This window comes from Equus caballus, chromosome 1, assembly GCF_041296265.1.
Source record: "Equus caballus isolate H_3958 breed thoroughbred chromosome 1, TB-T2T, whole genome shotgun sequence".
NCBI lineage: Eukaryota > Metazoa > Chordata > Mammalia > Perissodactyla > Equidae > Equus > Equus caballus.
This window is the reverse complement of record NC_091684.1, coordinates 196,664,081-196,789,322: the sequence shown is the minus strand read 5'-3', so window position 1 is coordinate 196,789,322 and position 125,242 is coordinate 196,664,081. Positions and strand designations below refer to the sequence as shown.

At 37.9% G+C, this 125,242-nt stretch overlaps 2 long non-coding RNA genes across 6 annotated transcripts; one reads left to right on the top strand and one right to left on the bottom strand.

Moving 5' to 3' along the window:
- Positions 1 to 16,322: 16,322 nt before the first annotated feature.
- LOC106782225 (uncharacterized) lies at positions 16,323 to 61,424 on the bottom strand. Of its 5 annotated transcripts, none has more exons than XR_011441194.1 (7): positions 61,245 to 61,402; positions 42,150 to 42,314; positions 36,936 to 37,104; positions 35,394 to 35,502; positions 27,170 to 27,358; positions 17,503 to 17,607; positions 16,323 to 16,691 (listed from the first exon to the last, which is right to left on the bottom strand). It is a non-coding gene; the product is annotated as an uncharacterized lncRNA (long non-coding RNA). The 5 variants fall into 5 exon arrangements; XR_011441196.1 differs by lacking the exon at positions 42,150 to 42,314 and adding an exon at positions 18,921 to 19,129 and having other exon boundaries at positions 61,245 to 61,391; XR_011441193.1 differs by lacking the exon at positions 42,150 to 42,314 and having other exon boundaries at positions 61,245 to 61,424.
- A 33,594-nt stretch (positions 61,425 to 95,018) lies between these two features.
- LOC138925275 (uncharacterized) lies at positions 95,019 to 107,718 on the top strand. The gene is made up of 5 exons (XR_011441202.1): positions 95,019 to 95,149; positions 95,465 to 95,726; positions 95,832 to 96,137; positions 97,326 to 97,395; positions 104,644 to 107,718. It is a non-coding gene; the product is annotated as an uncharacterized lncRNA (long non-coding RNA).
- Positions 107,719 to 125,242: the final 17,524 nt, after the last annotated feature.

Below are 125,242 nucleotides of genomic sequence, written 5' to 3'. Positions count from 1 at the left end.
TGTTAACATAAATAACTGGCAAGGTCAGGACAAAAGTAAATTTGAGCTACAATCTGTAGCTCTGGGTTGATCAAACACAAAGCTTCTAGGACTTGTCAGTTCTACCGATGTTTCCAGTTCACGCTTCAGCTGCCCCAGACAAAGTCTGCCACGTTTGTCTTCAGTCCCTGGGGACCGGCAAACCACACTCCTTTGGCAATGTCGTTGCTTCGATCACATTAAGGAATTCACAAGAATCAACTTTTTAAAAAATACGAAGTTTTAATTAATTCTCTATGTATTCCAAATAACTTTTTTTCCTCAAGAAAGGCAGACGGTTTTCACTGAAGCAATGCATTTGTTATTAGAGAGGACCTATTCTTGTGTGAAAAATGGATGTCAAGCTACAGACGAATATACATCTAACAATGTAGTATTCTCCAAAAAACTAGCTCTGAACAAGCATTGCTAAGTTTCTTCATATAACAGTTTTAAAAAATAATTGGACCTAAAATTTTTGGGATCTTAATATCTTTTTAAAAAAATGTATCAATAGTACTGTTACAAATTGGGTTAATATTTTCCAAGTCATTTGGATGAAGAGAGGGAATTCAGGTATTCAGGACAGCTTTTGTCTAGTAAATATATTCTACTTTAGATATTTTCTTTAATTATAAAGATTTGCAAATCTGATAAAGTTTTACCATGACTTAAGTGACTTACCATGACTTTAAGATGCTGACTTAAGTGTGTTCATGGATGAGCTAGTTCTCACAACTCTATGAAGTGAGAACATTGTTACTAAACAATAACAAATAAGGAAATAAATAAGGAAATATTTTTCTTACAAATGAGGAAAATAAATCCCAGTGTTTTTATAATAAATTAACATAGCCAGTGAGTAATAGATCTGAAGCCAGGGATGCTTAACCACTATGCTGTTAATATTATGAAGTTAAATATAAATATTTCTCTTAATAGACTAATGAGAGGAATTGTTCACTTAGAAGTGGAACAAGTCATCTGAATATGGTGGACTAGCCCATGAAGCAGAATATGGTAAACTCACGATGAACAATCAGAGATTTCATGGGATGGGGAACCAGGCTCACACTTTCAAGGGGAAGCCTACACATGAGGCTGGGAGACATTACAGATGGAGTCACGTGGAGCATCTCCAAACACATGTCCACTCATCCATCAATCCATTAATTTAATATTCATTGAACTCTTAATCACATAATGTCTGTAAGTTCCAATAGTAAGCACTGTGAAAAATTCAAAATAAAATATGACCCCTTTCCCATGATCTTATTTAAGTATGAACAAATGTACGTACTTTAGGGTCTTGCTGAAATTTTGCCTTAAGATTGGGATGATGGTATTGATAATATAAATAACAAAGCTTACAAGCCCCAAAAGGCACAGTGCAGAGTACCCTGCTTCCATGAAGTACTTTCTAGAGTTAAGTACAGCTCCCCAGGTGGTTTTCAGGCTCTGTAAATTTAGAGAACCATGGAGACGTTAACCTCGAACTTTCTTTGTTGTCATATGTCACATCATACAACAGGGTTCTTAATTTTTTTGTGGGGCATCCATCCTTTCAGCAGTCTGTTGAAGCCTGTTGTAGATGTGTGTTCCTGAAATACTTAGAGCACAAACGAGATATAGCGTGGTGAACATTCTGAGTTAAACTGTGTTCCTTCAAAATTGGTATTTTTGAAATGTTATCTCCCAGTGTCTCTGAATATGACCTTATTTGGAAGCAGGGCTGCTTTAGATGTAATTATGGTGAGGTCATATTGAAGTAGAGTGGGCCTCTATCCAACATGACGGGAGTCCTTATAAAAGGGACACACACAGGAGAACACCGTGTGGATTGGAGTTATGCTCCACAAACTACAGAACTCCCCAGAGAGGCCCGGACGGATCCTAGCACTTTCGGAGGGGGTAGGCTCTGCTGACGCCTTGATCGCAGACTTCTCGTTTCCAGAAAAGTGAGACGGTAAATTTCTGCTGTTTAAACCACCCAGTTTGTGGTCCTTTGTTATGGCAGCACCAGCAAGCCAATACAGCAGGGAAGAAGATACTCTTTTCCAAAATTCTTGATTAGGCTTCTAGATTATCACTGTGTAGAAGTAACAGATACATTGAGGTTTGGGTCGCCCAGAAATATTCTGGAAGTGGAGGGAAGCTTGGGAAAGAAGTTAATGGTTGGGGAAACAATATTTTTTATGGAAAATGGGCTTTAATGTTAGAAAGACCTGGGTCCCAAATCCAACTCTGCTGTTTATTAGCTGTGGCACCCACAGTATGTTAACCTTTCTGGGCCTTAGAGTTCTCATCTGTTGAACGGCAAATATAGACAATGTCTACCTCATATGGTTGAGGAGATGAAAAGAGATAATATCTGAAAACAGACAAAAAACCTTAAAATTGTGCTGTGTCCTATGGAAGTATTCAATAAATGAGAACTCGCCTTCCTACCTATTGTTATTATTATCCTTCAATTAGTGTTAATCCTATAATGATTACCCTATAGAAAGAGAGCAAAACCAGTTTTATCATTGCTTTTCCCCCTTAGACTAGATATGAGAACCTTAGGAGCTTCCTGGTTTGATGGCTGGAGAATTGTGATGCCTCCTTACGAGCCTCACCAGGCAATTTATTGGTAGATAGAATTTACAGCCTTGTTAGTAAAGTGATTTAACTTTTAAATAAATACTTCAGTTTATCTACAATCCAGTGCAGCCCTGACTCCTCCCAGAGAGCCCGTTCACCAGATCAGACAGGTCCAGCCTAGACAGGTCCGCTCGTGAAACATGCTTCTTTGTGTCCCAGGACAATTTACTTTGAACATGCAAACTGACGCAGTGGGACAGCAGGCAACTCAAGAACATTATTTTTTGATAATAAAAGTAACGCTTCTTATTTTAGAAATTTAGAAAATATAGAAAAGAAAATGAAAGTCACTCTTCATCACAATAGCCTGAGATTAAAAAAAAAAAAAAATCAGGGGCTGGTCCCGTGGCTGAGTGGTTAAGTTCATGCACTGTGCTTTGGTAGCCCATGCTTCGCCAATTTGGATCCTCAGCACAGACCTATACACTGCTCATCAAGCCATGCTGTGGCAGCATCCCACATGGAAGAACTAGAATGACCTACAACTAGGATATACAACTATGTCCTGGGGCTGTGGGGAGAGGAAAAAAAACAGGAAGATTGGCAACAGATATTAGCAGAGGGCCAATCTTCCTCACCAAAAAAAAAGTAAAAAAAAAATCACTAACTTCTTCATGTATTTCCATATATGTGTATGTGCATTTTAAATAATATATATTTAACATATATAGATATATAAGTGTGTGTGTATGAGCAAAAGTGAATAAATAAATATGGCTCAGTCTGTCCGACTTATTTTGTAATTTTTCTTTTCTTTTAAAAAAATTTTATGTTCTGAACATGAATATCATTTTTCAAGAATATGAGACAATAACTTGAAATATGTGTCCATATATTTGTATATTTCATTCTTTCCTAACCAATCCCATATTTTATACATTTATATTGTTGTTTTAAAGCATTAAAAACCATTGGTGTGAATATTGTTGAACATAATTCTTTGTGAATGTTTCTGATTATTTCCTTAGAATAAATTCCTAAAATTAGACCACACAAACCTTACTTTCAGGTGACTGATGATTAAAAAAAAAGGCAAGAAATCTGAAATAGGATGCATTTTTCACATGGAGCCTATTTTGACTAAATTCAGTGAAAAATAAAGTTGTAATTAAATAGCCAATGGATTTGTGACATATGAGAACCAACCATCAGGCTTCTTGTTTTTGTGTTCTGTACACAAGGCCTTCGGCGACCTGGACCCCAGCCTGGCTGGAAAACACCGCTGTCTCACGATTGTCAGCATCATCACTATTATAAAAGCTAACATTGCTGAAATGCTGCAATAGGTGCTTTTTGTATTATTTTAGTAAATCCTTTCAGTAGCATTATGTAGAAGGTATTACCATGTCCATTTTGAATAGGAAAAAGCAGTCTAAGAAATACCAAGTGAGTTTCCGGGTTCCCACAGTATATGGCAGAACAAGGTGAAAGTTAAGCCAGAGGCTGACTCCAGAGCCCGAGCTCTTGTGCAGGAAACCTCTCCAAAGGTTCCCGGGAGTCTCACGCCATGCACAGCTTGGATAAAGTGTCATCACTCTTGGTCGGGCACCTCTCACACCTTCCTTCGTGTTTCTGCTTTTGGATGATGCTGGCTTCCTGTTAAATACCTAAGTCCTGGTAATATTCCCAGGGTGTTTGAAAGTCTGTGCATTCTAGAAGGGTGGACCGTGGCAAACCTTGCCTGTGCCCACTCTCCTGAGCTTCCTGGCAAAGGCACTGTGTTCTGCATGCTTTCTCCGCATAACCTTAGGACTAATCCAGAAATTATGCAGTTAAAATTTAGTTTGAGGAGCCAGCCCTGTGGCTGAGTGGTTAAAGTTCCGTGCACTCTGCTTTGTGGCCTGGGTTTGCGGCTCCCAGGCTCAGATCTACACACCGCTCATCAGGCTGTGCTGTGGAGGCATCCCACATACAAAATAGAGGCATATTGGCACAGATGTTAGCTCAGGGCTGATCTTCTTTAAGCAAAAAATGAGGAAGATTTGGGCCAGCCTGGTTGTGCAGTGGTTAAGATTGCACACTCTGCTTTGGCGGCCTGACGTTTACCAGTTTGGATCGTGGGTATGAACCTACACACTGCTCATCAAGCCATTCTGTGGCAGGCATCCCACATGTAAAATAGAGGAAGATGGGCACAGATGTTAGCTGAGGGTCAGTCTTCCTCAGCAAGAAGAGGGGAATTGGCAGTGGATGTTAGCTCAGGGCTAATCTTCCTTAAAAAAAAAAAAAAGTAACAAAAGAGGAAGATTGGCAACACATGTTAGCTCAGGGCAAATCTTCCTCACCAAAAAAAGAATAAAGAAAAAAATTAGCTTGAAACACCACTGATGATGACTGGGGTGGAAAGTACAGGTTTCTACTTTTGATTTAGCATGAGGAGCATATGTGGTTGTTAAAATCTTATAAACTTGACATCTGATCTTGTTATAATTCCCAGAGAGCAATGTCCAAAGGAAATATTCAAAATATCAGACGTGATATAGAGAAATAAGCCCTTTATATTGACTAAAGACAGACAAAAGAAAAAACGTTTATTTGAAGAAAAGGATTTACATAATATTTTAAACGTTTAGAAAAATGTCATAAGAGATATGGATAAGTTTAAACAATGCTATAACCACAAATGAACTTATCAATTTGATTAAAAAAATTAAGTAAAAGGTTTGGATAATGAGTCTTCCTTTTAAATAATTATTTCAGTATTGTTAGAATAATCTAAATTCAGTTATTGAGAAATATGTTTTGTCCTAGACTTGGAAAAGAGACTAAAAGGAATGGAGTGCGGAAGTTTGGAAATTAGATCCTGCCCATCCATAAAGCTCATGTTCTTGTCAATCCATTAGGCTGCCTTTTTTTTAATGTAAAATTTAAGCTGTACTTAGAAGAACTGTTTGTATCTGTTCCTTAAGAAAACGAAAACAGATGGATTTCGAGAGTTCCCATTGATATATTCATCACAGTATAAAGATAAAGGACAGAGAGAATGAATTACTTCCATCTTTTCGTTTTGGATCTCATTTGTGAGGATGTTTGCAAACCAGAAAGATGATGCTTGGCTAAACTTTCATTGTTCCCCAGTGTCTAGTCAGTAAAAATCTGCTTGAGTCAGAGGTTTTGTGCTGTGGGATGGGGAACGATATGTGGTTTTTGCTAAATCTAAGATTCTGCATAACCCTCAGGTTTATATCTTGAGTATGGGGTTTGGAGCTGGAGAGAGTGGTTAGACCATTAAGAAAAGAGAAGAAAGAGCACACATTACAATGCCTAGCACAGAAGTTGACACCCAGTAAGTGCTTTCTTTTTCCCTCTGGAGTAGTAAGAGAAGAGGGGAAAGTTCTGGGGAAGTTTGCAATGGCTTAGGATGAAGAACAGAATTGAAGCTGACAAAGTGAATGAAATATGCTTTCTCTTGTCTCTCTCTGTCTCACAAACCAACCATCAAAAATTGACATCAAAAAGGCACTGACATCTGATATTCTTTGGTGAAGTAATGAAATTAGTGTTATGTATCAGTGTATCTCAGGTTTCACAAAATCATATAAGAAAATGCACATTTTGATAAATTAGCTTATTCTTACATGCTTAACAGGATTCTTATAATGGTAGGCTCAAATAATACTGGGAGACAATTCTCCACGGGTCTGTCCCATTTCTAAACATTTTGTGAGTGAGGCACTAGTGGAACGAAATTCTAGACTGTCTTTTCAGGGATGTCTGAAGAGTGAACGGCCTTGAAGAACAGAGATAGTCTCCCTCCAGAGGAAAGGGCAGGCGGGCTCCTGTGCACTGCAGAAGACTCAGGATGTCTAAGCTCAGAGTCTCCTCCTCATAATGCGGCCCACTGTGGGGGAACGCATTCGTCTGACCCCATCCCTGTCACCTCCATGGCACTTGGGGAGGAGGGGAGCTGCTGCCAATATGGTGATGCCCACACTGCCTGCTGTGCCATAAATAGTAAATGTCTTTGTCTCTGACCCAGGAGTCTCGTCTTCTGCCAGCATCCACAAAACTTGTTAGTTTGCGAGTACGGTGAATTCAGACCCTTCGCAGTTATTGCAGACAGATTTTCAATAAACATCTGTTGAGTAACTGAAAAGTTTTCATGGCTAAAATGAGAACAGAATTTGATTTACATAAAGTTGACTTAACAACTTAAAAAAACGTTTATACTGGATAACGTAAGATGTATCTATACTGACTGGATTCAGAATTGTCCCTCGGAACTGAAAAGAGAAAATCATCCTGACTCTTGTTAAAATGGGATGGAAGGCTTTATTCAAGACTCTTGCAATAGGAGTACAGCAATAGGGGAGAGAGATTGGGCTCAGCCCCAAACAGAGCAAAGGCAGTGGGGATTTGCAGCCAATGAGCAGAGTGAGGGGGTCAGTAGATGGAAAATCACTAAGATGAGACGTCAAAGATAGGGGAATTCTTGCTAAACTGGCTTAATAAGATTTTTGCTGAAGGCAAGCTAAGGGCTTACACATCAAGGGTAAGGAATGAGGAATTTGATAGATATCCAGGGTGATCAGATGTCAAGGGTGGGGGAATTCTCAATAACTGACAGGATGGGGGCCGAGGTTGAGGCCTAGTTAAAAAGAGACTTCAGAGGAGCCTAATTAAGTTTGGTCAAGGGAGAGTCTTTGTCAGAGTTCAAAGTCACGTGTAGAAAAATTCTGTTGTTTGAATGAGAGGCAGGCATAGGGCAGTGGATACTGTATGGTTTCTCTATAGGAAAATGTAGCTCTACTATTTAACATCCCTTTGTTACGCAGGATTTCTACTGACTTCATAGGAGTAAATGTTCATTACAATTTCTGCTCAGATGACGCTTCAACTGAGAAACCTTTCCAGATCAACCTAGTCAGAAATATTTATTGCTTCTAGGAATTCCCGCAGCTCGCTCTCTGTTTCTGAAGCTGAAGTTTGGCAGCTCATGACTTATTGCTGTGCACTATAGCTTGCAGTATGTGAATTCTAATTTGTATTATGTAAGATTTTGTTATCCTCCTGAGATTCAAAATTTATTGAAGTTTTAGTTATTGTCTGACTCATATTTGTAATCCCAGCAATAGTTCACACAATTCCTTAGTCAAAGTATCAAAACTCCCTTTTCCTCTCCCTCCCTCCCTGTTATAAGTGTATATATATATGGGCAAATATATGTGCATACACACACACACTCTGTATATACATATACATACACACACATATGTTTAAACTTTTGCTTTTCAAGCTTTAAGATTATACAGGGTGTAACATTTCAATGCACTGCATATGGGAAAACCAGGATGGATGATGGCTATTGCAATAACCATGTTTAATGTATCACTTGGCAAAAACTGGGAAGAGATTACAAAGTTCTAAAAGGCATAATCTGAGGTACAAGGTTTGATTTTGAATTAGCAGCTAATGGGGGAACCACCTTTGATATTTCCAGAGCAGCTGGGTGCAGCCTTAGGTGAATTAACCACAAAGGGAGTTTGGTTCCAGTTTTTACTATTTTAGTTTTGTTTAAAATATATATTTGTTTTTCCTGAGCCACAGTGTGTTAGGATTGATTTCTGCTGAGAATCTTAAAGGCGGGGGAATGTTTTTGTGATACCTGCACAACCCATGATGCGCATCGTCATTTCCCAAGAAACGTTTGATCAATAAAATGAAAGTCTTGGCATTCTTTTATGAATTGTGAATGATACTTTGCATCTGGTTATAAAAGAAATTCATATTCATTGTGCAAAATTTTGAGAGTAAAGATATAATATATATACCCAAAGAATCGAAAAGCATCTATAATTCCAGTACCAAGATAACCACTTTTAACATGCTAAACACACCTATTTCATTTCTTGTTATCATATGTATTTCAGAACTTTCATTACTATATATATTTTTAAAAATGAAATCAGTACGTAGGCTATTTTGTAATACAATATGCATTCTGTTAATACTATTCTAAATACTTTCCTGTGACGTTAAATACTTGCTAGCTAATTAGCTGCATAGGGCTCCATTTTATAGATGTAGTACAATTTCCTTAATTGATTATCTACTTTGGAAATTTAATTTATTTCCAATCTATTTCTTGTTGAAAATACAGTTTTGAAGAATATCATCACCGAAAAAATCTGTATATACCCATTGTCATTACCTTAAATATAACCCTGAAAATGAAATTTCTGTATCAAATACATGCATAATTAGGTTCCAGAACAAAGATACTGATTTAAACTACTGCTAGTGGTGATAAACACTGATAATTGATGTTATTAATGTTTTAAATATAAATGTACAGGCAATGATGAAAAATAACATATGCTATCAAATTATATTAGATTCACCTGCCTACTGCTTGTCCAACTTTACAACACATATGTATTTAACTGTCTTACTTTGCATGTGAACATCAGCCTTCCTATTCAGTTTCTTAAACAAGACTGATGAGTCTAACCAAATATTTTTAAAAACATCAATATTCAATAAGAGATATTTCATAAGACACTTAGGTTAATCAGCTCTGGCTTAAAACAACTTCACGAGAATGATATTCCTTGATTCTGATATGAATATTTACTCTGGGTATTTATTTTGATTAGTCATCAGTAATTGTTATTTGCACATGAGTCTGCACTAAGTGTAGGTGTGGAAAGTGCCATCTTGTGAATTTTAAGTTAAATCTTATTTTCACAAGTAACACTAGAACAAAATCTCTGTCACAAAGCATTTCAAAGACTCAGCTGAGGATACAAATAGGTTAAAGGTAGAAACACAGGTAGATTAGAAGGGGTGGGTCAGACAATGTTAGGAAACACAACCATGTCTGTGTATTTTTTAACTTTCAACACATTAAACGAAAAGGCAGGTACATAATTTGAGCTTCATTATGTAAGAAAATATCATCATATTTGCAAGGGAAAGTCTCAAAGGAAGAGCACTAAAATGTTAACCTCCATGCCAAAAAAAAAGATGGGAAAAACAAAAAACACTAACACTAATCAAAAGAAAGTAGCTATCTTATTATCAGAAAAATTATATTTCAGAGATAAGAATATTGCCAGAAATAAAGGACATCGTTTTATAATAACAAAGGCATCATTTAGTTGAAAGGACATGCAATATGAAACGATCATGCACCTAGTAACAGAGTTTGGAAAACAGTTTCAGAGAAGCAAAACTGATAGAACTGAAAGGTGAAATAGACAAATCCTCGATTGTAGTCAGAGATTTCAATACCTTTCACTATGTGATAGAACAATTAGGAAGCATCAATAGGAATTTGGAATTGAGCAACACCTATCATCAAATTGACGTTTTCAGACCACCGTCCCTACCAAGAGCAGAAGACACATTCTTTTCAAGTGTTCATGAAACATTTACCAAGACAGACCATGTTCTGGGCCATAAAACAAGTCTCAACAAATTTAAAAAGATTCACACCGTACAAAGTATATTTTTTTATTGTGATGGAATTAAAGTAGAAATCAATAACAGAAAGGTCACTGGAAAATTCTCAAACATTTAGAAACTAAATAACAGACTTCTAAATAACCCATGAGCCAAATATGGATCAAAAGGGAAATTAGAAAGTGTTTTGAACTTAATGAGAATTAAACACAAATATATCAAAATCTGTGACTCAGCAGTAATTAGAGAGAAATTTATAGTCCTACACATACATATTAAGGCAGAAGAAGGTCTCAGATCAGGACCTCAGCTTCCATTTTAAGAAACTAGAAAAAGAAGAGCTAACAAAACCCAGGAAAGCAGAAGAAAGGAAGAAATAACAGAGCAGAAATCAGTTAAATAGAAAACAGAAGCAAAATAAAGAAAAATCTATGAAATCAAATATTCCTTCTTTGAGAAGGTCTATAAAACTGATAAATCTCTACCCAGGCTGACTAGAAAAATGAGAAGACAGAAATTACCAATAAAGGTGTAATATCATTACAGATGGTATAGATTTAAAAAGCAATGAGAAATATTATGAACAAGTTTTTGTGAATAATTTGATACATAGCATCAAAGCTCATTCGGAAAGAAATAAGCTGAATAGCCCTATTAAAGCAACTGAATCTGTAGTTAAAAACCAACTCACAAAGGAAACTCCACGCCCAGACAGCTTCACTGGTGAATTCTACCAAACATTTAACGAAGAAATAATACCAATTTTACTTGAACTCCAGTAGAAAATTGAAGAAAAGAGAAAACTGGAGAATACTGATTTTTGGCAAAGGTACAAAAATAATTGAGTGGAGAAAGATTGGTATTTCTAACAAATGGTGCTTGGAAATCGCAAATCTGAATGCCAAAACAAAAAATCATAAAGTTAAATGTAAGTCTAAAACTATGAAATTCCTAAAATAAATCATAAGAATAAACCTTTGTAAACTTGGATTGGGCAAACATTTCTTAGATATGAAGCCAAAATCATGATCCATAAAGGAACAAATTGGTATGTTGCCCTTCATCAAAATCTAAAACTTCTGCTGTTTGAACTTCATTGTTAAAGGCATGAAAAACCAAGCACAAACTGGGAGAAAAAATTTGCAAATATCCATTTATCTGATAAAGAATTTGTATGCAGAATATATAGAGAACACTCAAAACTCAATAATAAGTCAACAAAAACGCAATATAAAATGGGTGAAGATTGAACATACCCGTTACATAATAGGCTATACAATGGCTATTAGGCACAGGAAAAGGTGCTCAGCATCATTAGTCATTAGGTAAATGCAAACTGAATCAGAATAAGATGCCATTAAACGCTTATTAGCATGGCTGAAATTAAAAAGATTGATCCTACCGAGTGCCGGTGTGCAGGTAGAGGACCTTCAAACACAGCTGGTGCGAACGTGGAATGGTGCCACCAACTTGGAAAACAGCCTGGCAGTTAATTCTAGGATTAAAAATCTACCTACATGTGATTCCATCATTCTACTCTAGGTTTTACCCAAAAGAACGGAAACCACATGTCTATACAAATACTTGTGAAGAAATATTCATAGCAGCTTTATTTGTAATAGGCGAAACCCAGAAACAATTCAAACATCCACCAACAGTGGAACGGAAGAACAGACTGTAGCATATCCATACCATGGAGTGCCACTCAGCAGGAGAAAGGGGTGAACTGTTGCTCATTGTATCTGAGCATATATGTGTACATGTGTATGTTCACGTGTATTTTGTAACAAAACAGATGATCCTTGTAGTAATTATGCTGAGGGAGAGAAGCTAGATTAAAGAAAAAGTACTTACTGTATAATTCCATTGACATAAAATTCTAGAAAATGCAAAGTAATCTATTGCAGTGAAAAGCAAATCAATATTTGCCCGGGGAAGGGAGGAGGCAGGAAGCTGGCGGGGATTACAAAGGAGCATGAGGAAACTTTGGGGGGCGAAGGAGATGTTCATTATCTTGATTATGGTGATGGTTTTATGAATATATAAGTATGTCAAAAGCTTCCAGATGGTACACTTTAAGTATGGGTCAATTTTTGTCAACGTGAGAATTATACTTCAATACGAAATGCTAAATGAAATTAAATTTTTTTTAATGTTTATTTGAGCATTTCCTCTAGGAGTTTATTGTAATTACTAGTCAGTCATTGTCACTTGTGTGAGATCTTGTTTAGAGTCTGAGTCAGGTACTATTTTATCATTTTAGTTTAAATCCTTTTCTAATAAGTAACATTAAACCAAAATATCTCGAGAACAAACAATTTTGAAGATTTAGCCGGTGAACTGATATAACGACTAAAATGATGTGAGGACGTGCTTACCTTTTCAACATCTCATTGCTAGTTCTACTTTAAATTGACAGTTCTTTTTTTTGGAATTCAAAAATGTTTTAAATGTGAACGTGTTCTAGACAAGTGTTTGCAAATCATTAAGATTATACATGTGTTATATAGCGAGGCCTGGAATATTCCTGTGCTTGGTGAAAGTGTGCCATGTGGGAGGAGGCAGAATATCTCAAGGTCCCTGCTTGGCAAATGTGACCGCCTGCTGCTGTCCCTCATTTCTGACATACAGAAGGAGAGGGGTCAAAGTCCAAGTCGTATGTGCCACGGCAGGCTGCTCGGTTGTCATGACGGGCATCTCTTCACAATCGTTGAGACACCAGCTTACGTTCTTCCATCCCACTCCACCCTGATGGCTGAGTAAAATGTGATTTTTTTTCTGTCATATCCATTTTATTTGGATCAAATACCGACATAAGACTTACAGAAAGTGTGAATCTTATTTTGAGAAACTGGGCTATCAACGTCTGTTAGATCGAGTGAGTGCCCACAATTTGTTAGGCATACGTGGAAATAAAAACCTTTAAGATGTGCACGTTGTAGAGATGTCTGAGGAATCCTTCCCTGAGCACGTTATTATTCTTTTCCCGACAACCCACTAATGGTGACAATAGGATTTCTGTGTGTGGATGAGGCTGAAAAGACAATATAGAACTCGTGTCACCTCTACACTGTGTACACTTGATATTTGTCATTTGCTTCATGCTGGCAGCTGCAATTTGAGTGTCTCGTTACAGTTTATTCTGAGCTGTGGCTAAAGAATTTCTTTTGTAGCTGGATGTCATCTTGATTTGTCTGTCACTGCTTTCCACAATTGCACCATGTTGCTTGAAAATGTTAATCAATGGCTCATGGAAACCTCTCTTGTTTGTGACGACCTCTCTTTGGTTCACTTATACAATAGCTGGTAGATTGTCCTGTTGTTGTTTTCCTTTGAAATTCTTGATCACGTCTTGGGGTAGCTGTAAGGTATGATATGAACTCTTTGCTGTTGGAATGGGCTCTTTTCCAGAAATTCATGACAGCTCATCTTGGCTTTCTATAGAAAGCTGTATCAAGTGAATGCTTGAGATCCTGAAAACGTTGCGTGTGGTTGGTCCATGTCTCACAGCCGGATCATAGGGGAGAGACGTGGAGATTCACGGACTAAATTCATTCGCCCGGCTTGTTGCTGGGGCTACGGCGTTAGACTTCTAAAGCAGACGCCAGCTTCAGGATTCCAATCTGAGCCCATGTACCATGTTTAATTTTTCATTTATTCAACAAATATTTCTTAATTACTTTTTTGGATCAGGTACTGGGGCTTTAGTGGAAAATAATAAAAAACTGTCATTTATCGTTGGGTCATCGGCTAGTAATAATTTTAGTTTGGGTAAGATCTTGTACGTATAGGTTATGAGTTGAGCTGTATCCTCCTGAAAATAAACTTTGGAGCCTTAACTCCCAATACCTCAGAAGGTGACCTTATTCGGAAATAGGGTCATTGCAAATGTAATTAGTTAAGAGGCGGTCATGCTGGATTAGGGTGGATTAGAGAGGGCCCCTAATCCAGCATGACTGTGGTCCTTATAAAAAGGAGACCATGTGAAGACAGAGACATGGGGAGCGCTGTGTGGTGACAAAGGCAGAGACTGGAGTCAGGCGGTGGCAAGCCAAGGAATGCCAAAGATTGCCAGCAAACCACCAGCAGCTGGGAAGAGGCAAGGAAGGACTCCCGGCAGGTCTCAGAGGGAGCCTGGCTCCATTGACACCTTGATTTCAGACCTGTAGCTTCCAGGGCCGTGAGACAGGAAATCTCTGTTGTGTAAGACGGCAAGTGGTACTTTGTGATGCAGCCCTCGGAAACTGATACAATAGGGGTTCAATATTTTTACTGGCTTAAATTATTGCCTCTTCGGAGAAATTGTTTCTCTGAAGTTGTCAATCTCCTTTGGGCACTTACTCCTACAAGAATTTGATAAAAGATATGTAAACTCTCCAAAAGAAAAATTCAGTGATAAAAATCCTAAACTCTTAAATTTGGAAAAGACCTTTCAAGGTCTCTGTTTCAACCTTCTGCTTAATGCAGGGCTGCTTCCATACCCTCAGTTCCCTACCAGAGAACTTGCAAAAAGGAGTGGTCACCGCCTTACAGGGTGGTACCTTCCACTCTAAATTTTTAAATTTCTTTTTTAACTGTGATTAATACATATAACATAACATTTACTATCTTAATCGTTTTGAGTGTATAGTTAAGTAGTGTTAAATATCTACATTGTTGTGGAACCAATTTCAAAAAAGTTTGCAAGAGCTTTTATTTCATCTTGCAAAGCTGCAATTCTATATCTGTTAAACAGACTCCCCAGTTCCCATAGGAAAGCTTTTCCAGAAAGTTCTTTTTTTCTAATGATTTCTAGAAGAGAGAATTATCTTCTTAGCTACTGACCTGAGCTCATTTCAATTCTACCCTCTGGAGTTGATGCAACTGGCATAACACCTCTTCTGCACGAAAACCCTATAAATGATTACTGTTATTGTTGTTGTGTCATTTGCCTCCCAGGAACCCAGTCTCTAAAGTGTCCACATCTAACCAGGCAGCAGCACCTCTGACTTGGGTCTAACAGTCCCTGGATTTTTGATCTCTTTTTGGAATCCATTTCCACAAGGATTACTCTGATCTATATTTACTCACTTCTCTTCATGTCCTTTGATTTCCATAAATCTATTTCAACCTTTGAAAATTATCATCTAGCTTCATGTAGGTACCAGGATAGTATTTGAAACACACCTTTGTGTCACGTTTCTCCTTTAGGACCTGTATGTTAGTCCTCCATTTCCCGTCCTAGTCCATCTAGTTCCTCAGGCCAGCGTTCTTTCCAGGTCTTTGATTAACACCCCCGCCCTCTGGTTCTGAGTCACCTCTTGACCCACCTTGCCATGCTCCTCCTGCTCCTTCCTTCGAGCCGCGAAGTCTTAGGATGTGTAGCATTTCCCAGCGCCATCTTTCAAGACAGACAGAACTGTGATTGAATTTTGTCACTTCCAGGTATGTGACCTGGGCCAATATATTTAGTTTCCTAGAATTAGGTTTTCCTCCTCTGTAAAGTGGGGATAATGTCTTTTTTATTTACTGTATTTTTATGAGAACTAAATGAGAAAAGGTAAGAAAAATGCTTGGTAAAGTGTTTCATAGTAAAAAATCAATACATTTTAATGTTTTTATTCATGTTATTATTATTTCTGTCCATTTGACGTGATGACCATTTTATGTACGTAAATCTTATTTCTCTGGTTAGAATTTAAGACTTCTAGAGGCAAGAACCAAGCCTTAAACTTCTTTTGAACTGTCCATAGTCATTGAGACAATGCTGTCCACATAGCAGTAAATGAAATCATGTATTAAATGAATACGTGAAGATAGTTTTTCTGAAAATAGGGTGAGTTAGACTAAGAGATTGCTGCAAAGTTGGCAGATGCCATATTTCAGATACTATTCTCTTGTACCCTTATGAAGATGTGTACAGATCTGTCTTATAAACAGGAACATTTTATGCCTCATTAGGGCACTGTAGCAACATTGAAGCTGTTTTGACAACAATATGGTCGGGGCATCTGTGAGGCAGCAACAGGATGGCTAATGATGGATGCGTGTATCTGCCCACATGTCCTTCTTTGGTCAGATGTGTAAATAACGAGAATCTCTTCATTAAGATGTGGCTTTGAAAACTTCACTTTCTAGAATCACTGTGACACATGCTACAGAAAAAAGCATTGAACTCTTCTTTCAGAGCAAGAGGCTGTGATGATCTCCAATCATGTGTTCTGTAATGTGTTACTCATTGCATCTTACTGTGTTACCACAAAAAGCTCCACATCAGCCACAGTCTATACCATCATTTAATATTTATGCTATATCATTTCAAATGTAATTATAGTGTAAAGCAAGTTTTGCTTTGATACAGAAATCAAGGTAAATACTCACATATGGAATACAAGGTCATTATTAATGACAATGAAGGCTCCTTTTGAATTTCCTTAATATTTAGCATACCATATGTTTGCCCAGCCAGCACAGTGACGTTTGCTTTATATCACCTAGATTCTCTTTTCTCCTCTGCTGTACGTAGTTGCCTTCATTTCTGATTATGTACTTTCTTACTGTGACCCAACTTTTAAGTGAACTCGTTAATGTAGGAAATATTTACTGGGTGCTTTCTACACATCAGACTGCAAAGGGCAGGGGAGATGCTGTTGAATAAAAGAGATACAGTTACAGCCCTAAAGAGCTTACCTAATTAATTATTTCATTACAAATAAAATTAAAGATGACTTTAATTTTAGCAAAGAAATAACATAGGCTACATATAAGTGATGCCAAAACCAAACAGTGATGCCTGAAAATAGTTATTCTAATTGGCATTATGTAACAGCACTAACTCAATATGCTCTTAGAAATTTCAGTTCGAATTTACAAGATGAGTGAATTACAATGCATTTTGTGGCAGAAGAGAGTAATTACTTTCCTTATTTATCACACAAATTAAGGCACATTACTTCAAAATACTTCTACATTTTCAGAATGCTTTGGTTTATTTTTATTATGAGCTATGAATTATGCTTCAATGTCTGTGATTTTATGAATTAGGACAGAAATAAGTTCTGCTGATTTAAAATGATTTTGTAGATATAAAAACATTATTCTCGCAATGCCTCATCTTGTTTCTTTGCATTAGTTCACTTCTCTTCTAAAGCTTGAAAAATGCCTGTGCTGTTAATATTACTTTATGAAGCCAGATCGCCACATGCTCGTTACATGTTCTTTTGAAGATGAGGGCTTTTTTGGGTAGTGATTCACAGTGTCAATATTTTTCCCCATAAATAAAGATGATAGCACATTATTTAATTTATAGAACTAATTTTTACTAAATGTAGATTTTTATTAAATGCAAATTGACTACTAAGTAGTCAAATTTCTTAATGACCATGTAAGAATTAGTTGAGAAATGACTTACATTTCTGTTCTCTGATTGGTGAATAATGAAGGAGATTTTCTACTTACTTTGGTTTACTCAGCATTTCAAAAAGAGTTCTCTAGAATCTATCCAGTTTTCTAAATCCTGGTGGAGTTATTGTTGAGGCTTGGCCTGCAGTGTGAAAATATACCCTTGAAATGAAAATAGAATGACAATTAGAATTCCCTTTTCCGTTTTGGGGTCTTTATATTTTAAATGGTGTTGTTTTAGGCTAAGGTATTTCCTAGTGAATTTAGTGTAAACTGGGGGGTGAGAAACATTATAAAATTCAACTTGTGGCTTTTCTAATTCTGCTTATTCTAGGTCATATGTAATCTCTGGTGATATTACTTGGAAATATAAATTAGTGTTTGTTGTGATGTTGCAGAGAATTATAAATAATCTTAGCTTTTTTTTTTCTTTTTCAATTTGTTATTCGCTCAGAGGCTCTTTCCTCACTCTGAAGATCTGTGAAAAGAAGATAACGTTGCCCCTGCACCCCTAGATTATCGCTGCTTGAAATCTCCCTGGACATGATTCCTCGTACATTATGGAATTGAACAATGTCCAGTTCAATTTAATACAACATGACTGTGAAATGTTATCCCAGGTTTTTTTTAAAGAGGTTGATCCTGGGCCGGCCCCATGGCTGAGTGGTTGAATTCCCGGGCTCTGCTTTGGCGGCACAGGGTTTGGCCGGTTTGGATCCTGGGCGGGGACGTGGCACTGCTTGTCAGGCCATATTGAGGCGGCATCCCACATGCTACAACTAGAAGGACCTACAACTAAAAAAATATATATACAACTATATACTGGGGGGATTTGGGGAGACAAAGCAGAAAAAAAAAAAGATTGGCAACAGTGGTTAGCTCAGGTGCCAATCTTTAAAAAAAAAAAAAAAAAGAAGGATGCAGCATCTGTGAAGGATCAAAAGAAGGGATTGATTTGAGCCAAGAAAAAAAAAAAAAAGAGGTTGATCCTCACATGAACTTTAGAAACAGATTGAGATATGCTTTTGAAACTTCATGTTTCATCAGATTCTTTCGACGTTAGGTCTCCTTTCCAACCTTCCAGCATATCGTATCATACTGTGTCATCCGAAACTCTGGGCTTAAGGCTTATCTCAACTATAATTATGATTTTTTCCATGAGAGTGGGCTTTCTTTCAGCATCACTTTCCTTCATATTACTAAGTTTAGTCACTTCCGTATATAACATAGGAATTTTTGTTGGCTAAGGTGCCCAGGAGATGGTCAGAAAAGTTTATCTGCAAATATGAGGTAAAGTTGTCCTGGGATGTAATCTTTATTATAGACCTGGTGACAAGTTATCTTTATGTGACAAAAGACACAAAGAATAAACTCCAGTATAAAATAGTAACTGATCTGCTGGGATGGGTGGGCTATATTTTAGGCACTGGTTTAAGAAGAAATGTGTGATTAAATTCATAGCAATGACAACACACAATGCTTTGACTGAGGGAAGGCTTGCCGGCCTTTGCTTATGCTGTTGTTTCCCGCCTGAGACAGTCTTCAGTCTGTGCGCCTTCCCATTCAAGCTCTTCAGATTTCCCAAGGAATCAGACAACCATCCTGCAAAAGTCTTTTTTCTGCTCTTCCAGTTCTCAGCATACATTAGATGGTCTTTTTGCTGGTTGTTGTTAAAAAAATATTGCTGAGAGGAAAAATTGGGAAAAGCCTGTCATCACATTATTTTTTCTCAATTCACCATCATAAAGCAACACAGATGGCTCTCTACTGTTTTATATTAACTGTGCTTATCGTTAGTTATTTTGAATTTGGAGAAGTCTAACAATTCTTTCCTTTTGACCACTTAGTTTGCCTTGAAAGCTTTTGTAACTGCTCCTAATTTCTGGATTATTCTCACGAAGAATGCCTTTTGGAGTGAGGCAACTTATAGACAGGGTTATCTACGCTGTGTTGCCTGGGTTGTTGAAGATGCTCCAATTCAGACCTGATGATCAGTTATACAATAGACACACATTCCGAAGAGCTTCAGAATGTTCCCGCAATGTTTCCACTTTGGAACCGAAAGGGAGTGAACAATCACTGCTTATGTCCTTGTGTGTTGGGAAGCTAAATTATACAGAGCGCTCCTATGTAGTAAAGTCCTTTTAGCAGGAGCCATAAATCTTTCAAAAAGCTCTAAACTAAAATATTGAAAATGTTCTCAAGCTAAAATGTTCAATTGCATAGAGATGCATTCTTAAATAGTTACTAGCTGGACTTGATTGGAAGCAAAATGGGTATTGAATTATCAGAAACAGTGATCAGCAAGAGGTCAGAGTCTTTACATAGAGACGCACAAAAAGTCAGCTGTTAGTCGCTGCCCGTTTTAGCTACTTGCAACTTTGGGAGAGTCATTTAAACTCTTTGAGTAACTATTTCCCTCTTTGTAAGTTAGGGACTTAAACTAATAACCCCAAACACATCTTTCACTCTGAAATTATCAGCTATCTGGATGGTTTTGAGTAGTATATGTTTCTGTGAATAAAGTAGAAAGTAATGAAATGATTACATAACTATTAAATATTTACCTTTACTAAGTAAAGCCAGTTTAACCAAACTTCTGTAAATCTTCTAACAGGCCATTGATTCATGATTTTGAATACTATTTTCTCATGAAAAATTCATTGAGGCATGATGCGTGATGTGCAAAGGATGGAGAATGAGATTCCTCTTTCGTCTTCGCCTTTCATAGACTTTACAAGCGTCATTTATGCAGAACCATCCAGGCCATGCCTGCAGGAGGCCAGTGCTCTCTTATACTGGACTGAACTGAGCCTCCTATCAAGAGCCCCCACACTGATGTCCTTACAGAGTCGCCTTCCTTCTCCGGCTTCCCTTCTACCTCATGGCCCTCTGTAGAATTTACCGCCTCTGCCTTGTATCAGGCACATTTTTTCTCTGTGCCAAACACCCTACTAGACTGAAGACTTCCTGGCTATGCAAACTATGCTTTGATTATATTTTCCACAGTCCTTAAAATTGACTTAGCATGTAGTCCTTTAGTAAGTATTTGTTGAATTGAATTCATCTGCTTTTATTTACATGTCCACAAAGGTTAGATTAACAATTTTTGGACATGCATGAGGTGACTTGATCTGTGAGATCAAACCACATTCAGAATGTCATTTCCAGTGAACGTGTGGTCAGGCCTGGGTGGTTGGGATGACTAGAATGGTCTAAGACTGCCCTCCAATCTAGGGTTTCAATTGAGAGGTGACCGTAGCCTGTGGCCTTGAGACTTGCCAACACCAGGGATTTTCAAGGTTGACCTTATCCACTGTACTTTCCTTATTATAAGATACTGTCCAAAATCTTTGTATTCTTTTACCAGGTCATCACGTTTTGGCACCTTAGTTGTAGGATGATTTTAATTTAAGAATTTAAGCAGCTCAGTAGTGAAGAAGGGGACAGTGGAAAAGCAATGATGTTCAATAGTTCATGTCAGAAAATGAGTGAAAATGAAATGTGTCACTGAAACCACAGGGCGATCCAGGGAATCACCCTAATAGATAGATACCTGGCCCCGATCCTGGATTGAACTCTGATTAGCAGATCTACTGGTTCTTGGTTTTACGGTTTGGCCAAAGAATAAGGTGGTAATTTACATGTGCTATTAAACTGAAAGAATGGTCAGATGATTAGAATGAAGCATCAGGTTGTTGGAGCAGTTGCTCTCCTTCTTGGGATGCACCCACACTGAGTACCAAGCCAAGTGGCTGCAAATTACTGTCACCACAGTTGTGAGCAAAATTAAATTGCCTTTGAGCACTAAGGAAATCATGTTCTTTAGATCATTTAATGGCAGATACTTTCATCACTATTTTGTTTGTCTAAAAAAGGGGAATAAATCAGATCTACAATTATTGTGATAAAGGGTAACTTTTAACAGCTGAACTGGGTTAAAGGGAAGCACAAATAAATCAAAGGTGCAAATTAAATTTCCGTAATGATAAAAATTTTGCATGATATCAAATAGTGAGATATCCTATTAGCTGATAATCTCATTGTTATGTACCTTAGTACACCTTTCTCACATTTTATGATAATTATTTCTTGCCCAGGAACATTTGTTAAGAAAAACATTCAACACTCACCAACAGAAAGGTCACAAGATACAACTTTTCTAATTAAATTTTAGGATGAATCAAATACATTCTTTGATTTGTGCTGTGTCTACGGAATTTTGCTGATATGATTGTAGTTGACTTGTGGCAACCACAAGAATGTAAAAACAAGTCAAATAAACAGAAAGGGGTAATAATAGTATAATTAGTGTATTTTGATGCAGCTTTTAAGGGCATGTGTTATAAATGAACACATCCATAAGTAGCTCTTTTTGGTAAATTTGATATATGCAAATATTAAATATTAATCGTTTTTGGACCAGATGACCAAGCTTTTCATTAAGCACCTTCCCATTACCCTTTTCTATATCTCTGTGCCATTTAATTTCTTTTCTGTCCTGTTTATTCCTTAGGATAGATGCTCAATATTGAGGGTGTTTTTGAAAGCAAAGATGAAAATTCAATTTCTGTCTCAATTTGTTCATCAAAGATTTTAAAGAAAGGTCCATTTTCCATTTGGTGTAAGATGGCTAATAGGGGTTCCTGCTTCACAGAAGGAGACAAGTTGCAATAGGTTGCCCCAAGGATGTTCTGGTTTAGAAAATCATAACCATAATAAAAATTGTTCAAAGAACAATAAAAATCAATATTGTTATAATAATAGTTAACTTTTACTGAGCACACCTGTGTCAAGCCCTATGTTCACATTGAAATATTCATTTATCTTCTTAACGGTTCTGTGAGCTGTGAGATAGTTCCTAGTATCACCATTGTATGGATGATTCAGAGCAGGATAGTGTGTGTGTGTATTTATGAATGTATGCATGTAGGTGTCTATGTATGCACATGCATACAGTGAAATAATCACACTTACATCTATTTTAAAATCTGAATTGTTCACATAGCAGTATGTTAAACAAACATTTCCAAATCAGTTGAGATAAATCACTACCTTTTTAGCTACCTAACATTTTAATCCTATTGGCAGATATTCAGATTGCTATTTTTTTTCTATCATTAATGATGCTATAATAAAATACCTATACACATTTATATTTATTCAGTTATCTGTTATTTTAAGTGGAATTGCTAGGTCAGAGAGTTGCATTCATTTACATTTTGATACATATTGTGAAACTGCTGTCCAGAAAGATTTTCCCAATGTGCATTCAAATCAATAATGTACCTGAGTCCTCATTTTTCCCACTCGCTTATTAGTGCTTGGTATTACCAATCTCACTAATTGTTGAAAGCTGCCCAATAAAAATTGGTAGGGTAGCATGTTATTACTTCAATTTGTATTTCTTTTATTATGAATGAAACTTTATTTTCATTATATTCATTCAAGATTTTTAATATTCATTTTATGACATGTCTGGAAAATTGTGTTGCCTTCTACTCTAAGGAAATTTCTTTCATCTATTTATATCAGTCTGGATTCATGGATTCTAATTTTTTTTTCTTATAGGTTATAATCACTTGCTATCATTAAATTGTCCCAGATTGACCTGTGAGAGCCTTTCTATGCTGGCTATTGTGTTCTATTAATATTTGCCACTTTTTTTTTTTTTTTTTGGTGAGGAATATTGACACTGAGCTAACATGTGTGCCAATCTTCCACTATTTTATATGTGGGATGCTGCCACAGCGTGGCTTGATAAGCAGTGTGTAGGTCTGCACCGGCAAACCCTGGGCTGCCAAGCAGAACATGCAAACTGAACCACTACACCACTCGGCCAGCCCAATGCCACCATTGTTTTTAAAGCACATCTTTACTTTCTGACACAGCAAGGTGTAGAGAAATGAAGGCATAAGAAAAACTGTCATTTGGCAATTGCCAGTAATGCCTGTTTTAAGCAGAATCATTAATGGATGCTAAAACTAGCTAGTGAAAGCACGATGAGAGGCAAGATGCTTACATGGTCTCAAAATATCTCCCACAAGATGCTTATAATCACAAAGGGAAAATGAATAACTTTAAAGTGGAGAAACCTGAGGACTCCATCTTAACCAAGGAATTAAAGGTAACATCACCAGCAATAAGACCAATACATTCCCGCATCTCCTGACATGGTGCCCTGAGAGGCACACACTCTTACTGATAATCCTTTCCCCAGTGGCATAAACTACATCTAATCCTGAAGAAACATCATACAAAACTGAGGAAGATTATACAAAATAACTGACCTGTACTCTTGAAAAATGTCAAGGTTCTCAAGGACATAGAGGAAACTTCTAGACTTCCCCTAAAGAGACATGCCAAGTAAATGCAACATCTGATCCTGAATTAAATCTTGGACCAGAAGAAAAACTATGTTTCTTTTGCTATAAAGGATCTAAGCGGGATATTGGCAGAATTTGAATACAGTGTCTAGAATAGATTGTATTTCACTTTCTGATTGATAGTTGTAACTGTAAGATAATGTCCTTATTTTCAGGAAATACGCACTGACTCATTTCAGGATAAGGCACATTGTGTCCTCAACTTACTCTCTAACGTTCAGAAAAAAGTAAGTAATATGTATGTAAACATATATATTGAGAGAGAAGAGAGACGGAAGTGGGTGGAGAAAGAGAGAGAGGAAGTAAACGTGTTACAATGTTAACATTTGGGGACTTTGGTGAGGTGTATGAGAATTCCTTGTACTATTTCTCTAACTCCTCTGTAAGTCTTAAATTATTTCAGCACAAAAAAATTGAAAAGAAGTTGATTGCCTTTGACTCTATTCTGGTATCAGTCCTTTCCTTATTGATTTGTATGTTCTGCTTTTTAAAGAGTGTCATAATGTTCTTTAATGGGATGAAAGCTTTTTAGTTTATCCCTTTGCTGGAATTTCTAATAGGGCTGCATTTTCCCTCCAGGCCAGGGAATTCAAAGAAGATTGAATTGGCGTTTTGATCCCTTGTGTTGATGCAAGTAATCCATAATTACTCTATAAATCAAAACTAAGATGAGTTTATCATGAGCCAATTTGAGGCCCATAGCCCAGGAGAACTTTTCCATCAAGGAAGGAAGCTCGCCGAAGAAGTGGGGTCTGCAGAGTGATTGTATACCATCTTGGAACAAAGAGCATACATCACATATCACAGGAATCTCTCTTTTACGACCGTCACGAGATGCTTTGCTAGCACAGCAGGTCAATAATTAATCCTTAGTTTCTAGGAGGAAATGCTTATCCTTAAAGAAATGTTGATATAGGGGGAGGAAACATCCCTATCTTTAAGGATATCATTCTTGGCTTTGGGACACTGTAAACATTTAAAGCAGATGTACAATGCATGCTCAACAGGACATGTCAGGCCATTCTGGAAAAGCAAGTTCAGGCTGAGTTAGTTTTAAACCAAATGGCTTCCTCATAGACTCCAATAGATCCTACTGCTTTCCACTTATTTATTACTTGCTAACTCTGGATGATAAATATCAACATGGCTAAGAGATCTATGACCTAATTTAGATTCACTTATCATATGGAGAAGTAACTTAAATGTGTTTTAATTGTGTGTTTTGATTTCCCCATATGGGTTATAGTCTATTATTCTAATCTCATTCAGGTTATTAAAAAATCTTAAAACATATTTATGATATTTCCTTTGTAACAGCAGATACTAATTTTTACTTGCATAGGATTTAAATAAAATTTCATATCTTCTAGCATTAACAAGGCAACTGCATCTTTGAAACTGAGGATGAAGCTGCTGTCATGAGTTTCTTCCAGCACTTTTCTTTCTTTCTTTTTTATTTTGAGAACATTGGTTTATAACAGTATATAAATTTCAGGTGTACATCATTATATTTTCATTCCTGTGTAGATTACGTCGTGTTCACCACCCAAGACTAACTAATATCCATCACTGCACACGTGTGCATAACCACCCCTTCACTCTCTTCCCTCCCCCCCTCCTCTGGTAGCTACCAATCCAGTCTCTGTCTCTATGTGATTGTTTGTCGTTGTTTTTATCTTCTACTTATGAGTGAGATCATACGGTGTTTGACTTTCTCCCTCTGCCTTATTTCACTTAGCATACTGCCCTCAAGATCCATCCATGTTGTTACAAATGGCTCGATGTCATCATTTCTTACAACTGAGTAGTATTCCATTGTGTATAGATACATCTTTTTTATCCATTCGTCCCTTGATGGGCACCTAAGTTGCTTCCAGGTCTTGGCTATTGTAAATAGTGCTGCGATGAACATAGAGGTGCATGTGTCTTTATACATTTCTGTTTTCACGTTCTTTGGATAAATACCCAGCTGGATCCTATGGTGGTTCTATTCTTAATTTTTTGAGGAATCTCCGTACTGTTTTTCATAGTGGCTGCACCAGCAGTATACCAGGGTTCCCATCTCGCCTCATCCTCTCCAACACTTGTTGTTTCCTGTCTTGTTAATTATAGCCCTTCTGACAGGAGTGAGATGATATCTCATTGTAGTTTTGATTTGCATTTCCCTGATAGTCAGTGACGTTGAACCCCTGTGTGGGCTACACGTGTCCTTCTGTTGTGGCAGGGTTGCTCTTGCTGCAGTTGCACAGGGAGGCTAGGCTGTCCCCCTGGCTGGCTGGTTGTAATGCTTAGCTGTGTGTGGCTGCTATGTACCCTTCAGTTGCTTTTTCAGGCTTGGGAGCCCCAGCACAATTGGCTGCAACAGGAATAGCACATTCCTGTTGCAGTTTTTCTGCTAGGTGAGTAGGTCCCCAGCACGGCTGGCTGCTAGCCTCAGGGGCTCACAATTTCTCTAGGCCTCTGGCCTGCAAGGCTCTTGTCAGCTCTCTCAGGATTGCAGCTGAGTGGGGCCAGCCTCAGGCACGGGAGCACCCAATTGTTTCAGGCTGTCAAAGGTGGAGCTGATCCCCTGTGTGGCTATTTGAGAAGCACAGTTCTGCAGCTGACAGGCCCTACTGCCCACAGGGCCGCACACACCGTCCACACAGTCCTGCCCAGTGCACATGCCCCAACCCCCTGAAGCAGACTCAGTCGCTCCACTGCAGAGGCCCCACACCACCAACACCTCCCACACTCTACCCTCTCCTCGTGCATGCCTTGCCCTGCAGAGGTGGACCCACTCACCCAGCTGCAGAAGATCCAGGCGCCCCACCTATGCAGGGCCACAAGTTGCCTGAGGGCTTGCTGTTGGGTGGAGCCAGTCCCTAAGGCAGGTTCTCTGCCCTGTTTGAGCTGGATTAAATCATTGCTGTAGTGGGTGGGGCAGACTCTGGGCTAACTGGCCAGGGGAAGAACTCCAGTGGTGTCTGCCAGCGTCTATGTCAGCACGCCTGTACTTAGATTGCAATAATGGCTGCTGCTGATGTCTCAGTCCCTGGAGAGGTCTCACCTGTCATCAAGATGCACCAAGAGCCTATCAGGTGAGTCTCTTTTCACCAAAGGACTGTGTACCTTTCTTTCTCCTGATTTTAGGTTGCTTTCCAAAATGGGTGAATTTTAAGAACAGGCTTTTTTCTGCTTATGTTCAATAGATTTTCTGGGGGTATTCCCTGTTGTTGTTAGTAGCCAGCAAAACCAGATATTATGACACTTGTCTCAGTTGTGCTGAGTCCAAAACTTCTTATAGCAGTAATGCTCCCCCGTTCAGATCCCCCACTCCTCGAGGGAAGGCTGTGTACCTTAGGATTGCTCCCAGCTGGCCGTGAAGCTCTGCAGCTCATGAAAGTGGCTTTTTTCCTCTCCAGAAAGGAATTTCTGCCTCTTCCACCGCAGTCAGGACTGTCCCTTGTTGTGGGAGTTCTTTTTATCCAGTTTTCAGTTCTCTCTCAGCGGCAATTGTTCCCAGAGTAGTTGTAAATTGGTTGTGTCTGTGGGAGGAGGTGAGTTCAGTATTCACCTACACTGCCATCTTGACCCAAATCTTCTAGTACTTTTCATAATTAACTTCTTGGATGGGATTCAGTCTGGACCTGCCTTATACTCTCACACAAAAGGGAGCTGGACTGAAATAAGACCATAGAGTATTCTAACCTATAATAATAGCAGGTTTTCAAAGATGAGGACTTATTTTAAAAGGCTGTGGGTTTCCTTAATGCAGGATACACCAAATATCCCACGGACCAACTTAGGTTTAGAAGTGAGACAGGTGCAAGCTGAATTTGACTCTTAGTGAGGACCACAGAACCCTGGATGTAAAGATAACATCCCCACTGCTTAGATAAGATGGGAGAGCACTGGAGAAAGGAATGGGCACACAGTGCTACTGAGAGGAAATGCACAGAGGAAGAGATGTTTTCAAAAGCAAAGGCAAACTAGAAATTTTAAAAAGAAAAGGATGCAGTAAATTATGCAACAAAAACTTCAGTTAAATGTGATTTATAGTGACATAAAAATCCCTCCCCATTTAGCAAAGACCAGCTGTAAAAAGCATCTCATAAAGCCCAAGGTAATGCTGATGCTTTGAGATGCGTTCTAATTATCTCCTGAGTCCTTGTTTGGGTGCTTTAATTAACCTTGGTAACCCAGTCCTCAGCCTAAACTTCAACCATAGCTGAGCTGCTACAGAATTAGGATCCTGTTCAGCAGTGGGTCACTGAACTGAATGATGTACGTCTGCTGATTCCTAGCCTTGTTTCCGTTCTGGGACTGTGCAACGAAATGAACCATGAAGAATTCTGGTGACCCTAGGGTGTGGTACGTTTTAGCTTTTACTTCTCTCCCTGAATAATTTCCCTTTCCTTAGATAAAGTAATTCACATTACTTGTGAATATCTACCAGAAGATTCAGTCTTACTAAATTTATCATTATTTTGATGAGAAATTTTTCATAAAGGATTAAACGGAATATTTGGGGAGGCATTTTATGATAAACCAATGCTGCCTGAGTGCTCAACACAGTTGTTGGAACCAGCGAAGCCCTCTTAGCCTGGCCAGCTTCGTGAAGAATATAGTGCATGAGGGAGTGTTCAGAACTCGTCAGAGGAAGGGGCTAGTCTCTGAGTGACATGGGAATCTTGGGGAGCCAAGTTGGCAAACATCTGGAATCACAGTTTAGATTCCTTTCAGAGAATAAACTTACACATGTCATAAAAACAGGTAAGATAACTGGCATATTTACAAATTTCCATTTTATTTTTCCTTCTGCAGGAACTTTGGAGTATTAGATAGTAAGATCAGCATGGCAGATCGCTGGCTTCATGATAAAAACATGGGAAACCTAGTGGTGTTGACAGCTCATGGCTAAGGAAGGGGAGAGCGATGTGTGTCTGTGTCGTGTGCATGGCTGGAGTGCACTCCTGGCTTTGCCTGTGTGTGACTGGACCGTGAGCAGAAATGGGTCTAACTGCCAGGCAGGATCCTTCATGTTTTTCCTTTTTAGCTTGCCCCTGGCGTCCAGTTGAAGGTACAGAGTTAGGTGCAGAGTTTCCATCATCATGAGTTCCAAAATAATTGAGTAGAGCAGAACCCCACTTCCAAGGACTACTGGAATGTTAATATGAGTTAGGAATAAGTTCCTGCATATGAAGCTACTGAAAAGTTAGGGTTTATTTATCATAACATCTAGCATTACCCTAACTAATATAGAGGGTGATAATTAACAGCATGATAAAGTACTGCTGAATTTAAAAGTGAATGGCAGAAGAATGTAAGAGTAGATAAAAAAAAGTAATGAAAATATTATGAAATAACTATAGCAGCTGGGCCGGTGGTGTAGTGGTTAAGTTTGCACGCTCTGCTTTGGTGGCCTGGGGTTCACCGGTTCAGATCCTGGGTGCGGACCTATGCACCGCTTGTCAAGCCATGCTGTGGCAGGCGTCCCAAGTGTAAAATGGAGGAAGATGGGCACGGATGTTAGCTCAGGGGTAATCGACCTCAAGAAAATAAATAAATAAATAAATATAGAGAGCAAGCAATGATGCTAAATAAGAAATCAACATAAAGTAGATGAAAGAAATAAAATGAAGTATATGCCTAGTATGAATGGGATGATTTCCACTAAAAGGCAGACTGCTAGACAGAGCTAGAACACAAAATCGTGCTGTGTGCTTTTTACAAGAAACAAACTACAAAAACAGGGAAGAAAGATTGACAGCAGAGAGATCTTGGCAAAGACAGACAGTATTGGGCAAATGCAAACCTAAAGAGAGCAGGGGGGGCAATATTAATAACAAGGTCCTATTTAAAATTAAGAGCTCTAAACAAGATAAAATAGGACAATGTGTAATACAAAAGGCATATTTCTGAAGAAGATACATTAGTAATAAACCTGTATGAAATGTACTTGGCAACAAAGAAAACTTCTGCAATTTTTAAAAAATGGACAATTTTATTGTAATACTCTCTGTTCATAAGTCAATACAATTGAAATAAGTAATTAGAAATTGAACAAAATATTTCAACTACTTAGAAAACATTACCTAGATAACTCTTATATCAATCAAGAAATAAAAAAAAAGAAATCGTAAGCCATACAAAAAGCAATGGGAGAGAACCCTGCCTATATGGTATGTAGAAAAAGCTAAATGCACAGGATGCTGTACGGCCTTGAAAGTCTTCTTATCAAAGAAGAGAAAACCAATACAGAAATCAAGTACTCATCTTAAGAATTTGAAAAAGTGCACTGGCTAGGAATTCAAATTATATAAATTTCATGACCATGGGAATTAGTCTATTTCTTCCCCCACCCCCCGAGTTTTATTGAGATATGACTGACATACATCACTGTAAAAGTTTAAGGTATATAGCATAATGGTTTGACTTACATATATTGTGAAATGATTCCCTCAATGAGTTTAGTTAGTATCCATCATCTCATATAGATACAAGAAAGAGAAAAAGCAAAACAAGAAGAAAAAAATTTTTCCTGGTGGTGAGAACTCTTAGGATCTACTCTCTTAACAGCTCTCCTGTACGTTGTACTGCAGTGTTAACCAGTCATCACCTTGTACGTTACATCTTCAGTACTTACTTACAACTGGAACTTTGTACCTTTTGATCACCTTCCTCCAACCCACCCCTGCCCCCCCCCCCCGCCCCGGTATCCACAAATCTGATCTCTTTTTCTGTGAGTTTGGGTTATGTCTTTTTTAGATTCTACATATAAGTGGGATCATATGGTATTTATGTTTCTCTGTCTGACCTATTTCACTTGGCGTAATGCCCTCAAGGTCCATCCGTGTTGTTGCAAACGGCAGGATTTCCTTGTTTGTTATGGCTGAATAATATTCCATTGTACATACATATGGCAACTTCTTTAGCCATCCACCCCTCACACTTTGGTTGCTTCTGTGTCTTGGCTGTTGCAAATAATGCTGCTATGGACATGGGGCTGAAGATATCTTTTCAAGTTAGTGTTTTCATTTCCTTTGGATAAATTCCCAAAAGTGGAATTGATGGATCATATAGTAGTTCTATTTTTAATTTTTTGAGGAAGTCTGTTTCTTTAGATTTGTAATGTCAGGTCTTAGTAGAATGCTAAGCTCAAAAGAGGCCTTTGGCAAAAATTTGTTCAACAAATAAACCATAGGAAACCCAATAATAAAAATAGCTACTGTTTACTAAGCATTTACCACGTGCCGGTCACTGAGCTTTGCATGGATTACTTCACCCACTCAGCAATCCTATGAAGGTATCAGATTTTTATAAATGAGAAAATGGAAGCTTAGGGAAAGGTTTAATGAATTGTCTAACCTAGAAAAGCTAGCAAGTGCAAGGGCTGACATTGGAACCCATGAGTCTTATTTCAGAAATTCATGAGCTAAACCACTATTTCACCTGGGAATGAGAGAACCTGAATAACCTTGCAAAAAGAGGATTACATTTTTCTTATAATTAGGGGATATCAAATTTTGACCTGTCCAGCCAGATGTAAACATGGCTCTACACGAGTCCAGGTGTCTGCATGACAAGCTAAGGTTATCTGTATGCTGCATTATATTCCCTCTGTGAGGAGTAATGGGTCAGTCAACAAACTTATTTGCTGGACCATATTAGTTTCCTGTGGCTACTGTAACAAGTCACCACAAACTGGTGGCTTAAAGCAACAGAAATATAATCTCTCCCAGTTCCAGAGCCAGAAGTCTGAAGTCATGGTCAGCAGGGCTGTGTTCCCACAGACTCTAGGGGAGAATTGATTCCCTGCATCTTCCTGTGTCATGTAGCTATCGGTGGCCTTGGTTTGTGGCCGAATCGCTCCAGTCTCTGTCCTCCATTGCCCCCTCCTCTGTGCGTGTGCGATCTCCCTTTGCTTGTCTTTTGTAGAGACACTTGTGAAAGCATTTAGAGCCCTCCTGGGTCACCCTGGGCCATCTCTTCATCTCAGCATGCTCAACTTCATTGCCTCTGCAAAGGCCCTTTATCCAGACAAGGCAACATCTGCAACCTTCCGGGATTAGGACTTGCTATCTTTGAGTGGCCTTTATTCCACCTACTTCAAGAACTCATCAAGAGAGAGCTACCAGCCTAGTGGGGAAGCAGGAACACGTCAATGTGGACGGGGGATAAAAACTGCTGAAAGAATTGGGAAAAGAGGGGAATCGTTTGGACTCCGGTTTTGGGTGAAAGCTTCATAAAAATAGGATCTGAGGTGCATTAGGCAGGCTTTCAATGATTTTGTGGAGGAAGGGTGAGCAGAGACGTGGAGCTGGGAATGTCTAAGATGAACTTTGGGATGATGAGGAGGTCTCTTGGCCAGGATCTGAGAAATATCACTCAGGACAGTCAATATTCATCTGTTGTTAAGTGATTAATATCAAATCATTATTTTTTAAAAACTACTGTGCATGAAATTTTAAATGTGAGACAGCTTTCTCCAATAAAACTTCATTCTCTGGCAGATGTTGAAGGAGCAGTTCAGAAATCCCAAATGTTCGCCCATATGCACATTGAGAAGCCATTTGTCTTCCTGCATTAGGGCTCAAAGCCCACAGCATCAGGACGGGGGTCTCTGAGACCCCAGAGTGGGATGTGGTCCAAACACACAAATACTTTAGGAAGGCTGAGGTAACATCTAGGAATCGGAGAACCAGAGCCTCTGCTCCTGGAAGATTATCAGTCTTTACGGATGCTGCTTCGTTATAAATATAAATCCTCATTTACCAGAGCTCTTTGCACATGCTTTCAGCTCAGTTCTATGTCTTACAGCTTCCCCTCACTTGGGGCTCACAGTGACTCTGGTAGCTTGATTTTTGCATGAGATGTATTTATTCTGCTGGGGAATATCACCATTTTTCTTCATTTTCTCTGACATTTCATCCATTATATTCTGAGTTTGCCCAAAGGACAGAAATAAATAGCTCAGTCTTCTTTAAAAACAGTGAGAATTGAATAAATTTAGAAGCAGCTTGGTGCTCTGGATGCTGATCAAAGAGGGTCTTTCATCAATTTATTGAGTCCCCTCTCTTCCTAAAGGAGATTGGTTATTTATTTTGGTTCATGGAAAGAGCTCTTGGCACCATGGTCGGAGCCAGAATAATTGCAAGTAGTAGTTGGACTTAACCATAGCTGAGTAACGATATAACTGGAAATCAGATTTACTTTGTTTTCTAAGGTAAAAGCAACAGCCTTATATCAAGCACATTGTGTTTGTAACTTAACACTTTAACATTTAAAAATCCTACTCTAGTGCAATTAATTGTGTGCTTGTGTTTCTGGGAGAGGCAGTGTCCGCGTAGTCTTCAGTGATTTTTGGTTTATTTCCACAGGGGGCTGGTAATTCTCAGGAAACCTGGCTCTCAGCTGCCTGTCCAAATGGAGGGTTCTTTCAAGCAGCAATTTCATGGTGAAACCCTTTTGGTCTAGGAGGATCAGAGCATCCTTACAGGAGGTGGAATTCAAGAGTCTTCTTCAAAGCACCTTCTAGACTTTCTTATCCCTCCTTAGCTTTTGAAGGATGTTAAGGACCCTGCTGTTGCTTTGAATTTTCCCTGGCTGCACTTCTGACCCTGAGACTCGGGCCTCTTCTGGGTTCCATCACCCACGTGGTAAAGAAGAAGGTCAGGGAGAGAAAACTAATATCCTCACTCCCCTCTGTCACTGAATTACGTCCTGGGACATTTCCTGATGTCCCAGCATGCTACTCAACAGACATGGGCATGATCTGAAGAAAATAGATAAAATTGGATAGCTCCAGATTTACATGGAAGAAGTTTTAGGATGCAAATAATGCCAGAAAGGGTTAGGAATAGAATTAGCTAAAGAGAGAAAAGACTAGAAGACTGATGGCCAAGTATTAATAATTTCAAGTACCTACATTCACTCTGCTGATGTGGGGATGTGCATAAAATTTTTGAGAATTTTTGACATGTGGTTTCCTGTCATACCAAGTTTACATATGAGCTTAACTATTGTAGCAATGCTATATTCTAACAGAATCATAATTTGAGTGGGTTCATATTTCTTGGGTTACAAACTCTGGTGTGTGTTATATAGAACCATTTTTAAAGAAATTTTCCAATATTGATTGATTTCTATCCTGATTTATATTCCACTAGAACTGACTAGAAATTTCATCCTAGTCAGTTCAACATAAACATGCTCAATTAGGGGTTTCTAAGTCAATTCCAGATTTCCTAGGTCAATTCTCTCCTCCCACTCTGTGGTAGGCAGAGTTCTAAGAGAGACCCCATGGTTCCCGCCCTCTGGAGTTCACACGCTTTCTTTCAGTTACTCAGTCAAGCACTAATCTAGGCCCTGCTGTGAATGGATTTTGAAGATATAATTAAGCGTACAAATTAGTTGACTTTAAGCAAAGGAGGCTATCTGGGTGAGTCTGACCTAATCGCATGGGTCCTTTCCATCTGGGTCTAGAGGTCAGAGACAAGGAAGTCAGAGAGACCTTAAGCTAGAGAAGGATTTGATGTGAGGGAGGTTCTTCATGGATTGCATTAAAGATGGAAGAGGCCACACGGCAAGGAGTGCAGGCAGTCTCCAAGAGCTGAGAGTGGCTGTTTGGCCTCTAGGAGCTGACAGCTGGCCAGGAAAAAGGCCTTCAGCCCTATAGGCACAAGGATCTGAATTCTGCCAACAACCTCAATGGAAGCAGATTTTTCCTGAGCCTCCAGACAAGAACCCAGCCTGGCAGACACCTTCATCTCAGCCTGTGACGTAGTAAGCAGGGAACTCGGTGTGGCTGCTCTAGACTTTAACCCACAGAACTGTGAACCTACAGGCATTAAGTCCCCTAAATTCGTGGTAATTTGCTGCACAGCAATAGCTAATACACCCTCTTTCTTTGGGGCTGCATGTCAATTCTAACAGGCCAACATACTGTCAAAGTCTTGGCTTGGGGGAGAGGTCAGGAAATAACACCAGGTGCTGAGTTGCCCTCAGTCCCTGCTAGAAACCCCCTGCCACGTCATCATCTCCTCCCACTTCTGTCTCCAGTAAGCAGGCCTTCCACGCTGGCATTTGTTCTATATTCTCAGTTCTGCTCCTTCTCCCGTTATTCCGTGCTGGCATCTGCTGCTGTGTCCTTCTGTGCTCACCACCAGCCTCTCTGGGCTGAGCCCTCAGGGTCTCTGTGAAGCTGCCCACAGGATGAAAGTCCTGGAGTCCTTCTGCAGGCATTTCTAATCATTGTTCCTCACCATCTGGACATGGGATTTCTTACAAGCCTGAAAAAATTCCTGGAGCTTTACTGGGGCAAAAAGAAGTTGTCCTCGGTGCTCTTCAAAGCACAGACTTTTCTGAGGTCCTGGCATTCTCAGCGATCCATTTCTCCAACCCTCACGCCAGATGTGTGAGTCAGGCGAGGGTCAGGGTATAAATTGCCTTCTTTAGAGATCGTATTAACATCTAACATCTATGGCTTCGCTCCTCATCGTTTTTCAGGGAAATTCTATATCCCCTTGCCTGGGAAAAACCTGTAGAGTAAGTATTCTTCCAGTTTTATTTGTGTCATACCTGGGTTTTGTTATATTAAAGTGGAAGCCAATAATGTGCCTCATGTGTTGTTTGGTTTTTCTGTGACAACTCCATCGTAAGATGATGAGGGCTGCGGGTTTAAAAGGACCTTAGAGGAGAGAGGAACAAGTGAATTAATGCTTTAAATACCCTTCACTATACACGATTTTTTAGAGTAAATTAAGAAAGGTAGAGCCATTTAAAGAGAATATTAATGTCTAGTTGTCAAGTAAAATTACACAAGAATGATGACTGAGGAACTAAAAGTATTCTCCATAGGACAGGGTACTTAAAGTTGTTTTAGAAAGATAAAGAATTAGTTTAATTAGCATGCTATTACATAATATTTTTCAAATATTTATTAGGATAAATATTTTGTTAAGATTTTTCAAATTGTAATCCAACATTCAGTTTTGAAAGGATAATTTAAAAAGATGAAGCTTTGGAAAGTTCTTCTGGGGAAATTGGCCCAAGTGTTCTGATTTTCCCTATGTGACTCTAAAACATCGGCTTATATATTTTTTCTCACCTGAAAAAGCATTTTTATTAGATACTGAATATAGTTTAACAAAATAATTCAAGAATTTGTAGAACAATAAAGTCCTGGGAGTATAAGGGGACTTACTGATAATTTGCTTTAAATCTCAACTGTTAATGCCACACTGTATTTACCTAACTTACTCATGTTTATAATGGGCATTTGTTCAGTTTCAGCCTGCACTGTTTTTCAGTAGGAGTTTTAACCATATTTAGGTCATATATTTAAAATTGATCTATTTATGAAAAATTCATAAAACTAAATGTTTTAGATTTTGGATTTTAAAATTTGTCTTTAGGAAAGTAAACAATGATGGAAATCAATTTTACAACCCTTTTTTTTTTTTTTTTTTGAGGAGGATTTGCCCTGAGCTAACATCTGTGCCAGTCTTCCTCTATTTTGTATGTGGGTTGCCACCACAGCATGGCTGCCCACGAGTGGTATAAGTCCGGGAACCAAACCCAGGCCACTGAAGCGGAGTGTGCTGAACTTAAGCACTGGGCCACGGGGCCAACTCCCAATACTACATTCTTAATTTGAAAACTTGCTTTCTATTAATGAAATGTTTCCACAAATGTAAGTGATAAGGAGAGGACTGTGTTGATAGCACCATATGAAACAGACATTTTTAAATATTACAAAGTTGTTGCAGCTCAGGGTTCAATACTTTTGTGTGTACATTGTACACAAAGTAAAATTGACTGTCAAATGTTACGATTTACCAATTAAAAATATTCCTTCTGTAAATGGTAAGGGGTAATATTTGTGAATAGCAAGTTTTAGCAATATCATCTCATTCAAATTTTGAGCACTCCATTAACTGGTGGATACTGAGGTTAAATGCATCAGGTTTGCCATTGGAAATGAAGAAATTGGCTTAGTCTACAGCTACTTGTCTTTGATGAGTATCTTACATTATTTAGTAGCTATTTAGCAGACATCAGGGTGTATAGGAAGAACATGGGTCTAGAAATTAGGAAACAAATTGTATTTAGGATCCTTACCTTTGCAAATGATAGAAACCCGACTTCCACAGGTTAAACAAATGATGGAAGGACCAGGAATGTTAGCTGCAGCCTGAGGCAGTTTCCAATGATGTCAACATTTATTCTCTTCTCTTTTCTCTCTCCACTCTGTATTTTAGCTAAGCTTTGGTCTCAGAGCAGCATCCGTCTAAAGAGAGAGATGACTTTTAAAGAACTCTTATGTCCTTACTTGAGCTACAATTCCACCCTGGACCAATTACAGTGACCCAGAGGTGAAGTGGGGTACTCTGCGTGGCCAGCCTGGGTAACATGACATGCGAATGTCAGAGGAAAGCAGGCCTACCTAGTTTACCACCTCATGCAAAAAACACTGAGTGGAGGAAATGTGGTTCCCAAATAGGAAAGATCCTGATAACCAAATCCTCTCTACCTGTGTTCCATCACATTCTTTCTTTCATTGACTAGAACTGTGGCCCACAATGAGTCGCTTAAGTAGTCTGGGCCTCACTGTCTTCAAAATGAAGTGTTGTGCTCTATGATTCATAGTCATCCATCTGTCCATCTATCCATCCTTCAGTTAGTCACCACTCTCTGCCAGGCACTGTGCTATTTGTTAAGAATTCAAAGAAGATTAAATACACTCACTCCTTTTGATGGTCTAGGGTGGGGTGGATGTAAGCTAAGCAATGACAATGCATGCCTGTGTAGAGTGTGTGGATTGCCAACAGTGACAGCTACCATTGGCTAAGAACCTATTGTGTGCTGGGTTCTGTTCTCCACGTCTTGTGTATGTTATAGGATCTGGCCCTCATGTTACATGACAAGGCATTTGCTGAGCTAAAGTCCTTTAAAGATGAGGAAAGCAAGATTAGAGGGATTTGGTAAGTTCCTCAGGATCAGGTGATCAGTGGTAGAGGCTGGAAATTTGGATTATTGCCCGACTCTGGCTTGTCTGTTCTCTTCACTGCGCCATAAGCAGAGAGGGAAGAACCACCTGTGCCACAAGGCTCAGAGAAACCTTCACGGCAGAGGTGACAGGACAACTAAGTAGAGAGATAGGAACTTGCCAAGTGGAGAAGAGAAAAACGCCTGAAAATGTGTGGTCTTCACGGGGAACAGTGAGCAAGCGTTCCTGCAGAGTCGAGTCAGGGCTGCAGGGGAAACCGAGAGGGACCCAGTGAGAAGAGGAGGTGGCACAAACCTGTGACGGGCTCTGGACGAAGGACACTGGACTGGACTTGTGGGAAGTAGAGATACTGTGGAGGCCTTAGGATGGAACTCTGAAGAACCATATTTTGATTTGGAAATATCATCTGAAGTCCTTTAGATGCTAGTATTTTATCATCTAGTGTGACACGCAGTTGTACATTTCATTAGATCATTTAAACAGAGGAGCTAGAAATATTAGTGTGTTGAACAAATATTATAGGATTTATTATAACTCAAGTTTTGAATTCTATAACGTCTTTCATATAAGAGTTAACATGTTCTCTCTTTTTTTTTTTTTCATCCCAGTTCTCTTCTTGGTTGGTATTTCCTGAGCATTGCATGATGCAGAACTTTAGATCTTATATTTTTACCTGGTACCATGATTATCTTGTTTTACATAAAGGAAAACTGAGATACAGAAAGCTCTGACTTGTGTGTGGTTGTGTCTATGACTAGCTTTTCAATTCAACACCTTTTTCATACAGAGCACCTTTGTGTTAATCAACCACTAGGATGATTGAAGAGTCTCAGGGTCCTTGTCTCCACGGGAAGAGACAGCATGAGCTGAGGGTGATCGGAGCTGCCGTGCTGACCGCACAGGCTGCCGCTGCGTTAGACTTTTTATTTATTTTACAAGGTGGACTCTCATAAATTAAATGGAATGAGCAAATCAACTCACTGTATATTAACAATGCTGTTAAATTATTTTTGACTCATTTTATCTGGGATTTAATTATGTTTTCATGTTAAACCATTATTCATTTGAAAATGCCCCCTAGTACTTACAGTGCTGTCTCATTCATTACAATAATTTGAGTGTATGACATAAAAATTGTACTTGAGTTATTATGGCTTTTCTTGAGAGGATGTTAACCCTCTGGCCTGGTGCTGAAAATGTCTCGCCGCTTTAAATAGATTAGACAATGTCTTGATACATGTAATAAAGAATGGTCCTACAGGATCCTGGAATTGCATGAAAGTTAAACCTTGTATGCTTTGAGAAATTAAAAGTACAACACAAGTCTATTGTATTTTTATCTATTTTTCATTATGTAAGGTATAGATTCTACTGGTATTTTTATTTTAAGTGGAAGTTTAACTCCATTTAGATAACCAAACTCATCAAACTTCCCTTTCTTGATTCTTTTTCCTTGACTCTCATTTCTGGACGCAGGAGCTGCGTGACAATTCTAGTGTTACAAACGTATTGCAAGTCATGCTGGGTGAACACATTCAGAAATGAAGTGCCATGTCCAGCATGTACAATGGTTCAGTCACATTCATCTTGGAAAAGGCTCTCTCTCTCTCATATATATACGAATGAGTTGAATAAGTGTTTGGCCTCAGTCAACATACTTACACTCACAATGGCACTTTTCCTTTCAATAATCCTTTCTATCTATGGACACTTAAAAGCCAATGCCCACCTGGTTTGACTCCCAGTCTCACTGCATGATTTGTTGCTTGGTTTATTTGCTTTACAGATGTATCCATGATTTATGCGTAATTATGTTTGCTCTGTGACCCCCTGGTGCTGAGCGGACACAGTACTATTTCTCATGGTTGACTAAAGGAGAGTCTTCGGTACACAATTATGCTGTTCCATATTTGCTAGTGCAGGAGTTCAGAGAAGGTTATGGATTAGAAGTATATAGTCTTTATTTGACATTGTATAATGTCCTTGCTGACATAGGGAAGTTTATACACTTAGTAGTAAAATTCTCTGTTCACTGCTCAAATAGTCTAGGAAAAGCTAACTTTTAAAATGCAGTATTGATGAGAGAAGGGCTGAATATGTGGAAATTATTTCTACCTAAGGGCATAGTGGGTAAAACTGAGAGGAGAAAATGAATTAAGAAAAACTGTTCTGGAATTTGGTTAAAAACTGGGTCTGCTTATGGTGCTTTCCCGGGTTAGTGCTCCTTTGAGGATGAGAGCCCCTCTGAGGAGACCATGCAAAGGCCACGGGCATTTTCATTCCTCTTTGAAAAAATAGATCAGACTCCAGAAGACGGCCTGCAAACTGCTTAGAACGAATTTTCGTTTTCTAAGAAATAATGTGAACCTTCCCTACTAGAGAAGTAGGTGACATTTTACAGAATGAAGTTCATCCAATGAAGTATTACCTAAGAAGAAATATTTCAGTAAATGTTCAAAACAGCTTTATGGAGGTGTAATTGACAGACAATAAACGGTGCATGTTTAAAGGGTACAATATTTAAGATATTATGTCTAGATACAATTCCTTTATTGGATATATGATTTTCAAGTATTTTCTCACATGTGTGGCTTGTCTTTTCATTTTCTTAATGCTATGTTTCAAAGAGCACACGTTTCAATTTTGATGAAGTCTAATTTATCAGTTTTTCCTTTATGGATTGTACTTTTGGCACTGTGCCTAAGAAATCTTTGCCTATCCCAAGGTCACAAAGATTTTTGTCCTATATTTTCTACTATTTTTTTTGTAGTTGCAGCCTTTATAGCTTTGTTCATGATCCATTTTGAGTTAATTTTTGTATAAGATGCGAGGTATAAATTGAAGTTTATTTTTGTATATGGACATCCAAATTTTCCATCACCATTTGTTGAAAAGACTGTCGTTTCTCTACCGAATTGTCTTTGCAACTTTGTTGAAAGTCAGTTGTCTGTGTCGATATGTTTCTGGGCTCTCCCATTATTTTTCTATTTTTACAGCTATGCGTCACTGTCTTGATTACTCTAGATTTTTAAGAAGCCTTGAAATCAGGTGGTGTTGGTTCTCCAACATTGTTCTTTTCCAAGTCGTTTGGGCTAGTTCCGTGTCTCATGGTCCTTTGCATTTCCATGAGGATTTTAGAATCAGTTTGCCAATTTCTACCAAAAAGCCCCCTGAGATTTGGATTGTAGTGTATTGAATCTATAGATCAATTTGAGAGAATTGACATCTTCACAATATCGAGTCCTCTGACTCATCAACATGGTATATTTCTCCTTTTAAATTTCCCTCAGCACTATTTTGTAGTGTTTAGATCTTGCAATAATTTGTCAGATGTATAGCTGAGTATGCCATACGTCTGTGATTATTGTAAATGGTATTGTTATAAAATTTCAATTTTCATTTACTTGTAGTTATTTTATAGAAATGAAATTGATTTTTGCATATTGAGTTTGTGTCCTGCAACCTTGCTATTAGTTTTGTGTAATAGCTTACACTGAGTTGTCTATATATTTAAATAATTTTATACTAATAGTTTCATCTATCACTATGCTTGACATTTAGGGCCCATAAACACTTAGCAGTTGCTTTGTCTAAGGTCGCCTGTGAAGAATTTAACAATTCTGTAACAATTAACATTTAGATCTCTAACAGAGATACATGGTGTTTTAAGAGTTATGGCTAGGACCCAAATGCAGTTAGAAATAAAATAACCATCTTTTGCCAGAGACTGTCGCTAACTTGAAATTTTAAACAGCTCCCTATATATATTGTTAATGCTCAATAAATATTAAATATTAGTGAAGTTAAGTGGGCTAAAACTCTTTCCTCCCAATATTGATTTCCTTCATATAGCATTTATCTTCTAAAGAAACAGAATAATGCATTGAGGCAATCACAATGTCTCTCTTTTAGATCATTATTTTCTGTTCTTTGTCCTTTGGAACATTATAAAGAGCTTTAATTAGGATTAGTAACAGTACTTTGCCATTATCAAAGTGCATTTGGTGAAGGTGTTCGGGTTAGTTTTTCCTGAATAATTTCAAGTATTAAAACTTTGTTCTTTCAGGATGTTTACAGAGAACTAATCATTGCCAATAAATCACTTTCAGAAGAAATCCGTTCCAAGACAGATTTATATTGAGAGCATTCTCTCTCTGTCTATTTAAAGATGCGAAAGTGCACAAAAGCAAATTCTAACTTGCATGGAATTTTTCAGGTAGATAGTTTCTTTTGATCTCTTGTAGGGAACCACTTTGTAATAGAAAAGCGTTTTATTTCAATTATTAGGCAATTAGATAAGGCTTTCTCTAGAGAATCATTCTTACCCTGTAAGTCTGGATTAGGGAGCGGGCCTGGGTGCTCCCACAGATCTGTCTTCCTCTCATCCTGGCTATGCTCGTTGTGTGTGGGGGCTGCCTGCTTACATGTGGTGAATCTCTCTGGACTGTCCGCTCTGTGCAGTCAAGGGTCTCATCTCACCTTACTACTGCCTAGAACAGTGCAGGAGACAGAAGGCATTCAACATGTGCTACTTGTCAATGAAAGAATCGTTTTAAAACGTGGTTGTACAAATAAGTAGATTCTATGGATTGTGTCAAATTTAGAATTTTGTGACCTAACTTTCATGCATTTAAACATTATATAAGTAAATTCTAGTAGTAGTAGGTAACCAAGTAGAATCATTTTTTTAAAAAATTTAAGATCCTTTTTATGTCCAGGAAATTAAAAATTTTGACATCATGTGATGCTAATACTCAAAACAGAATGTTAGTTAATGTTTTGCTCTCCTATGTTACTGTCTATCGTTGGGCATATTGCAAAATTGTTATTGTAACATTTCTTCCTAACATACTTTTTACAAAGTATGCAAATATCAATCACAAAAGAATTTTCAAAGGAAAGGAAAGTAGATAAATTTTCAGCTAGCAGTATTTGTTTATAATTCTAGTTAAAATTAAATGGAAATGAAGCTTGAAACTCGTTATTACAATGTGGTTTATCCCTCTTTGTAGATGTTGCTATTCATGCAACCCCCTCTCTGATTACAGAGTTCGAGAAAATGAGAAGTGAAGGAGACATTCCCTTCCCCTTTGGTTGCCTCATATTTAGACCGTCTACTCCTTCTGCTTCAGTTACTAAAGGTTTCTAAACTTTCCAGACAAAGGGAGTGCTTTTGCCTTTTCCAGTTGGTACACTATGGAACTCAGCACCCAATACAGAATTATAAATTTCAAAAAGAATTGAGTGTTGCCTCATCCCCTCTATTTTGCAGAAGGAAACTGAAGGCTAGAGTCATATATTATGCTTGGAATTTTTATGATAACAGACAAAATAATTTCTTATTTTTAGGGATTTAGAATTTACTTAAATCTGCTCAACAAAATCCTCCTAGGTGAATGAAAACAATAAAAATAAGAGGAGAAAATCCCCTGTTTGCATGAGGCAAGCTCCTATATAACTCTAAATCTCCATCAGGATGCATATTGATTTGAACATTTGAATTTATTTGATCCTGGGTTGCCAAGGGAATAATACTTTAGTTTAAATCACAAGAACTTGGACAGCAACAGGCTACCAGAAAGTTTGTGGATATTAACTTAAGTTCCATATTGCAGAGAAATGGGTGGAAAGGGCTTAAAGAGAAATTGTACATATTTATCTTAGTTTAGGTTTCTACAAAGCAGAGCTTATGACAAGGATTTTGACGCAGAGATTATTTAGACAGTGATTCCAGAAACAGGATTTTAGGGATCAGAGAGGGAGCCGCGAGGACGGAGCAACGTGCGGGTGTGTCATCAAAGTTGCTGTGGTGATTAGCAAACATAAGATCCCGATGGGACCTCTGAGAAGTGTACAGAATGCCTCTCAGAATTTTCCACTTGAAGGAAGGAGGTAGAACATTTATTTACAGGCTTCCAGCTCTTATTGGCTGACAGTTGCCTCAGGGGTCCTAACTAACCCATGCTTCCAAGCAGCAGGGGGAGAGACCAGCAGGCTCCTGAAGCATCTGGGAAAGAGTTGAGACTGAAAGCAGGAAGACACACAGTTCCCATTTCAGACTGGGTGCTGGTGGTGTGAGGTGGCGCTGAGCCCACTCAGAACTGTCTGGTAGAGCTGGAGCTGAAATCCGAAGTGGAGGGATGTGAGGCACCAGCAGCATTGGGTCTAAACTGAGATGATTACTTTATGCAACCAGGAGTTCTAATACAAAAAAGGGGAACAGAGATGCGTAGGAGAGAGGAGGGAGGGGAAACAAAAACTAGATTTGTACTTTTTGAGCCATAAAAAATTCCAAATCTCCTGGTGACTGTTTCACTTTGTGTTTTAGAATTTCAGAGAGAGCAGATCATGACAATGGGACCATTTAGTTTATATTAGAAGAGCAGAATTTGACTCCAAAAAGTAAAAGAGAACGTGAATTCTGGAAAAAAAAAAAAAGAGAAAGAAATGACAGAATTCCAGAGAAGTTAAAAGAGTTCAAAGAGAAGAGAAAAATGGAAGAAATTGAAAAGTGAGATGGGTGAGCTAAGGAAAGAAATTGAAGATAACAATGAAACCATTATGGAAATTAAAACCATTTTGGAAGCAATAAGAAGTAGAGCACATGATGAATAAAGAGCCAGTGATAATTTACAATGCTAATAAAGGTAATATTTACTTACTACATACCTACAAACTTACTACAACTCTTCAAAGAGTATTACTCTTGTAGGCTCATTGAATTCTCAGAAGACTTCCATTAGTTAGGAGTTACTATTGTCCACATCCCATAGATGAGAAACCTGAGGCACAGACATCACGCCGCAGCTACACCTCTTTATTAGGAGTCCAGACTGTATAAAATTTAATCACATACGTGTAAAATCCTCTCAGCTCTGTACTCTCACTGCTAGACACTGTGGAAGCAGAGCGTGTCTGAGGAAATTATGCAGACAAAACCATGAGAGCAATTAGCCATGAAGACTAAAGAGTGGAGAAACAACATTTGCATAATTGTTGTCTCTGAATTGGAGATTGAAATAAATAGAAAAAAGCAGTAAAACTTTCCATATATGAAAAAAGAACTGAATTTACAAATCTAAGCTGGACACTATATTTTAAGACAAGGTAGAATTATCCAACCTGAGGAGCAGTATGGTATAAATATTAATAATCAAGATTAAATAAAGAGTACTACAGTCATCTATCAGAAAAAGCAGTTACGTACAAGAGGGAAGAATTGGGCTAGACTCAGACTCTTCATAGTGATATGTAATGTCGAAAGACGAGGTGGGACATGTCTGCAAAATTCTAAGGTTAGAAAATTGTGATCCCAAAATTTACTGGCTAGCTACCTTTTTATCCATGAATAAAGGCAACAGCAAATCATTCTTAAACAAAGGACTCAGAGGATGTGCCACCCCTGAGAGACTATGGGGAAAAAACCCTTGGTTATGAGTTCTCTAAACCAACCTGTGTAAGTTAGCCTTTGCTGTGAAACAAACCACCCCAAAACTTAGTGGTGTAAAAGCCATAACCCTTTATTCAGCTCATGCTTCTGTGTGTGGGCTGAGCCATTTTTCTGATCTGGGCAACTTGATTGATCTTTCTGGGCTCTCCTGCCTCTGCTTTTAGCTGAATGTCCCCCCATGGTGGATGCTCTAGGAGAGACTCACTCAAAAGTCTGATGGCTGGCAGGCTGGGGGCCAGAGGGCAAGAAGGTGACTGGGAACATGTCCTCATCATCCATGAGACTTCCCCAGACTTCTTCACAGGTGGAGGTGGCAGAGGTCTCAAAAGCAAAAGTGCCACAAGAGCAGAAATTGGAGGGCCCGCTGAGTTCTTGGTTCAGAACTCGCATGGCATCACTCTGCAGTGTTCCACTGGTCAAAAGTGTCCCAAAGGATAAGGATGTAGGCTAGCCTCTCATGGGAGAAGTTGAAAAGTGCTGGGGCCAGTTTTGCAATCTGTCACACAGCTGAAAAGTTAAAGTTACACACAAAACAAAACACCAATACTAGGAACTGGGTAAGCTATAGTATCAAGAACAGCCTGTGCACTTTGAATGCATATAAATGTAGAGGTAAGGGTAAAAATTTGTAGGCATGTTATGTTTAGAGATCAGAACATAAACTCATAAAGATCAAAACATAAAAGTAATAAAACTAACTAGGGAGAAGAGGTGTTAGAATAAGTGGAAGTGTCTACCTAATCTGAACAACTTTCAAATATACAACACAGTAATATTGTATATTGTATACAGTAGATTGAATAACTGTAGTCACCATACTGCACATTATGTCCGCAGGACTTATTTGTCTTAAAACTGGAGGTTTGTACCTTTTCACCACCTTTACCCACTCACCCGCACCCCGCCCTTTGCCTCTGGCAGCCACTAAACTGTTCTCTGTATCTATGAGTTCGGTTTTGTTTTTTTTTTAATTCCACACATAAGTGAGATCATAGAAGATTTGTCTTTTTCTGTCTGATTTATTTCACTTAGCATAATGCCCTCAAGATCCATCTGTGCTGTCACAAATGATAAGATTTCTTTCTTTCTTATGGCAGAATAATATTCCATTGTAATATATACATTTTCTTTATCCATTCACCCATCGATGGAAACGTTGCTTCCACGTCTGGCCATGGGAAATAATGCTGCAGTGGACCTAGGGATGTAGATATCTTTGTAAGTTAGTGTTTTCAGATTGTTCTTTTTTTCTTCATAGAATTGTAGCAGTTCTTTATATATTTTGGATATTGACCCCTTATCAGATAAATGATTTGGAAATATTTTCTCCCATTTAGTAGGCTGCCTTTTCATTTTGTGGATGGTTTCCTTTGCTGAGCAGAAGCTTTTTAGTTTGTTATAGTCCCACTTGTTCATTTTTGCTTTTGTTGTCTTTGCTTTTGGCGTCATAGCCAAAAAATCTTTGCCAAGACCAACATCAAGGAGCTTATCTTCTATGTTTTCTTCCAGTAGTTTTACAGTTTCAGGTATTACATTCAAGTCTTTAATCCATTTTGAGTTAGTTTTTGTATACAGTGTAAGATAGGAGCCCATTTTCATTCTTTTGCACGTGGCTGTCCAGTTCTTCTAACACCATTTATTAAAGAGACTGTCCTTTCCCCATTATATGTTCTTGGCTCCTTTGTTGTAAATTCATTGACTATATATGCATAGATTTATTTCTGGGCTCTCTAGTCTGTTTTATTAATCTGTGTGTCTGTTTTTAGGCCAATACCATACTGTTTTGATTACTATGGCTTTGTAATATTGTTTGAAATCAGGGGGTGTGCTGCCTGCAGCTTTGTTCTTCTTACTCAGGATTGCTTTGGCTATTGGAGGTCTTTTGTGGTTCCATACAAATTTTAGGATTGTTTGTTCTATTTCTGTGAAAAATGCCACTGAAATTTTGATGAGATTGTATTGAATCTGTAGATGGCTTGGGGTACTATGGACATTTTAACAACACTAATTCTAATCCTTGAGCATGGAATATCTTTCTGTTTACTTGTGTCTTCCTCAGTTTTTGTCATCAATGTCTTACAGTTTTCGGTGTATAGGTATTTTTCCTCTTGGTTAAATTTAATCCTAGATATTTTATTCTTCTTGATGCAATTGTAAATGGGATTGTTTTTAAATTTCTCTTTCTGATTTGTTATTAGTGCATAGAAATGCAACAAATTTTTGTATATGGATTTTATATCCTGCAACTTTACTGAATTTGTTTATTAGCACTAACAGTTTTTTGGTGGAGTCTTTAGGGTTTTCTATATATATATATATATATATATATATATCATGTAATCTGCAGATAGTGACAGTTTTACATCTTCCTTTCAATTTGGATGCATTTTATTTCTTTTTCTTGCCTAATTGCTCTGGCTAGGACTTCCTATTCTATGTTGAGTAAAAGTGATGAGAGTGGGCATCCTTGTCTTGTTCCTGATCTTGAAGAAAAAGCTTCAGGTTTTCACCATTGAGTATGATGATAGCTGTGGGCCTGTCATATATAATCTTTATTATGTTGAGGTACATTTTCTCTATACCTACTTTGTGGAGAGTTTTTATCATAAATGGATGCTGAATTTTGTCAAATGCTTTTTCTGCATCTATTGAGATGACCATATGATTTCTAACTTTCTCTTTGTTAATGTGACGTATCACGATTGGTTTGCAAATGTCGAACCATCCTTACATTTCTGGAATAAATCCCACTTGGTTATTGTGTATGATTCTTTCAATGTATCGTTGAATTTGGTTTACTAAGGTTTTGTTGAGGACTTTTGCATCTATATTCATCATGGATATTGGCCTGTAATTTTCTTTTCTTGAGGTGTCCTTGTCTGGATTTTGTTATCAGGGTAATGCTGGCCTTGTAAAATGAGTTTGGGAGTGTTCCCTCCTCTTGTATTTTTTGGAAGAGTTTGAGAAGGATTGGTGTTAATTCTTCTTTAAATGTTTGCTAGAATTCACAATGAAGCCATCTTGTCTTGGACTTTTGTTTGTTGGGAAGTTTTTGGATACTGGTTCAATCTCTTTATTAGTAATCAGTCTGTTCAGATTTTCCATTTCTTCATGATTCATTCCTGCTAGGTTGTATGTTCCTAGGAACTGATCCATTTCTTCGAGGTTGTCCCATTGTTGGCATATGATTGTTTATAGTAGCCTTTTATGAACCTTTGTATTTCTGTGGTATCAGCTGTAATGTCTCCTCTTTCATTTCTGATTTTGTTTGTTTTCTCTCTCCTTTTTTCTTGGTGAGTCTAGAAAAAGTTTTGTCAATTTTTTTTTATCTTTTCAAAGAACCAGTTCATAGTTTCATTGATCTTTTCAGTCTCTTTTTTACTTATTTCTGCTCTGATCTTTGTTATCTCTTTCCTTCTACTAACTTTGAGCTTAGTTTGTTATTCTTTCTCTTGTTCTGTGAGGCCTAAAGTTAGATTGTTTATCTGAGATCCTTCTTGTTTCTTGAGATAGGCATTTATCACTATGAACCTTCCTCTTAGTACTGCTTTTGCTGCATCCCTTAAGTTTAGTATGTTGCATTTCCATTTTCATTTGTCTCAAGGTATTTCATTATTTTTCTTTTAGTCTCTTCTTTGACCCATTGGTTGCTCAGCAGCATGGTTTTTAATCTCCACATATTTGTGAATTTTCCAGTTTTATTCTTATAATTGATTTCATTTCATACCATTGTGGTCAGAAAAGATGCTTGATGTAATTTCAGTCTGAGTGGCCTCATATAGGAAATGAACCTTATTGTCCAACACTGCCATAGTCTTGGTTTCCTCTCAAACCTCTGTGATTACCCAGACACCTATTTTATTTTTGTGGCTCCAAAGATTTAAGAATGTGCCAACATCTGTCAGTGTCTCCAAAGGGAGAATCCCAGTCAGCACCTAAATTCCAGCTGATTGGAAGCCCGAGTTTCAGGCAGCGACTTTTAAAGTATGAAAATATATGTCTGTGGGACCACGAGCATAAGCCCTGCTAGCCACTTTAACCAGGCAACCTAAAGGTGTCCCCTCTGTGGCAACTGCAAAAATTGAGATGCCAGACCACTGTACAAGCTCCATTCTGGGTGATACTGGATAACTGAATGAGCCAGAGGGGAATGCAAAGATGGTGCCCACCAGTCTCTGTCCCCAGAGAGCACCTCACTAGGCCCCTAAATGTGTAACAAACCAGAAGCCTGCCCCTCACGCTGAAGCCCCAGGACCAGCAAACAGGCCTCTTTCTCAGAAGGACTGGGCTATGTTTTAGTCTGCTGTCAGTGCTGTGCCCTGGCCGTGGTGGTCGGCCAAGAACTGTCTTTCCGATTGTTAGAGTCCCGTGGGATCCTGGACTGGAAGCCTCACTGGTCACCAGAGCCAGGCAATCAAGGGGCGTCCCGTAGGCAGCAGCCACAAGAACCAGGCACCAGATGGATGTGAAAGCTCCCCTTTGGGGAATATGGACACTCTGGAGCGTGGCAGAGGGAGAGCACAAGCTAGCAGCCACGCTGCAAACTCTCTGGAGAGGACCCAGTGCCCTTGGATGTGTGTTTGGTCCCTCGGCAGCTGTGCAGATCAGCTGATGGGCCTCTTGCAGGAAGGCTGGACTCTGTGGCCTCTAGGTGCGCCCTGGGGTGGGAGCTGGTTAGGAACTCTGTCCCATCTCTTAAGTCCTGTGGGACCCATGAGTTTAAGCCCCACTGGACACCAGAGTCAGGTGATGTAGAGGTGTCTCCTGGGCAGCAGCCTCAAAAATTGGGGCACCACATGAGCGTCCAGCTTTCCAGGAGATTCGGTGAACTGGAGAGAGGCAGACGGGATCTGAAAGAGGCCAGTGGGCCTCTGTCCGTGGAGAGTTTCTCACTAGACCCCTGGATGTGTGTTGAATTAGATGCTTGCCCCTCAGGCCATCAGCTTCAGATAGTCAAATGAGCCTCTTTCGTGGAAAGCCAGCTTTTCACTTGGTTGCCTCTGCATTGGGCCCTGGGCAGATGGAGTCCCAGAGGGAAACGCTTTAAGAACTACTTCTCTGTTCTTGGTAGCCTTGTGGGTCTCGAGGATGCGAGCCTCCTTGGCTTCCAAAGCTGGACGTCTTGAGGGTCACCTCTCAGGGGCAGGTCTTAAAGCTGGGCTGCCAGGTGTGGGTTTCAAAGCCTTCACTTCAGGGAAGCTCGGGTTTATGAGGTCCCTTCCGCTAGTAGGTCATCACGCAGGGGCGGCGTTTATGGCGAGATTGTGTCTCAGTGTCTCCTACCCATTTCAATATGAGTTTTTTCCTCAGTCACCCAATATGTAGCAGTTGCTCAGCTAGTTTTTGTTTTGTTTTCAGAGGAAATTGTTCCATATGTAGTGGCAGATTCAGTGTATCTCCTGCATTGCCATCCTCAACTGGAACCTATTAATTAGGTTTTTATTTTTAAAATGGACAAACAATAAAACAAGCACTATATTAGGAAAAAACAGATAAACTGGAAGCTGCCAGCTTTCAGTCTGCCCCGTTGATGTCCCACTTAGTATAATCTTTCACCAGAAGGGGACTTGCAACACAAGTTGGACAGTTTAGTCTGTGTATTCAAGCTCCATCCACTTATATACAACCCCCCGTGGCCACCCCTCAAGGCTCAGTGTGTGCTCTTGCAATCCACCCCGTGAAGGACAGACCTAGGGAAGTGATCCTTCCAGTGCCTGGAAGCGGGCTCAGGGCTGTCTGGACTGTATAGTCCCAGGGACTCAGATTATGATCAAGAGTAGAGTGTATAGGTTCTGGGTGGGCATAGCCCCCTGGTTCTGGGATTCCTCCCAGTTTTGGCAGAACTATGGTTGGAGCAAGACCAGGGGAGCCCTCTAACATATGGCTTAGGATATGGGTCCCGGTTGCCCAGCTCTAAGGGTGGTCTTGAGTAAAAGTATAGATTAACATCTTTATGGAAGACTTTGAATAATACCTATTGAAATATGAAGCTACCCTGATGTCCATCAACAGGTAGTTAAATAAATTTTGATACAATCATACAATGAAGTATCACGTAGCTGTGTCAGACATTGAGATACTGAAATAGGGCTGTTGTATACCAAAAAGTATAAAACAAAATAAAATAGCAAAGACCAAGGTGTAGAATGATGCATTTATGACCGTACTACGTTATATTTCTTTCCGTTTTCACCATCCTGAAATATTACCCCAAGATTTCCTACACTACATTCTTCCCATTGTCTGTGATTCCATCATGACTCAACATGGCTCACTTGCTTCCTTTTAGAATTGATGCCAGTAAACACCAGTCAACAGACCATAACTCAGAGGAGCTGGCTTTTTGAGCCAGAGTGTTGGAGATGGAGAGCAGGTTTTTAAAAGGTTACACCCACCCGTATTTTTTTGACATGGAACATAAATTAATTTATTATTAATCATAAGAATAACATGTGAAAGGAGACAGAATGGATGTGATTTTCATCTTCATTTTACAACTGAGTAGACAGAGGCTCAGAAGGATTGGGCTTGCTCGGGTGAGACAGAAAGACAGAAAAGCGGCCAGAAAAGACAAGTGGACGAGGGCATGCAAGTAACATCTTCAAAGTGGGTTGCTGCAGGGATAGTTTACTTTGTGAGCGCTCTCGTCAGTAAAGTTTAGACCCAATTTTTAATTCCCATCACTCTGGGACTTGAAGTTCAACCTAAATGGTGGTTGATCAAAGGCAGGTTCAGATTTGGAGAGTGTGCCCAGGACACGGCATGGGATGAGAAAGGAGATAGCTCCTTTTTTATTCTTCTTGGGCTTTCTTCTGAGTGCATTTTTCCAGCCAAGACTGAGGAAACAAAAGGGAGAGGAAGAGATAGAGGGATTTCTTCTCTATTCCTAAAGAGTTATGAAAGGAGGGAAAAGGGCCATCTTCCAAGACATCGTTCTTTTCTGGCTAAATCACAACCAACCAACCAAATAGCAACATTGCAACTGTAGGTCTGAAGGTAGTGGCCAGAGATGGTGGAAATGGAGGAAAAAAAATTCAAATTTGTTGAACCATAAAGACATCTAAGGAAACTCTGTTCTCTCCATTGTTAGGAGCAATTCATATATGCTATTTAATTCAACTTTCATGCTTTAAAAAGTTTAAACAGTGACAGGAATTTCACAACAGAAAAGATTTTACCAGCAGAAAACAGGCATCACACTTTTAATTCCAGAAATGTTACTTGCCCATTCTAACACGTATACACACACAAGAAGTTGTGGTATACACACAAGAAATGGCAGATGACTAAATTTTGGCCAAGAATTCCTTTTGTCCTTTTGCACTTAGATTGTGTGCAAGAGAAACAATGTTTCTAGGCAGAGAACAGATGGCTTATCCTTGAAGGAGAAAAGTCTGCAGGAACAGCAATTCATCACCTGAGTGTAGTCTTAATGGCTTCCTCTGGATATAGTTTTGTTCTAATCAGCCCTGAAAATTCTGTAAAGAAGTGCATTAACTGGTCTTCCCGGATCCGATTTTCTACCCTAACTGTCAACATATTAGTCAATGGCCAGCTTCACCATTGTGGTTGATAGTATTACTATCTCCACTTACAGTGAACGACTGAGAATAAAAATTCATTGTCTTTTATAGTCAGGCGTTTGATAATAGGCCTTTAAAGGCATCCCTTTAATTACTGAGGTAGTGGATCAAATCCATTGTACCCCAACCCCTGGGAGTGTAACATCTGTTATATTTATTACCTCTCCCCCAATATGCCTGTGCAGGGTTGATTAACTAAGCATGTGGCCCTTCCAATTTGGTCAGTCAAGAGAGTCCATATATCATTTAGCACATCAGAAAGTATGTTCAATTGCTTTTGCCTTCATTTATTACCCCACAGGACAGAAACGACTCTTAGCTTTCCTGATTAAAACACTGTGACCGTGCTTTAATTGTACATATTGCTAGTTAACAGCAAACACTTCCCTTGGGCATAAACTTTTAAATCTCGTTTAGATTGGCTCTGTGTTATGATAGAGGCTCTGGCTCGGGAAGAAGGACAACGATGGCCACATCTTTGGTCTCTAGCCATATGTAGTGTATCCCAGAAGTTCACAGAAAAAGAAACTTCAGGTACATTTTAGAGATAAAACCCCAAATAAATAGTCCTCAGAAAATATTTAATTTAAATTTAAAAAGTTCTGATAGTTCATGCATAAGGAAAACAGATTGATTTATATGGAACATGCAGGCAACTTGAAACTAGAATAAAGAGTTCTGGAAAATATGTGATCAATTGCAAATATTACTATCTGGTGAATTTCCCTTAACGGCTAGTAAAAAAAGACAACAATAAGTACATGTAAGTCTGGAGGAAACACAATCTTAAACGTTGAACAAACTTAAGCCATTTTCATTGTTACTTTTAAAGTCCTTGAACAGTCTCAAAACTTTAATAAAAGCATAATTTAAATGAACATTTTTATTATTATTAATCGAGAGTTTAAGTGGAATTTTAGACAGCACTTTTTTGTTTTTAGCAATCAAGAGTTATTAATATAAGGAAATATTTATTAGTATTATTGTTTAAGATTTCCTTTGTTATAAGGAGGGTAGGTCCCGGGGAGGGAGAGGTCTCACAATCAAATCTGACCACAAGCTAGTGCAGATCTAGAGATTTCCAGGCATCAGCCCAAGATATACATTTATCATTAATCAACACAGTGTGATATATCCTGAAGAGAGGGGAACAAAATAAATTCAGAAAAACTGGAATTTAAAATACAATTTGAAGGGCCAGTCCTGTGGCCAAGTGGTTAAGTTCCTGCACTCTGCTTCAGTGGCCCAGGGTTTCACTGATTCAGATCCCGGCTGCAGACATGGCACTACTCATCAAACCATGCTGAGGCGGCGTCCCACAATAGCACAACCAGAGGCACTCACAACTAGAATATACAACTGTGTACTGGGGGGGATTTGGAGAGAAGAAATAAAAAAGATTTTAAAATATAATTTGAGCAATCATATGTTGGGAGTAAGTAGTCTGTATTCATATTTGCATATAAGATGAACATGACAGCAACCTATGCAAGAAAGGATCTTTTTTTTTTTTTTTGGTGAGGAAGATTAGCCCTGAACTAACATCTGCTGCCAATCCTCCTCTGTTTGCTGAGGAAGACAGGCTCTGAGCTAACATGTGTGCCCATCTTCCTCTGTTTTATATGTGGGATGCCACCACAGCATGGCCTGATGCCATGCATGCATAGGTCTGCACCCAGGATCTGAACCTGCGAACCCTGGGCTGTTGAAGTGGAGCACATGAACTTAACTGCTACACCACCAGGCCGGCCCCAGAAAGGATCATTTTTTATGGACAAAAGATGGTCTTGGTGTGGTGGTGGTGGATGAACAAATTGTGTTACCTGTTTAAAATTTTGGTTTAGGACCAGTCCTGTCGCATAGTGGTTAAGTTTGGGGCACTCTGCTTCAATGGACTGAGTTTGTGGGTTCGGATCCCAGGTATGGACCTCCACCACTTGTCAGCCATGCTGTGGCAGTGAGCCACATACAAAATACAGGATGACTGGCACAGATGTTAGCGCAGGGCTTATTTTCCTCAGGAAAAAAAAGTTGGTTTAGTGACACCTCCCCTTTTTCTCAGCTGATTTAGTTAAATGAAATACAGATGTAAGATCTCATTTTATATCTACCAATTTCTTATTAAAGAGTCATTTTGATAATTTTTTTTTCTTTTTGAGGGAGATTATCCCTGAGCTACCTTCTGCTGCCAATCCTCCTCTTTTTGCTCAGGAAGACTGGCCCTGAGCTAACATCTGTGCCCATCTTCCTCTACTTTGTATGTGGGAAGCCTGTCACAGCATGGTGTGACAAGTGGTGTGTAGGTCCACATCTGGGATCCCAACTGATGAACCCTGGGCTGCCTAAGTGGAATGTGCAAACTTAACTGATGTGCCACCAGACCGGCCCTTGATAATTTTTGCATTAGTATTGCTGTATATTTTAATCAGTTCCATACCCATTGAAAAGCAAGACTATGTTAGATGACAATTTTGAAAGCTAGCTAAAATAGCAATTCATCTAAAATACTTACAGACCACTTACTATGTGCTGGGTACCATTCTAGACACTGGGGGTATAGTGGTGAACTCTACCAATGACTTCGCTGACCTCGTTGAGTTTACATTCTAGTGGGAGGGACAGACAATATGCAAATGAGCTCATACGTATGTAATAGACTAGGAAGATAAATGAAGCAGCATGAGAGGATCCAGGATAATGGGAGATGGGTGCTCTTTTAGACAGCATGAACAGGGAAGACCTGTCTGACAGCATGATGCTTGAGCAGAGCCCGAATGTGCTAAGTGCAGGTCGTGTGAAAGTTTGTGTATGGATGGGAAGGTGGCGGGAGTTGGGGAAGGTGCTTTGAGTCATAGTGACCAAAGGCCAAAGGCTGTGAGTGGAGAGTGTGGCTGGCGTGTTGGAGAAACCACAAAGAAGATAGGAAATCTAGAGCAGAGCAAGAGAAGAGGAGAGTGGCAAAAGGAAGGTCAGGGGTCAGATCATGGAGGCAGGGTGTGAAGAAAAGGGTGAGAAAAACTGATTTTAGTCTCAATACAGTTGGGGAGACTTTGAGCAGGGGGAGTGAAATGGTCAGATTTGCATTTTAAATGCACTACTCCAGGTGCCCCGTGAAAAGGAGTGTAGGTGGACCAAGGGTGGAAACAGCAAAGCCAGTCAGGAGATGTTGCAGCAGGCCACGAAAGAGAAGCTTGTGTTGGGACCCGAGTGGCAGCAATGGCGAGCAGTGACAGGGCTCTGCATTATATTTGGATGGTAGAGGTGATAGAATTTGTGGATGGATGTGGCGGTGGCGGGGTAGATGAGGGAAACGCAAGAGTTAAGAATGACTCCAGAGTTTTAGCACGGAACAACAGAGGGGACGTGGCTCCCGTTTCTGAAATGGGGACACATCAGAGGTCCGGGGAGTAATTCAAGGACTGTGTTTTGGACTTGTAAAGTTTGAGAAAAGAGATGTTGAATGTGCCTGCACATATAAAATGGTCACTCAAGGAAGAGACCAAGGCCAGATATACATTTCCAGTTCATCAGTGTACAAATGCTATATAAAGCCACAAGGCTGGGGGAGGCAACTATGGTGTAATTCCAGAATAGAAGAGGAGAAGATGGTGAACAGAAATACTCCAAAATTAGGAAGAGAAGTAGAAATCGTCAATGAGAGCCTAGGACTTGCCAGTGAGATAAGGGAAACCAAGTTTAATAGTTATAACCTGACATCGAATGATCATTGCTGGTTGGGGTAATAATCTCTTCCTGAAACACAGGCAAAGATGCTTTGATCACAGAAGCAGAGGGTGAATTTTATGTACCCGGACATCGTGTCCTGGATTCATTGAGAGATGTGGACACAGATGGTATTGGTTTCTCTACTGTGCTATGAAAATGATGAATTCTTTCCTCGGAAGTTTCCTAAGTCATTGCAAAGTAGGATAAATAGTAGCATCGCACTATTTGCTAGAAGGAAGCCCTACTTAAAGTGTGGCTGTTGTTGGGGGGAGAGTAAAGTGTAGGGGCATCAAGTGTGGACCCAGGGAAGCCCATTAGGAGGCCATTGTGGTGGTCCAGGACAGAGATGAGGGTGGCTTGGGCCAGGTGATGATGGCATTCTGAGAGGTCTGGAACCCAGCCGTGCTAGCTAACTTGGAACCAATGGGAGTGATTCTAGTGCCAACTGGGTTTAGTAGTTTCAATCCCTAAAGAGGTTCCTTTAACATAGGACTTCATAAAATATCGTTATTTATTGAGAAGAGTTAAATTACTCTTTTGAATAAACTGCCTGTATTTTACCAAAAAATGATTTTAAAGATGCTTATTCACAATACACAGTATAATTGCATATTTTTTAGAGTTATGACTCCAGGTTGGCTCTATCCCCTTTCTCTAGGAAACTGGGGATGTCCTGCTTCAGGAGAGGCTCTCTAAAGATTCTGTCCTTGTTCTGGTCTCGGCATCCTCTTCTTTTGTCTTCTGATTCTGTGTCTTTCTTCAGGCTGCTTCAGTGGACCATGACAGTCAGTGTCGAATGGATTCATGCCTTGCCGACTTCTTTACATCGCTGTGGATGCACAGAGTTCTGCATCTCTTACACTGCTTTAAAGTTCAGTCTTCAGAATATTTTAACTGAGTTTCTGTTCCTGAGTTGTTTCTCTTATTTACTATTGGGCACAGGTGAAATGCACTAAAAAAAATGTCTGCGTATTCCTCTTACGGAAATGTCTGCCAGGAGTGAGAGGGATTATATAGAAAACCTCCTTGGAATTAGATGAGAAAGAAAAGCTTTGTGATTGGCTGATTGATTGATCTATCTATCTATCTGTCAATAGACTTGTAATTGACACATATATATATATAATGTGTGTATATATGTGATACATGTATATAAAAACGTATACATATTTTAAATATTTACAATATATGCAAATATTATATATAAATATGTAATATTTATGTAGTGTAATAAATATGTAATATTTACATGTATGCAAATATATGTGCATATCTATTTATATACACACCTGGCACAAAGTTAGCCGTAACTGAGCTCACCATCCCACTGTGAAAAAATAAATGCCTCTTCTTTTTTGACCTGGCGCAGTTCTACAATAAATTACTCAGTAATCAGATAGGCAAAGGGAAAATGTAAAATTGTAAAATGACCTGGCACCTCTCCTCTCTCACTCGCATGCCTTTACCCCCATCTTTGTTTCCCTTTGGTATCCAAGACAGACAGGGAAAAAGTCAATAGGTAGGTGAAAGGCAAACTAAACTGTTAGTCTCTTTTTATTGGTTCCTTTTGGCTAATTCTTCATGTTTGGGGGAAATTCTAGGTGTACCCAATGACTTGCTTAGTATCAAAGATAAACACTTGCCAAAATACACAGCTTGTAAACCTGGGTTCAGTTCCAGAATGAAAGCACGTGAACAAAACCAGTGACTCGGAAGTAGCCTGAACATGGTACGCATGAGGGCATTTGTGTGTTTAAAAATATGTAAAACCAGTGGGTAATCACAGAATAAAAGAGATACACATACACACACACACATACACACACACACACATGATAAAATACCTGAAATTTCTTTTTGCCGTAATACAGGATAAGAAAAATTTCAAGGCACTTATAAACTAGAAAAATATTTGCAAAATATATCACCAAGTATTACTATACTTAATACATGAATGTTAGAAGTCTATGAGACAAAATTTAAACATTTTCCTCAATAAAAATGGTAAGTCCAAAACTGCAGAAATAAATTTATAAAAATGTTCAACCCCACTACAAAGCAGACAAATATTAATAATTAAAATTCAAATACAAAATTTTATCAAAATGATTAAAATGAAAAAAACTATGTATATACATAGCCAGGTTTGTAAGGATAAGAAGAAATGGATATTAAGTTAATTTTTCTGGAGAACAATTTAGTAATACAAATTTTGAAAAAGGCCTTGAGAACATACATCTTTTTTATCTGATAATTTTATTTATAGTAAATAAGCATTAATTCTAATAGTAAAAGAAAAAACATCTGTAAATGTCCATCATCTGAGCTTGATTTAGAATCCCTCTGGCAAACTCACAGAGTAGAATACAGTGCAGGCATAAAATGATGTTGCCCGAGGATATTTAATTATTTGGAGAAGTGTTCCAAAACACTGTTAGGAATGCGCGTGTGTGCATATTTGAGCATCTGAGTATTGTGAGAGAGAGAAAGAAAGGAGAGAGTGAACTGGTGGCTGAGCGTTTGGCTCTGAGGCCAGAGTCCTTGCGTTCGTCCAGTTCCATCATTTCCTAACTCTATCCTGAGCAAATTGTTCAACATCCTTGTGCCTCAACCTCCTCATTCATAAGATGGGAAAAAATAATACCTTTCTCATCTGATTGTTGGGAGGTTTAAATACGTTTACACACATAAAGCTTTTAGAAGAACGGCTGGCCCAAATAATCACTGTAGAACATTATTTTTTATTTTTATAACCAAGATGTGAACATTGGGTGTTCATTTACTCAGCAAATATTTATTGAGAGCGTACTATCGGTCAAGAGCTTTGTCAGCCCTGTGGATGCATTTATGAACAAAACAGGTCAAGTTCCCGTCCTTAAGGAGCTCACATTTTGGTGGATAAAGTGAATGAGCGATATGAAGGTAGGTAGTGCTAAGTGCTGCTGAGGTTAAGGAATGGCAGGGTAAAGGAGAGGGAGCCTTGTTGCTTCAGTTGGGGTGTCCGGGGAGCCTCTCTGAGGGGGTGTGCTTGAGCAGAGACCTGAACGAAGCGCACAGCAAAGGCTGTGAGATGCTGAGTGAAGAGCACTCCAGTGAAGGAACGGCGGAGATGCCCTGTGGTAGGAATGTGCTCCGTGTGTTTGAGAAATCCCAGCTCAGTCCTGAGCTGGAGCAGAACAAGCCAGGGGAAGAGTGGTGGGAAAGTAGGGAGAAAGAGAGAGAGCCTGGGGCCAGGCCGTTGGGGCTGTGGAGGCATGGAAAATAAAGTAGGCTTTGTTTTAGGTGCACCAGGGGGCCTCTGAGCAGATTAGCGATTGAAGAAATCGCAGTAGTCGCCTCCTATGAAATGCACTGTGCTGGTGCAAAGGTAGTTAGCTGGAAAATGGATTATTTACATGGTCCTCTTTTTGTCCATCAACATTTTCCAAGTTGCTTACAATGGACAGGTATTCCTTTATAAGAAAATGTTAGCCTTTTAAATGAAGGTTTTGGGTAACAATTAGGCACATGGGATAATTATTGTTTTTACCATTTTCCCTAATTTTCAAAAGGGCCTGACTTTTGTACAGACATATAAGATCTGTGTGTTTCTGTTTTTTGTCTTCTTTTCCTAACCAATTATTTTTTTTCTTAAAGACTGGCCCTGAGCTAACATCTGTTGCCAATCTTATTTTTTTTTCTGTCTCCCCAAAGCCCCCCAGTACATAGTTGTATATTCTAGTTGTAGGTCCTTCTGGTTGTCTGTGTGGGATGCTGCCTCAGCATGGCCTGATGAGAGGTGCTAGGTCTGTGCCCAGGATGCGAACCGGCAAAACCCTGGGCCAGCGAAGCAGAGCATGTGAACTTAACCACTCGGCCACGGTGCCAGCCCCTAACCAAGCCTTAAAAGTTATTTCTATGATCTATCCTTTTTCAGACCTAGAAATCAGTTCACTTTTTTATTTTTCTTTCTGTAGACATCTATCATTTCACGAGGACATCTTCACATCCACTGCAGAAAACAGAACACTTTTCAGATTGCCTGCCTTAGCTTTGTTTTCAAGACCCTAATATGAGCACCATTGTTGTCAAAACACCTTCTTTCCATTGTGCAGTTAACGCTTCAGTCAACATGAGCAAGCCATTATTGATTTTCTAGACCAACAGAAACTTTGATAGTTACTGCTGAAAACTGTCACATTTGAGCTTCTACATCAGTATCTACTGACTGACTTTGGCCAAAAAAAAAAAGAACATCCCTCATGCTGGCCATGAAACATGGCAAGTCACAAAGATGAGATTCTTCTTACTTGATGCCACATCGCCTGTGTGGACGCATGGCCGTGCTCAATCACTACCTGAAGCGTGTGGTTCATGAGGGATAACATGAGCTTAGGCATTTGCAGTCATGGAGAGGGTGTCTTTCTCATCATCATTTTTCTAAACAGCTACTTCATATCTGACCCTGATGCCAGATTTCTTAGGAACACATAGAAAAGATTCAGTTTGAAAAAAGTCTCAAGTATGGCCCTCATTAAATGTTGCGATCTCAGACATTTTATATAACACACTGTTAAGTTCATAAAATATAACAGCATTATGTTGATATATTTTAAAAATAATGACAGAAAGTAGCTCATAGTTTAAATTCAGGAGAAATAACAAATCATTTTTGAAAATACCTCTTTGTGGAAGCACCACTTTTCGTATGCGATGGTACTCTTTGCCCTGGACTCTGCCTCAGAGGAAGGGAGAGGAAAAGAGCACCAGACGCCTCTTGCTTACATAAACAGATGGCTCTAATTCAGCCTATTCTGCTCGCTCTTCTTGAGCACAAAACAAAGGATGTAGAACCACAGAACGGAACTGTGTGTTCTAGAAGCTGATAGAGGCCCCCAGATATTACCTCATAGACTTTGCAAGTCAAATGGTAAGTGACATTAAAGTGAAAACAAATAACTAAAACTAATATTTCCTGAGCTGCTACTCCGTCGAAGTGTTAAGTGCATTATATATGTAGTTCATTTTATCCTCTCGATAACCTATACGGTAGAAACTATTATTATCTCGATTATACATATGGAAAAAATTGAAGTCAAAGAAGTTAAATAAATCGTTCAAGATCGCACAACTAGTAGATGACAGAATCAGAATTGAAACCAGGCAGTCTGACTCCAGATCCTATGTCCTCAATCCCTTTGCTGTTTGGTGGAGCAATGTCCACACGTGGTATTCTTGGGGGCATAACATTTGAACTCGTGGAGTTCATTCATTGCATCATACACAATAATTGTTCTCTCAAAGTCGATCTCATAAGATGACATTATTCATGACTTTTCTAGAACTCAGATCACACTGGTAGGATTTATTAAATATTTCAGAAAAACAAGTTGAGTCAAATCAGCTACATAATTTTTCTTCCTCAGCCAAGATATTCCTACAGGCACATACCTCCCTCATTGTTTTCTTTCAAGGAAAGATCTATTCTAAGTGCTACTCCTGTCCTCAATCAAATGTTTTGCACAATATTTAGACTGTCTGAGTCACTGTGTGACTGGAGCTAAGGCATTTTCCTTGATTCATTTTTGCTTTTTCCCTTGAACAGATTGAATAAGCCTCCATTATTTTCTCTGTGGTTTAGGAACCCAGCTAGGTCTACAGACATATGCTTACAACATACCCTAAATACACAAAGGCCCATTAGGCTCATGTATTATGTTCAGACAGATAATTAGAGTAATCAAAATCTACTCACAGCCTCTGCAGAATCATTTTGACCGAAGGTACTAGCAACTGAATGTTTCACGTTAGACCCAGAGAGAGCACGAACTTATCACCAGTGGCAGGAATGGCTGCAAAGAAAGTCTTTGCTCTTGTGCATACTTACGATTTGTCACACGTCTGGGCAGAGCTGCTAAGCCATGCTAACAATTATCTGGGAAATTTGGTTATCCATTTGAAGAAAGCAACCCTCTTCTTATTAGCTTCTAAATTCATTTTAACTTTTATTGACGCAAATTAAAATGAGAATCTTGCTGTCTATTGATCGATTCAGTAGTAGACTTTTTTCTCTCTCTAGAATTCATTTTTAAAGACTTTACTTTTATTAAACTAAATACTGCCGGTTAACTAAAGTCTCGGCTTTTACAGACTCAGGAGAGCAGAATCCAGCATAAATTAACCATGACTTAATTGACTGAGCTAACTCAAGGTCCCTCGGGTCCACCGCACAATATTCTTGTCTTCCCAATGAAGGCTCAATGCTACCTTGCTTCAGGTGTATCAACTTTTACATCTTTAGCACCGCATTTTTTTCTGAGATCCAAAGTTTTAACATTCTTGGAATTGCCTACAAATGTCTTCATGGTTAGGAAGACTAAATTAATTGACCTTACACATTATAGCTGACCAATTTCCATTATTTATTCCATGCGAGGACTAACATCTTTATTTGGTAATACTGTTACACACACCTCACCCCAATAACAACAATTTATTTAATTGCAATTTACATCTGTTCTTTTCAACCCAAAGAGGACTTAAAAGTGAATTGAATTCTTAATGCTAACACTATATTGCTATAAAACACAAAAAGCATTTAGCAAAATTAGCTAAGTCATCAATGGTAATGGTTTTCTCAAAACACACTTAGACAGAATATTGAGCACCGATAAAGTCGGCAAAGAAACCGTCAAAAAATTATGTTTCCAGGGCTTAGTTTTCTAATATACAAGAAGGCAATGCAGTAGGATGAGAAAATACAAAATACTCAAGATTTTTATATTTTTAACTTAGATATTTTCCTTAAATTACCACCAAAATTTCTAACAACTTTTAAAGCTAAAGGATTATTCACTCTTACACTGGCAGGAGAGAAATATGTAAAGAAAAAATTAAACTTGGTTTTATCTTTTTTCTCCAAATCAGTACTCTATTCATTGCAATAGCACAGGGCACAAAAGAATGCAGAAAAATAATTTAATTTTTCTTTATTAGCGATTAGCATAGTGATGCGAAAACTGGATTTCTTGAGCAGTTTTTTGTTTTGTTATTTGTATTTTTTGTTTCATTTTTTGGTTTTGCCCTATTTTGCTTTTTTATTTATTTGCATTGTTTGTTGGTTGGTTGAATCTGTTTTGTTTTGTTTTGTCTCCCTTAGACAGGCTGTTTAGAGTGTCCAGGGTTGTCACTGATTCCTCAGTGACCATGATCATAAGCAATAAAACGTCACATCATGACAGGAATTAACTGTGGCCAGGTTTCCAAAAGTCAGGGAGTAAAGGACAGCATGATGCAAACAGTGTTCAAGTTTCCATGAGGACCTTCCTATGCCCCATAATATGTTTAGCATAGCAGATTAAGAATATTCCATAATATAAAGGGAAGAGAGATGTGTGTGTAGTCAGAGAAGAAGAATTTTAGTTTTTATTTCTGCTACTTGCTATGTCCACTTGGGCAAATCTAATCCATTTAGGCTTCTTTTCCTCAACAGTAAGGCAGGATTTTATGTACCTTAAATTTACTAATGATCGAATGAAGTTAATGTAAAGCGTTTTACAAACAGACAAACATCTACCTATGAAGAGACCCTGTTTTGCCGTTGAGATGATAATGAACTCAATTTCAGGTGTCCGTTAGTTACTGAATTACACTCTCAGAGATTTTTCTGATTTAATTTTAGTAAACAAAAACCAACCCTGCCATTTGTGGATTGGCACGTTTCTTATGAATTTGGTGTCCAGGTTTTCCACATGGTGTGATGAGGAAAGGAGAGGCAAGACCCCGCCTGAGCCCCTGAAGTCCGTCCAGGATGCTCACGGAGGTGGCCTTGTTAAACACACCCCAGCTCTCTTCTTTCTGCTCAGCCTTCCCTGTGGCCTCTGTGGAGACTTCCGTATGTAACATGTGCCCATCTGAAAGGAGGAAGATCAGACTGTGGCTGCTGACCTTTCATGGATTCCTGTTGAACCACAATTACTGGTTTCTGTCCACAGCTGCTTCTGATTCCCCAAGACCGTAGCTGGGGCACTGGGGAAGGGGAGGACTCGATAAGGTTGAGCAGAAGGATGGTGGCTTCCCTCACGAGTTCCTTGAGACTGAGGACTTATTAGGTAGGAGCTTTAAAATAAAGAACTGAGCATTCGCACAATTTCATTTCCTGGAAGTTAAATTTCTCTCTAATTATATGACACTAAACTAGTATTAAAAAGCCAGCCTGCCTTGGTGGTCTAGTGGTTAAGATCTGGCACTCTCCCCACTATAGCCCCAATTGGTGTCCCCGTCAGGGAACCACAGCACCGGTCTGTTGGTGGTCACATTGTGGTGGCTGCGTGTTGCAACGACGTTGAAAGCTATGCTGCCAGGATTTCAAATACCAGCAGGGTCACCCATGGTGGACAGGTTTCAGCAGAGCTTCTAGAGCAGACAGACTAGGAAGAAGGACCTGGCCACCCACTTCCAAAAAAATTGGCCATGAAAACCCTGTGAACAGCAGAGGAGTATTGTCTGACAGAGCACCAGTAGGTGAGAGGATGGTGCACAAAGACGGGGCAGGGCTCCGCTCTGCTGTCCACAGGGTCACCAGGGGTCAGAATCCACTCCACAGCACTAACAACAGATTGAAAATCCAGTGTGATAGACAATAGATGATCTGACATTTAATGTGAAGCATCTGAAGTGGCACCTGGATTTTGGAAAGCTCTGAGGATGTGGTTAGGTGAAAGATGAAAAAAATAAATGCCCTTTAAATCACACACAAAATTTTTAAGTAGTTATAACTGTTGTTTCTTAGATAATAGTGAGACCAAAATCGAATTCTCAAGTTCTTCATTTTACTATAGAAGTTTCTTTATTCTTTTTTCCACATGATTTCCTAAAAGTGAATTAACAAAGTCAAAAGTTAGATGCATATGGACTTTTTAAAAAGTTTGTGTTATTTACAAATTTAGATTCTGTCTACTTCTTAAGCAAAACTGGAAAATTAACTCCTCGTTGGTATCTCAAACATATAAGACAGATTAATAATATTTTTGCCACTCTTTTGTGGTCATATATTAAGCTAAATCATACAAAAATATTTTGCAAATAAAAACTGATCAAATCTTGGGAGTTTCGCATAGCTCAATCTAGTATATTTCTTTCTATTCTCTAATTTTGCTCTGTGAAGAACATGGTCATTCTTGACATAGAGTAGACACGATCTATGTGTGTAATCAATATTCTTAGGTCCATGAGTATTTTTAAATCATTTTTACTTGGTTTTCTGAAAAGCTTATTATAAAGAAGGGGGTTTATGTCAATGATAAAGACAGAGAATGCATTTCTGCTACCTTGTAGTGTTTTAAATACAGGAAATATTCTAGGTTAAATGTTCTTGAAGCTCTTTCTATTTCCAACACTCAATGTGACACTCACCAGTGAATGTAGTGAAAGCTCTGTTCAGGACTCTGTGTGACACACATTCAACATGCAGCATATTTATTGTGTACAAACCATCAGCTTCTATTTGCTTTTTTGACTCAAAGACTATCAAATATGGGAAAACTACTTCTCCAGCAGTTTTTTTTTTAACAGAAATAGAAATTTACATGCCAGAGTAACTATCCAATTAAATACTGACTCTAGTAAGCTGAGTACATCTTCCTAATATTCTTCCTAAGGGATATTTCATCACCAGGTTTGATTCTTTCACACATCCATTTTGGTTACAGGTCATTAGTTGCTGATAGGTATTATTATATTTTATAATTTTGGTGGTAATGTTTCATTTCCTAAGAACACTCTCTCTTTTTACTAAAACAATGTGACATCCTTGACAAATTGAAGTATTTCTGTACATATCTTGAAAACAGATATAAATGCTGAAGTGTCCTTTAAAGCAGCTGCAAGCATGAAACCTGAAATTAAATTCTAACTTAATAAAGTAGATTGTTTTTTAGTTGAGTGTCTTTCTCCCTCGATTGGGAGTATTCCCATTTTAATTATATTTAATTGAAGAGAAGGAAAATAAAAATCAATTTATGTTATGACAGCTAAAAGAAACCTTAGAATACTTCCCACCAAATATTTAAAGAATTTTCTGATAAAATCTATTACAATAATTTGAAATTGGCCAATTTTAACTTAAAGTTTATAATTTATAAATTGACTTCTGTGCCAAACCATGAGACATAAACATAATTTTAGTATGACTAAAAGTTTGTTGAGGAGCTATTAGGATATTTGGATTGAATATGGATGGGAAAAAAGATGAGAAAATTAAAATGTTTTCTGAATTGATATTGCTTTATATTTTCAGAATACAATAATTTACAGAATTTTAAAAATAGTATCTCAAATTTTAAAATACATTTTAGAAGTAATGCTAATGATTTAGAAGTAATGCTGATGAAATTCAGAGAAGATACAAGAAAGACAAGAAAGGAAATAAATTCAGGCAAACACAACCTAAGTTCTGGTTTAGGAATAGTCTTTTTCTGGTTTTGCATCAGCAAGTTGAGGATGTTACGTATTTCGTTTTGGACACGCTGTCCTTGAGGTGCCTGGGAATGTAGATTCTTTGACATCAAAGTGGAGATCTACAATAAGCCCTCGGATATCGGAAGATGAAAATGCCATAATAATAGTAATGGCAACAGCAGCTCATTTGTTTGGCACTCCCTGTCAACTGTGGGTCTTAAAGCTTTATCTGAGTTATCTCAATAGTGCCTATGAGGTACGTACTATTATTATTGACATTTTACAGATGAAAAGACCGAGACACTGATAAGCAGCTTTTCATGGTCACACTGAGCTGAGATTTAAATCAAGTCAATAGGACTCCACTGCCTACACTTCACACTATACACAGCTAACTCTTGCAGAGGGAGGAGATTGAGATGGAGATATTCATGAACAGACATTGATTGACTTACTATCTGTGTCTGTACCCAAGTACCTTCTCTTCTTTCCTGTTGAAAAGTGAAAGTTTTCAACAGGAAAGAAGACTTTCCAGTGATTCTCTCTGTGCCCATGGGAAGCCAATTTTCTCCACTTGTTCATCAGATCCCTTGCTGTCGTCTATTCAAGGATTTTGCTTCTGTAATTATAGCTTAGTTTTTCTTATAATCAATTTTATCTCTTCTATCTGAAAATTACCATCAACATAAAAAAATTGTAGCATCTTCCTCTTAAAAACAAATTCCAGTCCTGACATCTTCCTCTAGCTCCCTCCCCATTTCTCCACTCTTTTTCCAACATGGATTGTAGACACATTGTTTCTACTTTTCTCTCCTCCCATTCTCTTATCAATCCGCTTCAGTTAAGCTGTTTGCGAGCAATCTACTGAAATTGCTTTTGTCAAAGTAACCAATGTCTGCTATCTTGATAAGTCCAGTGGTCAATTCTTGCTTCTCAACTCAGAAATTGTCAGCAGTATTTTCATGTCCACACCCTCTCCTTACGTGATCTGATACAGTCCTGTGGCGTTTAATATCATCTTATGCTCATGACTATCAAGTTCATACAGTCAGCCCCAATCTCTGAGTTTAACAGTGGTATTCTTGACTATCTTACCTTTTCAACAACTCCATATAGATGTGTAGGAGGCATTCTAAACTTCATTTGTCTCAAACAGAACTCTCAGTTTTGACTCCATCCCTCGCTTCCCATCATCCTGCTCCTGTCCCAGCCTTCTACATCACAGTAAATGATGCTGCCATTTGTCCAGTTACTAAAAAACACAAAGGAGTCACTATTGACTTCCCTTTTCTGTACATCTAATCCATCAGCAATTCCTGTCAATCTCACTTTCAATCTATTTCCCAAACTTTATTACTTTTCACCTTCTACATGATTACTACCTCCATGATTACTAGCCTTCTAAATGATGCATTTGTGTCTATTCTTGCCTCTGTACCAATTGGTTATTTTGAAATATGTAGCTCTACTGCTTAAAATCTTCTAAGCACTTACCATCATGCTGGAAGAGAATCCAAATTACTGTCCGTAGTTTATGCAGTCATAAATGAGCTGGGCGCTGCCTACTCTGATACCTCTTTTCTTACTATTTTCTGCCGTTTCCTCTTCTATGTCCATTTCAGCTTTCTTATTTTCCTCCAACAAGCTAAGCTTGTCCCCAGCTTAGACAGTTACATTTGCTATTATCTCTGGAACTTTATGTGCTCATTGCATTGCAAGGCAGGATTATTTTCACCTTTCAACTTCTGTTGAAATGATACTTCCTTACTTAGTAGGGCCTACATGGACTAATGCAACCCACTCAGTCCAAGTTACTATCCATTTATTACATCTTCCTGTTTATTTCCTCCTTAGCCCTTAATAATCATCTTGTGTTTTTATTGATAGATCAATCAATTCATTAATTCATTGTTGCTTGTTTACTACACCTAGACTGCTAGCTCTAAGAATGCAGATGCATGTTCAGGGACATAGAAAATGCTCAATAAACATTTGCAGAAGCAATTAATTGATTAATCACTACTTTAGAACAGGTAAAGGATTTTTTATGTCTATAAACTCGTCATTCAATTAGCTATTATCAGCAAGGAACACAGGATTTGTCCTCCTGGTTTAGAGGCCTGATGTAATTATGGCCTAAAGATCGTCTATTCCCATTCTGCTCATCTGCTGCCATTATGAAAATCTCCGTTTAGAGAGATGTCATTGACTTACACCAATCATAAGAAAGGGTTGAGGTGGTGTTCACCCCTAAACAATCTAATGTCAAATTATTCAATGTCTTCCTTATACCCCTCTTTCATGACAGTTTAGTGTGTGATGTCTTTTAGAAAATATACTGATAACATCTACAAGGGAACCTCTTTAAGTAAAGCTAAATACATGTGATGTTAAACCTGACAAGATTAACATCTGAAGAAGTAACCCTCTTGAAGAAATAGTAGATAGACGTATGACTTTTCAGAGTAGGGTGTTTCTCAGTCTCTATATCTGAGATATAAAAAGGTAAAAAAATTGATCTAAGGGCTCCATGATCGCCTCCGTCATTCATCAGAGTGATCAGAACGTATCTATGTTCAGACTTAACCAATATTTCCTAAGTTAATGCTGCGTGCCAGGCTTGGTGCTGATTTCTTTTGCCTGTGTTATTTAATCCTCACAATTGTTTGGTAGTTATTTTTATAATCTTTGGTTTGAGAGAAACCTTGTACAGCGAGTAAGTTACCAAAGTCCTCTGACTCATAATTAATTGCTCCTTACGTTATATTTTATTGTCTCTTCACTGTCAGGAAAATATCTGGGCAATACAATTAGTGGAAAGAAATTTGGCGTCTTGACAGCTGTATTGTAACATATCATAACGTTGTCCAAGTACTCATCTTCTCAAGCCAAAAACCCTGAATTTTCCTTTGTTTCTCCCTTTCCTTCATGCCCATCCCTCATATTTAATTCATCAAGTGTCTTAAATTGGTTCACTTCCCTCCCTCTCCACCCATCATCGTGCTCGTCCAGATCCACGTCCCCTTTAAACTGAACTAACTGGCGTCTCTATTCCCGCTCTTGCTGCCTTAAAGCCATTCTTTGTAGGCTGCAACTGAAATTACCTCCTAAAACCTGAAATCAGATAATAGCCCTCTGTTAAACAAAACAAAAACATAAACCAAAAACAAAATAAAACCATCATGGCTTATTATTGCATTTAGCATCAAAACCCAACCCTTCCCTGGGCCTACAAGTCGTCGCAGGGTCTGATCCCACCTACTCCAGCTTCTGCAGCCCCTTCTTCTTTTCTGGGTTCCAGCTGCAGGGGCTTGCTTTCCCTTACTCGAACGTGCCACGTTCTTTGTGGTCTTTGTGTTAATTATATTCTTTTCCTTCAAGTCAATCACATCAATTTTTTTTCATGATTCTTGATCGTGGTTTTGATCTCACAAATGGTTTTTTTAGAGAGAGCTTCGGTGATCATTTCAGATAGTGTCCTTCCTCCTTGCACCTATTTAGTTACACTTAATTACATCACAATGTTTTTTAAAACGTTACTTGTCACATTTTGGTGTCGTCTTTATTTCTTTACTTGTCTATTTTCTGAGTTTCCTCACAGAAGAACACAAGCTCTGTGAATGAGGATCTTCCTCGCTTATTTGCCATTGTGCTGTCGTGCTCCAGGAGAGTGCTGAACACCTGTTTCTGGAATGAGTCCATGAAGATGAGAAGGATATGACTGGAATTAAGAAAAATGACAATCTTTAAAATTTGTTAGTTTGCCTCCTTCACTTTATTTCAACACAACACACAAGATTGAGTCCCTATTATATGACAGGCAATGAAGGAGAAAGAATAAAATGATTCCTAAGCAGTAATTTTGGTACTTAGGAGAGAAATATACCTTAATTGGAGACTAACAGTCATCGATCTAGTCATGCTTATAGAAACATTCCTTAAAAGAATCTTTCTTTGCAGTAATTCGATAATATGATCTATCTTCCCTACCAGCAGTAAATTCCACTAGAAAATGACTCATAGAAAGGGAACCCTCGTATACTGCCGGTGGGAGTGCAAACTGGAGCAGCCACTATGGAAAACAGTATGGAGATTCCTCAAAAAGTTAAAAATAGAGCTGCCATCTGATCCAGCTATTCTGCTGCTGGGTATTTATCCAAAGAACATGAAAACATGAATGTGTAAAGATACATGCACCCCTATGTTCATTGCAGCGTTATTCACAATAGCCAAGACTTGGAAGCGACCTAGGTGCCCATCAAGGGATGAATGGATAAAGAAGATGTGGTATATATACACAATGGAATGCTACTCAGCCATAAAAAACAATGAAATCTGGCTATTTGAGACAACATGGATGGACCTTGAGGGTATTATGCTAAGCGAAATAAGCCAGAGAGAGCAAGGCAAATACTGTATGATCTCACTCATAAGTAGAAGATAAAAACAACAACAAGCAAACACATAGAAACAGAGATTGGATTGGTGATTACCAGAGGGGAAGGGGGGAGGGGGAGGGTGAAAGCAGTGATTAGGCACATGTGTGTGGTAATGGATTGTAATTAGTTTTTGGGTGGTGAACAGGATATAATCTACACAGGAATCAAAATAGAATCATGTACACCTGAAATTTATATACTGCTATAAACCAATGTTACTGCAAAAAAAAAATTTATGTAAAATGAAGAAAAGCATGGAGAGAAATAAAGACCAACCCAAATTTCACTATCCAAAAACAAAGAGAAAATGACTCATATTGGTAATCCAGCCAGATATTTCTCCCATTATATGTAACTAAATTGACAATCTCAGTTGAGATCACTTTAAATTAAATTGTATTGACTTTAAAAATGTATATTTTTTCACAAATAGGTAGTAGTGAAGATAAACTAAACCCAGCAGATGATTTGGAAAAATTAATAAAATAAACTACCCTCTAGTAAGAATGATTAAAAAGAAAGAATAAGCAGGATCTTGAAAACATATGTGCACCCCCATGTTAATTGCCATATTTTTTACAATAGCCAAGATATGGAAACAACCCAAATGTCCATTAGAGATGAATGGATAAAGAAATTGTGGAATATATATACAATGGAATATTATTCAGCCTTTAAAAAGAAAGAATTCCTACCATTTGTGACAACATGGATGAACCTAGAGGATATTATGCTAAGTGAAATAAGCTAGTCACAGAAGGACAAATACCATATGATTCCACTTATATGAAGTATCTAAAGTAACCAAACTCATAAAAGCAGAGAATAGAATGATGATTGCCAGGGGGTTGGCGGAGGGAGAAATGTGGTGTTATTGTTTAATGGGTATAAGTTTCAGTTATGCAAGATGCATAAATTTTAGAGATATGCTATATATCATAGCGCCTATAGTTAATAGTACAGTATTGTGCACTTCAAAATTGTTTAGGATAGAAGATCTCGTGTTAAGTGTTCTTACAACATATACATAAGAAATACAAGAGAACACAAGGAAAGTTTGGGAGGTGATGGATACGTTTAGCACCTTGATTGTGGTGATGGTATTACCATGTAGTGTGTGCATATGTCCAATCTCATCACAACATAAATATGTACACATTTTTGTATATCAATTGTCCCTTAATGGAACTTAAAAAAGATTCAAAAAACAAAACAGACATACCTCACTTTATTGCGCTTCACAGATATTCTTTTTCACGAGACCCTCCACCAGCAAAAAGATTACAACTTGCTGGAGGCTCAGGTGATGGTTAGCATTTTTTTTAGCAATAAAGTGTTTTTAATTAAGATATATGTGTTGTCTTTTTAGACATAATGATATTGCAGACTAATAGACTACAGTATAGTGTAAACATAACTTTTATATGCACTGGGAAACCAAAAGCTTCATGAGACTCACGTTATTGTGATATTTGCTTTGTTGGGGTGGTCTGGAACCAAACATGCAATATCTCGGAGTCATGCTTGTATTAATTATAAAAGGGCATAGATTATATTATATATGTTCAAAATATCAACAGAAATGAACAAGTCAATAAAGTTGAAAAGTTAGATAAAATAATTTTCTGAAAAACACTTAAAGTATCAAAATGGTCTCAAGAAGTAAAAATCTGGAGACCTATAATTGTTAAAGAAACTGAGTTAGCATTCCATCTTCCGCCTGGACCCCTCAAAATCCTGGATTTAGAAGAGTTTACAAGCACATTTGGCAAAACCTTAAAAAAAAGATGATGTCAATTTAATATAAACTATTCTCCAGAAAAGTAGGTCTTCCAAGTCATTCTGAAAGACTGCTACAACTGCCACGAAATCTGACAAGGACAATAAGAAAAAGAAGATTTATTTATGAATATAGGGGCAAAATCCTAAAAAATTATTAATAAAATATATCAGATAATACATAGGTGAAATACATCAGAATCAAGTAGAATTTAACCCTCAAATGCAAGGCTTGTTGAATAGTTGAAAATATGTTTATTTTAATTGCTACAAATACCAAAACAAACATCATAATTAAGGCATTAATATTAGAAACATTCAACTTAAAGTCCAGAACAAGCAAGGATTCCAGCTATTATGGCTTCTATCTAGTATTTCACTGAAAGTGTCCAATAAAGTAAGATTTTTTTCAAGAGGAGATGAAATTATAGGAAAAGAAAAATAAATTTTCATTATTTGCTGATGAAAGATTGCTGCTGTGAAAAAAACCCAACAGTATTAACAGACACAGCAATTTTCTGTGCGCCAAGAACAAATTAGAAAACGTGTTTTAAAATACTTTTCACAGTAGCAACAAATACCATAAGGCATTTAGAAATAAAGGCTAGATGCAAAGTGTAAGACCTATACAGTGGAGAAATATATGTGTATATAACATCACTGAAGGGCACAAAGGAATACAAAAGAAATGGAGCCATACACCCATCCTGTGTATGGGGAATGCAGTGTTGTGAAAATGCCATTTTTCTCGTAATTTGTATATTCAAAGCAATTTCATTAAAAATTCCAATAGGTTCATTTCTGGAAATTTACATATGGAAGACTACAGAAGTTTAAAAGAGCCGAGACAATATTTTTAAATAAACTCTTTAAAATTAAAGTATAATATACAGAAATAGGTACAAATTATTAGTCTAAAGCTTAATGCATTGCCACGAAATAAACTCATGAAATTACCACACAGAGTAAGTGACAAAACGTTATTGGCACATCATTAACCACCTTCACATTGTCCACCTCCATGAGTGATCTTCCCAAAGGGAACCGCTTTCTGACTTCGAACACCATACTTTAGTTTTCCCTGGTTTTGAACCATATTTGAAATGGTGTAATAAATAATGTATTATTCTACATTTGGCTTCTTTTCCTCAACATTATGTCCTTGAAGTTCACCTATTTCTGGGTATGACAGTAGCTCACTTATTTTCAATGCTAGATAGTATATAGTTTTATTTTTTTGTTATTATATTGCAGTTTATCAATTTTAGTGGATTAAATGGATATATGTCTTTTATTAAATATACTTAATGGATATATGTCTTGTTTCATGTTTGAGATTATCACAAACACTACTAGCGTGAATGATCTTGTGCTTGTCTTTGGTGCGCGCATGCGCACGCACACACACACTTCACGCTTCTTCTGTGTACATATCCAGGGATGACATGGGATTTGGGGGTCATATGATATGTGTATGCTCAGCTTCAGTACATACTGCCAAACACATTTCCAAAGTAGTTTTACCAAATTACACTCCCAATTGCAGAATTCCCATTGTTCACAACCACCCAACACTTGATGCTGTCAGTAACTTTCATCGTAGCCCTTCTGATGGGGCTGTAGTGGTCTCATGATGCTTTACTTTGCATTTCTGATGACTAGCGGAGTTGATAGCTTTTTGTTAATTGGCCATTTAGATACGTGATTTTGTGGCGTGCTTCTCCAAATCATTTGGTCCATTTTCTATTAGGTTGCCTGGTTTTTTTGTTTTTTGTTTTTGATGAAGATTGGCCCTAAGCTAACATCTGTTGCCAACCTTCCTCTCTTTGCTTGAGGAGGATTGGCCCTGAGCTAACATCTGTGTCAATCTTCCTCTGTTTTATGTGGGATGCTGCCATAGCATGGCTTTACGAGCAGTACTAGGTCTGCACCCAGGATCTAAACCTGTGAACCTCGGAATGCCAAAGTGGAGCACGGGAACTCAACTACCATGCCACCAGGCTGGCCCCTAGGTTGCCTGTTTTTATCTTACTGACTTATATTTTTCCTGGACGCAAATCCTTGGTCAGTTTTACATGTGGTAAATATCTTCTCCTATTCCTAACCTTCCTTGTCATTTTCTTAATGATGTCTTTTGATGAACATTCTTAATTTTAGTAAAGTCTAATTCATCACTTTCTCCGTCATGATTAGTGTTCTTTTCGCGATCACTTTTGGTAACTTTTGTCTGTCCTAGGAGTATGTGTTTCCTGTGGCTGCTATAACAAATTGCCAAGAAGTTGGTGGCTTAAGAGAACAGTAATTACTCTTTCACAGTTGTGGCACCACAAATCCGGAGTTAGCATCCCTGGGCTGAAATCAAGGTGTTGGCAGGACCGTGCTCCCTCTGGAGGCTCGATGGGAAAATTCCGTCCTTGCTTCTTCCAGCTTCTGGTGGCTGGCGACACTCCTTGGCTTGTGGCTGCATGACCCCAATCTGTGCCTCCTCACATTGCCTTTGCCTCTTCTGCAGTCAAATCTCCCTCTGCCTTCCTTTTACAAGGGTACATGTAATTGCATTTAGGGTACACTCAGATAATCCTGGTCAATTTCCTCCTTGAAAGATCCTTAACTTAATCACATCTGAAAAGTTACTTTTTCCAAAGAAAGTGACGTTTCCAGGATTCGGTGATTAGGAGGCCATTATTCAGTCTACCACACCAAGCTATTGAAGATATTCTCCTAGGATATTTTCCAGAAGCTTTGTAGTTTCACATTTCCATTTGCAGTCTCTCTGGAACTGACGAGTGTGTGTGAGGGGTGAGGTTACAGGGAGGATGCAAGGTCTTCTGCATTTTAATACTTATTGACATAGGATATCAGTACCATCTCTGTCAAGAATTAAATGTTCATCCGTGTTCTGTTTCTGAATGCTCCATGGCTTCCACTGGCTATTGTTTACGTTTGCAGCAACAGGAATCTGTCTTAATTACCGTGGGGCTAACAAAAGTCTTTATACCTGGCTGTGTGCATCCTCCAACGACGTTACTCCTTCTCCAGAGTCTCTTTGACATTTTTGGCACAATCAGCCTGTCAGTCTTCCTCCCTCCACTACAGCCCCCAAAGAAACCTGCTGAGATTTAGCTTGGGATTGTGTTGCATCAAATCTAAAGAACAACATGGGGAGAAATTTTCAGTTTTATGATACCAAATCTCCAAATCCTTGAATGTTATAATTTCTTCCATTTATTTTGGTCTTTAATTTCTCTCAATGTTTTGTAGTTTCTGTGAAGAGGTCTTATAAGTATTATTAGATTTTTACCTGCGTATTTAATGTTTTTTATATATCATAAAAGGTTGTTAATTTTAAATTTCATTTTCTAATTTTCAGTTTTTGTTGTATTTAAATACAGCTGACTTTTGTATGCTGATCCAGTGTCCATAAGCCTTGTTAAATAGTAATATTTTGATTCTCTTATGAGCATGAACATGTCATTTGGGAATAACAATGTATTTATTTTTTCCTTGGTGCTTTCTTAAACTTTCACACCTATTGTTCTGAATTCTGGCACGTCATTAAAAGAAGTTAGACATACATTATTGGAATTGGTGGTCTAACTTGTGTAAAATCTGCATGTACCTGAGTCAAATAGACCACGTGGGTCTTCAGCATACGCGCATGAGCATTATGACCAGCTTCAGAATGTCATTTCCATGAAAAGCACTGACATTCTCACTTTTAAGGGCCATGAACATATATTCAAAGCAAAAGTACAATATCCCGTAAACTACTTATTAAAGTCCCTGTTCAATCCAGTGAAATTGAATTATGGCTAGCTCCTGACAAAATGTTTTTCTTTTATAACCTGATCTATTAAAAAATATGATTTTTATTGTTCATTACTCTGCCTTCTAATTCAACTACATATTCACACTACTTGCCAGTTTTTAAAATTAATGTGAATGTAAATTAAAATTAATTTACCTTTTTCTTATTGGAATTTAATAATTGGATTTGTACAATTTTTTTTTTTTTTTAAAGATTTTATTTTTTCCTTTTTCTCCCCAGAGCCCCCCGGTACATAGTTGTGTATTCTTCGTTGTGGGTTCTTCTAGTTGTGGCATGTGGGACGCTGCCTCAGCGTGGTCTGATGAGCAGTGCCATGTCCACGCCCAGGATTCGAACTGACGAAACACTGGCCCGCCTGCAGCGGAGCGCGCGAACTTAACCACTCGGCCACGGGGCCAGCCCCAAGGATTTGTACAATTTTTAACCTTTATGAAAAAAATATTTTTGAAAAAATTTAAACATAGTATATGAACAGTAAATAAACCACCCATCAACCAGCTTAAATACGGCCCATCCTGTATCGTCTATATCTCTGTGCGCATACTTCCATCAAAGCTACTCCCCCAACCCCTTAGAGTTATTTCAAAGTAAATCCAAGGAACCGTTTTACTTTATTTATAAATATTTCACTATATAGCTCTAAAAGACAAAAGCTACTTTCAACACAACCACAATGTTATCATTTCCAAAAATGAATTTAACTTGCTCTTCTTTTCTAACTTCTTGAAATGGGTGTTTTGTCAGACTTCTTTGCTAATATTTACATTTAAGACTGAGCATTTCCTGATAAGAATGGTTTTAACTGCATCCTACTAATTGGGATATGTCATATTTTCACTATATTCAGTCCAAAATATGACCAATTCCCACTTTTTATTTAACCCATCCTTTGACCCTTGGCTTATTTAGATGTTTATGCTTAATAGTCTAACACATGTGGATTTTATTTTGTTTGTAGTTTTGTTTTTTAATTTCTAGCTAATTAATTCCACTGTGATCAGAGAACATATTCTATAATTTCAGTCCTTTGAAATTTGTGGAAATGCGCCTCCTTGCTCAGTATTTAAATGATATGGTTAAATCAATATGGTAAATGTTCTGAAAGCACTTGAAAAACATGTCTGTTCTAAAGTTGTGAGCGCAGTGATCTATCAATATTAGATCAATAGTGTGAATCATGCTTTTCCAATCACTTATATCCTTACTGATTTTGTTTTTTGCTTGTTTTAACAGTTTCTGAGACATATACATATATATATATATAAATGTCCCACTGTGGTCGATGCTATGATGTGCCCCCCAGACATCTCTTCAGAAATGAGGAATTTGTACCACAGCTGCTGAGAGGGCTGCAGGCAGATGGCTCTTAGCTGCCAGCCCCTACAGAGACCTTCCAGGAGATGCCTACAGCCAACAACTGATCATTTCCAGACGTAAAGACCTAGCTCCCTTATCCCAGTCTGGAAAGGATTCAAAGGGTCAATCTCCTTTTCAGAACTCCCCTTAGGACAGGCTAAGACTCCTGCAGAGACTGCATTAGAGCTCAACTTTTCTTCTGATCAGTTTCGCTTCTTTCTCTGCTTCTTTCTGACCAGTTTTTGCTGATCCCAAGAGCACTTGACAAATCTGCTATGTGGTCATTACACCTCAGCATCTGCTTCCAAAGACCCCAACCCGTAACGGTGCCAGGAGTGGTCCAAGAAAGTAGCTATGGGGATGGGATTTCAGAGGTGGATCGTCAGCCTCCATTTAGCAGTGAGGCCTGCCATCCTTGGTATGGGAGGCAGGTGATGGTCAGATGGTTTCCATGAGGCAGCAGTCCAGTTGTTAAACTTCCACAGTGTTGAAGTGCAGTAGTGTCCTGGAAGAAGGGGATGCTGTTGCTAATAATATAGATCAGACATTTGAGAATTATGGAGATAAATTTAACTATAAGGGAAATGAAATTGGGAAGTTGCTATTAAACTCAATTGACATTTTAAAAAATATATATATATATTAGGAAGCTGGGAGTAATTAATCAATTTAAAAGCTAAGTTGTGAAACCAAAGGGGACTCCTTGATTGCATACAGAGAACTTTCATCTCCTGCAGTTTGGAAGGCAGAGAAAGCTGAGGACCAGGCCCAGGACTTAATTGTGAAAGTAGCCAGGATCCAAAGAAGATTAAATGCACAATCAAGACAAGTGTTCTATGTTATGGTTGGAACCCTGCTTGGGGAAAAAATAGCAACCCCCAAATCTTGATCCTCCTGAACCCTGAGGCTTCTGAGCCTTCAGAAATAGACCTTTCCCTTTAGTGAGGAAAATTCAGAGGCACCTCCCCTCTTGGCTACTAGGACAATAACTAGAGTTAAGTCACATCTTGGCTGGGAACACCTGGCCTGATAAAAGGAAAGAAAAGGGTCTGCGCTCCAAAGGAGTATACTGCGAGACCTCGCTGGCATGTTCTGGAAGGAGCTGAGAGATTAATCATGGGACTAGATTCTGAGCATTTTTGATCCAGGGGCTTGAGACACAAGATTGGATAAGAGAGAAATCATCCATTTGAGATCACTCCCATGGGATACAGGATTTAACACCTTGGCAGGGAGCTTAGGAGATGTTACAAGTGTCCTACTAAGATGGCTTCCAGAAACATGGAAAAAGCAGTTGCTCAAATTAAGTGAGATATAAATGCCAGAATTGCCATGGCAGATGATGAAGGAAAGGATTGAAAGGCTTGAATAAGCAGCCAGCTGGTGTGAATATACAATGACGGGCAGAAAACATCACCAAATGATTGTGTTCTGTGAACAGCCAGAGGATACATGGTTTCCTAAGCTAAAAATGAATGTATGAATGAAAGGGATGTTAGCATCACTAAGAAATTCGGTGGAGGGTTCTCATTTGTATGCCAGGACTCAAAGTAGGAGATGCTGTTACAGAACTGGGCTCACTGACAGCAACAGGGAAGGTCGGAAAGACGATTAATCATCTAGTGGCAAGGTCAAAGGATTCCTCTCTCCTCTCTTTCTGGGACTCCAATTACATATAAGTCAGTCTTGTCACTGTATCATCTTTCTTACATTAAGTTTTACAATTTCCATTCTTTTTTAAACACTGTACTTCCCACTGTGTAGTTTTTCTGACTTATATTCCAGTTTACCAATTCCCTGACTAGCATGGCCTAATATGGTGTTAAATATGTCTTCAGAGATCACAAATTGGTTATTTTATTTTCTTCTCATTTATATTGTTTACTAAAATTCTAAATTTTGTCTTTTGTATCATTTAACATAGGCTGCATCTGACAACTCTATTATCCAGTTCCTCTGTGCATCTATATCTATTGTCTATTTTTTCCCTTTGTTTTATTGATATTCTCTTGTTTCCTCATTGCCCTGATGCTTTTTTATTGGGAGATATAGGCTATTGATAATTTTTGTAATGATATGAGGCCTAAGGTGATACTGTGTTCTTCCAGAGAGGATGCACATATGCTCCTGGCAGAAGACTGGGACACTAGCAATCTTGGATTACCTGTATACAATTATAAGGAATAATAGTATTTGAATCTTAACTTTGGTACCCTTGAGGGTGAAGCCATTCCCTGTACACACTTACTCCTGGGGTATGGCCCCTAAAGCATGAAGGATTTATCAGGACTTACTTTGTTAGCAGGTCTGAACTGCAACTTCTGTTCCTTCGGTAAAATGACACCTGCGAATTCTAACACTGTCATGAAGGCACACTTCTCAGCTGAAGCCACCTTTTCCTGCAGTAACCCTCAGAGGAACACTGCTCCCGGGTCTGGCTCATCACTCTGAGGTTCCTTCTTCTAAATTTGGTTTTGGATATGTTCACTACCTTAGTTGACTTCAGTCAACTCTGTGTGTGTGTGCACATGCACACACATTTTATTTTTTCTGCCCAATTATTTTTTTTGTCAAGGCATGCTTTATTATTCTAGACAAACACTAAAGACAATTGAGAAGGTTACCGAAAAAATTCCAGTGGAATTTTTAAAAATTGAGATATAGATGACATATAAGATTCTATTAGTTTCAGGTATACAACATAATGATTAGATATTTGTATATATTGCAAAATGATCATCACAACAAGTCTAGTTAACTTCCATCACCACACATAGTTACAAATTCTCTTTCTTGTGATGAGAACTTTTAAGATCTGCTCTCTTAGCAACTTTCAAATATACCATATGGTATTATTAATTATAGTCACCATGCTGTTCGTTACATCCCCAGGACTTGTTTATTTTATAATTGGAAGTTTGCACCTTTTGACTCCCTTCACCCATTTTGCCCACCCCCACCTCCAACCCCCTTCACTGGCACCAGCAATCTGTTCTCTATCTATGAGCTTGTGTTTTTTGTGTTTAAGATTCCACATATGGGTGAGATCATACAGTATTTGTCTTTCTCTGTCTGATTTATTTCACATAGCATAAAACCCTCAAGGCCCATCCATGTGTTTGCAAATGGCAAGACTTCTCTCTTACTTATGGCTGAATAATATTCTACTGTGTATATATACTACGTATTCCTTATCCATTCTTCCATCAATAGACACTTAGGTTATTTCCATTCCTTGACTATTGTAGATAATGCTGCAATGAGCATGGGGGTGCAGAGATTTTTTCAAATACTGATTTCATTTTCTTCAGATAAATACCTAGAAGCAAGATTACTGGATCATATGGTAGTTCTATTTTTAATTTTTTGAGGAAACTCTATACTGTTTTCCATAGTGGCTGCACCAATTTACATCCCCACCAGCAGTGTACAAGGGCTCCATTTTCTCCACATCCTTGCCAACACTTCATTCTTGTCTTTTTGATAAGAGCCATTGTAACAGGTGTGACGTGATATCTCATTGTGGTTTTGACTTGCAATTCCTTGATGATTAGTGATGTTGAGCATCTTTTCATGAATCTGTTGGCCATTTGTATGTCTTCTTTGAAAAAATGTCTATTCAGATCCTCTGCCCACTTTTAAATCAGATTGTTTAGGTGTATTGAGTTGTATGAGGTCTTTATGTATTTTGGATATTAACCCCTTATTAGATATATGATGTGCAAATATTTTCTCCCATTTCGTAGATTGCCTTTTCATTTGTTGATGGTTTCCTTTGCTGTGCTGAAGATTTCTAGTTTGATATAGTCCTGCTTGTTTATTTTTGCTTTTGTTACCTTTGCTTTTGGTGTCAAATCCAAAAAATCATCGCCAAGACTGATGTCAAGGAGCTTACCACCTATTTTTCTCCCACGAGTTTTACAGTTTGAGGTTTTACATTCAAATCTTTGATCCATTTTGAGTTACTTTTTGTGTATGATCTAAGATAGGGGTCCAGTTTAACTCTTTTACATGTGGCAGTCCAGTTTTTGCAACACCATTTATGGAAGAGACTATCCTTTTCCCATTGTATATTCTTGGCTCATTTGTAGTAAATTAATTGACTATAGAAGGATGGGTTTATTTCCAGGCTCTCTATTCTGTTCCATTGATCTGTGTCTTTTTTTTAATGCCAGTGCCAAGTATGACTTTGATTACTATAGCTTTGTATTACAGTTTGAAATCAGGGACTATGATACCTCTAGCTTTGTTCTTTTCTCTAAAAATTGCTTTGGCTATTAAGGGTCTTTGTGATTCCATATAAATTTTAGGATTATTTGTTCTATTTCTGTGAAAAATGTCACTGAAATTTTGAGAGGGATTGTATTAAATCTGTAGATTGCTTTGGGCAGACAGACATTTTAACAATATTAATTCTTCCAATCTATGAGCATGGAATATCTTTACATTTTTTCATATCTTCTTCAATTTTCTTTCATCAATATACATTTTTCAATGTACAGGTCTTTCACCTCCTTTGTAAAGTTTATTCCTAGGTATTTTGTTCTTTTTATGTAAATATAAATGGGATTGTTTTCTTAATTTGTCTGATAGCTCATTTTTAGTGTATGGAAATGCAACAGATTTTTGTATATTGATTTTTTATTGAGCAACTTTACTGATTTATTAGTTCTAACAGTTTTTGGTGGAGTCTTTAGGTTTTTCTATCTATAATATCAAATCATCTGCAAATAGTGACAGTTTTAGTTCTTCTTTTCTGATTTAGATACCTTTTATTTCTTTTTCTTGCTTAATTGCTCTGGCTTAGACTCCCAATACTATGCTGAATAAAAGTGGCAAAAGTGGGCATTCTTGTCTCATTCCTGATCTTAGAGGAAAAACTTTCAAGTTTTTACCACTGAGTGTGATGTTAGCTGTAGGCTTGCCATATATGGCCTTTATTCTTTTGAGGTACATTCCCTCTATACTCACTTTGTTGAGTTTTTATCATAAATGAATGATGAATTTTGTCAAATGTGGGTTTTTTTGCACCTATTAAGATAATCATATGATTTTTACCTTTTACTTTGTTAATGTGGTATATCACATTAATTTGTGGATACTGAACCATCCTTGCATCTCTGGAATAAATACCAATTCCTCATGGTGTAGGATCCTTTTAATGTCCTGTTTAATTTGGTTTGCTAACATTTGATTTAGGATTTTTGCATCTATGTTTATCAGGAATGTTGGCTGTCATATTCTTTTCTTGTGGCATCCTTGAATAAAGTGAGTTTGAAAGTATTCCCTTCTATTTCTTGAAAGAATTTGAGAAGGATTGGTATTAATTCTTCTTTAAATATTTGGTAGAATTCACCAATGAAGCCATTTGGTCTTGGACTTTCATTTATTGGGAGGTTTTTGATTACTGATCAATCTCCTTGCCAGTCATCAGTCTGTTCAGATTTTCTCCTTCTTCCTGATTCAGTCTTGGTAGGTTGTATGTTTCTAAGAAGTTATTATTTGGTAGAATTCACCAATGAAGCCATTTGGTCTTGGACTTTCATTTATTGGGAGGTTTTTGATTACTGATCAATCTCCTTGCCAGTCATCAGTCTGTTCAGATTTTCTCCTTCTTCCTGATTCAGTCTTGGTAGGTTGTATGTTTCTAAGAAGTTATCTGTTTCTTCTAGGTTGTCCAACTTGTTGGTGTATAATTATTCATAGTATTGTCTTATTCTTTGTATATCTATGGTGTCTGTTTTAACTGCTCCTCTTTCACTTCTGACTTTGAGTCTTCACTCTATTTCTTAGTGAGTCTAACGGATTATCAGTTTTGTTCATCTTTTAAAAAAAACAGCTTTTAGTTTAAGTGATCTTTTCTATAGCCTTTGTAGTTTCTATTTTATTTATTTCTGCTTGATCTGGTTTTGGTATCAGAGTAATGCTGGCCATGTAGAATGAGTTTGGAAGTGTTTTCTCATCTTCAATTTTTTGGAAGAGTTTGAGAAGGATTGATTTCAAGTCTTTAAATCTTTGGTAGAATTTGCCAGTGAATCTGTCTAGGCCTGGAGTTTTCTGTGTTGGAGGGTTTTGATTACTGATTCAAACTCTTTACTCATTATGTGCCTTTTCAGATATTCTATTTCTTTCTGCTTCACTCCTGGTAGGTTGTGTATTTCTAGAAATTTCTCTATTTCTTCTAGGTTATCTAATTTGTTGACATACAATTGTTCATTGCAGTATCCCATAATCCTATGTATTTCTGTAATAGCAGTTATAATGTCTCCTTTTTAATTTCTAATTTTATTTGAGGCTCCTTTCCACTTTTCTTATTCTAGCTAAATTTTCATCAGTTTTGTCTATCTTTTTTAAAAAAACAGCTCTTAGTTTTGTTGCTCCTTTTGTCTTTCTGTTCTCTATTTCATTTATTTCTCCTGTGATCATTATTTCCCTTCTTTTGCTAACTTCAGGCTTAACTTTTTCTGCTTTTTATAGTTCCTTGAGGTGTAAAGTTAGGTTTGTTTATTTGAGACATTTCTAATTTTTTAATATATGTGTTTGTTGCTATAAATGTTCCTGTCAAATCTGCTTTGCTACATAAGTTTTTATTTGTTGTATTTCCATTTTCATTTGTTTTGAGATAATTTTTTATGTACTTTTTGATTTTGATTATGTTATTTAGTTTCCACATATTTGAAGATCTTCTAAGTTTCCTCTTGTTGATTTCTAATTTAATGCCATTATGGTCAGAGAAGGTAGTTGGTATGTTTTCAGTCTTCTTTAATTTTCTCAGATTAGTTTTGTGTCCATGATATGATCTATCCTGGAGAATGTTCTATGTGCCCTTGAGAAGAACGTATTCTGCTGCTGTTAGGTGGAATGTATGTATGTTTGTTAAGTCCATTTGGTCTAATGTATGGTTCAATTCCAACATTTCCTTGTTGATTTTCTGTTTGGATAATTTATCCATTGTTGACAGTGGGGTATTGAAGTCTCTTACCATTATTGTAGTGTTGTCTATTTCTCCCTTCAGACCTGTTAGTATTTGCTTAATATATTTAGGTGCTCTGATGTTGGGTGCATATGTATCTAAAACTGTTATATCTTCTTGATGAATTGACCCCTGTATCATTATGTAATGGCTGTCTTTGTCTCTTTTTACCATTTTTGGCTGGAAATCTATTTTGTTTGATATAAGTATGGCTACCTCTGCTTTCTTTTGGTTTCCTGTTTAAAGCTGAAGTGAGTCTCTTATAGACAGCATATAATTTGGTCTTGTTTTTTAACGCATCCAGCCATTCTGTGCCTTTTTATTGGTGAACTCAATCTACTTATATTTAGAGTGATTATTGCTATGTAAGAACTTACTAACTACTGCCATCTCAACAATTTCCTTCTGGTTGTTTTGTATTTCCATTATTTCCTTTTCTCCCTGTTTTTGCCTACCTTTGTAAATTGGCGGTTTTCCATGGTGATGTGCTCAGTCTCTCCTTTTATATTTTTGATGTCACAATTTACCTCTTTTTATGTTATGAATTAATTCACAAATTATAGTAGCTATAGTTTTATTTTTAATGCTCTTTTCCTTTAACTTTTATACTCTAGTTAATTGGTTAACACACCATTCTAATATAGAGTTGCAATTTTCTAATTCTGACTTTATTTTTCACCTTCATGAGAATGTGGTGTACTTTCATGTTTTTATGTCCCTGGTTAGCATCTTCATATCAGCTTGAAGAATTCCTTTCAGCTTTTCTTGAAGGGCAGATCTAGTGGTGGTGAACTCAGCTTTTGTCTGTCAGAGAAAGCCTTTATTTCTCCTTCATACCTAAAGGATAACTTGGCCAAATAAAGTATTCTTGGCTGGCCATTTTTATCTTTAAACACTTTGAATATGTTATTCTATTCTCTCCTGGCCTGGAGAGTTTCTGCTGAGAATCTGCTGATAGCCTAATGGGAGTTCATTTGTAGATTACTTTCTCTTTTTCCCTGGCTGCCTTTAAGATTCTTTCTTCATCACTGACTTTTGACAGTTTCATTATAAAGTATCTTGAAGAAGGTCTTTTTGTATTGAGATAACAGGGTGTTCTACTAGCTTTGTGGACTTGTATGTTCAATTCCTTCCCAAAGTTTGGGAAGTTCTCAGGTATTATTTCTTTAAGTAAACTCTCTTCTCCTTCTTGTACACCAATTATTCTTATATTTGCCTTTCTGATTGAATCTGATAGCTCTCATAGGCTTTCTTCATTACGTTAAAATCTAAGTTCTCCTCATCTAACTGAATTATTTCTATGTTTCTATCTTCCCAGTCACTTATTCTTTCTTCCATCTGGTCTGCCCTGTTACCTCTGCTCCCAGTGTATTTTTCATCGCATTCATTGACTTCTTCAGCTCCAGAATTTGTTTGGTACTTTTTTATAATTTCAATCTCTTTGGTAAATAACTCCTGTTCATTACTGTTACTCCTGAGCTTTCTTGTAGCTTGTTTAATTTATTTGTAAGAGCTATTTTGAATTCTTTATCAGTTAGGTTGCAATATTTCATGCCTTCGAGTTTGGTTGCCAGGGAATTATGTTTTCCTTTTTGTGATACTTTATTTCTTTATTTTTCATAGTGTTCGACAATATGTGCTTCTGCTCGTGAAGCAGCAGAATTTTTCTTAGTTGAAAAGTTATGTTTCCTTTGTTCTTACAATTCAGCAGGCTGGCAATTAGCATCCTTTCTTTTGTATTCCAGAAGGTGGTGCCATAGCTCAAGCTTGTAGTTTCTCCAACAGGAGGAGCTGGAGCTGGCAGCAGAGTTGGGGGAGATGCTCACCTGCCCTGGAGGGGAGTCCGCCAGTGAGGCACTGCTGGGGGGGTCTATGGGCAGATCTCCTGCTGAAATCCTGAAGCAGACAGTAGGAAACACATTCCTTCAGTTCCCTTTGATGGCCTTGTCTGCCTCCTTCGCTTTTTTCTGCTTCCCTCATCACAGGGATCTCTCATCAGAAATCCAGGTGTTGATAGAGAGAAACAGTCCCTCCACCTGCAACCTGAGCAACCAGGCCAGCCAGGTGGTCGCTCGCTGCTTTTGCTTTCCACCTCCTCTGCCAGACACGTGGACTCTGATGCTGCCAAAGGCCCAGCGCCCTTGCAGTGTCACCCTTCGGGAGGTCCTATGTCTCCTCTGCCTCAAAACTCATCTTTATTCCTCTCGATGGCATGCCAGATTCCCCACCAGGCAGGCTTGTCTTCCACAAATTCTCCATCAGCCATGGGCATCTACCTGGTTTCCACTCCCCTGGATCTCTCTTTCCTGATCACAGTGAGTAGGGAAGGGCAGGCTCACTGACTCCCTTGGATCTGCCGCCCCCATCGAGGTCCTACCTGCCCACTTTTGGATGCACAGGTGGGTAGAAAATCCTGGGTATCCTCTTATAATGTGCAGAGGCACTTGGGTTCCATTATGGACATCTACTTACTTGTAAATCAAAGGGGAAATAGAAAAAAGGAATGACTCTCTGTCATGATGCTGATGTCCAAAAATGACTTCTGTTTTTGAATTTTCAGACTCAACATTTTCTTCACTTTGTATAATGGAAAAACATGTGGGAATAGCTAAAATAATTTTACTTTTACATAAAACAAAGGGACTTCAAAAGTGGAGGAGTTAGCTCTATAATATAAATGAGCCTCCCTGAGGTTTTCACACTTGATGCAAAGTATGTGCCAGCAAAATCCTTCTCTAAAACATTCCTTGCCTTGAATGATCAGAAACTGGATTTGAGTGAGATTCAGCCCGAAGGAACAAGGTAAATTCAGAATGGTAAGGAGACAGAGATAAAGTCTGTGGAAACAAGGAGAATAGCCCCTGGCTGCCACGGTGGAGAGCAGTGCCCGCGTTTACCAAATGGGCGAACTTCACAATCATCCCAGGTTACTCAGTGAACTCCTGTAGGTGGGCTGGTTCTTTCATTATAACCCTTTGGATTTTCCCCTTTGCTGCTGAGGTCAGCATTGAAGTCAGAGCTGATTACAGGAAAATAAATGCTGTTTCCAACCTAACAGTGTCCCTATGCTTAGAATAGACAATAAAATAACTGGAGAATGAAAAAAAAAATTAGAAAACCTAACATATTGTTAACAAGGCCTAACTCATCTACTGTGAGGTGAAATAAACTTTTAACTTTTGAAATCCCATAATTATTAAGATTTGCCACAACCATTTTCACTGGATATTCTCTATAAATGTTTGTGTCTCCCTGATATTTTATGTCATTTTCCAATAACAGAATATTCTGGAAACTGGTAACACAAGTCACAAGAAAAGGATAATGTTCACCACTTACCCATCCATAACTGTTTGGGCACTTTGATTGATTTTATTCTGACATACTGCTTTTAAAAATGTTAAAAGCTGGTATATCTGTTTCTGTATGTTAGTGAGTCTCTTGAAGAAATAAATTGATATATTTGGTATTTATCTTTAAAATGTCAATTTATTGTAATGACTTTAATGGAGGGTTTTAATAATTTAAAAAAGCAGATGATTATTTTTGCACAAAGCTTATTTCATGTTTAGATTATAAACGGGTATATTCTGGAAAAGTTTGGTGAGTTAATTTAAGAGCGTTAAAGAATACTATTGTTACTTTCGAGTAATCCTGGGTCACTTGTGGCTTAGGACGAAATCCTTTGCAATAATGTGTATTGATGTCTTGGTTATTTTTAGCTCAGCCATGGAAATACGCCTGAAATGTTTGGAGACTGTTGTCTAGACCATTCAGAAAGATGGCTCAAAGGTCAAAGGAAATGTTGGTTTGGATTCCATAAGGTGCATACACAATTATTAGGACACTGTATGTGGAGTGAAATGAACACTTTCCTGAGATAGTGTTGAGGTCTTTCACACGGAGAAGGGAGTGCTCAAAAACAAAGACAATTTCTTTAGCTAATTATTGGAAAATGCGCACGTCAGTGTTAGTGCTTGACTTCTCTTACTGGTTTACTGAATAAGTAGTTAGACAAAATAATTTGGACATGTCGGTGCATGGCAGGTCTCTTAGATCAATAACAGCTTGTCTGAAGATAACTTCTGAATATCCCAGATTATATTGAGAGTCACCTTGTGCAACTGGTAACTCGGAGAAGGAATTTAAAGCCATTGTAAGGAGGATGGGAAAGGTGAGAAGGGAAAACCCTTACTTTTAATCCCTAGGAAACGGATTCATGGGGAAGACTGAGAGAGCAGAAGGGAAGGAAAGCTATTGTGTGCGATTTGTGTGGTTATCACAAGAGTTCTAGTTTTGCTATGCAAGGACCAGCAAGGACTGGAGGTACTACAGACTTCTGCTCATTTACTCCTGATGGCCTGTGGCAGGGAGGATGCTTTGTTCCAAATCACCAGCTTTACTATATGACTCAACTTCTATGTAAAACTACATAACAGCAGCCTGATAGAAAGGCTGAGAAAATATAGGACCACAAATAAAATTAAGATAATGCTGTACAGCCAAAGATAAGATTAGCATGCAAAATGTACCCTATCAAGTCCCAGAGTCCATAGAAGTGAGCAACAGATCAGTATTGTTCTTTCCAGTGGCAAAAAGAAGGACAGTGAACCACAGTGTCTGCACAGCTCATCAGAATGGGTGTAACCACTGCTGGAAATGAAAACTGGGAGAAAGCAGCCCATGAAGGATGCCACTATCATCCCCATAATAAACATGGTACTCAGTTTCGATTTGAGTAATTCTTGTATTGGCCTGAAAAGGGAGAAAAATACAAAGCAAATCAGCGAATAATATTCTACAAGGCAAGAAAACAATGTCGCTCTCTAAGCAGCTCTCTCATGATCCAGCTTGGTCTAAGGATTCAGTGTGACCGTGCCTCACCCTCAGCTTGGGTTCTCTACAGCCACATAGGTGCCCATTAACTTGCGGATCCCAGGACTTTGTTTAAAGGTGCTGTGTGGACCACAGATTGCTTTAAACATGGATTTAATATGAGTATGAATATGAATATGATATAAGTTAGGATTATATTCAGCTGGAAGCATGGAAAATCAACATCCTGGGCTTAAACAAGGGGTGTCACTCGTGTAACAAAAAGTGTGAAGGAGACAAGAAAGGGCAGTTCCTCAGGGTCATCAAAGACCCAGCCATTCCATCTTCTCGCTCTACAATCTTTAGCATGTAGCTTTCCTGAAACTTGAATGTATCAAACAGAAAGAAAAGAGAAATGCAAAGGAATGAGGAAGATACAACCTTATTCTGTCCTTTTGAAAAAATTCCCAAGAGGTCCTGCCTTATTCTATCTTTTTATAACTTCTCTTATATATCATTCATTCAAACTAAGTCACATGGCTACTGCTAGAAGCAAGGGAGTCTGAGAAGGTAGGCATTTACACAAAGCACATTGCTGCTGCCAAAAAAAAAGTGGAACTCTCTTAATAAGGGAGAAGGAAAGAATGGATATATGTTGGCAACTCACCATGTCTGTCATATATTATCATTTCTTGCAATCAAGGTTTTAGAAGAAATGGTCATCAGAGAGACCGAGGCTACATTTTATGTCAAGAATACGAAGCCCAGGTATGCTATGTTGCCAGGTAAGGGTAATGGTGTGTTTGATGTGCAACTGAACAGAAGAAGGCTGACATCCTTTCGTGAAGTAAACAAGCCTCACCAGCACACAGCTTAGTACATGCTCAGCCCTCCTGTGTCCAGGTTTATATGACGGAAATACCATGGGTCTGTTTCAACACGTTTACAGAAAATGTGTCAAGATATTCAGTAAATGATCTATCCATTCAGCCAATATGTTTGTGTGTGTTTTATACACAAGGCATATACTAGGTATTGTGCATGATGCAAAGAGGAACAGACACAGGCTTTCTATCAAGTATTATTGTTTGCTAGGCTAGAGCATTTGTATGGACAAGTAGATATTAAAATTTACAGAACATGAAAACATAAAATACATCAGTATATTAGGAAAGACCTGAAAACATTGCATAAGATTCATATTTATTTCCTAGTGACAGAGATGGACACAATGGGATTGAGGATGATGTAGGTAGAGAGAAGTGTGATAGTTTACAGACTCGGGAGCCAGAAATCCTAGGTTCCATTTCTAGGTCAGCCACTCTCCACCTGTATGATATTGCGTGGAGATAAAATAGACTGTGTTCAGCTGGCTTTATTAATAGGCATAAAAACATCAGCTGTATCTCTGTCAGCTATCTATTATGGTTCTTCTGGTCCTCAGAAAGCATAAATGAAAATTCATTTTGTTAATTTGATACTGGAAGTCTTCAAAGAAATACTTCTTCTCATAGATATTGCTTCTCATAGCAATATCATACTAGGTTATTTTCCCTCTGGATCTTTTTGTACTGTTATAACCGAAAACCCTTAATCTTAATTAAAGGTCGGATACCTCTCATGCTCCACAAAACCCAGAACATAATGTTTTAGAGGAAAAATGACATGAAGATGTAAAATACATCATCTATAACATATTCTTGTTTGTATATTTAAGTCTGCAGTTAAGTCTGAATAGACATCTTTCTTAAAAAATTCAACATTACCATTTGTGTTGACTACACTGCAGCAGGTTGAACAGGAAACAAACTCAAAAACCTCATTGGTCATTCTTCTATGACATTCAGCTTCAAGATAGCCTTGATAATCTGCACAAACTCTTCACTATGAATGTTTGCTTAAATATGGTGAAAATTCTTTACACTGAGCTGTTAAACCCATCACCCCTTGTATCTGAAACTGTTTTAGAAATGTAACTGGGATACAGTAGTTTAAGATTGTATTAGATTGGACTAGAAGGACCTTAAGCCATTAACCTGCCATAACCAACATGTTAAAATAGTCTTGCAAATTCAATACTGACTTTTGAAAGGGACTTCTTATTCATATCCCTTGAAAAAGTTGAGGACTTCAGTAAGCTATGGTAAACATGTTGATAATTCCTAAGTACAGTTCTTTGTTATATTTTATGTATCATAATCAAGTTTATACAATCAGATGTAGGTTTAGCTGATATTCTCCAGTGAACAGTTAGTTCTTGGAGTAGGTACAGGTGACTATCTCTAGGAATAGAAATCTATTTCCAGCAAAAATGCATCACTTGTGAGCAGGTAACTCAATAATGAGTCACCTCTGAAGTCCTCGAAAAGGGTTTCCATAAAGGAAAACAAAAATTAGGAAGAATAGAAATTTCAGTTAAAACTATTCTTTAATTGGCCTAGATGAGAGATGACTTGAACATTATCTACAAAAGTATCATCAATTATTAGTTGTGATGAAATCGATCAAGTTCAGGTTTTGTGAAGACCTTTCATGCATAAAGGAGTAGCAGGATTAATTCACTGAAAACAATCAAGATGTCAGTGTCGTGTTGAGGGGCACGTGCCACTAACAAACAGCAGAGCAATTGTTTGAGCTCCTCATAGTTGTGTAACAGGGACGTGTGCTTCCACTATACGCTCGAGTTTTTCAAACACTAGTTCTCTCAGGGATAAAGAAATTTCCTCATTCTTTCACTCACAAAATAAATGTCTCTGAGTAGTTACCATGTTCTGGATAGGGTGCTAGACTCTGTTGTCACTAGAATTGGTTAATGGTCATAACCAGAGGAAATGACATTAAATTTTTCACGCAAACTTTCATTGCCTAGGTAACTTCCATAGGTAGTAAGTTGATAGTTTTTTGTTGTCTGACTTTCACAGGTTTGAAGACTTTGAATACTTATTCTAACAGTTACTGACACCATAATACTTTTATAAAGTCTCATTTCTGAATTTGAAGCGCCTTCTCTAACAAGCTTTGATACACGATTGTTGTTATAATTCTGAAAATCACTGTTGGTCTCATCCACTTCTACACTCTTTGACATTGTGTGTTTATCTCCCTTGGTTGAATGTTAAATGTTGAGGTGAAGAATAAACTTATTATGGGAAAGTAAAAAAACAGCGTAAATACACAGTTTTGATATTTAAAGCAGAATTTTGCAGTAAGAAACATCCTTGAAACTCAGGATTTGTGGATAAAGAAAGGATTTCCTAAATTTTCTCAGCTTTCATTTAATGTCTCAGGTACTAAGACTAAAAGAAACTGTAATTTGAATTCTTCAAAGTGTGGAGTGGATTTCTCTTTGTTCGTGAAAACTAGATTTGTGGCATTAGATAAAAGAAGGGAATGATGCTGAGGATATAAAAAGCCTAAAACTTGACCCTTAAGTTTCTGGTGGGTTGTAGGAAGAAGTAAACGACAGAAAAGAGGAGGGCTATCCACACGTGTATGGTTGTTGGGGACACTAGAGGGGTCCTGATTATCCAGATTAGTATGGAGATGGGGACTGAGAATGTTTTACCTGTGACACACTTCAGTCTAGGAGATGCCTCATCCATAGGGCTATTGCAGTATGACAACACTATCCAAAGGAGCCTGAGTCAGCCTTTGTCTCTGGGACCTCCGCACCACATACCTCATTGTGGAGACCCAGAGTATGCGAGGGAGCTGGTGGCCTAGGTGGAGGTGAGGCAGGAATTTTAAGATTGTAGGAAGTGGCTGGAGACATGGACTTCAGCGATGAACACCACTGACCCAGACTTACCTCACACTCAGGTGGAACCAGCTGCATCTCAGCGTTTGCACGCCTATCCCCAACACGCAGCTAGAAACAAGTATGTCTCAGCAGCCACCAGTCCAACTACTAATTCTACGTAGAGATGGGAGAGAACCCAAGAGCACCGGAAGGATCTGAGAACTCCCTCTCAAGTGAAGAGGGCCTGGGAAGCAAACCCTCCTTCAAATACCCAGCTCAGGGCTGGAGAAGTGAAAGGAATGGACCGGAAATCTAAAGACTGAGCATTTCCCCTCGAGAAACCCCATTAAGATGGTCACTTTGGATATATTTTTGTCTCCTCTGTCCCCAGCCCCACCCTAAAGGTTGAAGACTCACACAGTAGTTGGAAGTAAGAGAGAATCAGACAATCATATTTTTGTTGCCTATTTGAGAAAAATCTATAACCTCTCTATAAGCATTTGCAAAAATATCTATGAAAACAATGGATATTTTATAATTTTAATATATATGTTATACAAACATGTATTTACATATTATAAATATTTTTGTATGTTTATATTATATATACAGCATATACAAATCTTGATCAATATGAATTCCAGAAAACTGGCTAACAGCAAACGTTTAAAAATGTCACAGATATCCACGTAAAGTTCCATTTGTTTCAAAGAATGGACTGAGTGAGACTGCTTTCCAAAAGAAATTGGAGGTGGATTTCACACTGCCCAACACGGCCCGGATTGGGTACTGATGATGGCCCCTCTGAGGTGGGGGGTTGGAAACAATCATATATTTTTTTCTCTCAGCAGCTGAATGGTATGAAGGTGGCAAAATGAGTCACAGAAGAAACCAAACTGATAATTAAGCCCTAAAGAATGACTGTCCACAGCTATAGCAACTCAAAGGCAGCGAGTGACTAAAAGCAACAGAGACAGGAGCTGGTAAAGTGGCTAATGATGTTCTATTAGAATTCCACGGAAAGTAAAAAATAACAACTACTTCTATTTCATTTATATTTTCTTCTAGCTTGTGACTTCTCAAGTCAATGTTTTGCTCACTAACCAAGCCATAACCTCATGGAAATCTGCCCATTAGCTTTTCAGTTATGGGGGAGAAATCAGAAATCTGTATCTTCTGCTGACCTAGGACAAGATGGGGTAGGTGTTGCTTCAAGGAGAGTTTGCATGTTTGTAAAATAATGCTTTGGAAAATAAATCTGTGCATGGTAAATATATAAATCATGATGCTACCATTCCTCAAACTAAGTAGATTTTCAATAAAATATTTGTTGATATTAAGAAAGTTAATAGTTCAAATTCACATACTTCAAATTCAAAGTTACACGGATTGATTCTCAGCTACATAAATTTTATGGTATTAAATGTTTAGATAACACAGAATTCTGATTACTTCAGAAAGAATAGTCTCTGAATTTTCTTACATAAACGTTAGTAATCTATCTCTTATTACAGGATTTGCAAGGTTATCATTTTCTACAGAAAGAAGCTTAAAAACGATGACAATGAAAATTTAAATTAAACCCCCAGAAGGGGTGGCTTGTGGTGACCTACGTGGGTGTAAAATCTACTACAAAAATATTCTCTATTGAATTTCATTCTGCAGAAGTGAGATTGCATGTTTCTCCTGCCTGTCACGTTTCATGAGGAACTTGTATTGTTTAAAGACAAAAAGAAAAGATTAGGGACTTTTTTTTTTTTTTGAGATCCAAGACAGGTATATATACCTTATCTATAACAAGAGAATTTAGCACTTACTATAAGTTCATTCCACTTACAATATTTTAAACAAAGCTTTTTGCTTTTTCATGCATGAAACCAGCTTGTGTAGGAGGTAAATCGTGCAATAGATATCCTGAATGCATCAAGTTTCCAGGAATAACAGCTGCAATGAGAGGAAAAGGAGGAAGGAAAAGGAGCATCCATTCCTATTTTGTGACAGGCATCTCTGCTAGCTTATAAGGCCTAAAATGAACAACTACTGCAAAAGAGATTTGGACTGATGAACCTAAAATTGGAGAGTACTTGACATGCCTGGGAAGGCAGCCACGTGAAAGATTAAAATAGCCGACTCTGATTTCGGCTCCATTGAAGAGGAGCAGACTCAGTCAGGGAGGATGACTCGGAGGTACGTTCATTTCACATGACAGTATTGTCACACAGGTGCCATTTATTTGCTAATAAAATTATTCCTAAAGGTTTGTAATTTCACTCTTATAATACTTGAGCTATGATTTTTTAAATGATCTGTCTGTAAATATGAAGCCTAATTTAGACACATATTACATTTGGTCAACATGAGTACAGCACAGAGAGAAGAAACAGTTCTGTGCATTGGGTTCTACCCAGGGCCGTGCTGAAAAGCTTTGTATTGGGGAATTCTTTGGAGTTTTTTTTAGTTTGGCTTTTACTTCCAGTAAGTTTGCTTTACTCCCATCACTCAAACATGCAAGAGTGGGGTTTACTGACTTTTCATCCCTGAAGAGCTTACTGTCATTGACAATGTGATTTTTAAACAAAGGTTCACCTTCAGCTCACATGGAGCTGATTGCTGTTTTCTTTTAAATAGATGAACTACACCCAGCCAACGACCGTGGCTTTACGAGACTGCTTAGTGGTATAGTCGGTGGTCAATCCTTCAATCCCGGGTCAGCAAGAGTTCTGCTGGAACTTTCTGATCCTCGAGAAATAAACTTACTTTATATGTTTAAAAATAAACTTCTCTATAGAATTATGGTGAGGATTCAAATGAGATCATGAACATAAAGAACTTAGCAAAATATCCAGCAATGAAGTATTAAAAGTCAACCATTATTTTTTCTAAATATAATTTTAAAAATTTAGACAAGAATCTAGATGACAAATAGAAAATGTCCTGGTTCTGCCGTTGACTCTACAAACCAGAAAAGGGCCAGGATAATATGACATTTATGATTCAAGAACACATCAAAAACACAAGTGGTAGCCTTTCCCACTGTAGTCTTAATAGTGTTCTGTGAAACTGAGAATCAATTTCCAGGCAGAGTTTTTCATATAGAGTCCAAATGATCACAAAGGACATCAAAGATGACGCCACACACAGGGAATGCGATACTGCCCAGGCAGGGGGTGGCAGAAGCGCATGTGGTTTGACTTTTTAAAGTAGAAAATAATAAATAATTGGTAAAGTTGCTTTCAAATACATCATTCATTAACTATCAAATTATATTTTAAGCATTTAATATCTGAAAATACTTTGAACTCCTGTAATAGTATACCAGATAAGTAAAAATTGAGACTATCCTAACAAAAGTTTTCTTTTCCTTTCGCTAATCAGATTGGCAACCTCGAGAAGTACAAATTTTGGCGAGGCTACAAGGAAACAGGCACTCTCTCTTTTGTTGCTGGTGAGAATTCAAATTTGTGCAGCCTGCTTGGAGGGGCGTTGGTAATATCTAACTCAACCATACAAGTGTTTGCCTTTTTGTCCAGCAACCCAAGTTTTAGGAATTCACCCTAAAGATATGCCCGATAATACAAAAATACATCTGCGCAGTTATTCATGGCAGCGTTGCTTGTAACTGTCTGTCATCTCCCATGTGGCCTTATATTGGGAAGGAGTTGGAGAAGCTGGTACATCCACACAATGGAGTACTACATTTCTTTTTTAAAAAAGAGAGATAATGAGAAAGAGTCTATGAACCAATATAGAGCAATATCTAGGATACACAAAGTTAGGTGAAAAAGCAAAGTAAGAAAGAGTATCTTTAGTATACTACCTATTCTTGTAAGAAACAAGAGGACCTAGGAAAATACACAGATATCTACTCATTTTTGTACAAAGAAACACACGAAGAAAAAACTAGAGACCAGGGAGATTGGGTGGAAGGGTGACACGTTTCTCTCAATACACCTTCCGCGCAGTTCTGACTTTTGGAACCACATTAACGTTTCACATAGTCAAAAATTATTAATTTTTAAAAATCAACAAGATTGGGTAAAAATCCTAAAGACACGAAAACAAATGAATCAAACTATACTTCACATGAATCCTCACTGAAGGGGGAGAAAAAGAAAGTATCTTTTGAATATAATATTAATATTATATTAATAAGATTGAATTCTGGATAGACAGCAGGTGTGCTTTTTCAGTGGTATAGGCCAGCAAGTCTCAAACTCCTTTCTGTATATTCTAGGATTAAGCAGATTAGCAAATATAGATATCTGTACTTACTCTGAAAAGATTCAGTAACAAATTTATAATCACGTGTATTTTAAGGGCGACTACAAATGAACAATAAGAGGCTTAACTCTCACAGTTGAAAATAAGGGAAGAGGCTTCCTTCCTCCCTTTTCATAGAGTGTGCCCTTTAGAGCTCCTGTCCTCTAAGCTCATTCTCAGTATCACTGAATTTTATGTAAAACTTTTCGGAAGTTAAATAAAACTCTTGTCAGAGTTAAGACCCAGCAATGTCTTTCTCAAGGACCTGGAAACCATCTCTGGAATGTCATCATCCAGGAAGACAGATTCCCTACTCCCACATCCTATGGGAGGGCAGGAGGCACCTGGGGTGGGTCCCTGCTCCAGGTTGCCATGGATTGTACTCCTTGGCCAGATAGAAGGGTGAGGTGTCTTCCTGTCTAGGTAATCTCTTAGCAGATTGCCTGTGAAGAGCACCCCATTCCAGATTAATGCTTATTCAATGATAGAACTTTCTTTGTCTTCTACCTTTGTGGAGAGGTTTTCTAGGCTGGGAGGAGATTTTGGTTTGTAATTGTATTTCCTCAACAGCAGAGAAAGGGAGAGAAGAAGAAAGAGGGGGAAAGGGAAGCGGGGAAGGAGAAGGAGAGAAGGAAAGGCAAACGTGGTGAAGGGTTGATATTTAGGGAACTTGGATAAAGATTACAGGGAGTTCTTTGCACTGTTGTTTCACCTCTTCAATAAGTTTGAAAAAAAGAACGAACAAAATGGAGGAAATAGCACAGAAGTACAGGACAAGTGCTGAGCGTGAAACTCACCAGCCTCAGGAGAGTTTTACTGGGGAAGTCCAGGGCCTCAGCGCCTCTCTCAGAGCCTTGTTCCACTGGTCACCACGAATGAGAACACAAGCCTGGTTTGCAACTCGCTAGTTTATCACTTCAGGACAATGAGCAGAACTTTTCAGGACTGTGTAACTCTTAGCTCCTAGCACTTTAATAGGAAACACTTTACTCAATCTTGTGACAAATCAAGATGCAATTAAATTTCCAAAAATGACTGAGAAGTTATTATCATATTTGATTTGCTAATTTGGAAATAAATGCATTATGCAATGAATATTTAGCAAATTCAGCAAATCTGTTATTTCCAAAGGCAAAAAATATTTGTAACTCACTCAATATAATAAACAACAAAAATTATAATCTATACAAGAAGAAATCAACCATTTCTTAAAATTGGAGAAGGTTTTAATAGCTTGTAATCAACCTTTTGCTGTAAAAAAAATAACTGTATTGAGCTTCAGTGCAGAAGAAAAAGCTTTAGCATCCTTGTAAACTGTCTGAAAGGGAAATGTCTTAGTCAATTCTAGAAACTAAAAATACCTACCCATATCTATGTCTACTAGGAACACTTATTTTCATATCTTTATACAAGTCAGTTCTACAAATTCAGTATTCCAGTGTCATGTGCCCACTGTTGTGGTGGATTGGCTAATATCTTAAATGATGTACACTCCTCACTGGCTATAATGGTGTCAGATAGTTCTTTTTGTCTAACCAGTTAATTTTATTATTCAAACCATCTTCACTCACTCAACTGATAGGAAAAGTAAACAATGTTGAGTGTCAAAAAGTAAAGAAAAAAGCCACAACTTGTCTCATCTTCCTTTTCCTGTATTCCTATTACCCTTTTGCCAAATATTATTTCAGTTCTATAACACTAGCTTGATTAATTGCATTGGCCAAAAAAAATCTAAAAGCACACGTTTACAATTATTGTAACATAATAATAGCTAATGTCATGAGAACTTGCTACACGTCATGTACTATGTTATGCACTTACATTTAGTTTATTTCTTACAACAACCCGGAGAGTCTTACTGTCTCCAGTTAACCTTTCTGGGCTTCAGTTAGCTCAACTATAAAGTAACTTTTCCAAGGACACAAAGATGTAGGTGGGTGGATCAGTTTAAATCTAGCATTGCCTGATTTCAAAGCCTGGAAAAACTATCCACTGCAGGAGTATTTCTCAACCTGGATTCGTCATCTGAACCACAGAATACAAAAAATTACGTGACCATTTTCTCAGTTATTTCAAGGTACAAAACTAGACTAATTCCAGATGCATAGAAGAGAAATCAATTCATTAGCCTCTATTCATTAGTGATTACTATGTGCTGGATAATGTGACATGCACTACCTGTATGTTAACTCACTTAACACCAAAAGCCACTCCGACGGAAACACGGCATCATCTCAGGCTTCTAGACGGGGAACTGCTCAGAATGGAGAGATGAACTGATCAAGTTCTAGAGACTCTAAGTGGTGGTAAGAGAACAAATAACAAGCATAGCATCTTAGATGCAGTACTAAAGCTTACTGAGAAGCGGGAACTCCGTTAATGAATGGGCCGTTCACTCTGTCATTTGTTCTCAGACTTGACTGTATCAGGTGCCTGAGTTCCACCTTAAGAAATTCTAAAATAATTGATCTGGGTCATCCTAGGGCATCAAGATTTTTAAAGCTCCACAGACAACTTGAAGGTACATTCAAATTCTACATAGTTTCAAAAATCATCTCCCTCTCCAATAAAAGTGACCAATTGTCCTAGGCACTACAAAGATATACCTGGTTTTATCTCAAAGAGAAGCAAAGAGGTTATCTGATGCATCTCACTGATTTCATGCATGATCTCTCAATTAGCCAAGCCAGGAGAAAGCATAAACTATTTTTACAAAGAACTACTTTCTGTCCACTTTTCATATACTAATATATGCTCCCCCCATCAGGAAACTTCAGAGGGAAGCTCAGTTGTGATGTACGTTATCTAATAATTGCCTGAACTGATCATTATCACCACTTAATTTGAACAGAGGGCTTATCTGTGCTTTGCAAAATCTGAGAGGTAAAAGACTAAACAGGCCCGAGCAGGCCTGACACAGGCAGTTGTGGGAAATAGTGTAGATTCACAGAATCAGAAGCTAGAAGGTCATTCATCTTACAGATAAGCATGGTTGGAAAGGTGCAGTGAATGGGCCAGACTTCATAGCTGAACTGCAGTGCCCCCAGCAGTAACGAAGCACCAAGTAGAACCACCACTGTTGAAAAGTAAGTTTTTGCTTGAGTGGCCCTCTATGGCTGGGTCTACTTTTTTAGTTTTGCTCATCTTGCCTCCCTCACTCAAGGCTCACACAGAAAAAAGAAAGACAAACCACTTGCATATATTTGCACATAGCAGATGGGCAAATGAGCCACCTTTAAAGAAAAAGAATCTTAAAGGAGAAAAGAGAATGTTACTGGTATCCAGGCTACCATATTGATCCTCACTCCTATACTTATTAGTTATGTGATGTTTGGCAGGTAAATAATCTTGAGAAAGAACAAAGCTGAAGGCATCACACCCCCAATTTCACACTGTATTACGAAGCTACAGTAAACAAAAGAATATGATATTGTCATAAAAACAGACACAGAGATCAATGGAACAGAATAGAGAGCCCAGAAATAAACCCGTGCATATGAGGTCAATTGATTTTTGACAAAGGGGACAAGAATACAATGGGGAAAGGACAGTCAATTGATTTTTGACAAAGGGGACAAGAATACAATGGGGAAAGGACAGTCTCTTCAATAAATGGTGTCGGAAAAACTGGACAGCCACATGCAAAAGACTGAAACTGGGCCACTGTCTTACACCATACACAAAAATCAACTCAAAATGGATTAAATACTTGAAGGTAAGACCTGAAAATGTAAAACTCCTAGAAGAAAACAGAGGGGATAAGCTTCTTGACATTGGTCTTGGTGATGATTTTTTGGATTTGACACCAAAATCAAAGGGAACAAAAGCAAAATAAACAAGTGGGACTACATCAAACTAAAAAGCTTCTGCTCAGAAAAGGAAACAATCAACAAAATGAAAAGATAACCTATGGAATAGGAGAGGATATTTTTTTTTTTTAAAGATTTTTTATTTTTTCCTTTTTCTCCCCAAAGCCCCCCGGTACATAGTTGTATATTCTTCATTGTGGGTCCTTCTAGTTGTGGCATGTGGGACGCTGCCTCAGCGTGGTTTGATGAGCAGTGCCATGTCCGCGCCCAGGATTCGAACCAACGAAACACTGGGCTGCCTGCGGCAGAGCGCGCGAACTTAACCACTCGGCCATGGGGCCAGCCCCTAGGAGAAGGTATTTTTAAACTACATATCCAATAAGAGATTAATATCTGAAATATACAAAGAACTCATATGACTTAATAGTAGAAAACCAAATAACTCAAAAAATAACAAAGGACCTGAATAGATATTTTCCCAAAGAAGACATACGCATGGTCAACAGGTACATGGGAAGCTGCTCAACATCGTGAATCATCAGGGAAACGCAAATCAAAACCGCAAGGAGATATCAACTCCGACCTGTCAGAATGGCTATTATCAAAAAGACAAGAAATTACAACTGTTGGTGAGGATGTGGAGAAAAGGGAGCCCGTCTGCACTGTTGGTTGGAGTGTATATTGGTGAAGCCACTATGGAAAACAGTATGGAGGCTCCTTAAATTAAAAATAGAACTGCTATATGATCTAGCAATCCCCCTTCTGCACATGTATCAAAGGAAATGAAACTATGATCTCAAAGAGATATCTGCACTCTCATGTTCATTGCAGCATCACTCACAGCAGCCAAGGTATAGAATCAAACTAAGTGTCCCTCAAGGGATGAATGGATAAAGAAGATGTGATATATAAATACATGCACACACACACAACGGAATATTATTCAGCCTCAAAGAAGGAAATCCTGTCATTTGTCACAACGTGGATAAACCTGGAGGGCATTGTGCTAAGTTCAATAAGCTGGAGAAGGACAAATACTGCATGGTATCATTTATATGTGGAATATTAAAACAACAAAAAGTTGAATTTTCTATTCTCAGAAACTGAGAGTAGAAAAGTAGTTGCTAGGGGCTTGGGGTGGGGTGGGGTGGGGTGGGGAGAGGTTGATAAAAGGGTGCAAACTTTCAGCTCTAAGATGAATAAGGTCTGAGGATCTGATGTATAACGTGGTGACTCTAGTTGATAACACTATATTGGATAATTGAAATTTGCTAAGAGAGTAGAAGTCAAATATTCTTCACCAAGGGGGAAAAAAAGTTGTACATGTGAGGGGATGGATGTGTTAATTAACGTGATGGCGGAAATCCTTTCACAATGTACATGCATATCAAATCATCGTTTTATTCTGTAAATATCTTATAACTTTATTTGCCAATTATACTTCAATAAAGGTTCCACTAAGATACAAATTTTGTTTTATTTTCTACTATAGACCTACTTCTTTAAATAGTGCCTGGTACATAGTAGGAATTAAATAAACTTTTTCTCCCCATTTCTCCAGTTGTGTTTTTTATCATCTCTTGCGTCCCCCACTCAGTTGTCTCTCACTCTGCTTACATTTCTTCCTTTGACAAACTACCTTTCTTTTCGAGGTTTCTCTTCTGTTTTGTTTACTGCTCTCTGCCTTGGGGTAGTTTGCTAAACTAAAATCCTTCATGAGTTTTCATCTGCTTACTGTTTTCCTCCACTGGCCTTGTCTTGAGTTTTAATTTGAATACTCTGAGTACTGCAGACAGAAATTTCCATTTTACTTTACCTTTCCTCGTCAAAAAATTATTAATAAATTAAACAGCAAATTTTCAATATTAAGTATACGCTTGTTGCTTTTATACATTGTAGAGAATACAAAAGAATTTTAAAAGAAAGTAGCTTCCTTAAATGAACTGAAAATATAGTTGGGAAGGAAACATTACAGAAGAAATATAAAAATATTTGCCTCAAAGTGGTAGCTCTGTTACTATATGCAGCATAGGTTGAGAAGAGAAAGCTGATTTAACTTATCTTTACCCTTACAGTGAAAAACATACTTTTCTCCTTACTCAACTTTCTGTTTCATATAAAAGAGAATTTTGCTTCTATTACTTGCTTTAAATTATTATTATAGAGAAGCATAGCATAGATGAAAGGAGGAAAAATACCTAGTGAACCACAGGGACCCGTCACCTAGTTTTCAGGATTGTTGCCTCAACACCAACCATGTTTCATTCACACCTACACCTACTCCCCAGCCCTTTCCTGGATCATTGTGGAGCCAATCCCACATATCCTATCATTTTATTTGTAAACATGTCAGTGGGAATCACAAAACAATTGGATCATTTTAAAGACAGAGCAACAATGTCATCATCACACTTACATAAGGGAAACAGGAATTTCTCAGCATCATCAAAATCTACTCAGTATTCACATCATCCCGGTTGTCTTATTTTTAGCGTATTTTTTAGTTGAATAAGAATACAAAAAAGTTCGTTATGTTTGCAATTGATTAATATCGGCTGAAGAGTACTTTTATTGATACATGTTGAATTTCTAAAGCTAGCATATGTTCCTTTTGATTGTGAAAGCTTCTGTCTAATCCTGTGCTGGAGAACATATCTGACCACTGGCCATAACCCTGGGAAGACAACTGAGATATCAGAGGACGATTTCTGCACAGCCATTCCTGCTTCACTGGTTGCAGACGAGACCTTCTTGCAAGTAGTCCAGACCTTCTTACTAATCCATCACTCGTCCCGCATTGAAGTGGTCCTCTGATTGCCTTACTCCAAGAGCGCACTGCCCTGCCTGAAACGACAGTGAGTGATTCTCATGCCAGAGGGATTCTTGCTCTGCCTTCTTACTGGCACGGGCTGTTACTCCATAGGAAGTTATTCTGTTTAAGTGATAATAGTCATTTGATTTCTGCTGTCATAGCTGTATGTGATTTCCTTGCCAAAAAAAGTGTAGCACACTGTCATAGCAATGATTTGAAATAACTCTTGAAATGTCAAGGACTTTTTCTTTAAACAATAATTAGCAGATTAAATGCCAACAAGTACATTTAATAACCCTGATATTTTGCATTTGGACCGTAGCCAACATCATCAGCAAATGTAGTCACTTAAGGATCTCATAGCAGTCTGATGTTGAATTAAAATGTTATTTATTCAGTTATATTTTAATTACTCAACAGTAACTTCAACTATATAAGGCATGTGCAGCAAGTAGTGAAAAGTTACACTGGGCATAGAATTTGCTAAATAACAGTAAAGTATTTGAAAGTAAATTGTCATTTTAGTTTTTGCCTTAAAATTTTTCATATAATTTCATTGTACTACCATCAACGTTCAAGTTTTCTGAATTCCTATACACCGCTTTAGAAAATATGAACATTAAATTAATTAAATAATTCATTAATCCAGTGAATATTTAATGCCCACTATGCGCCAGATACTAATTTAAGGAGTAGGTATAAAGCAGAGACTAAAACGAGAAATCCCTGTCTTCGCATGAGCTTCCTTTAAATAACCCTCCTGAAAGAAAAGAGGGAGAAGGAAGAAAGAGTTCTCACTGACATTTCAGGAAAAAAGATGAGTGTGTATATTAAACATCTAACACTTTCCAGACTGTGCGGGGACAACAGAATGAGTTGGAAACATTCCTTCCCTCCACCATGCTTTGAGAAGCTGAGAGAACAGAGTTGTAAGTAAGTAGCAGATGAGGCAAAGAAAAGAGTCGGTAGCAGAAACACCCTGTGAAAACTGAAGGCAGTGTTAGTTGAGGAGAATATTTAGCAGAAGATAATGAGAGAGAAGGAAATAGAACATGAGAGGATATGGAGACAGACTTCCCCACCTTATTCAGATCTAAATTCCTGGACAAATAGATTAGGTAAGATTGATTTAGCTTTAATTTGCTATAGATTGATGTATAGGACAAGCTGTTAAGAGGCACAGCCGCGGATTGCTAAGTGTGGGAGTTGGAATGACATTAGCAACTAGGAAAGTCAAAGCAGCAAAGTATGTTGAAATAAAAAAGTTTACTGAATCAAGTTGTAGCATTTGAACTAAATCAAAATATACAAATCTCTCATGAATGGATATCTGATTCTATAATTGAAAGTTTATGAAAATTAAGAAGTTTCTTCCTTTCATAATCTTTTTCTATAGAAAATTTCTTACCTCTCAGCACTGGAATAAAAAAAAAAAGTTACTTCTTTTGGTAACTTTTGGACTTTATCATCCTATTTTTTTCTCTCTCGTATGGGGCCACACTCTCCCCACATCAGAAGCTTTGAGGCATATGCTCCTCCCTAAGCCTGGAGGGGTCCTCTCACGCCACTAACTGTGAGTTCCTTCTCCTCCCAAAGCCTTAGGAAGCCGTCCCTGACCTCAGACTAGTCAGCACTCCCTCCTCCATGGAGACCAATTACTTCTGCAAAACACTGATGAGACTTTCAAGTATTGATTAATGTCGACATCTTTCCCTGGACCGTAATCTCATAAAGGTAACAACCCAGAGTTTGCTCCCCAGGGTAGATCCTCAGTAAACATTTTCTGGAAAGTTAATTCAGTAAGTTTCTTAGAACCAGCTGTCTCTTCTCAAGCATATGAAACTCCAGTCTAGTGAATGTATAACTCTGAAGGGGGAGAAAACACCAAACATCTTTAATAGAATGAGTATTGATGCAGGATTATTGAAAACCCAAGGTAAGACTCTCTGTTGACTGTTTCCTGATCAATACCTCTGTAGAACCAGAATGCAAATTGCTTGTACGCTTTCCATATAGGAAGGCAGGCCCACAAAATTCTTTAAAGAAACCCATCAGAAAAGCAACAGTGTCCTGAAAAGTCATCAAAGAAGGATTTAGAATAGACAATCCTCCCCAATATAAAGTCATTTAAAAATGTAACATTGATGAAAAGTTCTAAAGAGTCAAAATAGAACAGGTGTTACTCCTTACTGGAGTCATCAGAGGCCTCATATCCCCAATGACAAGGTAAGTGAATTTCACAGATTTTGGTCCTGGTAAGTGGTTTGGGTACTTGACAGACTGGCTGCCTGCTCGGTTACAATCTGTGTTTAGATCTGGGCTGATTTGGAAAGAATATTGAGATGCTGATGCTGTTGTTTCAGGTGGAGCAGGAAGCAGATGGGCTCTGAGAAAGAACCTTCCAGAAGCAAAAACGAATAGACAGCACACAGCAGCACCCTCCCAGTGGGTCTGTGTGCATTTCTGTGCATGTGTGGTTTTTAGTCTTTCTTCATAGACCTTGGCAGTTGGATTATCAGGAGATTAGGAGCTGTAAAGCACAAATTTTAGAAACTTTAAAGCACAAGCAAAAGTGAAAATAAAAATCAGAGAGGCAAAAGAGGAATTAAAATACTGGTCTTCTGAGGGACATACAATTTAAACCAGATCCTGGCAGAACAACTCCTCAGACAAAGCATCTTAAGCACACATGTTCCCACCTAAATGTTGATTCTCCTTTGCAGAGAAATGTATTCCGTCTTATGACCCTTGCAGAATTTTTGCCACCCTTGTGTGACTGTTATTTTTTTGTTTGTATGAGTCCATTCAAAAGTAGGCAATTGGGAGCTAAGAGTTTCAAGTAAAGATCAAAATTATATGCAGTAAAACAATAAATAAGAACCAAAAATACCCCAAAAGATAAAGGTTTTGAAAAGCTCAGAAAGAATGCAAAAGTAATCTGTTCAACTGATGTATTCCCAATTCAGGAAAAATTGAGAATTAGATTTTGCAAAAATATCTGTCCATTAAAGGTAGCCATCCTTACAAGGTCTCTCTCTAGACAATTAAATGACGTGAACAAATGCTGAGATGCAGTTCTGCCTGCAGGCAGGAACCCGAGTTCTGGAAGAGCACTTCAATGCAAAAGCGTAGATGATAAATGTAGAGAAAGCGAAACGGCTGCTCTTTCCCTCTAGAATTCAGTGGTAACAAATACACTTTTAAAAGATACCATTATGACCAGGGCCCAGGAGCAAGAGGCACACGGATGAAGAAGAACGCAAAGGACTCTCATTTCACTGACAAATCATGATACTACTGAGATTATTATAATTAGTCCAAATAGTTTCCAGTCTCCAAGAAACAATGGAATCATTGCCTCCTGCAGAGACACTGCTAACTCACCAGTCCCTTCTGTGAGATTTGGAAAAAAACCAACTTTCCTTCCTTGGGGCAGGCTTAGCCCAGGACCAGGGTGGGGTTCTGCAACACGCACCCCATTAGCCCAGCTCCCGTCTGCAGGACACAAGTCTCACAGTCTTGCTCCTGGTTGTGATGAAACATTTCCATCGCTGCTTTTAGGTGTGATGCAGACAAAGCTTTCATCTTACCTGACAAAGGTCTTGTATCTAGCTCATATATGACTGTAGGAGGAAAGCATTTACCTATTTAATTTCTTCTATTTAAGAAGGTCTATTGCCAATGCTGTTTAAGACAATTGCAAATATATTTCTTGGTAAATAGACCAACTAAAAACAGTTTATTATTGTGTTATTAATATTATTTGAAATGACGATGAAAAGTAAAATATAATGTTTAATTACTTAATAAGGCCAGACTATGCTCCCACAGTCAAGTGATGATTATTTGTCTTTCTCATACACATTGGATGAGGGACTGCAAAATTAACTACACCTATGAGAGTTTTTTAGTTTAGAAAAGTAAACATAACAAGAACACATCATCTTAAACATACATTCCTAGCTATTTTCAATAAGTTATCTTCTCCACACATGGGGGGCATTATTTACATACTTATTTAGTCATGAAATGAAAACATATAGACACAACGGAAATTCTGTTGACCAGTGCATGTAAAACTCAGTCAAAGCAGGGAATCATAAAAAAGTAATAGGTACATAATGTGAACATGTTTATTTTAACCTAATATAAAATATAGTTTGTCTTAACTATACTAATTAAATTAAATTTTGTCTTATAAGTATAGGAAATATATCTGCTAAGCAAACTATGGGCAGAATGCTTTTAGAAGTTTGCCAGTATTTGCAATCAGTTATAATTAGTCTCAGCCACCTGTTAGTATAATTAGTGGCTATCGACTGAATGTTTGGTTACCCTAAATTTCCAATGTTCCAATCCTAACCCCCAGTGTGATTGTATTAGGAGGTGGGGCCTTTGGGAGGTAACTGAGTCATGAGGGTGGAGTTCTCATGATGAGTGTCCTTGTAACGAGATGAAGTACCCAGAGCGCATGGGCGAGCGTGAGCTCTCTCTCTCTCTCACGCGAGGATACAGGAAGATGGCTGACTGCACACCAGGAAGACTGGACTCACCAGATACCACATCCGCCAGATGCTTGATCTTGGACTTCCCAGCCCTCAGAGCTGTGACAAACAAAGTTAAGTCACCAGTCCATGGTAATTGCTTACAGCAGCCTGAACTAAGACAATTACATATGTTTTTTTTTTTTTCATAAAACCCAACCAGCCTTTATAAACATAATATTTTATGAACATATTTCATACATAATACTTAAGTGCTTAATTAAATTTCATAACTTGAAATCAAGATACTATCAGCATAATCTATTTAAGAAACACACAGATGAGTCTTTTTAATTGGAACATTCAGGTAGGGCAGTGAAAGTGGCTACAGGGATGCAAAACAGACAGACAACAGCAATAGTCAAAATGACAATGACAAGTGGCATATTCCAGCCACCCGGCTCCAATGGCAGATTCTTCCATTTAATGTGCAAACTTTAACTATAAGGAGACTATTTACTTCCAACACACTACTTCCCCCCCCCCCCCCTTTTAATTGTTTTCTCCTCTAGGATCAAAGTTGCTTTGTTGCAGAAGAATATAGACCAGCATTCATGGAAAACCTAAAAATGTGGATCTCCTACCCTTTGTGCTTAGAAGGTCAGGTACAATTGGTGCAAAGTGTCGAGTCACCGTTGTCTTGCTGTTGTTGTGTTTTCCTCTCTCAAGAATTATCTAACATGTCATTGGAAATATGACTTAACTTCTTGGGTATTAACAGTTTGAAAAACACCTTGGTTCTAACCATATTTATCTGTTCCATATCACTAAGTAATGTATACATTTCTTACTCATCTGACTTTGTATAGCAACCCTTGAGCAGAGGTCCCACAGTTTGGGAGAAAAAATTTATTTTTTTATACAATTTTTATAAGTAAAGAGAAAGGGATGATTAAATACAGTGCAAATGTCAAGCCTCAGACATACTCATGGAAGTCAACATTAAAATACTGAGTTATCTGGCACCAGGAATTTCTCACTTCAGTGAAGGACTTTAATCCATACGCCAATATTGTATGTTGTACATTTACCTCAATCTTATAATTATATGCTTAGAATACAATAGTATGTATTTTGGTGAAGGAATATTTGAATCTAATTGCCCTCTGAAGTTTTATAATTTATTCAACACGTAGGCCTGTCAACTGCATTTTTGTATAGATAATCGTAGCCATAAATTGACTTCGTGCTTTTCATATCTGACAGGGATTTTGATGAAAGGCAAAAACCAAGTATGTAATTGCCTGCTCTGCTTATGCCCCACTGAATGACTAGAGTTCTAATTTTCCATTGGGTAATGCTAGTGATAAGGTAGATTCTTAATCTCTAAATTTCCTACATAACAAGAGAAAAGAAAAGGAAAGAAAAGAAAATCTAATGCACTTAGTATCTAACTCTCTATATGAACAAGTGAAGTCTATTAAAAATATTTTTAAGTGGTATTCTATAAGATGGATTGTTATTTTTTCTTCTAAGAACTAAAAATTGTGCTTTATTAATTTATAAATTCTAAATATATTTTTTCCTTGACCCTTTAAAATTCCATAAAGTCTTTTTGTTTGGTGATATTTTGGGAAGATATAATGGGTTTGTTGAACCTCTAAGAGACCTTTAGAATGAGAAATAAACAAAAAGCAGAAATGATTATTTTGAGAGCCTAATATATGGTTAAGGTAACATAAACAATAACTATTAAAGAAATAGGTCCATTGCAATAACTTATTTTCACATTTAGAAAAATACATTTTAAAAATCATGCTTGCATCATTCTATACCAACGTGTTAAAACAGTATTTTATAACTGAGAAATCTCAAGTCCCCATTCAACTCTGATGGAAATGGATGAGTAGGAACAATCTGTCTGTTGTCACTCACATCTGGCAAATGTTTGGCAAATCCATCTTATGAATTAGAATAAAATACAGATGCTTTAAGAAAAATACTTTTAAATATGTACTAATTAAAATTGCTTCATCTTTTTGTTAAATTAGTTCAGGAAAATTGGATATTGCCCTAGAAAAAAGATCTTCATATTTGTAGTTTTAAAAATGTGGCTCTTTGTAACTTCAAAATTCATTTTAGAAGGGATGAATATATATATTTTATATATACATATAAAACCAGCTGTTAGATTATAATGTATGCTTAATTTGTGTTGATTTGAATCAATATACTGAGATACTGAGGATATAGATATAGCGAATATTCATAATTAATGTCTGTTACTTACTGGGTATTCATCTAGAAATTTCTCTCATATTTCCCATGATACATAAGCACAGTTTTTAAGATTTACCTGCCATTACGGAAGTAAGTATCTCAGAAACAACGTGAGCAAATTAAAAAAAAAGTTAGCCAATGTTTTGTATTTATGTTCCAACTTAAATTATAATGACATATTCTTATTTTGCCATTTCTAATTATATATAATCAATAAGTACTTGAGGCAAGGTAAAACCAACCCTCCTCCTAAGTATAGTAATTTTAATTGTGACAATACAATTTAAATTCTTTTTACGTCTCCAAATTTGGTAAAATGAAATTTCATATCATAGGAGATGGATATAGATATGTTAAAGTTAATCTTGACTAATACCAATCATTTTGAAATTTCTATTTCAATAGAATGTAGAAGAATACATCATAAAATCTATGATGCATTGTCATGCTTAATTTTAGGTCACCTTGGCTGGGCCACAGTGCCCAGATGTTTGCTCAAATATTATTCTGGATGTTTCTGTGAGGATATTTTTGGATGAGATTAACACTTAAATCAGTGGACTTTGAGTAAAGCAGACTGTCCTTCATAAGGTGAGTGAGCCTCATAAAATCAGCTGAAGGCCTGAATAGAACAAAAGACCAACCTCCCCCAAGCAAAATGAATTCTCCCGGGAGACAGCCTTCAGACTGGAACTGCAACATAAGTCCTCCCCTGGGTCTTCAGCCTCATGGCCTTTGGACTTGAACTATAGCATCAGCTCTTCCCTGAGTCTCCAGCCTGCAGATTTTGGGCTTGCCAGCCTCCATAATTGTGTGAGCCAATTCAATAAAATAAATCTCTCTCTCTCCATGTATGGGTATATATTTATGCATCCTATTAGTTCTGTTTTCTTGGAAAACCTGACTAATGCACACATTAAAATGAGTTACTTTTGTCTTATGTGCTCTTTGAAAATATTGACTATGTATTTTTTTATCTTTACATCCCCAAAACTGAGCTCATTGCCTAACAAAGAATCATCTCAAAAAAAAAAATTGAAAAAGAGACAATTACAACTCATTAACAATATTCTTGTGTTAAAAATCATTGTGATCACACAGAGTGGCTGAATGGATAAAAAACAAGACCCCAATATATGCTGCCTACAAGAGACTCACTTCAGCTTTAAGGACACACATAGACTAAAAATGAAGGATGGAAAAAAAGATATTCCATACAAATGGAAACCAAAAGAAAGCTAGGGTAGCTATACTTAGACAAAATAGTCTATAAGAAAAAGACTGTAATAAGAGAAAAAGAAGGTCATTATGTAATGATAAAGGGGTCAATTCAACAAGAGGATACAATGTTTGTAAATATTTACGTACCTAACATAAGAGTACCTAACATATAAAGCAAATATTAACAGATGTAAAGGGAAAAACAGACAGCAATACAATAAAAGTAAGGGGCACCAATATCCTACTTTCACCAATGGATAGATCATCCAGACAGAAATTGAATAAGGAAACACTGGCCTTAAATGACACATTAGACCAGACGGACTTAAGAGACATTTACAGAACCTTCCAGAAGGAAGAAACAGAATGCATTCTTCTCAAGCATCCATGGAACATTCTCCAGGATAGATCAAATGTTAAGCCACAAAACAAGTCTTAATAAATTTAAGAAGATTAAATCATATCAAGCATCCTTTACAACCCTCAATGGTATGAAACTAGAAATCAATTACAGGAAGAAAACTGGAAAATTCACAAATATGTGAAGATTAAACAACATGCTACAGAACAACCAATGGGTTAAAGAATAAATCTAAAAAAAAATAAAAAAATATTGAGACAAATGAAAATGGAAATATAATATACCATAACCTGTGGAATGCAGCAAAAGCAGTTCTAAGAGGAAACTGCATAGCAATAAATGACTACATTAAAAACAAGAAAGATCTCAAATAAACAGCCTAACTTTACACCTCAAGGAACTAGACAAAAATAACAAACTAAGCCCAAAGTTAGTAGAAGAAATGAATTAATAAAGACCAGGGCAGAAATAAATGAAATAGAGACAAAAGTTAGAAAAGATCAATGAAATTAAGCTGGTTCTTTTAAAAGATAAAAAAAAAAATGACATACGTTTAGCCAGACTCAGAAAGAAACAAAGAGAGAGGACTCAAATTAAATACAATCAGAAATGAAAGAGGAGATATAACTGACACTATAGGAGTTAAAGGATCATAAGAGACAACTATGAACAATCATATGCCAACAAAGTGCACAACTAAGAAGAAATGGATAATTCCTAGAAACATACAACCTTCCAAGATTGAGCCAAGGAGAAATAGAAAATCTGAACAGACTGATTACTAGTGAAGAACTTGACTCAATATTCAGAAACCTCCCAGCAAACAAAAGTCCAGGACCAGAAGGCTCCATTGTGAATTCTACCAAATATTTAAAGAAGAATTAATATCAATCCTTCTCAAACTCTTCCAAAAAATGGAAGAGTAGGAAATACTCCTAAACTCATTTTACAAGGCCAGCATTACCCTGATGCCAAAACCAGACAAGGACACCTCAAGAAAAGAAAATTACAGGCCAATATTATTGATAAACATAGATGCAAAAATCCTCAACAAAACATTAGCAAACTGAATTCAATGATACTTTGAAAGGATCACACACAATGATCAAGTGGGATTTATTTCAAAAATTCAAGGATGATTTTACATCTACAAATTAATCAACGTGATATAACACATTAACAAAATGAAAGCTAAAAATCATATGATCATCTCAATATATACAGAAAAAGCATTTGAAAAACTTCAGCATCTTTTTATGATAAAACCTCTCAACAATCTGGGTATAGACGAAAAGTACCACAACATAATAAAGGCCATATGTGACAAGCCTACAGCTAATATCAGACTCAGTGGTGAAACTTAGCTATTCCTCTAAGAATGGGAACAAGAAGGATGCTTGTTCTTGCCACTTTCATTCAACATAATTGCCAGAGCAATTAGGCAAGAAAAAGAAAAAAAACGCATCCAAATTGGAAGGGAAGGAGTAATGCTGTTTCTATTTGCAGATGACATAATATTATATACAGAAAGCCCTGAAGACTCCACCAAAAAATTGTTAATACTAATAAATTCAGTAAATTCGCAGGATAAAAAAATCAACATATAAAAATCTGTTGTGTTCCTATTTACTAATAATGAACTATGAGAGAAATTAAGAAAACATTCCCATTTACCATTGCATCAAAGAGAAAAAAATACTTAGAAGTGAATTTAACCAAGGAGGAGAAAGACCTGCACACTGAAAACCGTAAGATATTGATGAAGAAAACTGAAGAGGACACAAATAAATGGAAAGATATTCCACGATCATGGATTGGAAGAATTAATATTGCTGAAATGCCCATACTACCTGAAGCAATCTACAGATTCCATGCAATCCCTGTCAAAATTTCAATGGGCTTTTCACAGATATAGAATAAATAATCTTAATATTCATATGGAACCTCAAAAGACTCCAAATAGCTAAAGCAATCTTGAAAAGAAGAACAAAACTGCAGGCATCACATTCTCTGATTTCAAACTGTATTACCAAGCTTTAGTAATATAAACAGTACGTTACTGGTATGAAAACAGACATATAAATCAGTGGAATAGAAGTGAGAGCTCAGAAATAAACCCACACATAAATGGTAAATTAATTTACAACAAAGGAGCCAAGAATACACAATGGGGAAAGAATAGTGTCTTCAATAAATGGTCTTAGAAAAACTGGACAGCCACATGCAAAAGAATGAAGCTGAACCCCTATCTTAGATTATGCACAAAAACTTACTCAAAATGGATTAAATATTTAGATAGAAGTCCTGAAGCCATAAAACTACTAGAAGAAAATAAAGGAACTAAGCTCCTTGACATTGGTCTTGGCAAAGATCTTTTTGGATATGACATCAAAAGCAAAGGCAACAAAAGCAAAAATAAACAAGTAGGACTACATCAAACTAAAGATCTTCTGCTCAGCAAAGGAAACCACCAACAGAATGAAAAGGCAAGCTGCTGAGTGGGAGAAAATGTTTGTCAATCTTATCTCTGATAAGGGGTTAATATCCAACATATATAAAGAATTCCTACAACTCCAGAGCAAAAAAACCCAAACAATCTGATCTGAAAATGGGCAGAGGATCTAAACAGACATTTTTCCAAAGATGACATACAGATGGCCAACAGTTACATGAAATTGGGCTCAACATCAGTAATCATGAGGAAAATGCAAATCAAAACCACAACGAGGTGTTACCTCACACCAGTTACAGTGGCTATTATCAAAAAGACAAGAAATAAGTTTTGGCAAGGATATGGAGAAAAAGGAACATTTCTTCATTCTTGGTGGGAATGTAAACGTGTGCAGCCTCTATGGAAAACAGTACAGAGGTTCCTCAAAAAATTAAACATTTTTCCAGCCATAAAAAGGAGGAAATCCTTCCATTTGTGACAACATGGATGGACCCTAAGGACATTATACTAAGTGAAATAAGTCAGACAGAGAACGACAAATACTGTATGATCTCAGTTATATGTGGAATCATAAAAACAAACAAAAATAAACAAAACAAAACTGAACTCATAGAAACAGAGAACAGATTGGCGGTTGTCAGAAGAGGGAGGTGAGGGGTGCATGAAATGAGTAAATGTGGTTAAAAGGTACAAATCTCCAGTTATAAGATAAATAAGTCTTGCGATGGGGCCAGCCCCGTGGCCGAATGGTTAAGTTCGTGCGCTCTGCTGCAGCGGCCCAGGGTTTTGCCAGTTCACGTCCTGGGCACAGACAGGGCACTGCTCGTCAGGCCATGCTGAGGCGGCATCCCACATGCCGCAACTAGGAAGGACCTGCAACTAAGATATACAACTATGTACCGGGGGGATTTGGGGAGACAAAGCAGGAAAAAAAAAAAGATTGGCAACAGTTGTTAGCTCAGGTGCCAATCTTTAAAAAAAAAGAAAAGAAGTCCTGGGAATGTAATGTACAGCATGGTGACTATTGTTAAAAACACTGCATTGTATATTTTAAAGTTGCTAAGAGAGTAGATCTTAAAAAGTTCTCACTACAAGAAAAAAACAACTAGTAACTGTGTGGTGATGTATATTATTCAAATGTGTTAATCATCTTGCAATATATACATATATCAAGTTATATTGTACACATAAAACTGATACAATGTTAAAGATGAATTATATCTCAACTAAAAAACCATGTGATCAGAAATGCTTTCACTAGAGCAATGCAGCAATGCTGTATCCAGAAGGCATTGCTGCAAAGCACAAAGGCTTCAGATTTGGAGCCAGGTAGAAGTGAGTTTAAAGTCAGGCTTTGCTGTGGAATTTTGAGAAGTTCACTGAGCCTTAGTTTCTCATCTGTAACATGGAAACTCTAACATTTACTCCAGTGGACATTTCTGTCTGCCCAGGTTCTTTCAAACACCCTTCCTAACTTTGGGACTTCTCCACTTGTATATCTCCCTTCTCCAAGAGAGAGACAAATCTGACGTACCCAGCTTCCCTTGCAGGTGGAACGCAGGCATATGCCCTAGGCTTTGCCAACCAGGTATACCTGTATGAAACTTGGATTTTGAAAAGAATGAGTCGAGGAAAGAGGCTCCCTTCCAAATCTCTGTGCTGACGATGGCAAGAGATGTTTGGTTTCCAGAGACAGCACTGGCAGAGGTCCAGGGCGAGGTCTTGGCAGAATGACCCATATGCTTGTTCCCTTTGGACTCACCTGGTAGTATAATTTGAATTACATTCAAAACCTGAATCTTTGGTCTTTCCTGAGATTCTGTGAGATACTTAATGTGATTTAATGAATTCTTCTTCCACCTCAGTTAGCTAGAATGGGTTCTCTGACTTACAATGGAGGCTCCACTTGACAGCTATACTATGAATTTGAATATGCACACAGTGCCCAAGAGAATTACTGTTACATAGTAGGGCTACAACATTGTGGTGTACTCTGTCACTTAAGCTTTCTACAATTGAAGGTTCTCTCCAAAATTTTTATTCAAGTTTTTAGAAACCTTCTGTAGGTTATGTGTAAAAATTAGCACAGCGTCAGCAATGTAGGATGCTATTATAATGTCTATCTATGTACTAAAGACACAGAGAAATTTCTTGTAAAGTTAGACTGACAATGAAAATGTCTAGAAATTATAAAAACCTTTTAGAAATTAATCAGAGATTGCATATTCTATTTAAATTCTTGTCAAAGACTGTATTTTATACCTTGAATAAGAGATCTCCTAACTGTAGGATGAATGGAGCAAGTCACAAAGAGACATGTATTCAATACCGAGATACTTTCTCCATCACATGTTTCAGCATAAGGCAAAAATGGAATTAATGAATAAGGCTGGTTAGTACGTGTGGAACAACAAGAGAAAGAAATGTTTTCAAACTCAAATCCTGCCTCTGCTGGGCAAGAAGAAGGGAAGGGTGAGTGGAAGGCATAGAGAATTATTTTAAGCTATAAATCTCACTACCTTAGACTTGGATTTAGGAGAGGTTAAGTTAACTAAAGAAAATGGTAAAAGCGATGGATGGATAAAAGGAAGTATGAGAAAAGCACTCCACAACTCCTTCCCCACAGGATTAATTCAGTTCAGGTAAGGAAATGGAAGGACCAATGTGTCCAGTGAAGAAATATTCATCGAGCTCCTCCCATGTGCCCTCTGCTGTTGAAACATCAGTGCACCGCTGTGAACAAGGCAGGTCACACAGCGTTCCACGTGACCCTCAGGGAGACACAATCGGTTCCCCCTGAACATCCTCAGGAGATTTTATGCAAACTCAGCTGAAGGGAAGGGAAACAAAATACCAAGGGAAGAGGAGACAGTTTTGTTTTTTCAGTACCATAGGCACTGGCCCTGAGTAGACAACACTTTGAAAAAAGACTGAAAAACCAATGGCAACTAATTCAGCTGGTCTTGTCGAATCTAAGTAAATAAAAATTTTGTCCTAATCATGTTTTATACTATCAAAGTATCCTTCATGTACAGTCTAATGGATGAGAAAAAGATAATTAGAAAAAGAGTGATGTTCCACAAAGCCAGGGTTTCCTTCAAGCCGAGTCTCACACTTCTGCTCCTTTTCAAGAATCGATGTTATTTGAGGGGGAAAAGTGTGCAGGTGCTACAATCCGCCCAGTGTCTTCCATACCTTTGGGGCAAGTCCACGTGTCTTGGTGGCATAGAGACATTCTGTGCCTCAGAACAGCACCTAGCATTTAGTATGAGCCACGAGTCAGTGCAGGTTTGCTCAACATAAACACAACAGATAACTTCTAGTTTCAGCAGCCTAGCATAATTTTATCATTCTAGCTGAAAATCTCCCAGGGTATTTGCTAAGAAATAATATTTATATGTTACCTATACACACACTCGAATCTGCATCAACATTACCAGATTCCTGAAAAGTAACGTGATTGGCAACCCTTCTGCAGACAATTTGGGGGCCAAACGAAGACAGAAAACTATAATATAAAAAATGTAAACGTCATTAAATATATATATTTTAAAAATAACGAAAAAATCACGGATAGCATCTGTTTACAAAATTAACTGAATGTGTGGCCTGCTTTGGGAGGTAACTCTCATAGGCACAAATTAAGAGGCAGGCTACCTCATGCACAAGAATCCCCATAGTGACAATTCCCACTCCTCCATCCCTGTCCAGAACAAGTTTTGCTCTCCATCGACCCTCCTTCAAAGGAGATCTAAGGGGCATGTGTGTGATGCTTCTTCTCCGGTACTGGGCGACTGGTATAAAAGTGGATTCAACACCCACTGGGCCAGTGATATACATCACATCCCTGGCCTCTATGACTGCTCTAGGACAGTGCTCACCAGCCCTTCTTGTGGCTAAGAAATCATCTGTTAAAGATACTGTTTTCCAGGTATTTCTCCTGAAGATTGAGATTGAGTGAGTCTGGGATGCGGCCTGGGAATTTGTGTTTTAACAAGTCTTCTGATCACGAAATTTTGAAATGTCTTACTCGAAGCACTGGTTCTCAAACTTCGTCCTGGAAGAACTGAAAACTCCAGTGAGCAAGGCCCCACTCCACACCAATTAAATCAGAATCTCTGGCAGTAGGAAACAGGCATCAGTGTTTCTTTTTAAAAATTCTGAGGATCAGCAGCATCAGCCTCATTTGAGGGCTCATTAGAAAGACAGAATCTCAGACTCTAACTCCAGACCTACCTCATTGTCATAATCCGAATTTTCATTTTAACAAAATCCCAGTGATTGCTATGTACAGTAGAGTTTGAGGAGCACTGCCGGGGTGGAATTCTGACCCAGGTCAGGCCAGGCTTTTCCTAAATTGAGCTGAGAAAGAACTTCCTCTTTGGTTGTGAAGGTGGAAGGACATGAGGCCAGCAGCAGTCATTTCCACCCTTCCCATGATTTGATCGTGTGAGTTGGTGAGTTGAATATCTTTTTCTTGCAAACAAAATAGTTCTAATTCAGTAAGCTTCTTCTAAAACCACCTTCATTCAATTTGAACACATTAATGTTTCATAGTGAACTGCTGAGGCTCCGTCTATTGCAAGATGTGTTAAGTTTTAAAAATGCCTTATTTGTTTGAAATTTATTTGACTTCCTCGTCCTTGCATTCTCCCTTAATTTTCTGTCTTTGCAAAATTCTCAAGCATCTGTGTGGCCTTTCCATATACTGCCAAGGTACTAAAAGTATGTGTCTTCCTGGGCCTGCTCAAATATCTACTCATTGAGAGGGTGATTCTCTCTCCGCCACCCCCGTACACCAGCCCAGTGGGAGGTGGGAATAATAACTATTAGTGCATTCTTTTGTGGCATGAATGGATTTGTGAACATATGAAGAGACAGGATATGTTTAAACTTTGGGGAAAAATTAGAAGCCCTAATTGTCAGAAAAGCAAAAGCATAGGTGATGAAGTAATAAGTGTGTGCTTCCATCATTACAGAATAAAACAGGTCCTTGGAATGGGGACAAAAACGTTGGAAAGGTATTTTTAAATGATTTAATTCAAGTAGAAAAGTTACTTAGAAGCGAGTTGTGCTGCACTTTTTGTTGGGTGACTTCTTTGAGCCAAATGTGTGTAAGGACGTAGAAAAAGTTATGACAAAGCGGTCAGCGAGCCATCTGGCCCAGCAACCACAACTTTGCCCAAAAATCTGACTGAAGATTGGAAAACACAACTTCCAGAGTGAATAAAGGAAATAAAACCCCTTGAGATCTGACTGAGAAGTTGGGGAGCAAAGCAGTGTAGCTTCCACATGCTTTCCTTGTTCTGAATTCCCTGATGGCAGTCAGTTCTAGAGGCAGCAACATAAGCAGAGACTACTGGCCTGTCTTAACAACCTTCACAAAGACCCAGACAACATTTTTTCTTGGGACACCTTTTACCCTACCTCTCACACCCATGTACAGAGCCTCATTAGATTCACGATCACAATTTGTAGAAATATCTAATTTTCTTCCCACAGAAAGAACTTACTGTCTTGATCTTTCATACATTTACTGTACTTTGTGTCTAAGGGACCCAAGACCTATGAAAAATAGGGTAGGTCACATCAGGTTGTCATATAAGGTCCTTTTGAGGCATTTTCCCTCAGATACACAGAGAAAGAGTTTTCGTTTTCTTTGGAGAGAGAAAGAGAATGAAGGGGATCTCATCTTTCACACAAGTGGTTCTGCTTGTATGTGAAACCCCAAGAGCCAATGCTTAAGCTGTGCAAACAGTAATATCCCATTGTGTCCTGTTTTGCTTTGTTTATTTCTTCTTTCCTTTATCTTTTAGATTATTCTCATCTTTAGACAACCTTGTAAAAAATACGATGATGACTATTGCTTACTTTAAATCAGCAAAATCCCCACCGTAACAGATTCTAGTCTCCTTCTTCATCTTCTTTAAGTAATTGACTCTTCTAAATAATTATGGATATGCTCTCAATATTAGTAACTACTTTTAATTTAAAATTTCAGGAATTTTATCCTTCAGAAAAAATTTACCAACATTTTTGCCATATTTTAAAAGTGTGATGCAGAGTAACGTTAGCAAGATGGTGGAGCAGGAAGTGTTGGACACTCCTCCCCACCCCACCCCAAACACACTGACTCCGCAACAATTCATGGACAAATTCCCTTTGAGAGAAATCAGAAAATAACTGAACGGCTCCTATACCCTGGGAGAATGCAAAACTAGACTCAGCAAAGCTGGTAGGGAGATTTGGGACACCTTCTTGCCAGAGCCACTTCCCCTGGTACAGTGCCATATAAGCAGCAAAGGACCCGCTAGCTCCCAGCTTCATGTAGGGGAAGGAGGGATTGGTTCACATGTCTGCCCAGTGCCCCAAAATTTCTGAAGGGGCTCTTCAGAGGTCTGGCTTCTGAGTTGCCAGTCATGGAGCTCTGACAGGTCTGGCACATCCTAGCTGCCCAGGAAGAGTAGAGAAAGCAGCTTGGGCTGGCAGATGCCATTGATCCTGACCCCAGGCTCAGCACACAGTAAGGGGCAACACAACAGTTGCCTACTTCTCCCTGGAGAGTGAAAGAGATAGTAGAGGCCTCCAGAATCTCAGGCTGGGCTAATTGGTAGGGATCTTCTCCTATCTGAGGCTAGTCCATGAAGACAAAGAGTGACTGAATGGATAAAGAAACAAGACCCAACTATATACTGTCTACAAGAAACTCACTTAAGATTTAAGAACACACATAGGCTGAAAGTGAAGAGAAAGAAAAAGATGTTCCATGCAAATTGTAACCAAAAGAAAATAGTGGTGGCTATACTCGTATCAGATAAGACAGATTTTAGGTAAAAACTATAGCAAGAGACAAAGAAGGACATTATATAATGATAAAAGAGTCAATTCACCAGGAAGATATAACAATTTTAAATATATATGCACCCAATGTCAGCCCACCTAAGGATATAAGGCAAACAATGACAGATATGAAAGAAGTAAAAACAGCAATAAAATAATAGTAGGAGACTTCAATACTCTCTTAAGTAATGAAAATAGTATCAAGACAGATTATCAGTAAGGAAACAGAAGATTTGAATAATACTATAGACCAAATGGATCTAATAGACATATACAGAACATTCCACCAACAGCAGCAGAATGTGCTCTTTACTCGAGCACACACAGATCTTTCTCCAGGATAGATCATAAGTTAGTTCACAAACAAGTTTTAAAAATTTTAATTTTTTAATTTAATTTTAAAAATTGTAAGAAAATTGAAATTATACCAATTTTTTTTTATCACAATGGAATAAAACTAGAAATCAAAGCAGAGGTAAAAATGAAAAATTCACAAATACGTGGAAATTAAACAATACACTATTGAACAATCATTGTGTCAAAGAAGGAATCAAAAAGAAAATTAGAAAATACTTTGAGATATGCAAAAAGAAAAATACAACATACAAAAGCATATGCTATGAAGGAAAAGCAGTACTAAGACGCAAGTTCATAGAGATAAACATCTACACTAAAAAAGAAGAAAGATCTCAGATCAACAACCTAACATTACACATCAGGGAACCAGAAAAAGATAGCAAACAAAACTCAAAATTCGCAGAAAGAAGGAAATAAAGATTAGACCAGAAATAAATTTTTAAAAAAACCTAGAAAAAGAAAAAAAATAACAATGTAGGAGTTGGTTTTTTAAAAAACTAAACAAAATTGACCAACCCTTAGATAGACTAAGAAAAATCAGATATAATCATCTCAATAGATGCAGAAAAAGCATTTGATGAAATTCAAAATCTGTGTGTGATTAAAAACTCTTAACTAGTTAGGTCTAAAAGGAATGCACCACAACATAAAAAAGGCCAAAAGTGATAGGCACACAGCTAGCATCATACTCAATGGTGAAAAATTGAAAGCTTTTCCTCTAAGATCAGGAACAAAACAAGGGTGCCCACTCTCCCCACTCCTATTCAACATAGTAGTGGAAGTCCTGGGCAGAGCAATTAGGCAAGAAAAGATCTATAAGTCATCCAAATCAGAAAGGAACAAGTGAAATTGTCTCTGCAGATGACGTGGTCTTATGTATTGAAAACCCAAAAGACTCCACCCCAAAGCTGTTAGAACTAGTACATGAATTTAATAAAGTTTCAGGATACAAAAATCAATATACAAAAATCAGTAGCATTTCTATACACTAACAACAAGTTGTCTGAAAAAGAAATAAAGGAAATGATCCCATTTACAATAGCAACGAAAACAATAGAACGCTTAGGAACAAACTAAACCAAGGAGGTGAAAGATCTCTCCTCTGAAAACTATAAGACATTGATCAAAGAAATTGAAGAAGACACACATAAATGTAAAGGCATCCCTTGTTTATGGATTGGAAGAATTAACACTGTTAAAATGTCAGTATTGCCAAACCCATCGATAGATTCAATGCAATCCCTATCAAAATTCTAGCAATCCCACTTCTGCGTATTTACCCCAAAGAATTGAAATCAGGATGTGGAAGAGATAGCTGCACTCCCATGTTCACTGCAGCACTATTCACAATAGCCAACATGTGGAAACAACCTAAGTGTCCACTGAAGGATGAATGGATAAAGAAATTACAGTATATACATACAATGGAATACTATTCAGCCTTTAAAAAAAGGAAAATACAATTACAAAATACAACTACATGGGTGAAACTTGAGGACATTATGCTAAAAGAAATAAGCCAATCATAGATAAAAACTTCATGAGTCTACTTATGTGAAGTGTCTAACATAGCCAAATTCATAGAATGAAAGAGCGGAATGGTGGTTGCCAGTGGCCAGGGGTTGGAGAAAAAAGGGAGTTACTAATCAAGAGGCATAAAGTTTCAGTCAGGCAAGATGATAAGCTCTAGAGACCTGCTGTAAAACATTGTGCCTCTAGTCAACAATAACATATCACACACTTTAAAATTTAAGATGGCAGATTCATGTTGTATTCTTTTCTAAAGTAAAATACTGTAAAATAAAATAGTATCATTCCCTGTTTCTTCTTCTGGTATCTGTAAAACAAAGGTGCACTTTCTTATTTCCTTGTCTTAAAAAAAGGGGCACTTGGCTATCTTTCTTGATATCCATCATAAGTCCTCAAAGGATGGGAAGATACACTTAAAGACCAAAGGATACAGTTTGCACTATGCAAAGGCCTCAATTATTCTACGCTCCTCTACTTACAATCCAAATTGCTAATTCTGATTAGGATTGCCCACAGAATTAAATCAAATCATTATTAATTTCACAGGAAATTATCAAAAAAATAGAAATAATCTATCTTTTCTCATTACTCAAAAAATAGCTAAATCATTGAAGCTCTAAGATATCCTCACATTTTAAATATACGACCTTATTACCACACACAAAAACATAGGTACAATTAACTTTACCCGGTCTAACTTTTGAGGTTCCTATCTTGCCTTTCTTTCATACATCTGAACAATTTTAAAAACATTATATTTAAGGGGTTTAGATAACTGTGTTTGTTTAATCTTTCTATGTTATTTGTTATATTGTTTCTACCCCTTTGGGGTTGAAACTGGTTCTGCTTCCTTGAATCTGAAAGTCTCTGCAGGTGACATGTTAGT